At 41.9% G+C, this 144,179-nt stretch overlaps 2 protein-coding genes across 5 annotated transcripts; one reads left to right on the plus strand and one right to left on the minus strand.

Moving 5' to 3' along the window:
- Window positions 1-496: 496 nt before the first annotated feature.
- On the minus strand, window positions 497-77,318 carry eif4e3 (eukaryotic translation initiation factor 4E family member 3). Of its 4 annotated transcripts, none has more exons than XM_067998901.1 (7): window positions 77,073-77,318; window positions 45,950-46,022; window positions 12,844-12,938; window positions 12,663-12,723; window positions 8,678-8,744; window positions 6,946-7,098; window positions 497-3,252 (listed from the first exon to the last, which is right to left on the minus strand). In XM_067998901.1, exons 1-7 carry the CDS (start codon window positions 77,312-77,314, stop codon window positions 3,206-3,208), a joined length of 738 nt encoding a protein of 245 aa, XP_067855002.1. In that variant the 5' UTR covers window positions 77,315-77,318; the 3' UTR covers window positions 497-3,205. The 4 variants fall into 4 exon arrangements, with proteins under 4 accessions (XP_067855002.1, XP_067855004.1, XP_067855005.1 ...); XM_067998903.1 differs by having other exon boundaries at window positions 76,991-77,078; XM_067998904.1 differs by lacking the exon at window positions 45,950-46,022 and having other exon boundaries at window positions 77,073-77,144.
- A 26,525-nt stretch (window positions 77,319-103,843) lies between these two features.
- gpr27 (G protein-coupled receptor 27) lies at window positions 103,844-106,335 on the plus strand. Its single transcript, XM_067999134.1, has 2 exons — window positions 103,844-104,053; window positions 104,272-106,335. Exon 2 carries the CDS (start codon window positions 104,471-104,473, stop codon window positions 105,584-105,586), a length of 1,116 nt encoding a protein of 371 aa, XP_067855235.1. The 5' UTR covers window positions 103,844-104,053; window positions 104,272-104,470; the 3' UTR covers window positions 105,587-106,335.
- The last annotated feature ends 37,844 nt before the right edge of the window (window positions 106,336-144,179 follow it).

Consider the following 144,179-nt stretch of genomic DNA (forward strand, 5'->3'; position numbering starts at 1 on the left):
GGCGGAATCAAGAATGAGGACATAATCTTAAAATTGCAGCTAGGCCATTTAGGAGAGAAATCAGGAAGCACTTTTCACACAAAGGGTAGGAGAAATCTGGAATACTCTCCCCCTAAAGGCTATGGATGCTGGGACAATTGGAGCTTTCAAGACAGAGATAGAGAGATTTTTGTATCAAGGGATATGAGCTAAGGCGGGTAAATGAGTTGAGGTACGAACTAGCCATGATCGAATTGAATGGCAGAGCAGGCTCGAGGGGCGGAATGGTCTACTCCTGTTTCTATGTTCCTTAAATGATAGCTAACAAAAGATAACTAAAAAGTTAAAAACTTTGTCCCCTCATCCCCAGTGTTATTGCCACCCAGATCTTAGTGCAATGCCAAAAATAATGTTGCTCAACTAAAATGGAACACAGTATTCCCAGTTGATCGAGGATGAAACATTGTCAAATCATAATGCCTTTATAAGTCGCTGCCACACAAATGATACACTACAATATTGCACATTTCTTTTTATTCAATAGTTGTCAAAAGAACTACAGTACAAGCAAAATTCAAAAATGGCATATATCAAGTACAGTAGTACTACTGGGAATAAGAAATATAAATATCAAATTCTGCAGCAGGTTTGATAACCTTGAGCACACAAGGCATCAGCTCTTACAACATCTTTCAGACAATATGAAGTCATATCTTCTGATTCCCATGTTAATGCAATTAAAATATCAATCTATATTATGTTTGTTCTAAACAAATTGAGGTTATTACCAACCAATTCTAGAAAAGTATAAAAAAAAAGTTTTCTAAATACCCACACAGATTAGACGTGAACATCATCTACCATTCCGAGTAGTGGTTTCTGTATGTTGACCTACAAACAATCAGATGGGACTTTAAGATCAAAGTACTCTTCAGAGCTTTGACCTTGGATGTTTTCAAATTAATTTATGCTGTTGTTACAATACAATAACCAACCATGACTAATAAATTAAAAAAAATAGCTTTCTTCAAATCAAAAGAGAATACAATTTAAAACTGGCCATTCACTGACCAGAGTCCCAGCTGACCTGGATTTAAAAGTGTGGAGGTTTAAAAACCAAGACACCAAAAATAGCACATTAACATTCACGTGTCTGACTGTCACAAGTTTTTTTTGGTGTATGAAAGGGTAAGTACGTACAAAATACTTTTACAGATCCATTCATTCATGGCAAAAAAAAAATCAGAATTTTGTTGTGATGTGCTGAAGTGTATAGCTTTCACAGTTGTGAATTACCAGTTTGCCCTGATGGTTACAAAAAAAGTATGTGCTTTAATCCATTTTTCACATACAGACCTGGGTAGCTGAGATAAAATACCAGTTTGTGATTTTTTTAAAAAAGGAATCAGTGCTCAGAAACTAAAACCACAGCATGAAAACTGTAGTAGCTTCAAAGAACTTTGTTTTTCATAAAACACAAATACTGTACAAACCCAAAAATAATTCACCGTTTGTTTTTATGAAATATGTATTATGCAACACATAGGTAATCGTTTCAGATTTGGCAAATCTTTGTTATATATTTGTTGTAATGTAAAATCTGATGTAGAACTCACTTATATAACCTCTTATGTTCCCTAGTTTATAGGGATGCATTTTAGCATTTTTACTGAAACTACTGTAAATTAGAGGCTAAATTTGTGCAATGGATGTTACTTGACGCCTGCTGGTTTAAACAGGGATGTAACGATTGATAGTCGTACAAAGGTATGGCAAATTTCCATGTAAATTAATCTTTATAGATAGACAACAACTTCTGATTATCAGAACTGCATATGTGCCTCTCAGAACAATTTAAATCAAATTAATGAGTTCAGATAATTAGAAGTTTTGATTTTCCAGAACAAGTTAGTGGCAGTTTAGGTAATCAGAATGTTCTGCATAAAACCCTCATGATCTTGTGAACATTTTTCATACTGATCTATCACAATTATCATGATTGCGTTTAGTATCAAGGCAGAGAAAAACAGATTTTCAGTATTACTATATTTATACATTGTGAAGTTCCTAATAGTAAACACTCACAAATTTACAGCTTACATTTTTGTACAATTCCAAAGTAATATTTGGGTGTTAATCTTGTTTTGGCCTGGCATATGTACATTCACAGCTTTCTCTTTACTTTTCTTCAATTTTTCTCAAAACCCTTACAATAGAATTCTTTGGTTCTGCAGCAATGAAATGTACAAATCACACCAAGTAACATAACTGCACTTACTACAGCAAGTACTGTAACACTGTACTTCCTCACTGCATGCTCGCTATGGACAGAAAAACTTGTTTTAAGGTGCTGTAGAAATTAGGAATTTTCAAAAATTTCTGAATTCAAATAAGATAATAAGTTTTTAACAAGTGAAATTATATAACTAGCAAAGTATTATGGTTTTAGATTCTAAATTTAGTGAATGCGAGCACTTCAATAAATTGTAAATGGAATTAGTTATTCATTTGCCAAAAATATAGTTACAGTAGACACTGAAGAAAGCTGTGCAATACAAGGTAATGAATTAGAAAATAAATCAGACACAATCTTCAGACAATCTGCAGTGATTTCTGCCGATGGACAAGTTTGTTATTCAGTGCAAGGCATTCACAAGAATAAAAGTTAGTCAGTTACATGATTATGCAGTGCAATCAATTTTCTAAAGGAAAAAAATAGAAAACTATGATCCACTAGGAATGCGCCACAATTAATCAGGTTTGACTTCAACTTATGTGAATTAGTATTCTTACTTTGATAGCTTTTTTTCAGATTAAGCAGCACAATTGCAATCACTTGTTAAATACAGTACAAATACTTAAAACACAACTGGAAACCTCATGCTTAAAGGAGCAGGAATGCAGTCAAAAGCAAAAATAAGTTATCTAATATTAAAATAAAGAAAATTTAATCAATAGTTGAGAAACAGTTCTGCCGTTAGAGAAGATTTTACCAAATACAGATATTAATGCAAAATGCATCAAAAGCAGGTCACACAACAACCTTAACATACTAAGATGGCAATATTTCACTTGCTGTCGTTTGAGAATTAGTCACCTGATTTTCACAATTTCATCAACAAAGTTCTACTAGAATTCACCACAGTAGTGGTGGAGAGTCCAACTCTCTAATTTTACATACAAATAAAATCTCAGCTCTCAATGTGAAATGCTTGCTTGTGAATCACTATGGCTTTGCCCGACCACCTTCAAAAGCATGATGTTCCTCATGAGCTGAAAAAAGGATATGGATAGTATTAATTCCTTTCTCTAGTGTTGTCCTAATTAATATGACACATATAATAAAGTACAAGAATCTTAAATGTTAGATTACCAAATAGTTATGGTCTTCTACATTTCTTCAAAGAAGTTCAACTTCTACATATAAATAGCTTGTTAATGTCAACCCATAGAGAAAAGATCACCTGATAAATTTATGCCCTGAGCAGTCAGATAATATTCATTCATTATGCTGTACTGTACTCAAGGTAACATTGTGGGAAATACCATTTCATATTTGCCCAGAGATGGCAGCATTGGGACCCCAAGTTAGAAGCAAGAAAGGTCAATGAAACAAAAGAGAAATAGTAAAGGTAGTTCCAAGCCACACCAGGTCTGAAGAAGTGCAATAGGATGAGAGTGAACTTTGTATGAGGAGGCTGAACTTCCATTGCACAAGCAGAATAAGTTCCAGTTTACACCTGGAGACACAGTATTACCCCAGTTGCTAATCTGTTTGGTAAATGTGCTTCGCTAAAGTCATCTTCTCAAAGGAACAATTATCTAGACTAACAAGACTGTTTGTCCAATTAACATAGAAAAAGCTGGTGTCCTGTGCAAATCAAGAAAGAGATATTTCCTTTCATATTTTCCGTAAATGAATAGACAATTTTGGGAAGAAAGGAACTTAGAACTGCCCTACATCCATGTAAAGTTTTAGAATTTGCAGTCTCTTGGTTGATCTGTGAAACACCCATCTACTGAAAATCAACTGAATTAATTTGAATACACGGTCCACTCATGTGGCTGAACGCATTCCTAGCATTTGGCGCTTTGTTTTATGTGCTATGTACTGTGCTGACAATCACAGAATGCAATATGGACCAGAGCCATATATCAATGCAGAAGGTGAGAGCAAGTCACACCCTGTTTAATGTATTGGACCCTAGTCTGGGTATGGTTTCATATTTCCACAACAATATTTTATATTTGGCCTTTGAAGTGCTCAAGAATAACTACACTTCTTGAAGTCTGAGTCTTTTTGTGTTGGGTATCATATGTATGGAGATCATACCCTGGGTCTCCAACAGGAGGGTTTCATCAGATAATCTAAGCAAAGCTATGAGCCCCTTTACTCTGGGTCATACTACAACTGCCTTGATACTGATCAGTGATTGCATCAGTACTGAGGTTGAGGTTCTGCTTGCTCTAGTTCTGTGACCAACAGGAGGGACAGCATCTGGCTGGCTACAAGCTGGAACAGGCTTTTGATTGTTGAGGCTATAATGCTAAAGAACTCATTAAGGAATTCACTTAGAAGAGGTTCCTTAACTGGCAATGTGATCTCTCCCTTTCAGTGTGATGGACTGTGATTTGAGCAATTTTCTTGATGGTGCTTGGTCTATGCATCAACCTGGATCAACACTTACTTCAAACTCTATTATGACCATTCTGGATGGTGCTGGTGGGTTGATGAAGTTGCCTGAGCATCAGTTAGAAACATGAATGCTTTGATCACTTTAACAGAACAGATAAAGGCCAAATTTGGCTAAAGACTGACTCTAGAGGACGAGCTGATTAGGTGAGTGATGGGGGGGGGGGGCTCGTCTTTTGCACTCATGTGCTGGACTCCGCCATCATTGAGGATGGGGATGTTTACAGAGCCTCCTCCTCCCGTTAGTTGTTTAATTGTCCACCACCATTCATGACTGGATGTGGCAGGACTGCAGAGCTTTGATCTGATCCATTGGTTGTGGAATCGCTTAGCTCCATCTATAGCATGTTGCTTCCGCTGTTAAGCATGCATGTAGTCCTGAGTTGTAGCTTCACCAGGTTGGCACCTCATTTTTAGGTACACCTGGTGCTGCTCCTGGCATGCTCTTCTACACTCCTCATTGAACCAGGGTTGATCCCCTGGCTTGTTGGTAATGGTAGAGTGAGGAATATGCCGGGCCATGAGGTTACAGATTGTGCTGGAATACAATTCTGCTGCTGCTGCTGCTGATGGCCCACAGCGCCTCATGGATGCCCAGTTTTGAGCTGCTAGATCTGTTCTGAATCTATCCCATTTAGCACGGTGATAGTACCACACAACACGTTGGATGGTGTCCTCAGTGCGAATGCAGATGGATGTGCAGACCTGTGGGAGTTGTTTTGGAAACATTTCATGCTCACTCTAGATTTTCTACCCTTCCTTGGAGTGGAGGAGCTGAGCAGGACCTTGAACACTTCCTTGGCTGAAAAGAATCTAGCTTCAACATTCTAGTTGCCAGAATCACCTTCAGGAAATTATTTGTTCTGAGCCTTTGTACAAGTCTAGAACAAGTACTACACTTCCAAAAAATTGTGTAATGATGAAATACGGTAATGATAAGAGTGTGACTGGGAAAGATCTGTGGTACTCTATGGAATTTGTAAAGCTAGAGGTTGGCATTGGCCCGTTGTCATGGTGGGGGTCAACCAACCGACTACCAGGGTTAATTCAGCTGAAGCAGGCCTCAGTGGGTTGCTCTTCAAAATGGCACTGCTGAAAAAACAGCTTGAGAATCTGCAAAGAAACACCAAAACTTCAAAAGAAACTTCTTCTCTGCAAGTCCTGTGACTGTAAAATAACTTTTCTCAATGAGCAAATAATTAGTGATTTCATTATTTTCTAGTATATTTTTAGTATAGAGATTTTTTTGGGGATGACTAGAGAAAAAGAATTAAAAGCACTGCCTAGGATAAGGTGTTTTATACACATCGGAGAGGAGGAAGATTACCTGATCATTAAGGGCACAAATTTCCTAAAGAACAGTGTGGAATGATAGCAATATATTCTATTTATATGTCCATAAGTAAATTAAGTGATTTGATGAGGGTAGTCATTGAGATTTGTTCACCATTTAACAGAATATTTTCACTTCACCTGCTAAACACAAATAGCATAAATTCCCTTCTATCGATGTTATAGAATAGGAACTTAAAACTGAAATGAATTATGATCTATTTTCAAGAAACATGATCCTAATAGAACTTCATCTGTAAGGCATATTTGTGCCTGAATGATCTTGTATTTCAAAGAATTCTGGAGTATTTCTGAATCATAAATATCATTACAACTCTGTTTTCTTCATCAGATTATAGAACAATGGTACACAGATGCTTCATTTTATTTATTTTTATTATTTGTTCTTGGGATGTTGGTGACACTGGCACTGCAGCATTTATTGTCCATCCCTAGTTGTCCTGAAAGCATCAGTCAACCACAGTGTGGAACTGGAGTCATATGCAAGCCAGACCATGTAGAGATGGTAGTTTGCTTCCCTGAAGGAAATTAATGAAATAGCTGAGCTTTTACGACAATCCAGCATATTTTTTTGTCGTAATGCAAATTAACAACTTCTGGGTTGTTAATCCAGTACGATGACCACTAGGCCACTGTACCAGTTTCTCTCAGTATTTATTTTCATTCATACCCAGTATAGCACACCACAAAATGGTTGCTGGATAAAATGCTTCTCAGCAATTTAAAATCAAATAATTCATTGTTTGGAGATAAATTTTAGAAAAACCTGAATATTAAGCAAAAGCAGTTTAAAAAATGTACCTGTAAGATCTGGAGCTCAAATTATCATTTACTTTATAAACTAAGCTTCAATCTGCCAATTTTGAAGCATCAAGTTTATAAGCATAGCTTTATAAAAGGTATTTTGATATAATACTTACGTTTATAAAACACTGCCTTAAAGGTTACTTTTGGAAGAAGTTCATAAATCTTTTGAATAATAGTTACTTCGTTTGCTCCAGCAGCATTTACATTCCAAACTTGAACAATGTCTTCACGATCTCTAACACTGACACTCACACCAACTACTTCATCTGTTAAAAAAAAAGTACCATATGACTGCAATAAGCAAAAATTAAAGATTGTATTCCTAGACATTTGAAGTTGCTTAATTAAACAGAAATCATACATTAAGCAACAAATATGTTGCATGGAGGTAGGGAGTACACTTACTTCTTCAATATAAAATACTTTTCTCATCTGTGGAATGTGATTCCCCCCAAGTTTGTAAGCCAGCCCCATTTAAATTTAGGGAGCGAGGTACAGGAAAAGTTTACTGATTTTCTACAGCTCACAAAATTGTGACCAGCATCCTGACCATCTTGGTTGACAATATCTGACTTTATAACGGAGGCATCATCCTAAAATGAGTGTCTTCGTTACAGCATCCATAACTGATAGCACAGCAGTCAGCTCTATGTTACAAGATTTCCAGAGTGCTCAAGATCTCCAGAGTGTTCAAAGCCACTGCTGGAAATTTAAATTCTTCTGGCAGAAGAAGCATTTTAAAACTGAAAAAAAAATACTAATACATCCCTATACTGTTCCTCACTGGCCAAGGAGAAGAGGTACAAGAGTGAGCAGACAAGGCTAGATGGGGAGTAAGAGGAAACTGAGTGGGGCATCAATGGTAGTCAAGAACCAAGGCATATCATAGAGAAGGAAAGAAGGTAGAAGGTAGCAGTGGGATACCCAAGTATGGAACAGCAGATGGTGCTGCTGGCAATGGGGGCGACAGCATGTCAGGTGACATTATAAAAGCTAAGTTATGACTAACCTGTTTGCTTTTGTACTTTTGCTGGGCTTTATATGGGGAGCACTCATGGAGGTTAAAAGGGAGCTAGAATTTTTTTTGTACTATACAATTGGTCCTGTGTTTCTGTTCTGAAAATACTAAATAGAAAGGGAAGCTAATTTTTGTCCCTAATATCTGTTTCAGTGTTTCTTCTATGCAAAAACAACCATAGTAAAAAGGGAAGGGGGGAGAAAATTAGCTTTTCTTTTTCTTTTCACAGTCAATACACTAACTGAGTCAGAAAACAGGCATGATCCCAGACTGAACCAGAAAGCTCATAAATAAAAATCTAGTCAGACATACATTACAGACACAAAGAAATGTATTAGATATAGACTTTCACACCAATTTTCTTCACTCCCTCATCTCCTGAAGGTGTCCACATACATAATTAACTTTCCAGCAGGGTCACTGGAAGCGATCAGAAGCAGGAACTGTGGTCAATTTCCCCCCCCCCTTAACAATTTTTGGGGAGGGGGGGATGGAGGAAAAGGGTAGGACTTTACGCTATTCCTCCCTACAATATTCCTCCTTCTTTAAGGATGAATTAATGTGAAATGATCCAGGAAAACATAAATTTATAGGAACTGTTCAGTTTACTATTTTTCACATTTCTAAATTAAAGACATTCCTTTCTCAAAGCACACAAAACAGTCAGCTTAAGCAAAGGGAAGAGGAAGTCTGCTTTTCTAATCAATATTCAGCATTCCAAATGCCTGCTTCTAATCTTGAATAGTTTTGAAACTAAAAAGATAAACAAATACAGTCATAAAAGCACCAAAGGCAATAATAACTGTTACCTATAAGGTTCGTCTTACCTGCTGTACAGCAATCTACAAACTGTTCACCAATTGTGGCCAGTAATAATTCTTTCCAAACAGCAGACTATCACGAGAAACAGAAAAAGTACCCTTATTAGGAATGTCTTTTTAAATTGCCTAATAAGAAGGAACATACAAATGTGTATTCAAACATGACAGATTTAGACCTTGTCAAGCTGATTAATTCTAACCATCTAAGCAGGGAGTAAAAAAGGCATAAACAGTCACAGTGCCAGTTGAATGGCTTTGGATTGTTTCGCAATGCACATTAAATTATGATAACAGCCAAAATGATCGTCAGATTAATAAGGACAGTAATGATAAAATAAATATCTAAATAGTAATAAACTCTACAGCTGATCTGAACTGGGGTAGTTCACTATTTGGATTTGAGCTACAGCTGCTTGAGCTGTATATTTCCAATGGAGTCCATAAAAGATAGATTAGCCACCCACAGGTGTGCAAGATCCACAAATGTAGTTATCCTCCATTCACCACGGGTAAGATAATCTTTCCATCCAAGAAATCACACAGGCCCCTGTTCTTTTATGTGACTTACAACTGGAATGTGACCTCCCCTTTCTGCATAGTACAGGAGTACCCAATGCAGTAGTTTTCAGATTTGAGATCAAAATGGCAGAATACGGCCCAGTCATTCACCCCCCCCACCCCCCAATAAGGATTTTACTTTTAGAACTTTTAAACAGAAATAGATTTTACTGCAACAAAATTTGGCATTCTGCAAAAGCGCTCACAAAACTAAGGCTGCAAAATTCTGGTTTGAAGTTTTTCCCACCGATGCGAAGACTTAACAGAAACCCTGGGCATTGAGCAAACTATCTTCCCCCACTCTGCTTTCAAAAAATTGAAATGAGTCTATTAAGAACTCACTAAATGTAAACAAGCTAAAAAATTGGATCTACTTCCCCACCATTGCAAATGGGAGGAGCACAAATGTGACCGATGCCACAGCAAGAAAGAAAAAAAACCTACTCTAATGCTCAGATGTTTATGTACAGTATCTATGTTAAGTATCTTGCATCTATGCACAGTCAACTTTTCCCATTACAATTTCCTATAAAGACTTGCATTTATATAGCGCCTTTCACGACCTCAGGACGCCTCAAAGCGCTTTAAAGCCAATGAAGTACTTTTGGAGTGTAGTCACTGTTGTAAGGTACGAAACGCGGCAGCCAATTTGCGCACAGCAAGGTCCCACAAACAGCAATGTAATAATGACCAGATAGTCTATTTTTAGTGATGTTGGTTGAGGGATAAATATTGGCCAGGACACCGGGGAGAACTTCCCTGCTCTTCTTCGAATAGTGCCATGGGATATTTTACATCCACCTGAGAGGGAAGACGGGGCCTTGTTTAAATGTCTACATTTATAATGACAACTTCCTATGCAAACTTGTCATGCTGTAATTACACCTTCAAGCCAGTGGTGGCATTGTAGTGCCTTAGTTTATATCTCCCTTCTCAACCACCACAACAACTTGCATTTATATAGCACCTTTTAATGTAGTATAATGTCCCAAAGCGCTTCACAGGAGCGTTATCAAACAAAATTTGACACCGAGCCACATAAGGAGGTATAAGGACAGGTGAGCTTGGTCAAAGAGGTAGGTTTTAAGGAGTGTCTTAAAGGAGGAGAGAGAGGTGGAGAGGTTTCGGGAGGGAAGTCCTGAGCTTAGGGCCTAGGCAGCTGAAGGCACGGCCACCAATGGTGGAGCAATGAAAATTGGGAATGCGCAAGAGGCAAGAATTGGAGGAGTGCAAAGACCTTAGAGGGTTGTAGGAAATTATAGAGATAGGGAGGGACAAGGCCATGGTGGGATTTGAAAACAACGATGAGAACTTTAAAATTGAGGTGTTCCCGGACCAGGAGCCAATGTAGGTCAACTAGCACAGGGGTGATAGGAGAACAGGACTTGGAGCGAGTGAGGATACGGGCAGCAGAGTTTTGGATGAGCTCAAGTTTATGGAGGGTGGAAGATGGGAGGCTGGCCAGGAGAGCATTGGAATAGCCATGTATAGAGGTAACTAAGGCATGGATGAGGGTTTCTGCAGCAGATGAGTTGAGGCAGGGGCAGAGACGGGCGAATTGTCAAGATGGAAGTAGGCGGTCTTGGTGATGGAGTGGATGTGTGATCGGAAGCTCATCTCAGGGTCAAATAGGATACCAAGGTTGCAAACGGTCTGGTTCAGCCTCAGACCAGGGAGAGGGACAGAGTTGGTGGCTAGGGAATGGAGTTTGTGGCGAGGACCGAAGACAATGGCTTCCTTCTTCCCAATATTTAGCTGGAGGAAATTTCTGCTCATCCAGTACTGGATGTCTGGCAAACAGTGTGACAAATCAGAGACAGTGGAGGGGTCGAGGGAGATGGTGGTGAAGTAGAGCTGAGTGTCGTCAGCATACATGTGGAACCCGACGTGTTTTCGGATGGTGTCGCCGAGGGGCAGCAAATAGATGAGAAATAGAAGGGGGCCAAGGATAGATATTTGGGGGACTCCAGAGGTAACAGTGCGGGGAGCGGGAAGAGAAGCCATTGCAGGTGATTCTCTGGCTACAACTGAACAGATAAAAATGGAACCAGGTGAGCGCAGTCCCACCCAGCTGGACATTGGAGGAGAGGCGATGCAGGAGGATAGTGTTGGCAACCGTGTCAAAGGCTGCAGACAGGTTGAGAAGGATGAGGAGGGATAGTTTACCACGGTCACAGTCACAAAGGATGTCGTTTGTGACTTTGATAAGGGCCATTTCAGTACTGTGGCGGGGCGGAAACTTGATTGGAGGGATTCAAACATGGAGTTGTGGGAAAGATGGGCATGGATTTGGGAGGTGGTAACATGTTCAAGGACTTTAGAAATTTCTAAGCTGTAACCGACCCTACTTTTCTGCTTTCCAAATTGCTGTAAGCTTTGTCAAAGTATTTAAATATAAGGACAAAAAGTATCATATTAAAACGGAAACTAAATTACATCTGCACACCCTAGTCCAATTTATCCCCCATCCTCTAATCCCCTGATTAGATTTGGTCTTCGCTTCATGTGTGCAATGCCATGGCAGATCAACTAGTATAGTATTAAAAATCTTGGGTAGGATGCACACTTCCTGACTCCAAACTTTAATTCCTGTTATTACGATCTTTGGTCACATTGTTGACATTTACCGCGGTAAATTGCCATGTCAAAATTTCCAATTCAATCTTGCCATATTAACAGTTGAGGTAGTTGCACCCTCTAACCACTAGGTGATGAAGCAAAGTGAATTTTTGCAGTCTCTCTCACAATTCCATCACCATCTTGTATAAAACATAGAATTTTACAGTACAGAAACAGGCCATTTGGCCCAACAGGTCTATGCCGATGCTTATGCTCCACACAAGCCTTCTCCCACCTTATTTCTTCTCATCCTATCACCATATCCTATGTTCATGTCACGCTACACGTTACCCCACCAGCGAACAAATGTTATCTGTTTTTAATATAACGGGTCAGTTGCTGTCTTTTCTATGTTTCTACCTCTCTATCTCTGTTTTTTTTTTGTTTGTTGTTTTTTTTGGTGATTTGTATATTCTGAGACCTGGCAGGTAACACCTGTCTGTCTGCACACTGATTGCCTTGGCAACGGGCAGTTGAAAAAACTGTCTGTAATCACCAAGCATTGTTCTGTGAATTATAAATGCGATTTCATTTCGAGGATTTCATTTTCACATCGTTCACCTGACGAAGGAGGAAGCCTCCGAAAGCTTGTGAATTTAAAATAAAATTGCTGGACTATAACTTGGTGTTGTAAAATTGTTTACAATTGTCAACCCCAGTCCATCACCGGCATCTCCACATCATATCACCATATCCTTCTACTCCTTTCTCCCTCATGTACTTATCTAGCTTCCCCTTTTAAAAAAAAGCCCTTCTGTCATTAACTGAGTATGGACAATGCCACGGGCAATTTACTGTTTTTTAAAATACTTACAGTATGTTCTTTTGAGATTTTCATTTTCCACAATCCTCCTTTGGCATTACTCTCATCTTCCCTATGGAAAGCACCATTAAACAGTAAATACAAATTGAAAGTACTGAAATGTTGCTTGTTGCATTATTATTCAGAACTCTGCATTCCCTTAAATGTTCTAATACCATACCCAGTTACTTACCACAATGGCCGTCTCTCTCCTCTCATTAAGTGGTAACTACAACGTAGGGGCAAACTGGTTACTGCAGGAATATTATTGTAAACACTCCAGAAACTCTGGTGAGAGGGAAATACAATTAGTTCAAAATAAATATATATATAATGTTAAACAAGAAAAATACGACATTCAATCCTATAAATCCAAATTACTTGTTAGCATTTATTCAAATGAATCTCATTTCGAGTTACATTTTAAAACAAATTACTCATGCATGAAACAAACATTGAGAAATGCAGTTACAATAAACATTCTGATTCACCATTCTTTGGATGAAGATTAGACTCCACATACTCGAGGTAAAAAAGAACATGCACGTCTGGGAGGGGCAATATACATTTTTAACAGTTTACAAACAGAAACCATGCAGCACATAACTTTTTCATCCTCAGAGGACTGTCTCTTTGACAGCCAAACAGAAATGGTTTCCTCAAACTCACGTGTATATAATCCAAAGAGTGCAAGATCAATTTTAATTCTGTATATGCATTCAGTTATACGATTGGCATTGCAATTTTCTAGTGAGCTTATGAGCAAGTTGGTTACAGGGTGTTCTGGGCAGAGGCTAAGGGAAGGTCGCCTGCATGGCCATTTAGCTGAGGAACACTTTTAAGAGGCAGAAATGCCTGAAAGAGAGAAGATATGTAAAAATGGTCCATTTTTCAAAAAAAGGGCAGCCTACAAAAATAACCAAGTTGTTATGATACAATATTAAAAGCATCATGTTTGGGACAAGCTGTCAGCAATAGATCACTCTGCAAACACAATTGAAGGCTCAGCATGTTGACTGCTGGAGTGATGCAGCAGAAAATCTATCTACTACAACATGAACTTCAGCAACTGTTTCTTTTTGGAGATGGTGCAAAAAAAAATAAAAACTCTTATTTATTTTCTCTCTCCCACTTTGGTTTATCTGGTGTCACTGATGCCTAATAACAACTTCTGTAGGCATTGAAGACTCTGATGTAGTCCTAGGGCATTGCCACCCTCATTTTACTATGACTTGAACAATTTTAAATAAAATCATATTTTATACAAGAATAATCTGGTTCACTACATTATGATCTATTCCAACCTTTGCAATTACATGAACTGATCCTCTGTTGCCGATATTTATTCAGAGTGAGCCTTTGGCTTAGTGGTAGAATTCCTGCCTCAGAGACAGAAGGTGCAGGGTTCAAACGCTTCTCCACAGTCCTAGCAAGCGGAGACCGGAGCTCTGACTCAGAATGCTGGGTTGATATCCAGCGAGATACTTTAGTCAGGTTGACGTAGGTAGCCCTCCCTCATCGTACGGATTTTGGGAGCTCGTACACCCTCCATTGTATAGGACTAACTACCCTATCGATTGGTATAAAGATAGTCAGAGCCTGTCAGACTGTTAAACAGCCTGTGAAGCCTTCCACTACTTCACATGATTCTCCAAGGGAAGAGTGTGAAGATATGAAAACAATCACTAATATTTATTACTGCATCATTAGTTTAAGTGTCTATAGAAACCTCTGTTAAATTTCTGCCTTTGTTCAATACAGTACTGAACAAAGCAAATCAGATTGATCCATGGTTTGTGCTGAGTAAACTTAATTGGCAGTTACCAAGGTGGTACCAATGGCCTCAACGTCCTTGCATTAGGAAGGGAAAATGTAAATTCAGCCAGGGTTCCTGCTTTTAATGACTATCCAGTGACCTCACTGAAAACTGTGCATGTCTGTGCTGAGCCAGAACAGAATTAGGCTAGGCTGTGATGCCTCCCATATTGTGGACCATATGAAGCATGGTCATTTGGCCAAAATAGTGGAAAGTTGCCTCCATCCATGGAACTGTTGTCAGCACCTTTAAGAGAGGAGAGAAGAAAGATTGGGGAGAATATATCGGATTAAAAGACTTAAGGATGGCAATGCTTTGCCTTCTTTAGCTGCGTCATCTTCAGTTTTGTCATCCAAAAGTTGCAATATATTAGAATTAAGATAACTTCACTACATAAATTCTTGAAACAAAGAATGTATCTGTATAAATACTTGATACACAGTGTTTTGGTATTTAGGGTACAGTTAAGTTAAACAATAAAAATTAGGATCTGTAAGGATAAGACTTGAAAGCAATGAGGCATATCTCACCGATGCTCAGTTTGGGTTCCGCCAGGACCACTTGGCTCCAGACCTCATTACAGCCATGGTCCAAACATGGACAAAAGAGCTGAATTCCAGAGGTGAGGTGAGAGTGACTGCCCTTGACATCAAGGCAGCATTTGACAGAGTGTGGCACCAAGGAGCCCTAGTAAAATTGAAGTCAATGGGAATCGGGGGAAAACTTTCCAGTGGCTGGAGTCATACTTAGCACAAAGGAAGATGGTAGTGGTTGTTGGAGGCCAATCATCTCAGCCCCAGCACATTGCTGCAGGAGTTCCTCAGGGCAGTATCCTAGGGCCAACCATCTTCAGCTGCTTCATCAATGACCTTCCCTCCATCAGAGATGGGGATGTTCGCTGATGATTGCACAGTATTCAGTTCCATTCGCAACCTCTCAGATAATGAAGCAGTCCGAGCCCGCATGCAGCAAGACCTGGACAACATCCAGGCTTGGGCTGATAAGTGGCAAGTAACATTCGTGCCAGAAAAGTGCCAGGCAATGACCATCTCCAACAAGAGAGAGTCTAACCACCTCCCCTTGACATTCAATGGCATTACCATCGCCGAATCCCCCACCATCAACATCCTGGGGGTCACCATTGACCAGAAATTTAACTGGACCAGCCATATAAATACTGTGGCTACAACAGCAGGTCAGAGGCTGGGTATTCTGCAGCGAGTGACTCACCTCCTGACTCCCCAAAGCCTTTCCACCATCTACAAGGCACAAGTCAGGAGTGTGATGGAATACTCTCCACTTGCCTGGATGAGTGCAGCTCCAACAACACTCAAGAAGCTCGACACCATCCAGAACAAAGCAGCCCGCTTGACTGGCACCCCATCCACCACCCTAAACATTCATTCCCTTCACCACCGGCGCACTGTGGCTGCAGTGTGTACCATCCACAGGATGCACTGCAGCAACTCATCAAGGCTTCTTCGACAGCACCTCCCAAACCCGCGACCTCTACCACTTAGAAGGACAAGAGCAGCAGGCATATGGGAACACCACCACCTGCACGTTCCCCTCCAAGTCACACACCATCCCGACTTGGAAATATATCGCCGTTCCTTCATCGTCGCTGGGTCAAAATCCTGGAACTCCCTTCCTAATAGCACTGTGGGAGAACCTTCACCACATGGACTGCAGCGGTTCAAGGCGGCGGCTCACCACCACCTTCTCAAGGGCAATTAGGGATGGGCAATAAATGCTGGCCTTGCCAGCGACGCCCACATCCCATGAATGAATAAAAAAAACAATGTTGGAAACCATGGTATGACCAGGTGCGCCCTATGGATGTGAAGCATCGATACAGAAAAAGAGGGACACAGAAATATTACAAGTCTTTAAAATATGGGGACATAAAAAGATTCACAGGGTCCAATAAACCATAAACAGGAATAATGCTTAAAAGGCTAAGAGCCATGAGATTGATGCTCAGTCAAGGTAAAGACAAGGAAACTAATACTTTGGACATACGGCCAGAGAGGAAAGAAACCACATAGGCAAGATGATCATACTGGGAAAAATGAAAGAGGAAGAATAATGAAAAGATAGTTGAATGATATAAGCGACTGGACAACAATGCTAATCAAACTGGCAGTAGAAAAGTACATCATGGGCCACGCTGGGGCAGGATTGTGCGCATGGATGTCTAACTTCAGGATGATTCTCATGAGTTTTGAACCATCCTTGTTAACAGATACAACAAAACAACAGTTTCTAAAATTGTTAATTTACAAGACAAACTAAAATCGTACAGATTTAGAATCATAGAAAGTTACGGCACAGAAGGAGGCCATACGGCCCATCGTGTCCATGTTGGCCAAAAAAGAGCCATCCAGCTTAATCCCACTTTCCAGCACTTGGTCCGTAGCCCTGTAGGTTACGGCACTTCAAGAACACATCCAAGTACTTTTTAAACGAGTTGAGAGTTTCTGCCTCTAGAACCCTTCACCCTTCCAGGCAGCGAGTTCCACACCCCCAGCAGCCTCTGGGTGAAAAAAATTCTCCTCAGCTCCCCTCTAATCCTTCTGCCAATTGCTTTAAATCTATGCCTCTGGTCACTGACCCCTCTGCTAAGGGAAATAGGTCCTCCCTATCCACTTTATCTAGGACCCTCAATTTTATACACCTCAATTAAATCTCCTCTCAGCCTCCTTTGTTCCAAAGAAAACAACCCCAGCCTCTCCAATCTTTTCTCATAGCTAAAATTCTCCACCCCTGGCAACATCCTCGTAAATCTCCTCTGTACCCTCTCTAGTGCAATCACATTTTTCCTGTAATGTGCTGACCAGAACTGTATGCAGTATTCAAGCTGTGGCCTAACTAGTGTTTTATACAGTTCTAGCATAACCTCTTTGCTCTAATATTCTATGCCTCAGCTAATAAAGGAAAGTATCCGTATGCCTTCTTAACCATCTTATCTACCTGTCCTGCTACCTTCAGGGATCTGTGGACATGCACTCGAAGGTCCCTCTGTTCCTCGACACCTCTCAGTATCCTCCCATTTATTGTGTATTTCCTTGCCTTGTTTGCCCTCCCCAAATGCATTACCTCACACTTCTCTGGACTGAATTCCATTTGCCACTTTTCTGCCCACTTGACCAGTCCATTTATATCTTCCTGCAGGGTGTGTAAAATTGAGGGGCCTGGATTGAGTTCCTCCTCACTATTAACCACACAGCCAATTTCTGTATCATCTGCAAACTTCTTCATCATGCCCCCTACATTCAAGTCCAATTCATTAATATATACCACAAAAAGCAAGGGACCCAGTACCCCACCTTACTTTATGCTGTGGAACCCCACTGGAAACAGCCTTCCAGCCACAAAAACACCAGTCGACCATTACCCTTTGCTTCCAATTTTCCAATGAGCCAATTTTGAATCCAATTTGCTACTTTCCCTTGGATCCCATGGACTTTTACATTTTTGACCAGTCTGCTATGCGTGACCTTGTCAAAAACCTTACTAAAATCCATGTAGACTACATCAAACGCGTTACCCTCATCGACCCGCCTTGTTACCTCCTCAAAAAATTCAATCAAGTTAGTGACACGACCTTCCTTTAACAAATCCATGCCAACTGTCCTTGACTAACCTGTGCCTTTCTAAATGACGATTTATGCTGTCCCTCAGAATTGATTCCAATAATTTGCCCACAACGGAGGTTAGACTGACTGGCCGAAAATTACTCTGTCTATCCCTTTCTCCCTTTTTAAACAATGGTATAACGTCAGCAGTCCTCCAATCCTCCGGCACCATGCCTGCAGCTAGGCAGGATCGGAAAATGATGGTCAGAGCCTCCGCTATTTCCTCCCTTGCTTCTCTTAACAGCCTGAGATACATTTCATCCGGGCCTGGTGATTTAGCTACTTTCAAAGATGCTAAACTACCTTAATACTTTCTCTCTCACTTTGTTTATCCCATCCAATATTTCACACTCCTTCTCCTTATCTATAATCTCTGCATCGTCCCCCTCTTTGTGAAGACAAACGCAAAGTATTCATTAAGAACAGTACCCATATCTTTCGCCTCCACACATAGGTTACCTTGTCTGTTGCTTAAAATTAAAATCAAATTGAAAACCAGAGTGACGATATCCCGATTGTTGCAGCAATGTCCTGCATATATGCTGCTAATTAAGCACAGGTGTCTGCAAGACAGTGAGCTGCCGAATGGTACAACAGAACGCAGACAATGACCCAGAAATTGCTCGGAGCGGCGAACCAACAGTGCTCATCACATTTACTGTATGCACATCCTCTAATAGGAAGTGGAGAAGAGCCTAGTGTTAGCTCCAGTGAAGCTAGGACCCGTGGGAGAAGTGAGAGGAAGACACTCTCCCCTCAACCAGATTGCAGCATTTTTGATAAGTTGTGAAGAGTTTCTGCAAGCTTTGAACATTAAATCCAGGAAGTGAAAGATATAACACTCATCATTTCTAAAAGCAGTTATAGACAACAAAAAGAGGGTAAGAAATAATCAAATAAAAGTGACAAAAGGGAAAAGTAAAAATTTTTTTAAATCATCAAAAACTATTAAAATAAGGAGTAATGAGACTCCACATTTTAAAAATTAATTTTTAGTTCATTGGCAGTCATTAAGACTTACCACGCTATTAAAACTTGGTTTACACCTAGTACTTTTAAGCGTACATGTTTTGTGGTGATATTAGTTACTTTCTAGCTGGGCAGATGAGGAATTTGGCATTGGTCCCTTGCTTCCACTGATTCCAGCCAGCGATATTGTTTAATTCGAAGCTGGCACATAGCCGGCGAACCAGAAGGAGCAAGTTCCGGATTTCCGCGTTTCAGTGTGCATGTGTGAACGCCGAAACTTGCTCCTTGAGCAATTTCTGGGCCAATGGAACTAGGACTTCTCTGACAGCTCAGGACAGGAACAGCCCAGTAAGTTCATCTGGATGCTGTACAGGCTCAGTGTATTTTGCCGTTAAAAGGTGCAGGCATTTTGCCTCCAACAGGCACCATTGTGTGGAAGGTAAATGTATATTTTAGTTACAAGAAGTGATGCTTTTGTAGTTACTGCTACAAACAGATGGCTCATCAACTATTTGAGCAGCTGTATAGCGGTCTCCCAAACCATAATTTTAAGTCCTTTGAGAAGAGTTCAATAAAGTTGACACAATTCCAGTGAACGTTGGGAGGAGAAGTGGGAAGTGGAAGGAATTGCTTGTACACAGCATAAAGATTTCCTTTTTTATTTTACCTATCTCTACTGGATACACCATATTGACAAAGATCAATACAGACTTAGCCCACCAACCTCTCCCTCTTCCCCCACTTCACCCGGAATTCAGTAAGTTCTGTTCTTTAATCAACTGTCAGGAGGCATTTGGAAGTGGCATGTGAAGGATAGTCCTTAAATTTTCCTTCTTTATAGGAGATCACTATATTCCCATAGTCGAGCTCTGCAGCTCTACCCACAGCTACAAAAGATGGTCGGCAGCTTTCCTGCAGATTATGTCTATTGCTGCTATGATGCTGATGCCTTGGGGCACTGGCAAAAATTACTTCCCTAGGTGGTCCTAGTGGCTCATTTACCTTATGCAGTATAGCATCACAACATACACCTTAAATCTAGTATTTACGCATTTTAATTATATTTTGAATAAATATGTTTGGATTATAATTTAGCTACCAGATTAAAAGTTCATCATCTTTGTGAGAAACAATATAACATCTTCAATTTAGAGTTGCAATAATGCAGATCCTGCTCAGGAAACTTTTAATGTTTCTTTTACTCCACTTATGAGGAATGAGATGACTCACTTAGGATTGTAATTTGTGAGTCGTCAGATCTTTCTTACTCACACTAATGTTACCAATTATGACATGGTAATTAAACAGTATCTGCAATTTCCTATTAGTGCTAATTTCGATTAAATAGCAGATCATGCAGGTACAGCACAGGAAGAGGCCGTTTGGCCCATTGTGCCTGTGCCGGCTCTTTGAAAGAGCTATCCAATTAGTCCCATTCCCCTGCTCTTTCCCCATAGCCCTGTAAATTTTTTCCCATCATGTATTTATCCAATTCCCTTTTGAAAGTTACTATTCAATCTGCTTCCACCACCCTTTCAGGCAGTGCATTCCAGATCATTACAACTCGCTATTTAAAAAAATGTTTCCTCGTGTCGCTTCTGGCTCTTTTGCCTATCACTTTAAATCTAATATTAATGAATTATATTCAACATGCATGAAACAACTGCCTGTCAATTGCAGAATAGACGTATCATTTTAAAATCAGCATGATTAAACAGTATTGCTTAAGCAGAAACATACATAAGTTTTGCCACTGATGGGTTTTACTTTTTTTTGCTGAAAATAAATGTAGCATTATTACATTCCTAATAATCACAATCAAATCAGTTGAGATATAAAAATCTGAAATAATTTGCTTTTAGGCAAATAAAAAAAATCTTTTTAACGTTGCCCCATTTAATCAAATAATTGAGGGGAAAAAAATAATCTAGATTTAGAAAGTGCTTAATACTACTGCACGGTACCCTGCTTTAACTGCACAAATGGAAGCAATTTAAAAGGTACAAACAAGATCATAAAATGTGTGTGATTTAGGTTTCCACTTCAATGGTATCAGACACACCTAGTCAAAACTATAGTGTCCTTAGAAACAATACCTAAGTTACCTCTAGCAACAACCTGGTAGGTTTCCTGCATCTCAGAACTATTCACATATTTGACACTTTCATCCTAAAGATATTAAAAGAGCCAAACTAGATATTTGTCAACACACTGCATTCAGAGAAGATTGGTCAGTACTGTATCCAACTTTTCTTAAAATTTGTAAGACCAGTACTATCAGGAAACTCTGGAGACTGGTCATGAAGGTAGATGTTTGTGCACAAATACAGGCTTTGATAAAATGAAATTTAAGGTATTAAAAGGAAAACTTAGTTTTGGGCACAGCACAGTCTTACATACCTAGTACATAAAACATAAACCACCTAGAAGAAATCCCACTTTATTCAAGGACTCACTACAAAAAGGATCATTATGCTATTAAGAAATTTTGAGAGCTTACTGCATTTTCAGAAGAATTAGTTAGTGGGGAATGGAGTGAAAAAGTTTTCTAATAAAGACAGAAAACACTGGAACAGTAGGTCCAACAGCATCTGAAAAAAGCAAACAGGTAAATGATTGGGGTGGAGACACTTCATGAGAACTGATATAGGGAGACAGGAGAGTTCTGCTACAGAAATTCATTGTGTTAATGATTTGGGACAATATACATTGTATTAGATAAATGATAAATTATTTCCTTTCTTTCAATAGCAGCTTTATTTACATCACTTCCACCCAGTTTTTAATTTTTTTTTTTACATCTACCTTAAAACTCTGTACTAGAGTCTTGGCTTGTGATATCTGTTCCTTGAATAGATACTGTGGTCTCTGCTCTCCATAGCACCTTCTCACAGTGACCCAACTTTTACTAATTCGAAAAATCTTAAAATCTTCTAGGGGATTCAAGCTACTGTTTATTTTAACATCTAAATCTGAATCATTATTTGAAGAATCACAGATTACGATGCTTAATACTCCAGACATGCATACAGCGTGATGTGACCAGAGAGCTCTAACATGTCAGGTGGCTGTATACAACCTAGAATTTAATGTACATACGACTCAATTAATATAGAATCTTATAGTTAATTTTCCTGGATTGGGTTATATGCCAGTTTTAGACTTCATGTAACAAATTGCATGGGAATGCAAAAAGTACAGAGACAAGTGGAAACAGATTCAGTATTGTCATACACCATTTTTCTTTTTGAATACCCTGGATACCTAAACATTTTAAAAGCCATTTAAGCAAAGTACCAAGTGTATCATAGTTTCCATATCAATTGATAATTTAGTTTAAAACAAACAGCACTAGACCTGAAAAACCATATGATAAAGCTTTCTATGAAGTGCCCTCAAGTTACTGCCATACTACAAACAATGCGGTATTTTAAATGTATATTATGTAATGACCAGGATACAAGCTACAGCATATTGAAAAACTTCTATGACTACAAAAATTAATGTGCACAATGAAACCTATAACCAAATTAGTGTACTTACTAAGAAGCATCCAAAATCAATTAAGAGCTGTCTTTTCAGAGTGAGTGAGAAAGCACACATAAACCTACTTGCAAGCATAAAATTAAATGTCAATGAAAATAATTTACCTTAAAATAAGTAAGACCATTTACATTGCAAGACAACTTTTGCATTATGTTTTTGTTGTACAAAGTGTAAATAGAGCCATCACTGCATCACTTCTGTAACAGTAGCTCTAAGCAGTGTAGATCACAAAACATGCACAACAAATCAAACATAAGATATCTTTTGAAGCCTACCTGATGACTTAGCTATTCGCTGGATAAATTTGCCAAGTCATTTCAGCTCAGGGAGATCCCAAGTTCTGGGGGGAGAGAGAGGAAATCAGCTAGGATTCCTCTCCCGCTAGTCATCTAGTGACCCATCGTGGAAGTGAGGACAGAATCACTCTCAACTGTTAACAGATACTGAAGTTGTAGTGGGGTAGGGAGTCTCACGCTACCTTGCTGCCATCTCAGGCTTTGTCTTTGACTGCAAAGTCACAAACTTCTTAATTTCAGTGCAAAGCACAACTGCTCTGTACTGACACTGTATGTCATGGGTCCTGAGTTCTCAGACACAAGCAACTGTGACCATGTAGCAAGTGACTTATTTTCCGTAATCTATAGGGTGTCAATCATGGCTCAGAGGTAGCACTCTCGCCTCTGGGTCAGAATGTTATGGGTTCAAATTCTTTAAGCACAGAACCTAGGCTGACACTCCAGTGCAGTACACAGGGAGTGCTGCACTGTCAGAGGTGCTGTCTTTCAGATGAAACGTTAAACCGATCCCTCAGTTCACCCTGTAAAAGAGCCCATAGCACTTTTCGAAGAGCAGGGGAGTTCTCCCCGGTGTCCTGGCCAACAGTGTATCCCTCAACCAACATCACTAAAACTCTCACTGATGTTTGTGGGACCTTGCTGTGTGCAAATTGGCTGCCACGTTTCCTACATTACAACAGTGACTACACCTCAAAAGTATTTCATCAGCTGTGAAGCGCTTTGGGATGTCATGAAGTCGTGAAAGGCGCTATATAAATTGAAATCTTTCTTTTTACCTCAACATATTTTCTTGTATTACAGTGTTAATTTTTACAGGCCACAGTGTTTCAAGAAATGGACAGCTGTAGCCAGTTTCAACTCTGCCCATAGTTGATGGGCAAGTTCTTGTGTAATAAGAAACCATACGCATGAGCTGTTGGATTGATGTAAAAAAGCAACTGGTTTACTAATGTTCTTTAGGGAAGGAAACCTGCAATCCTTACCCAATCTGGCTTATATGTGACTCAAATCCCATACCAATGTGGTTGACTCTTAATTGTCCCCTGAAGTGGCCTAGGAAGCCACTCAGTTGTATTAAACTGCTACACAGGGCCCACAACCATCTTCTCCAGGAAACTAGAGATGAGCAATAAATGCCAGCCTTGCCAGCGACAGGCACAGAGAGTGAATTAAGAAAAAGTGCTTAGTATTTTTAAGGAATTGGATAGAAAGGCACAAGAGATCTTCCCCCTCAAAAGAATGGAGAAGTCTTCCATAGCATCAACCTCAATATTCCTCTAACTGACATGAAAGTGCTAACTTCATTATATCCTGGGGCCTTAGGGTACCCTGATCTCTCGATGAGATCTGCTTCTTCCAATGGAGACAATACCTGTGTGGAAACACTTCTGCTGACATCAGTGCATGTTTCCAGCTATTCAGCAAGCTACAAGAGATACTACCGGGCTCTTCTCCATTATACCGTATTATGGATATTGACCAGTCTTCCCCTCTCCAAAGTCAGTAAACGTGTACCTTGGTGCTATAGACCACAAAGCTCAGTTGATTACAATAGGAAAAAGAGAACTAATAGGTGACATAAGGGGTACTTATCTATCTATACAATAGTCTTCTGTCTATTTTGTCCATCACACGTCAAAGTGTCACACCACTATAGATGCAAATAGCAACAAATAAAAAAGAATAATCTTAAAACGAGAAAGCCAATCATTACTCCCTGGGTGGGGGAGCTAACTCCGGTTGGATCTATTCCTGGAGGTTCGATCACTAGACATTCACTGCAGTCTGCATTTATTATATTTACTTAATGGCTTAATATCTGTGCTTTGGGGAGGGTGCCATTGAGGACTATAATTTTAAATGACTGACCTGAGTATGATAGTGCTGAAATTCAAGCTCAAGGATGGCAGTGCATATTTTGCTATATTGGTAACCTGAGAATCTAATATTTATCTTGCAAGTTCACCGTCCATGGACTCTTCTTCAGAGTTGGAGACTGCGTCCTCCTAGTCACTTGGCTCCTTTACCGGTCATCCTGCTCCTGCCAGCTCATGACAATAAAGCAAGCAAAGTAGGCTACTGCAGGCATAGAGAACGTACGAGTGGCTGGTTCCGCTCTAATGCCATAACCTCACAGCAAGTGCGGCAAGCCACCTGTCCAACAAACTTAAGGGCGGCAGGGTGGGACCAGCGAAGGAGGATATTCCAGTGGGTTATGCTAGGTTAAACTCCATCTTAGTAATTAAACATCACAACTGTGCTCAAGACCCCCAGGATAACCATGAGCAACGCTGCAGAAGATCAATCATTAACATATAAAATATCATGCAATGAGTGTGTCACACTTTAAATATATCCACTGCACAAACAAATGCCACCCTTTTCTGACTGAAATTTCCCAGGAACCAGACAATCAAAACTCACTAATACTTCAATTTCTCCAAGGACATCTCAAAATTCTTTCCAAATTGAAGGTTTGCTCACCACAATATCCTGGAACCCTCAAGAAACACCACTGGATATTCATCGGTGTATATATAATGGATTAAAATGATGGGTCACTGCAATGTTAAATGGACAGAACCTTGAATTAAAACCCCTCTTGCGGTTTAATGGAATACCTATAGTATGCAGAGGAAAACAAATGAAGGATATAATCTAAATGCATTGTGCTCTTGAGCTTTGGTAAACTTAATTTAAATATGACTGCCTTGTAAGTCCATCTGTCTTGTGTAACACCTGTGTACCCTTTACAGAAATAGAACAGGAAATGTCAGCATATTGTGGGAAAAAAAAGGGCTGATTTTACAGCACTTTAATATTCATCCAGCCATGAAAATCTGAAATTCCATTGGAATAATAAAAAGTGCATTTCAGCATGACTTCTGTTGTACAGATTCTCAGCAGCAAGGTGAGATACTAAGAGGTGGGAAGCTGAACAGATGGTCAACTCGAGATATGGTAAAAGCAGGGCCTCAACGCAAATATATTCTACTGTCTTAACCATCTAACCTGGAATTACTCAGATGGGGATTTTACATTCACATTTCAGTATCGACAAGATAACACAGTGAAACAAAAACTCTGCAGAATTAAACATTCCACTCTTTGGTAATCCATTTGTAAAGCAATGATAAAATACCGTACTGTGCAGTCTGAACAGTTACAACACTAGGATACTAGACTTGCAATTGGGAGACCGAAATGTGAATCCAACTCTTACAAACACTTGTACGTGGGATTTCCCAAGGAAACAAATCTACTGGTCTTAGGCAGGTCATTAGGGAAAGCTGGTTCTTCGCATTACACTGCACACCTCCAGATAGAGTTGATTATGGAGATGCATGGATAGAGCATAAAAAGGTATTGGTGAGCTGGGCCATCCTCACCATCCTGAGGATAGCAGTGTGAATGTGAGACGATAAGGCAGACAGAGGCTTCTAAAGAATTTTGGCCTGGTCTAGATCACTCAGCTCCTTTAATAAAGTTCCATCGAAATAAAAACACATTTCAACGCAACCCCCCTCCCCCACCCCTTCCTAAAATAGTTCTGAATATTTTCCTCCTTTTATTCCTCCCTGCTCCATTCCTGAAAGCAACAACTCCTACCAAACAACTCAAGGGGCATTTTTCTTGTGTGAGCCTAAAAAGTGATTATTCACAGTCTATTGATTATTGGGAGCATCGTAACCTAACCTGAGGTTCTTCTCACACATGCACACATTCCAGCAGGGATCAATAGATAGCAATCTGGAGGAGGGAGTGGGAACCTCAGCCAATATTTTCTCTCCTCTGGCCTGGGGACCCTGAAGCAAATTGTACTTCTTCACTGCTGTCCCAGACAAAAGTCACCACATAGTTTTGTGAATCCATTATGACACATATTACATGCTTGTGTCTAGGTTGAATTGTTTTGTAGAAACCTAGAAATGCAGCAGATGGCTCGAAGCTGCATGCTGTACCATATTCTACCAAAGTGGATGTCGCCAATTACAACTGATCAATTAACAGTGCAGATTCACAAAGACTCCCAAATATTTTGTTATAAATTGCAGTTTCTTCCATTAGCCAGACAATAAGCAGATGTCCACTTTTTGATGCTTGTCAGTTATCAACACTCATCAATGTTTATCAGAAATCAAATAACAAAACACCAGTTTACTGATACAACATTACTCAGATGCCAGATCTGTCATCACCGACATTTTTAAGCAGCCAATTGGTTGTTAGGAAGCAAAACATTTAGAAATTTCAGCTTCATATACACAACTTTATTAAACTATTTAAAATGAATAAACTGCAAGGTACACCTTTGTGAAAAATTATAGGTCTTTAGGTGTAGAAGGAAGTAATTATAAATTAATTGCTAATAATCTATTAAAATTGGCAGCGTTTCTTGCATCGGTGCTACACTCATACATTCAATATTCGTAAGCACCCCTATAAACCTCAAGATATACAGAAATTACACTCACTGCAAACAAAACAGATCGTACTCGTTAGAAGAAAATCAGTGCTACATGGTTAATGTGCTACAAGTTCTATATTGCATTTACCTTTTCAATTTATCAGCTTGGGCATATGCAGCAAATCTGTATCTAATTTCATAAAGCAGAAGTTGGCTGGTTGTGCACAAGAGGAAAAAAAGCACAGTTGTCAAGAAGTTGGTCCATGCAGCCCCCGTTTTTCCAGCATTACTCAGACTACTAAGGCCCCAATATGGCGGACAGGAAGCATGCTCACATTTCCGGCCATTTTCAGTAAGGACAAAAAAAAACGTGTTCTTTACTTACACCTAAAACAGACATGGGGCTCTTTGCATCTGTAAATAAAGGGGCCTAATGCCTGTTTGAGGCCCCCTCTCCAAGAGTGGTTTGCTGAGGCGGCCTGCGCCAGCTGCACTAAGGGAAACCAAGCCGAGGGATCGCCTGATAGGCCCAACCAAGCAGGAAAGCAATTTACCTGAACGTGGATCCGTGGGGAACAGAGCAAAGGTCCACATTAAACAAACCAATCATTGCTGCTCCCGGCCCCAACCACCCCGATCCCCGATCTCCCCTGTATTCCCGGACACCCAATCCCCAGCCCCCCTGAACCCTGGCCCCATGATTTCTGACCTGATCCGACCCCTGGGAAGTTACCTAAGGGCTGCTATAATGCTAGCAGCAGCCAGATTTTCTACTACTCTCTGCCGGCAGGCTGTGATGCCACACCAGTTCCATTATAACAAGGTCCGAGGCCCATTATCTCGGGAGTCTTGGGCCTCACCAGTCAGGCGCAGGGAATAAACCCTGCACACCCGAATTTCTGGGCCAGTATGTCATGGGTCCTGAGTTCTCAGACACAAGCAACTGTGACCATGTAGCAAGTGACTTATTTTCCGTAATCTATAGGGTGTCAACCATGGCTCAGAGGTAGCACTCTCGCCTCTGGGTCAGAACGTTATGGGTTCAAATTCTTTAAGCACAGAACCTAGGCTGACACTCCAGTGCAGTACACAGGGAGTGCTGCACTATCAGAGGTGCTGTCTTTCAGATGAAACGTTAAACCGATCCCTCAGTTCACCCTGTAAAAGAGCCCATAGCACTTTTCGAAGAGCAGGGGAGTTCTCCCCGGTGTCCTGGCCAACAGTGTATCCCTCAACCAACATCACTAAAACTCTCACTGATGTTTGTGGGACCTTGCTGTGCGCAAATTGGCTGCCACGTTTCCTACATTACAACAGTGACTACACCTCAAAAGTATTTCATCAGCTGTGAAGCGCTTTGGGATGTCATGAAGTCGTGAAAGGCGCTATATAAATTGAAATCTTTCTTTTTACCTCAACATATTTTCTTGTATTACAGTGTTAATTTTTACAGGCCACAGTGTTTCAAGAAATGGACAGCTGTAGCCAGTTTCAACTTTGCCCATAGTTGATGGGCAAGTTCTTGTGTAATAAGAAACCATACGCATGAGATACAAGTCAAACTGTCAATACGAAACTGACATTTTACATTCAATTTAATTCATTATAGAAATGGCCACAAATGAATTGCATCAATCTTATAACAAAGGAGAATTTCAAACAGTGAGGCTTAATTGCCAAACCTTGAAAATTTGAATATGATTGCAAACATAACATGGCTAGGAAAGCAGAAATCACGATACCAAACTACCGTTTCCAAAAAGGGACATAAAATTGTGGAGCGGAGGCTAAGGTCTAAAAATATCTAGCATATTAGATGCAGAACATTTTGAAGGGGGGGGGGGGGGCGGGGGGGAGGGGAACAGCCAGAAGTCACGGTCCACGTGGGAACCAATAACACGGGAAGAGAAAGGGTTGAGGTCCTGCAGTCGGAGTTTCAGGAGCTGAGGCAATTAAAAAGCAGCACCTCAAAGTTAGTAATCTCTGGATTACTCCCAGTGCCACGTGTTAATGAGTATAGGACTAGTAGGATAAGACAGGTTAATGCGTGGCTGGAGAAATGGTGCAGGAGGGAGGGATTCAGATTCCGGTTCTGGGGCAGGAGGGACCTGTTCAAGCCGGACAGGTTCCACCTCAACAGAGCTGGGGCCAATGTCCTTGCGAGGAGGTTAACTAGTGCTGTGGGGGAGGGTTTAAACTAATTTGGCGGGGGGATGGACACCAGAATGAAACATTAGAAAGGAGAAACAAGGTACACAGAGGGAGAGACAAATAGCACCAGAGTAAAGAATAGTTCAGAAATAGGAGGGATCAGACACGGGCCAAATGCGAGGCGGTGTAAGATGAGATTGGAGTGCATGTGCGCATATGCACGTGGCGTGGTAAATAATGTTGGTGAGCTGCAGCCACAAGTCGTCACATGGGAATATGATATAGTGGCAATAACAGATCTGGCTCAAAGAAGGTGAGGATTGGGCACTTAATATTCCTGGCTACAAGATATTCAGGAATGATAAGGAAAGAAAGAAAGGAGGGGGGGGTGTAGCAGTACTGATCAAAGGAACTATTATAGCACTGGAATGGGATGCCGTAATTGAGAGGTCAAAGACAGAATCTATTTGGTTAGAATTAAAGAACAATAGAGGAGCTATTACACTACTGGGTGTATACTATAGGCCACCAAATAGTTGGAAGGAGGTAGAGGAGCAAATTTGCAGGCAAATTACAGAAAGATGTAAGAACTACAGAGTAGTGATAATGGGGGACTTCAATTATCCCAATATAGACTGGGTAAGTGACAGTGTAAAGGGCAAAGAGGAGGAGGAATGTATACTGAAATGTATACAAGAGAACCTTCTTGATTTGTGTGTTTCCAGCCCAATGAGGAAGGAAGCAGTGCTGGATCTAATTCTGGGGAATGAAGTGGGGCAAGTGGAGCATGTTTCACTGGGTGAGCATTTGGGGAACAGTGATCATAATATTAGGTTTAAAATGGTTATGGAAAAGGACAAAGAACAATCAGGTGTAAAAATACTTAACTGAAGAAGGGCTAATTTCAGTGAGTTAGGGATCTTGCCCTGGTGGATTGGAATCAAAAATTGGTAGGCAAAACAGTAACTGAACAATGGGAGGCCTTCAAAGAGGAGATGGTTTGGGTATAGAGTAGACATACTTCCATGAGGGGGAAAGGAAGGACATCCAAAGCTAGAGCTCCCTGGATGACTAAAGATATAGAGATTAAAATGAAACAGAAAAAGGCTTATAACAAATGTATGATTCACAACACAGTAGAGAACAAAGTTAAATTCAGAAAGTACAGAGGAGATCTAAAAAAGGGAATAAGAGGGACAAAGAGAGATGAGAATAGATTAGCGGCTAACATAAAAGGGAACCCAAGTCTTTTATAAACATATAAATAGTAATAGGGTAGTCAAACAAATGGTGGGGCCGATTAGGGACAAAAAGGATCTTCTTGTGAAGGCAGAGGGTATGGCTGAGATACTAAATTAATACCGCATTGGTATTCACTAAAGAGGATGCTGCCAATGTAGCAGTAAACAAGGAGTTGGTGCGATAATGGTTGGATAAAAATAGATAAAGAGGGGATACTTATAAAGTTGGCAGTACTCAGAGTTGAAAAGTCACCTTGTGGGATGCATCATAGGTTTCTGGGGGAAGTAAGGGTAGAAATTGCAGAGGCTCTGGCCACAATCTTCCAATCTTCCTTAGATCTGGGGGCGGTACCAGAGGTCTGGAGGATTGCAAATGTTACACCCCTGTTCAAAAAAAGGGAGAGAGATAAACCCGGCAATTACAGGCCAGTCAGCCTAACATCGGTGGTGGGGAAACTTTTAGAGACAATAATCGGGGACAAAATTAATTGGCACTTGGAAAGTATGGGCTAATAAATGAAAGTCAGCATGGATTTGTTAAAGGAAAATGGTGTTTGACTAACTTGATTGAGTTCTTTGATGAAGTATCGGAGGGTAGATGAAGATAGTGCAGTTGATGCTGTATATATAGACTTTCATAAGGCATTTGATAAAGTACCACATAATAGACTTGTAAGCAAAGTTGAAGCTTATGGGAGTAGATGGACAGTGACGGCATGGATACAAAATTGGCTAAATGACAGAAAGCAGAGAGTAGTGGTGAACAATTGTTTTTCAGGCTGGAGGGAAGTACACAGTGGTATTCCCCAGGGGTCAGTATTAGGATCATTGCTCCTTTTGATACATATTAATGATCTGGACTTGGGTATAGAGGGTATAATTTCAAAGTTTGCAGATGACACAAAACTCGGGAATGCAGCAAACAGAGTGGAGGATAATGAGACACTTCAGGAGGACATAGACAAATTGGTGAAATGGGCAGACATATGGCAGATGAAATTTAACAGAGAAGTGTGAAGTGACACATTTTGGTAGGAAGAATGAGGGGCAATATAGACTAAATGGTGCAATTTTAAAAATGGTACAGGAAGAGAGAGACCTGGGGGTGTAGGTACACAAATCTTTGAAGGTGGTAGGATAAGTTGAGAAGGCTGTTAAAAAAGGATATGGGATCCTGGGCTTTATTAATAGAGGCATAGAGTACGAAAGCAAGGAAGTCTTGCCAAACCTTTTAAAAAAAAAAACACTGGTTAGGCCTCAGCTAGAGTATTGTGTTCAATTCTGGACACAACACTTTAGGGAGGATGCCAATGCCATAGAGAGGGTACAGAAGAGATTTACTAGAATGGTACCTGGGATGAGGGACTTTAGTTATGTGGAGAGACTGCAGAAGCTGGGGTTGTTCCCCTTAGAGCAGAGAAGGTTAAGAGGAGATTTGATAGAGGTGTTCAAAATCATGAATGGTTTTGATCGAGTAAATAAGGAGAAACTGTTTCCAATGGCAGAAGGGTCGGTAACCAGAGGACACAGATTTAAGGTGATTGGCAAAAGAACCAGAGGCGGCATGAGGAAACATTCTTTTACGCAGAGTTGTTATAATCTGGAATGCACTGCCTGAAAGGGTGGAGGAAGCAGATTCAACAATAACTTTCAAAAGGGAATTGGATAAATACTTGAAGGGAAAACATTTACAGGGCTATGGGGACAGAGCAGGGGAGTGGGACTAATTGGATAGCTCTTTCAAAGAGCCGGCACAGATATGATGGGCCAAATGGCCTCCTTCTGCGTTGTAACATACTATGATATATTGAAACGGTCATTATGCTAAAGTTGCTGAAAGGTTTAACTTTTCAGTAAGATTATAAAATACAGTACAATAGATCTCGCATGGCAATGCTCAATAAGTTTGAGGAGGTGCTGTTCTATAATAAAAGTTACCCAAGTCTCATCAGCAACCAACCCTCCCACTACTAGCAGAATAAGCAATGCTCCACCCACAACAGGGATTTTGTTTTCCTCCAGCAAAGGATGTTTGTGCGCGCGCATGTGAGCGTTTCATTCATTACCCTCCACCATAAGCTCAAAAGCAGCTCTCTCCCTCTGCCCCACCACAAGCACACTGCCTGTGTGTTTGTGCCTCTCTATCTGTCTGCCCATTGCTTGGATTGCTGTGCTGCTGAAATGAAGTTGAGAACTCGATCAAAGATGGGACCCCTGCACATGCACATATCGGGATCATCTAAGGGTAGATCGTTTATTAATGTTATTAGTCTGCATCTTCCCGCACCCCCTCACAAAATATTCTTGTTCTCGTCAACCTTAGTATATTGGAATCAGTAAGACAGCAAAAAAAAAGCTCGGACTCCCCTCATGTTTTCCTATTTCTCTCCTTTCTTCACCTTCGGTTTTACCTTGCTCTCCTGTTCATTTCTCAGACAATTTTTGTCCTATTTCCTGCCATGTGGGAAAATTGCAGCCAGAGCAAGAAATTAGGAGGCTGCAGGCCCTAATGTTTAAAAAAAACCAGAAGGTAGTGGGTCATGGAAAACATAAGCAGCAAGCAAACCACGAAAAAGCACTTTCCTTTTCACATGGACTGGAGCGGTGGCTTTAGTGAACTGTCTCACGAGGGCACTGTGCATTGGAACACAGCATCCAATCACCTGGTCATGTGGGGAACCCTAATTGTGGGGGATGATAAGAGTCTAGGATGTGCAGAGGCCTGGTGCAGCGAGTCCTACAGGTTGTGGGGAGTTAGATGTGGCTAGTTGGAGCTATGCTTTGGGTAGATTTTAGATTTTGTGACTTTTTGTGTTATATGAAATGTTATTTTTAAGGGGTATATAGTGGGGTGAAGATTGGTATCGATATCTTGGAAATTTTCTTTTGCTGGAATTTTTAAAAATTTGTTCATAGGATGTGGGCGTCGCTGGCATTTATTGCCCATCCCTAATTGCCCTTGAGAAGGTGGTGGTGAGACGCCTTCTTGAACCATTGCAGTCCGTGTGGTGAAGGTTCTCCCACAGTGCTATTAGGAAGGGAGTTCCAGGATTTTGACCCAGCGACGATGAAGGAACAGCGATATATTTCCAAGTCGGGATGGTGTGTGACTTGGAGGGGAACGTGCAGGTGGTGTTGTTCCCACGTGCCTGCTGCTCGTCCTTCTAGGTGGTAGAGGTCGCGGGTTTGGGAGGTGCTGTCGAAGAAGCCTTGGCGAGTTGCTGCAGTGCATCCTGTGGATGGTACACACTGCAGCCACTGTGCGTCGGTGGTGAAGGGAATGAATGTTTAGGGTGGTGGATGGGGTGCCAATCAAGTGGGCTGCTTTGTCCTGGATGGTGTCGAGCTTCTTGAGTGTTGTTAGAGCTGCACTCATCCAGGCAAGTGGAGAGTATTCCATCACACTCCTGACTTGTGCCTTGTAGATAGTGGAAAGGCTTTGGGGAGTCAGGAGGCGAGTCATTCGCCGCAGAATACCCAGCCTCTGACCTGCTCTTGTAGCCACAGTATTTATATGGCTGGTCCAGTTAAGTTTCTGGTCAATGGTGACCCCCAGGATGTTGATGGTGGGGGATTCGGCAATGGTAATGCCGTTGAATGTCAAGGGGAGGTGGTTAGACTCTCTCTTGTTGGAGATGACAAATGTAAGGAATCTTACAACACCAGGTTATAGTCCAACTGTTTTATTTGAAAATCACAAGCTTTCAGAAGCTTTCTCCTTCATCAGGTGAGTGTGGAATTCGGATTCCATGGAAGGTTGCCGCATTTATAGTCAGAGAACAATACCTGGTGATTACCGATAATCTTTCCAACTGCCCGTTGTCAAGGTAATCAAAGTGTTCAGACAGAGAGATGTTACCTACAGGACCACCGAATACACAAACGGCCAGAACAAAAGACAGACAGAGAGAGAGAGAGAGAGAGAAAAACAAACATCCGAAAGGAAGAGAAAGACAATGACCCGTTGTATTAAAAACAGAACTTGTTTTCGCTGGTGGGGTTATGTGTAGCGTGACATGAACCCAAGATCCCGGTTGAGGCCGTCCTCATGGGTGCGGAACTTGTCTATCAATTTCTGCTCGACGATTTTGCGTTGTCGTGTTTCTCGAAGGCCGCCTTGGAGAACGCTTACCCGAAGATCGGTGGCTGAATGTCCTTGACTGCTGAAGTGTTCCCCGACTGGGAGGGAACAGACAGGAGGGTTCCCTCCCAGTCGGGGAACACTTCAGCAGTCAAGGACATTCAGCCACCGATCTTCGGGTAAGCGTTCTCCAAGGCGGCCTTCGAGACACACGACAACGCAAAATCGTCGAGCAGAAATTGATAGCCAAGTTCCGCACCCATGAGGACGGCCTCAACCGGGATCTTGGGTTCATGTCACGCTACACGTAACCCCACCAGCGAAAAAAAGTTATCTGTTTTTAATACAATGGGTCGTTCTCTGTCTTTCTCTTCCTTTCGGATGTTTCTCTCTCTCTCTCTCTCTGTCTGTCTGTCTTTTGTTCTGGCCGTTTGTGTATTCGGTGGTCCTGTATGTAACATCTCTCTGTCTGAACACTTTGATTGCCTTGACAACGGGCAGTTGGAAAGATTATCTGTAATCACCAGGTATTGTTCTCTGACTATAAATGCGGCAACCTTCCATGGAATCCGAATCCCACACTCACCTGACGAAGGAGAAAGCCTCCGAAAGCTTGTGATTTTCAAATAAAACAGTTGGACTATAACCTGGTGTTGTAAGATTCCTTACATTTGTCAACCCTAGTCCATCACCGGCATCTCCACATTGTTGGAGATGGTCATTGTCTGGCACTTGTCTGGCGCGAATGCTACTTGCCACTTATCAGCCCAAGCCTGGATGTTGTCCAGGTCTTGCTGCATGCTGGCTCGGACTGCTTCATTATCTGAGGGGTTGCGAATGCAACTGAACACTGTGCAATCATCAGCGAACAGCCCCATTTCTGACCTTATAATGGAGGGAAGGTCATTGATGAAGCAGCTGAAGATGGTTGGGCCTAGGACACTGCCCTGAGGAACTCCTGCAGCAATGTCCTGGGGCTGAGATGATTGGCCTCCAACGACTACCATCTTCCTTTGTGCTAGGTATGACTCCAGCCACTGGAGAGTTTTCCCCCTGATTCCCATTGACTTCAATTTTACTAGGGCTCCTTGGTGCCACACTCAGTCAAATGCTGCCTTGATGTCAAGGGCAGTCACCCTCACCTCACCTCTGGAATTCAGCTCTTTTGTCCATGTTTGGACCAAGGCTGTAATGAGGTCTGTAATGCAATGAGTAGCAATTTTATTTTGGTAGAATGTAACTAGAAAGAAAATTGAAGTGGAAGGAAGATTTTGTATGATATCAGTGAATGATGAAAGTAGAATTAAAGGTAGAAAATAACCAATTAAAAGAGAGTGAGCCCAGAGTAAGAGTGTTGGTAGGCTATTAAATTGAGGGAGACATCGTAGGAGAGCCCGATCCTGCCCTTACCAGATGTTTACATAAGCAGTTTCCAGCATGGATCATTGGAAAGTGATCAGGAGACAGAACTTTGGCTGAGAATTCTGAGGCCAACTTAAATATCCCAACTACCACCAGGCTAAGCTCATCTAACTCAGTACAGACCAGTAATGAAACCTGGTATCGTACAGTCTCTATTGCTCAAGCTGCATATTTTATCAACTGAGCCACCAAAGGAGTTAATATTGATTTTATTTTAACAGCAGCAATTACTGGGATTTTTGAGGATTATTTTTGGGCAACCTGTATTAATGTCACTGGAAAAAATATTAAGTGGGAACACCAATTTACTCAGTGAAGTCCAGGTAAGGGACATGTACCTTTATTATTATGCATTATTTTTTTTCAAAAATTACTTCTATACATTGCATGCTTACATTGTACGAGGTTTTAATTAGTAATTAAACACTCTGAAGGTGTAACTAATTAAACTACAGAAGGTTGACCAGTTCTGCAAATTGATATCATTTATGTTATATTTCATTCAGTAAAAACAAGTTGCTGGCTAATATTGAAGCATCTGGTGGACAATGTTATGAATTACAGGTCTAACTGCTGGTTTAGTGCAGATTTAAGCCAACATTTACATTTGAGTGATTGACAAGCACAATTTGTTGCCCTACATTTGTGGTAAATTACTAAATTAGAACATGCTGGTCAGTATACAGAAAGTATTGAATATTATTTAACAGACAGTTAATGATATGGAAAAAATCTCCATATTTGACAAAATTATAAAATGAGAGAAGTCAAGGATGGCCCACTGAACTTTTTCCTCTAATACTTCATCTCGCTCAGCCTCGCATTGAACTGCATCTTCAACTCATCTAATGTCTTTGATTCCACCACCTTGTCTCATAAATCATTTCAAACATTTATCATCACCTTTTTACACCCCCAAATCCTTTTTTTTTCAAATTCCTTTCTAAGTTCTTTCCCTCCCTTTTCTCTGCAAGCTCTCTTTAGTAAGTTTTCCTTCATCTTGATTTCTGTGTTCAGCCACTTTGGGGATTGCTAATTTAGCTTACATTTATCCATCTTTGGGATATATTTGTCTTGCCTATTTGATATTATGGTTCTAACATTTTTCACATTTTTACTCAATTGATCCCACTCAGCAGCATCCCACTTATTTTTTTCTTTAGCTCATCCTTCATTCCACTGATTCATTGCATTCTCAGCACCATTTGCCACAGTTTCAAATAGAGTTGCCACCAATCCAGTTTTGCACCAATCTGGCTTTTAAGTAGGAGTGCAGAAATTTCTAAAATGTAAACCAGACACCAGTTACTTCTGTGTATTTATGAAAGTTTTCAATTTCAACATGTTGCACTGAGCAATAGGTCTACACAAGCACTGACGCAGATCATGAACTGCCAAATTTCAAATGCAGTTGCTAAGTGGAAGGTAGGCACTTTTCTACTGGGGCCTGGGGGAAATGTGAGGGAGATAAAGTATAGGACCAATAGTTCCATTAAAACAGGGATGTTCAAACAACAACTTGTAAGCTCCAAATACCCAGTCAAGTCCTCAGTGACTCATTTCCTATTTGTGCACTTAAAACAGTATTTCAGCCGGTGGTGGTTTTACTTTTCTGGAGTTTGGTGCTCCTTCATTGGTGGAAAAAGGTTCTAAGTGAGTGGGGGAGCAGCCTTTTCCGATCTTCCAGATCCACAAAGTTCAAAGAAACAAAAACAACAGCGAGGTAAGTATATCAACACTGAGGAGAGTAGAATCATAAACCAGCTGACTAAAAGGTGTGGTTGCATCCATCCATGCGAGTGGTGAATATTCCATCACACTCCTGACATGGTGGAGAGGTGGTAGATGATGGAGAGGCTATGAAAAGTCAGGAGGTGAGAAACTGATCACAGAGTATCTAGCCTTCACGGTTAGGAGTTGTGAATAAAGTTGAACGCTCTGGAATAGTCAACGAACAGTCCCACTCCTGACCTTATGGAGGGAAAGTAATTGATGAAGCAGCCAAAAACGGCTAGGCTAAGGTCACTTCCCTGAGGAATTTGGGAATTGGAAGTACAATTTCAAAATTTGCAGATGACACCAAATTGGGGGGTGTAGTTAATACAAAGGACGAATGCGTCAAAATGCAAGGGGACATTAATAAACTTGCAGAATGGGCATGTAATTGGCAAATGAATTTCAATATAGGTAAGTGTGAGGTGGTGCATTTCGGTAGGAAGAATAGGAATAATGCTGCTTGGATAATAAAATGGGGATAGAGGAGCAAAGGGATCCACAAATCAAAGTGTTGACACAGGTTAATAAGGCCATAAAAAAAGGCAAATCGAGCACTGAGGTTCATTTCTAGAGGGATAGAATTCAAAAGCAGCGAAGTTACGTTAAACTTGTATAGATCCTTGGTTAGACCACACTTGGAGTATTGTGCACAGTTTTGGTCTCCATATTATAGAAAGGATATAGAGGCATTGGAGAGGGTGCAAAAAAGATTGACAAGGATGATACTAGAACTGAAAGGATATACTTATCAGGAAAGGTTGAACAGGCTGGGGCTCTTTTCTGTAGAAAAGAGAAGGCTGAGGGGTGACCTGATAGAGGTCTTTAAGATAATGAAAGGGTTTGATAGGATAGACAGAGAAAATGTTTCCACTTGTGGGGGAGTCCAAAACTAGAGGTTATAAATATAAAATAGTTGCCAATAAATCCAATAGGGAATTCAGGAGAAACTTCTTTACCCAAAAAGTGGTAAGAATGTGGAATGCGCTACCATAAGGAGTAGTTGAGGCAAATAGCATAGATGCAGTAAGGGGAAGCTAGATAAATATGTGAGGGAGAAAGGAATAGAAGGGTATGCTGATAGAGTTAGATGAAGTAGGAAGGGAGGAGGCTCGTATGGAGCATAAACGCCGGCATAGACCAGTTGGGCCGAATGGCCAGTTACTGTGCTGTAGTTTCGATGTAATTTGATGAACTCGGACTGCGATGACTGGCCTCCAGCAACCACGACCATTTTCCTTTGTGTCACGTATGACTCCAACTGCGGATAAGTTTTTGACCTCCCACTAGCCACAACATTTCTAGGGATCTTTGGTGCCGTACTTGGTTGAATGCTATTCTAATGTCAAGGGCAGCTACTCTCACCTCACCTCTGGCATTCAGTTCTTGCATTGATTTTTTTATTTCATCCTCGGAATGTGGGACATCGCTGACAAGGCCAGCATGTATCGCCCTTCTCTAGTTGCCTGAGAAGGATTGCTTTGTAGTGGTTTGAAACAACCGAGTAACTTGTTAGACCACTTCAGAGTCAACCATGTTGGTGTAGGACTGGAGTCATATATAAACCAGACTGGGCAACATGGGCAGGCTTCCTTCCTTGAAGTACATTGGATGCCTGATCAAGGCTGTAATAAGATCTGGGGTTGAAAGCTTCTGGCAGAACCCAAACTGAGTTTTTGTGAGTTGGTGTTGATTGATGGCTCTATTGATGACTCCTTCCATCACTTTACTGATGATTGGAAGGAGGCTGATAGGACAGTAATTGGCTGGGTTAGATTTATTCTGTTTTTTTTTGTAAATAGAACGCACCCAGACAATCTTCCATATTACTGGATCAATGTCAATGTCATAGCTACAATCAACAGTTTTGCTAGGGGACCGGTGAGCTCTGGTGCATAGGCCTTCATCACTGCAGCTGAGATGAAGTTGGGCCTATAACATTTGGTGTGTCCAGTGCATTCATTAGCCACTACTTAATGTCACGTGGAGTGAAACAAATTGGCTGGACATCTAAGATAGTGGGGGCCTCAGGAGAAGGCCAAGAAGGATTATTCATTCGGCACTTTTGGCTGAAAGCACTTCAGCCTTGTCTCATGCGTGCATGTGGTGGACACCACCATGGTTGAGTGTGGGATGCTCATGGAGTCTCTTCCTCCTGCTTTGCTTGGTTGTCCACCACCATTTTTGACTGGATGTAGTAGGGCTACAGAGCTTTGCTCTAATTGGTTGATCGTTGGACTGTGTAGCTCTGTCTGTAGCCTACTGTTCTTGGTATTTGGCAGACAGGTAACTCTGCCTGGTAGCTTCACTAGCTTGATACTTTATTCTAAGGTATGCCTGTTACTACTCCTGGCACACTCTTCCACAAATTGTATTCAATCAGGGTTGGTCTTCTGTCTTGATGATCAAGGAGCAGGGGAAAAGCCAGTTACAAGCTGCGGTAGTGTACAATTCTGCTGTTGCCGACAGCCCACATATCTCCTGGATGCACACCTTAATGTACAAATGTGACTAACCTGTAACTCAGCCTTTTTTTCATTTTCTCATTCTGATCTCGTTTCTTTTTTTGCACGAGGATAACACTTATTTTAGACTTTACGATGTAGGGATCATGGGCACGAGCCCAAGTCTCACCATATTAAAGTGCTGCTCACTTGTTCTTCAGTTTTAATGTCTAAACTAACAAAATACATCAGAACACCTTTTAATTGTATATTGCCACTTCCCACTTCCTAATCTAATGTATTGGATTTTACAAAATTAATCAAGATCAAACTTTAAAAAAAAACCGATGTAATACTGGAGGAAGCTTGTTTTCAAACACACTATCTGCCAGGTATCTAACAAACAAACCCGGTTTGGGGGTGGGGGGGCAGGGGTGGGGAGAGGAAAGGAGAGTGGGGAGAAGAGAGAGAAAAGCACTGGGGAACATGCGCACATTGCTGATCTTAATCCTATCACATTTCCTCATATCCAAAATTTCCCAATTGCTAAATTACTCTACATCAACTTACTGCTCATCCAAAGGCACCAGCTATTGGTCAAGACCTTGTTTTCCTTTAGTGGGGTCTAGATCAAAACAACATCCCTTTTAAGTTTGCTGAATTGCACTAAAAATGAGGTTCCAACCTGGTGAAGCTACAACACAGGACAACATGCACGCTAAACAGCGGAAGCAGTATGCTTTGGACAGAGCTAAGCTAACCCACAACCAATGGATCAGATCAAAGCTCTGCAGTCCTGCCACATCCAATCGTGAATGGTGGTGGACAGTTAAACAACAGGAGGAGGCTGCTCCGTGAACATCCCCATCCTCAATGATGGCGAAGCCCAGCATGAGAGTGCAAAAGACAAGGCTGAAGTGTTTGCAACCATCTTCAGCCAGAAGTGCCGAATGGATGATCTATCTCGACCTCCTCCAGAGATCTCCACCATCACAGAAGCCAGTCTTCAGCCAATTTGATTCACTCCACTTGATATCAAGAAACGGCTGAGTGCACCGGATACAGCAACGGCTATGGGCCTTGACAAAATCCCAGCTGTAGTGCTGAAGAATTGTGCTCCAGAACTAGCAGCGCCTCTAGCCACACTGTTCCAGTACAGCTACAACACTGGCATCTACCTGGCAATGTGGAAAATTGCCCAGGCATGTCCTGTCCAAAAAAAGCTGGACAAATCCAATCCGGCAAATTACCGCCCCATCAGTCTACTCTCAATCAACAACAAAGTGATGGAAGACGACGGCGACAGTGCTATCAAGCGGCATTTACTGACCAATAACCTGTTCACCGATGCTCAGTTTGGGTTCCGCCAGGACCACTTGGCTCCAGACCTCATTACAGCCTTGGTCCAAACATGGACATAAGAGCTGAATTCCAGAGGTGAGGTGAGAGTGACTGCCCTTGACATCAAGGCAGCATTTGACGAAGTGTGGCATCAAGGAGCCCTAGTAAAATTGAAGTCAATGGGAATCAGGGGGAAAACTCTCCAGTGGCTGGAGTCATACCTAGCACAAAGAAAGACTGTAGTGGTTGTTGGAGGCCAATCATCTCAGCCCCAGGACACTGCTGCAGGAGTTCCTCAGGGCAGTGTCCTAGGCCCAACCATCTTCAGCTGCTTCATCAAAGACCATCCCTCCATCATAAGGTCAGAAGTGGGGATGTTTGCTGAGCATTACAGTGTTCAGCGCCATTCGCAAACCCTCAGATAATGAAGCAGTCCGTGCTTGCATGCAGCAAGACCTGGACAACATCCAGGCCTGGGCAGATAAGTGGCAAGTAACATTCGCGCCAGACAAGTGCCGAGCAATGACCATCTCCAACAAGAGAGAGTCTAACCACCTCCCCTTGACATTCAATGGCATTATCATCGCCGAATCCCCCATCAACATCCTGGGGGTCACCATTGACCAGAAACTAAACTGGACCAGCCACATAAATACTGTGGTTACAAGAGCAAGTCAGAGGCTGGGTATTCTGAGGCGAGTGACTCACCTCCCCAAAGCCTTTCCACCATCTACAAGGCACAAGTCAGGAGTGTGATGGAATACTGTCCACTTGCCTGGACGAGTGCAGCTCCAACAATACTCAAGAAGCTCGACACCATGCAAGACAAAGCAGCCTGCTTGATTGACACCCCATCCACCACCTTAAACATTCACTCCCTTCACTACCGGCGCACCGTGGCTGCAGTGTGTACCATCTACAAGATGCACTGCAGCAACTCGCCAAGGCTTCTTCAACAGCACCTCCCAAACCCACGACTTCTACCACCTAGAAGGACAAGGGCAGCAGACGCATGGGAACACCACCACCCGCACGTTCCCCTCCAAGTCACACACCATCCTGACTTAAAAATATATCACCGTTCCTTCATCGTCGCTGGGTCAAAATCCTAGAACTCCCTACCTAACAGCACTGTGGGAATACCTTCATCACATGGATTGCAGCGGTTCAAGGTGGTGGTTCACCACCACCTTCTCAAGGGCAATTAGGCATGGGCAATAAATGCTGGCCTTGCCAGCGACACCCACATCCAATGAATGAATTTAAAAAAATATCTCCTGCTGCCTACATGATATAATCCCAACACACTGTTTCTGCACAGTACTACCCAGAGGCAAGAAGCAGGTATAACTTTTCAACACAGAAACTTGTCTTCTCACAGTTGTGGGAATCAAATACTAAAACTGCCAAAGAAGTTCAGCAGTCATGCTTCAAATGGAGGCTTTGCTGCTGGTCCAAAGCTATTAATCCTTTCCTCAAAGGACATCCATCTTGCATTTGGAAACATTCTTGTTGCTCTTCTCTTTGCCTTCTTCAATGCTTGTATACAATTCTGGTTGCCATTTACAATACTCCGATGTGATCTGACCAGCATATTATGCAGCATAACCTCAGTAAAATTTATACTCCACTGTTCTGGCTACATATCCCAGCATTTTGTTAGCTTTATTAACTGCCTCACTACACAGACAGCGGCATTTTCACTATTAATCCCAGGTCCCTTTCTGGACCACTACATCCAAATTCTATGCCATTCATCTTATAGTGCACATTGTATCCAATTTCTTAGTGTTAAATTTTTTCTGATCATTTAGATAAACTGAATCATTTCCCAGTTGTCAGGTTCAAGGAAACGCCTTAGACTGACTGGTTTTGATTGTTTTTAGCTTACATGTGGTGATACTGAATATAACCCTAAATTACTATACTAAATGCATAAAATGAAATGTAAAAATGAAAACTTGTCACAAAGATAAGTAACAGATGAGAAAGTCTACTCAGCCCATCCTTCCACAGAAGTCTATGGTCTCACCATCATAGCATTCAATTGCCCCTTAAATGATTCCAGAGATTTTGGGGTAGAAATTGGATCTCTTTGCGTCAGTTTTACGGGCATAAAACGGGAGCAACAAGACCCAATTCTGAGGACTAATGTCCTGTGACCGGAGGACGCTTGAAAAACGTCTGACCCGAAATTAGGTCGGGCCATTTTCGGGCGTTCCTGGCGGCCAGCAAAAACAGGCGTCGGGTCCTTCACATATGTAAATAAGGGGCCAAACGCCTATTTTAGGTCCCCTCAGAAATTGGGCAGCAATGAGTGGGGCAGGTGTTGGGTCTTCCCCACTCAAGATTAATCAACAGCCACTAAATAAAAGTAAGTTTCGTTTAATACTCATTTTTCCAAAAACCTTCCTATGGAGCCAGCAGGAACAGGATTGTTCCCCCAACTCCACAGTTGCTCCTCATCCTTCTCATAACTTAGTTCTGCCCCGGCATTAGGGATCAGCCTCATGGCTCTGCTCTATACTGCTTTTAGGGTGTGAACATTTCCATTGTACCTTGGTGACCAGAAATGAATGCAGTACTTAAGGTGGAGGCTGATCAGAGCCATAAACAATTTTGGTATGAGGGGCAATAAATCTGACCATTTTATTTGCTCTGATTGCTGCTATGTAATGACTGGTGTTGAGTGTAGTTGTGCTCACCCAGTTGACTTCTTTTCCCCCCGTTCTCTCTGTCCCAGTTTTTATTTTAACTTTTTAATTTTCTTTCTGTAACCTGATTGATTTGTCCATCAAAAGTATATCAGAGCTCTTCTGACATATATGCTAGGTGGGATGGGGGTAAAAGGGGGTTTAAAGGGACACAATAAAAAGACTAAAATATTGCCCAATATTCAGAAGATAGTTTTGAAAATCTTTTAAGCAATTTGGTTGGTTTCATGCAGATATCACAACAAGCCACCTAACCCTATTCTTCAATCTTTCATTATACCCAAAGCAAATACGATTCAATTGTAATACTCCAGGAAAAAAATATTTGGAGTATTTTTCACTCACCTAAAATTTATTCCAGGGATTTACTTTTCTTCTTAAGCTAACAATCATTACCATAGAAGTTAAAAACTGGGAATCAGAACTATCTTATAGCCCTGCAAAACTAGGCTGCCATCATTCCAACCAAGACTGCCTCAATATCGGGGAAGGTGTCAGTGAGCCAGATTTGGCCTGGTTCAGCGAGTCAATAGACCAGGATGAAGTCATGGATGAGGAGAGCCTTGATCTCAAGGGAGTGGCCATTTTAACAGCTGATGCAGAGTAGTTGGGCAATGGGAGACCTGTGACAAGGGGAATGGAGAGAAAAACATGGAGGAGGCTTAAGGGGTGCTTTGGAGGTGTGCTGGCAAAGGGAAATGAGGCAATTGGTGTTGATGCTCTGGGAAAGCCAACACATGCCCAGATAGACCAGAGCTTGCCAGCCTTCAGCTGCCTAGGCCCTAAGCTCTGGAATTCCCTCCCTAAATCTCTCTGGCTTTCTACCTCTCTCTCCTTCTTTAAGACATTCCTTAAAACCTACCTCTTTGACCAAGCTTTTTGTCACCTATCCTGATATCTCCTTATGTGGCTTGGTGTCAAATTTTGTTTGATAATGCTCCTGTGAAGTGCCTTGAGACGTTTTACTACGTTAAAGGCCCTATATAAATGCAAGTTGTTGTTGTTGATTATGATGATGGGGGTGGCAGAGTCCGGTTTTCATTAGCCTGCCTAGGAGAGATTCAGGTCTGCAATTGCAGCAAGGGAAGAGATCAACGGAGGATTTGTGGCAGGTGCATTGGGAGACCAGAGCAGAAAATTCCCATATGGGTTACAACATAAAAATACCAATGATATTTATAAAGTTAAATGTAATTTAAGATGCATTTTTTAGTAACTACATAGTTCTAGAACGTGGATCATGGTCCATTAATTCTTAACCAGCCTCGGTGAGATACATACCCTTCTTCCCCAATATGCTCTGCAATACTAGGATACACTGATCTTCAACTTTTGGAAACAGTATACAGAAGAGTGATATTTGAGGTTTTTATTTTGTAGATTTACACTGGCTAACTTTGAATTTGTTGCAAAATTGTATTTAATACACTTCTTCCACATACCACTGTTTTCTCCTCACCTGTACAGTTTGCACAGTGTAAATTTTTTTCAGGTTGGATTCACATTCTGCTGCAGTAGTTCCAGGCACTGACCTACAAACAAAATAAAAGTAAAACTAATTTCAGAGTAAAATCATATTGCAGGCTCTCTACTCAGAAGTGTTTGTGTGCTTTAGTCAACAGGAGATTACCATTTCTGATTCATTTTATAAATTCTAATTCAACAAATTATCGATGTGAATATAAGCCTACTCTGCAGGCTAAAGTTCTGGACCACCAACATTCCACCATGCTGGGATTTGATTCATTCCAGTTCAAATCCAATTCCCCGAAACCTCAAATCTTGCATTAAAATTAGTTCTCACTTCAGTTTCCAAGACTTCACTGTCTTGTACTAATAAGATTAAAAGCAGAAAACACCAGTTTTGACATATCCCTTCTGAAGTTTTATCAATGAAGAATGATTTTGAGTTTAAAAATTGAGTTAAAATGTTTCACAGATATAAGTTCTAAGCCTTCAGAAAATACTAGTACACTGTAAATGCCAATAAATCTGTGGAAAAATTACAGTCCTGCAATACAACGTTCCTGACACTGGAGGATGCTATACCACTTACATAGTTCATGTGGAACCTCACAATAACAGCTGTATTGTCAGGGTTTTGCACATTCAGAACTTACTATTTATGTATAACTGGGGTGAAAAATAATGCCAAAAGTAAATGATATTTGACACTTCTCATTTTTAACTGCAATGGCACCAGTGCAATGTACAGCCTGCAAAAGGGTTCAAGTTTCAAATAATATCATAACAACATTAGATGATAGCTATTTTCAATTGTAGATTTTGTACTATGCAAAACAGCTACCAAATCTGACACCTCAGGATTAACTTGGTATTGTAAGGGTGGCCTCGAAACCAATAAATAGGCAATAGGCCAAGAGAAGAGATTCATACCAGACAAGGTTTTGTCTCCATCGACAAGCTACTGATCATAGTGTGGCGCACTTAAACCTTCAAACAATTTCATCAATGTGTAATTTGCTCATTTTTAATTAAGTGGATTTGTGAAGAATCTGGCACAGCTAAAGTTAATCAGACAGCCAAAATCTATGGATCTATTATGCAATTTTAATTGGAATCTTAACCTTGATGAAAAGTGATTGGTCAGATTGTCTAAGTATGCCGTACATACAATAAGGTATTTAAGATTGCACAGTCTGATTCGTCAGCACAGAAGTATACAGGAGTATCGAAGAGTGCTAGATTTTAATAGAAGTATAGAGCAAAGCCATAGCTAGAACCTAGAGAAAGAATTCTGCCAGCAAACCAAGAAAAATTATTAAGGCAACCTCAATCAAGAACATAGAACGAGAATGGGTTAAGTCTGCCACCTGATCGAAGAGATCATGGGCAGAATTTTCACTTTGAGCCGAGAAGGGAGCCTGGGGTGGGGTGGGGTGGGGGGGGGTGGGATTTTCGGGTGCGAAACCCGGAAGGTAAGTTGGCGGGTCGCGATCTGTGATGGCGAATAAATGAGGCCAATAAATTTTACTTCTAGGTTTCACGCCTGGCAGTCAGCCTGATTGACAGGCTGGGGCAGGAAATCCTGTGGCAGGCCGTAGTCAGGGATCACCGGCCGGGAGGCAGAGCGGCAGGGATCGCTGGCCAGGGTGGAGATGGGATGGGCCAGGACTTGGAGATCAGAGGTCGCTGGAGGTCGGGTGAAGAGTTGGAGGTAGGTGGGGAACTACCATTGTGGGAGGGCAGCGACTGATCATGGGGCTCCTGTCGGCTAGGTGAGCTTGTTGGGCCTGGATGAAGCACTCCTGCTCTTCCAATCCCACAAGCTGTGCAATAAAGGCACTCTCATGGATCCAGCCCTTCCCGAATGCTTTCACCTGATGTAAATCAGAAGCAATGGGAAACCCAAACAGATAAGATTAAATTCAAGCCATCCAGGCCCTAACTCTGGAATTCCCTCCCTAAACCTCTCCCTCCTCCTTTAAGGCACTCCTTAAAACCTACCTCATTGACCAAGCTTTTGGTCACCTGTCCTAATGTCTCCTTATGTGGCTCGGTGTCAAGTTTTGTTTGACGATCGCTCCTGTGAAGCGCCTTAGGACGTTTTACTACGTTTAAAAGGTGCTATATAAATGCAACCAATTGTTGTAGTAATGCAAATTTCCCTATGTTTAATGGATAGGGACAGAAAGATGAAAAAAGGCCAAGGTTTCATAACGTAAGCAGCAATAGAGACTTTGCTTTAACAAGCAGCAATTTAAAAAACTCATTAAAACTCTTGGAAAATCAATCTCCATTCTGTATTCAGTTAGCTGATTGCAGCCAGGCAAGACTAGGGACATTACAATTGACTCCAACAACAAAAGAAAAAATGACCAGAGTTCTTGCTCCTGATTACTATCCAACAACCCCGACTATAAATGCACACTCAATATTAGGCGAGAACCACAACTAGCATTTGCATAGCAACTTTAATGTAGTAAAAACATCCCAAGGCACTTCACAGGAGATTTATCAGACAAGATTGGACTTGGCAAGAGTGACTCCCATGGTTTTGACAGCCTGACAATAATAAAACCTCGATTTTCCAATCGGCATTACTTTAATGCCAGCAGTAACCCTTTTAAAATAAATGGGTTAACACTGATATTAAGAGAACCTCTACCAAAGTGCCTACTCGTAATTCGCAGTGCTTAACCTGTTAACTTGGATATTGTGAATAAGTCATATTAGTTAATGTATCTCTGTATTTTACTTCTAGGAAGAAGTAGTTAACACATTTCACTCAGGCTTTTACTGTAATTCCAAGCTGATTGACTCAATGCGTAACTAAGATATTTTGCATTAGCTAAATAGAGCATCTTATAAACTTTGGATGTATATGGTAGAAATCCAGACCAGTTCCTATTTATAATTGTTGAGTGTAAGTGCCCTTATCTCAATTAGCTTGCTAGGATAGGGGGCTGTTTCCTCAGACTGGAAGGATGCTAATATAGTTCCAATTTTTAAAAAGGGTGATAAGGCAGAGCCGGATAACTATAGGCCCATTAGTTAGACTTCAGTTATGGGCAAGATGCTCGAAGGTACGATGGAAGATGCCCGACATGACCACTTAGATAGAGAAGACGTCATCAGGGACACTCAACACGGCTTCTGGAAAAGAAAGTGTGTCTCTTTAATTTGATCAAATTTTTTGAAGAAGGTACTAAGTTAGTGGAGGAGTGCAACATGGTAGATATTGTCTACTTAGACTTGATAAAGTACTTCACAAGAGTCTACTCTACAAGATAGAATCCTATGGAATTAGTGGTAATCTGCTGTGGTGGATTAAAAATGAGCTAAATGCCTGAAGGCAGAAAATTGTTGTCAATGGATTTGGATCTGCTTACCAGTCGTGTCTCACAGGGATTGGTGTTGGGATCTTTGCTGTTACTATCTTCATTAATGACCTAGATATAGGTGTTGAGGGAATGATTTGCAAGTTTGCGGATGATACAAAGCTATGTGTGAGTGTTAGCATTGTAGAGAATGCTAAACCACTGCCAACAGATCTCAACATGTTGGGGAATGGGCACGTGTTTGGCAAATGATATATAACTTAGAAAAGTATATAGTATTATGCAATCCGGGCAAGTCTAATGCCAAATATACACACACCTTATAGGGAATGGAATTAAAGCAAGTGGTGAAAGGAAAAGATCTGGACTTTATAATGCATCACTCTCTAAAGGTTCACGACCAATGCCATGAAGCTATATCTAAAGCAAACAGGGTGCATGGTTGTATTCACAGGACAATTCACTACAAAATAAAACATACAATTTTGTCCTTGTACTAGACCTTGATTAGGCATCAATTAGAATACTATATCAAGTTTTGGTTCCCGTGCATGGTGGGGGATCTTAAAGCTCTGGAAAGGGTACAGTGGAGGGCCACAATATTGATTCCCAGTTTAAAATACCTTAGCTACCCAGATAGGCTTATAGAACTGGGTCTGTATACTTTAGAGAAGCATAGACTCAGAAGCGATTCGATCAAGGTTTATAAAATAAGGAAGCGACTAGACTGTGTTTATGAGGACAAATTATTTCAATTAGATAGGTTAGGGAGGACTAGCGGTCACATTTGCAAGTTACATAAGGGCAAAACTATGTTGGATGTTAGCCGATTTGTTGTATACCTTGCAGATAGCTGGACCTGTTTCTCACTGGGGAGGAGACCACAGCGTACAAGAGACAGGTACCCTGTAATATAAGTCAGGGTCAATGTGGTCTCCTGGACAAGATTTGATCACCTAAAAGGGTCACAGAGAAATTTTCCAGATTTTTTCCCTAATTGGCCTGGGTTTTTAATTTTGTTTTTCACCTTTCCCAGATTACAATGAAATGGGTTCAAACGGGCACTTCCAAAAAATAGACACTTATTGACAGTCCCAAATAACTTGTATTGTAACTGATACAAGCTGTACCTTGAAACCATGGACACTCGCAAATTACGAACTACGGACAGCCTTCAATGCACCAAGTCCATTTACAACTTAAAACGTGGGACACGCAGGTCAGCGCGAGGCGGCAGCGGGATGCTGGGTAAAGAACCCTGACAAAAGCCAGAAACTGCACCAGGCACAACACATCTCACTCTACCAGCAAGTCAGGTACTGATGAGCTACTTACAGCCCCCTACCTATCTTCCAGCACATCAAACGTTAGCAGCTGCAGCACATGGAGAGGGGGAGAACCGGACAGGGGTCGACAGGACATTAATCCCCCCAATTTGGATCTCCCAGGCACTCTGGCCCCACAGCAGCTACCTCGCCCCGTGTAAGCTGTCAATGTAGCAGATCCCAGGATCATGACATCCCTCCCTCAATGGAAAAGCATCCCAGTATGGCAAAGAACAGGGAAACCCAAAAAACAGAAAATGAACTGAAATCACATTCCGCTGGCAGGGTTCCAGAATTAGGCATGATCCCAGGTGAGGGTGAAAAAAAACAACGCTGCAGGAGATATAGCCAATCCTGGGATACTTAACTCATCCGGTTTACTATACATACAATGACCATTTTGAAAATAAGGATATCTGCAAATAAAGGACACCTGTGCAAGTCCCTTAGATGGCCCTAATTTACAGGTTTCACTGTACATGGTTCCGGGTAGGTAAAGTCTGTATCGTGACGTATAAGGCATCACAATTTTATGGAACAGGCTAGATGGACCAGTTGGTCTTTTCCTGTCCGACATTTTCATATGTTCATATGGTCTGACACCCTTTAACATGTATAGACTGAATGTTGGAAATTTGGCCAAAATATTCTTCAAGCACCAGAGGTGATGTAGCATCTACCATAATCTTACAGAATAATTCAGTACAATTTTCTCACTCAGATGCAAAAATTTAGATTGTACAATAGGGTGTGTGTCAATAGCCCCCCACCCCCACCATAACTTACTTTTTTGCTTCTAAAGGAAACTTGTACCTTTTTCTTAACTTTATGTTTAACGTATAGAATATACACCCTATAATCCTTTCTCTGCACCTATAATTTCCATTTAAGTTAGCTAAATTTTTTTGTAGCAATCATTTAATGAATGCCCCAAAGTCCATCCAAGTGCAGAGACCTCTGGTCAATTTTAATTCCATAAAATTAAAAACTGAGCTTTAATAATTAATACTTTATAAAAACAGGAAGTACTGAAAATATGCAGGAGGTCTGTCACCATCTGTAAAGAGAAAACAGTCAACAGTTTGGGTGCAGATACCTGCAGACCCTCCACCTTCCTAACCCGGTTGCCATCAGCCCTAACCTGCCAATCACTCCCAGGCCTCCCATTTCCATCCTCAACCTTTCCCACAGCTCACTTTGAGATTGCAACTTCTGTTGGCGTTGGCCCTTGCCTGCCACTTGATCTCTGCCATGCCTTAATCCTGAGCCTTGTGCACCCACAACTCTCTCATCTTGTACTCACAACTACTGAATACATCATATACACATACCCATCCTGTTATAAATGTTCATATTGAAAGTACAGAAAGGTTTGCATTGCAGATCCTCTTCTGTCAGATTGAGTTTCAAAACAGACTGCTTGAAAACCAGGCTCAAGCATTTTCCACTCAGAACGGGATGCCCCAGTAGTAGTTAACTGGTTGACAAAGATAAATGGACAGACATTTCACCCTCATAAAAGTTCCAAGTACAAAGGTCCAAATATTTAAAAATCTATTACAGCACACACATTACAATCTGGCAATAGTTTTTCAATTATAAGCTCAGCCCTTTTTAGAGCAAAAAGTGTAAAAAAAATGTGAACATTTCACTGAAATGCAGATGAAAAGCTACAAATTTAATGTACAGAATCAAATTGACACTAGATGGCACTAGACGGCTACTACTGAGCAAGTTTTACATATGGCAATATGCCAGTTTCACAAAACACTTTGATGTATGATTCAAAGCTATCACATTGCAATATTCAATACCAAGCCGTGAAGGGGGAAAGATAAGTGCATTTCAGTAATATATTTAAGGAAGACTTTTGAATGGTTATTACAGAACGATTAGAAATCCAATTTACTGCCAGGTACTCTAAAGCCTTTGACAAGCATTTTCCCCTTCCCTAAGCAATTATTATGTAAGTCTTAAATATGAAAGGAGAAATATAATAATTGGTCAAGGCTCCCCTGATTATTCAGCTGGGTATGGCAGCGAGTAGAGAGGATCGAACCTGGGAAGGTCCCAAGTTTGATCCTCTGCTTATGCAGAGTTAGCTGATCATTGGCAGGGCATTACAATTGTCCTCGATTTGCTACGGTCCTCACTCCTGACTGTTATTCAATGACCTCTGCTGGAAATGCGGATGGAATGCTGCATTGTGGGAGGTGCCATTAAACTTGTTCTGGTGGCGGAAAATATCCCATGGCATTCTTCGAAGAACAGCATTGGTTATATAACACGTCGAGACATCTTTAAGACTTGATTAAGATGTTCTTTACATGAAAAATTATTTCTTGTTTTGGTATCCAAATTAGACCACACCCAATAGAATGTATTAATGCATTGTAATTAGTATGCACAAAATTAATTAGTTCAACCCATCCATTAACTTTGTTGCTTTACTTCCACATGCTTGTAGACCCAAACCAGTTTAAGTTTGGAATCAAAGTGCAATATTTCTTGCTCATGTTTACAGTACAAACAAATTGGCAGGCAAGAACAAAAAAGTATTTTAAAAGTGCTTTAACATTTCATTTACCCAGGCACAGGAAACAAATAATCTTAATATAAAAAATACACAAGCTCAACAATACTAAAAACATAAAATGCAAGAAAAAACAGAAATGCTCAAAATGTAATACATCACAAGGCCAGCACAGAAAACTAGAGATAGCGTAATTTAAATTGTGTGTGTTTAGGATTGCATGTCTATCTCAGGCAAAAATGAAGAAAATGTCCTGAATGTTCTTTTTCAAGCACGAGCACATCAAAGCTGGTACCACATATGACTGCCACAACAGGTACGGTAGCACAGTGGTTATGTTACTGGACTAGTAATCCAGAGGCCTGGACTAATAATCCAGAGTCATGAGTTCAAATCCCGCCACGGCAGCTGGGGAATTCAAAATTCAATTAATTAAATAAAATCTGGAATTCAAATATTAGTATCAGTAATGGTGGCCATGAAACTACCGGATTGTCGTAAAAACCCATCTGGTTCACTAATGTCCTTCAGTGGAAGGAAACCTGCCGTCCTTACCCGGTCTGGCCGAAATGTGACTCCAGACCCACAGCAATGTGGTTGATTCTTAATTGCCCTCTGAAATGGCCCAGCAAGCCACTCAGTTGTAAAATCTCGCTACGAAAAGTCACAATAAGAATAAAACCAGACGGACCACGAGGCACCAGACACGACAAAGGCAAACCAAGCCCAGTCGACCCTGCAAAGTCCTCCTCACTAACATCTGGGGACTTGTGCCAAAATTGGGATAGCCGTCCCACAGACTAGTCAAGCAACAACCTGACATAGCTATACTCACAGAATCATACCTTTCAGCCAACGTCCCAGACTTTTCCATCACCATCCCTGGGTATGTCCTGTCCCACTGGCAGGACAGACCCACCAGAAGTGCCTGCACAGTGATATAGAGTCAGGAGGGAGTGGCCCTGGGAGTCCTCATACATTGACTCTGGACCCCATGAAATCTCATGGCATCAGGTCAAACATGGGCAAGGAAACCTCCTGCTGATTACCACCTACCGCCCTCCCTCAGCTGATGAATCAGTCCTCCTCCATGTTGAACACCACTTAGAGGAAGTGGTACTTGAGGGCAGCAAGGGCACAGAATGTACTCTGGGTGGGGGAACCAACACGAGGGAAAAACTTACTTGACCTCGTCCTCCCCAATCTACCTGTCGCAAATGCATCTGTCCATGACAGTATTGGTAGGAGTGACCACCGCACAGTCCTCGTGCAGACGAAGTCCCATCTTCGCACTGAGGACATCATCCAACGTGTTGTGTGGCACTACCACCGTGCTAAATGGGATAGATTCAGAACAGATCTAGCAGCTCAAAACTGGGCATCTATGAGGTGCTGTGGGCCATCAGCAGCAGCAGAATTGTATTCCAGCACAATCTGTAACCTCATGGCACGCGTATTCCTCACTCGACCATTACCAACAAGCCAGGAGATCAACACTGGTTCAATGAGGAGTGTAGAAGAGCATTCCAGGAGTAGCACCAGGTGTACCTAAAAATGAGGTGCCAACCTGGTGAAGCTATAACTCAGGACTACATGCATGCTAAACAGCAGAAGCAACATGCTAAAGACAGAGCTAAGCGATTCCACAACCAACAGATCAGATCAAAGCTCTGCAGTCGTGAATGGTGCGAGACAATTAAACAACTAACGGGAGGAGGAGGCTCTGCAAAGATCCCCATCCTCAATGATGGCGGAGTCCAGCACGTGAGTGCAAAAGACAAGGCTGAAGCGTTTGCAACCATCTTCAGCCAGAAGTGCCGAGTGGATGATGCATCACGGCCTCCTCCCGATATCCCCACCATCACAGCAGCCAGTCTTCAGCCAATTCGATTCACTCCACGCGATATCAAGAAACGGCTGAGTGCACTGGATACAGCAAAGGCGATGGGCCCCGACAACATCCCAGCTGTAGTGCTGAAGACTTGTGCTCCAGAACTAGCTGCGCCTCTAGCCAAGCTGTTCCAGTACAGCTACAACACTGGCATCTACCCGACAATGTGGAAAATTGCCCAGGTATGTCCTGTCCACAAAAAGCAGAACAAATCCAATCCGGCCAATTACCGCCCCATCAGTCTACCCTCAATCATCAGCAAAGTGATGGAAGGTGTCGTCGACAGTGCTATCAAGCGGCACTTACTCACCAATAACCTGCTCACCGATGCTCAGTTTGGGTTCCGCCAGGACCACTCGGCGCCAGACCTCATTACAGCCTTGGTCCAAACATAGACAAAAGAGCTGAATTCCAGAGGTGAGGTGAGAGCGACTGCCCTTGACATCAAGGCAGCATTTGACAGAGTGTGGCACCAAGGAGCCCTAGTAAAATTGAAGTCAATGGGAATCAGGGGGAAAACTCTCCAGTGGCTGGAGTCATACCTAGCACAAAGGAAGATGGTAGTGGTTGTTGAAGGCCAATCATCTCAGCCCCAGCACATTGCTGCAGGAGTTCCTCAGGGCAGTGTCCTAGGTGCAACCAGCTTCAGCTGCTTCATCAATGACCTTCCCTCCATCATAAGGTCAGAAATGGGGCTGTTCGCTGATGATTGCACAGTGTTCAGTTCCATTCGCAACCCCTCAGATAATGAAGCAGTCCGAGCCCGCATGCAGCAAGACCTGGATAACATCCAGGCTTGGGCTGATAAGTGGCAAGTAAATTTCGCGCCAGACAAGTGCCAGGCAATGACCATAGAATCATAGAATCATAGAAGTTACAACATGGAAACAGGCCCTTCGGCCCAACATGTCCATGTCGCCCAGTTTATACCACTAAGCTAGTCCCAATTGCCTGCACTTGGCCCATATCCCTCTATACCCATCTTACCCATGTAACTGTCCAAATGCTTTTTGAAAGACAAAATTGTACCCGCCTCTACTACTGCCTCTGGCAGCTCGTTCCAGACACTCACCATCCTTTGAGTGAAAAAATTGCCCCTCTGGACCCTTTTGTATCTCTCCCCTCTCACCTTAAATCTATGCCCCCTCGTTATAGACTCCCCTACCTTTGGAAAAAGATTTTGACTATCGACCTTATCTATGCCCCTCATTATTTTATAGACTTCTATAAGATCACCCCTTAACCTCCTACTCTCCAGGGAAAAAAGTCCCAGTCTGTCTAACCTCTCCCTGTAAGTCAAACCATCAAGTCCCGGTAGCATCCTAGTAAATCTTTTCTGCACTCTTTCTAGTTTAATAATATCCTTTCTATAATAGGGTGACCAGAACTGTACACAGTACTCCAAGTGTGGCCTCACCAATGCCCTGTACAACTTCAACAAGACATCCCAACTCCTGCATTCAATGTTCTGACCAATGAAACCAAGCATGCCGAATGCCTTCTTCACCACCCTATCCACCTGTGACTCCACTTTCAAGGAGCTATGAATCTGTACTCCTAGATCTCTTTGTTCTATAACTCTCCCCAACGCCCTACCATTAACGGAGTAGGTCCTGGCCCGATTCGATCTACCAAAATGCATCACCTCACATTTATCTAAATTAAACTCCATCTGCCATTCATCGGCCCACTGGCCCAATTGATCAAGATCCCGTTGCAATCTTAGATAACCTTCTTCACTGTCCACAATGCCACCAATCTTGGTGTCATCTGCAAACTTACTAACCATGCCTCCTAAATTCTCATCCAAATCATTAATATAAATAACAAATAACAGCGGACCCAGCACCGATCCCTGAGGCACACCGCTGGACACAGGCATCCAGTTTGAAAAACAACCCTCTACAACCACCCTCTGTCTTCTGTCGTCAAGCCAATTTTGTATCCAATTGGCTACCTCACCTTGGATCCCATGAGATTTAACCTTATGTAACAACCTACCATGCGGTACCTTGTCAAATGCTTTGCTGAAGTCCATGTGGACCACGTCTACTGCACAGCCCTCATCTATCTTCTTGGTTACCCCTTCAAAAAACTCAATCAAATTCGTGAGACACGATTTTCCTCTCACAAAACCATGCTGACTGTTCCTAATTAGTCCCTGCCTCTCCAAATGCCTGTAGATCCTGTCCCTCAGAATACCCTCTCACAACTTACCCACTACAGATGTCAGGCTCACTGGTCTGTCGTTCCCAGGCTTTTCCCTGCCGCCCTTCTTAAACAAAGGCACAACATTTGCTACCCTCCAATCTTCAGGCACCTCACCTGTAGCGGTGGATGATTCAAATATCTCTGCGAGGGGACCCGCAATTTCCTCCCTAACCTCCCATAACGTCCTGGGATACATTTCATCAGGTCCCGGAGATTTATCTACCTTGATGCGCGTTAAGACTTCCAGCACCTCCCTCTCTGTAATATGTACACTCAAGACATCACTATTTATTTCCCCAAGTTCCCTGACATCCATGCCTTTCTCAACCGTAAATACCGATGTGAAATATTCATTCAGGATCTCACCCATTTCTTGTGGTTCCGCACATAGATGACCTTGTTGATCCTTAAGAGGCCCTACTCTCTCCCTAGTTACCCTTTTGCCCTTTATGTATTTGTAGAAGCTCTTTGGATTCACCTTTGCCTGATCTGCCAAAGCAATCTCATATCACCTTTTTGCCCTCCTGATTTCTCTCTTAACTCTACTCCGGCAATCTCTATACTCTTCAAGGGATCCACTTGATCCCAGCTGCCTATGCATGTCATATGCCTCCTTCTTCTTTTTGACTAGTGCCTCAATCTCCCGAGTCATCCAAGGTTCCCTACTTCTACCAGCCTTGCCCTTCACTTTATAAGGAATGTGCTTACCCTGAACCCTGGTTAACACACTTTTGAAAGCCTCCCACTTACCAGACGTCCCTTTGCCTGCCAACAGACTCTCCCAATCAACTTCTGAAAGTTCCTGTCTAATACCATCAAAATTGGCCTTTCCCCAATTTAGAATTTTAACTTTTGGGCCAGACCTATCATTCTCCATAGCTATCTTAAAACTAATGGAATTATGATCACTTGTCCCAAAGTGATCCCTCACTAACACTTCTGTCACCTGCCCTTCCTTATTTCCCAAGAGGAGGTCAAGTTTTGCCCCCTCTCTCGTCGGGCCATCCACATACTGAATGAGAAATTCCTCCTGAATACACTCAACAAATTTCTCTCCATCCAAGCCCCTAATGCTATGGCTGTCCCAGTCAATGTTGGGAAAGTTAAAGTCCCCTACTATTACCACCCTATTTTTCTTGCAGCTGTCTGTAATCTCCTTACATATTTGCTCCTCAATTTCCCGTTGACTATTTGGGGGTCTGTAGTACAATCCTATCAAAGTGATCTCTCCCTTCTTATTTTTCAGTTCTACCCATATGGACTCAGTGGGCGAACCCTCGGATATATCCCCTCTCACTACTGCCGTGATGTTCTCCCTAATCAAGAACGCAACTCCCCCTCCTCTCTTACCTCCTGCTCTATCTTTCCTATAGCATCTGTACCCTGGAACATTGAGCTGCCAGTCCTGCCCCTCCCTTATCCATGTTTCAGTAATAGCTATAACATCCCAGTCCCATGTGCCCATCCATGCCCTGAGTTCATCTGCCTTGCCCATCAGACTTCTTGCATTGAAATAAATGCAGTTTATTCTAGACTTCCCTTGGTCTTTGCCCTGCTTTCTCAGACCATCTGTCCGGTCATGTTCTGTACACTCTCCCTTACTGCCTTTTGTTTCTGTCACCATTTTATTTCCCACTGACTTCCTGCATCGGTTCCCATCCCCCTGCCACATTAGTTTAAACCCTCCCCAACAGCACTGGCAAACACTCCCCCTAGGACATTGGTTCCAGTCCTGCCCAGATGCAGACCGTCCAATTTGTACTGGTCCCACCTCCCCCAGAACCGGTTCCAATGGCCCAGGAATCTGAATCCCTCCCTCTTGCACCATCTCTCAAGCCACGTATTCATCTTAGCTATCCTGTCATTCCTACTCTGACTTGCCCGTGGCACTGGTAGCAATCCTGAGATTACTACCTTTGAGGTCCTACTCTTTAGTTTAACTCCTAACTCCCTAAATTCAGCTTGTAGGACCTCATCCTGTTTTTTACCTATATCGTTGGTGCCTATATGCACCACGACAACTGGCTGTTCACCCTCCCCCTCCAGAATGTCCTGCAGCCGCTCCGAGACATCCTTGACCCTTGCACCAGGGAGGCAACATACCATCCTGGAGTCTCGGTTGCGTCCGCAGAAACGCCTGTCTATTCCCCTTACAATCGAGTCCCCTATCACTATAGCTCTGCCACTCTTTTTCCTGCCCTCCTGTGCAGCAGAGCCAGCCACGGTGCCATGAACCTGGCCACTGCCACCTTCCCCTGGTGAGCCATCTCCCCCAACAGTATCCAAAACGGTATACCTGTTTTGGAGGGAGATGACCGCAGGGGACCCCTGCACTGCCTTCCTACTCTTCCTCTGTCTGTTGGTCACCCATTCACTATCTCCCTCAGTAATTTTTATCTGTGGTGTGACCAACTCACTGAACGTGCTATCCACGACTTTCTCAGCATCGCGGATGCTCCAAAGTGAGTCCATCCGCAGCTCCAGAGCCGTCAAGCGGTCAAACAATAGCTGCAGCTGGACACACTTCCCGCAGGTGAAGGAATCAGGGATACAGGAAGGATCCCTGAATTCCCACATCTCACAAGAGGAACATGACACGGCTCTGGGATCTCCTGCCATGACTTAACCCTTAAGTTAGCTTAACAACAACTGCAATGTCAAGAGAAAAAAAAGGAAAGAAAAACTACTTACCACTCCCTTTAAGGAGTTTACTCCTTTAAATTGTTCTCAATTTAGAGAATGTTAACTACACTAGGGACCTTGATTCACTAAAAAATAAACGCTACTTCCTATAAGACCTGCAGACCTTCCCTTTCCTTTTACTTCAGTTACTGTCGATAAGTAGAAATACTCACCTGAACCTACTCCCCAATCAGGTGCCTCCCCTGTGTCGCGTCCCGATCTGATTCCTGACGTCACTTCGAACTCGGTCGCAGCTCCGCTCGGCTCCTCTCAGCTGCACTCAGCGCTCTGAAATCCCGCCTTTTATCGGACGCTCCCTCCGCTCGGCTCCTCTCAGCTGCACTCAGCGCTCTGAAATCCCGCCTTTTATCGGACGCTCCCTCCGCTCGGCTCGGCTCCTCTCAGCTGTTCTCAGCGCTCTGAAATCCCGCCTTTTATCGGACGCTCCCTCCGCTCGGCTCCGCTCCGCTCCTCTCAGCTGCACTCAGCGCTCTGAAATCCCGCCTTTTATCGGACGCTCCCTCCGCTCGGCTCGGCTCCTCTCAGCTGTTCTCAGCGCTCTGAAATCCCGCCTTTTATCGGACGCTCCCTCCGCTCGGCTCGGCTCCTCTCAGCTCCAACAAGAGAGAGTCTAACCACCTCCCCTTGACATTCAACGGCATTACCATCGCCGAATCCCCCACCATCAACATCCTGGAGGTCACCATTGACCAGAAATTTAACTGGACCAGCCATATAAATACTGTGGCTACAAGAGCAGGTCAGAGGCTGGGTATTCTGCGGCGAGTGACTCACCTCCTGACTCCCCAAAGCCTTTCCACCATCTACAAGGCACAAGTCAGGAGTGTGATGGAATACTCCCCACTTGCCTGGATGAGTGCAGCTCCACCAACACTCAAGAAGCTCGACACCATCCAGGACAAAGCAGCCCGCTTGATTGGCACCCCATCCACCACCCTAAACATTCACTCCCTTCACCACCGGCGCACAGTGGCTGCAGTGTGTACCATCCACAGGATGCACTGCAGCACCTCCCAAACCCGCGACCTCTACCACATAGAAGGACAAGAGCAGCAGGCACATGGGAACACCACCACCTGCACGTTCCCCTCCAAGTCACACACCATCCCGACTTGGAAATATATCGCCGTTCCTTCATCGTCGCTGGGTCAAAATCCTGGAACTCCCTTCCTAACAGCACTGTGGGAGAACCTTCACCACATAGACTGCAGTGGTTCAAGAAGGCGGCTCACCACCACCTTCTCAAGGGCAATTAGGGATGGGCAATAAATGCCGGCCTCGCCAGCGACGCCCACATCCCATGAACGAATAAAAAAAATGGTACATTGCTGTCTCAGAACATTGTGTCGCGACTTCCCATCATTAAACTACGTGTAGCTTTCTGCTCTGACACAGAAGAATGGAACGGTGCTAAAGGTGCACAATTTGGGAGATAGTACTTTGTGGCCACTCGGTTAAGTTTCCTTGATGTTAACAATGATGCATCAGACTTAAGGTGGGTGAAGGTGATCATGCTACCTGCAGCAAAACAGTCTCAGTTCCATCAATGTCCAGGAAAGTAACAAGCTTGCAAAGTTCTTGTTCAGGGTGTGCTCCATCTGGATATAGATGTAACTTCATCAAAGAGGGTTTTCACATATCCATACACAATAAAAAAACAAAGCCTGTGTGTTTTGAAGCATCTTTTAATCCAATGCTCATGTTGGGACTTGAGGTTTTAGATGTTATTTGACTTCTGTAATTCAATTTTAATCCCCTCCAGCTATAAGCACACAGACACCAAAACCTTTGAATCTCTGGCACCAGATATAATCAGAAGAGTCAAAGCCTTCAAAATAGGTTTGTTATTGGCCTAAAGTTGAAATCTGTTTTGTATTGGTATACACAAAGCAGAATTTGAAATAGTTTTCCTAAAGCTTTTAATCACCACCAATAAATTTAGTTCACTTTAAACAGAATGGGCCAGAATTTACTCTTAAGTGGGAAACAAACGGCGTCCACAATTTGTTGGACTTGCCCTTGCCCATATACTTTCCATGAGCTTTTGCATTGAAAATTGCCAAAAGTTAGAGGTCCAAACGGCACGGCATCTGAGATCTTTATGAACAGGGAAAGCAACTGTGTATCTCCTTAACCAATCAGACTGAAGAATCATTAATGAACAGCGCAGAATTTGAACCAGGAAGTGTAAGCTAGAATAGTGAATTCAAGGTCAAATCAGGTACAGAAAGTGGAGTAAAGAGAAGGAAAGAAAGATTGAGTTAAGAAAAAAAAAAGAAAAAGTAAAAAAAAGTACTTACATTTTTAAAAAAATCTCCAACAATTAAAAGCTGAAGGAATGAGACTCCACACTTGTAACAGTTAATTTTCAGTGCCAGAGAGGTGGTTTGGCAGTAATTAAGACTTATCACGCCGTTAAAAATGGTACCTAGAGTGAAAAGGACGAGCCCTAACTTTCTGTGGCGAGTTTAGTTCGTATTTACCATGCAAATACAGGAACTGCAGGCCGTTCAATATACTTGAATGGTGAGTCACACAGCGAGATTCCGTTTCCACTAAGCTGACGGTGGAACGGCACATCTGCCCTCACCTGAAGTTGCTGTCCGATTTGCGCATAAATAATGGTGAACGCTGTTAGCCACAACATTACTATGACAGTAAATTCTGGCCTATCATAATAATTAAAGTATTATACAAAACAGAAACTGAAAGAAACTTATTTAGCACCTTTCAGGGCGTCCCAAAGTACTTCACGGCTAACAAAGTACATCGAAAGTGTAGTCACTGTTGTAATGTAGGGAAATAGAGCAGCCAATTTGCGCACAGCGAGGTTCGACATACAGCAATGAACTAAAAGACAAGATAATCTGTTTCTAGTTATGTCATTGTTCCAAATATTGGCAAGGAGACCAGGAGAACTCCCTTGCTATTCTTTGAATTGTGCCATTACTTCCACCTGAGAGAGCAAACGAGGTCTTAATTTATCATCTGAAAGTCGGCATCTCTGACAGTGCAGCATTCCATCAGTATCAAGGTGTCAGCCTGGATTATGCATCAAAGTTCTGGAGTCGGGCTTGAACCCACAACCTTCAGACCCAGATACAAGAGTGCTACCACTGAGCCAAGGTTGACACCTTATTTAATACTTTACTAGGTATTTTAGATCACTTGCTAGATTCAACAATTTGAAATAATGACTGGAGTGACAACATTTATCATTTGATCAATAATCTAGTCGAAAAAATTCATCGATTCACTGGCCTCATTGACAAATTTTAGAACTGGTAAGTATAGTTTCTGGCTGTTTAAACAAACAGAATAATCCCAAATGCAAAGGGGATGCAAGATGTGGAAAGATTAGAGAAGTTTAAGCCTTACATTCAAGAAAAGATTCGGTTACAAATTTAACAGTGGAGCTCTCATCAACAATTTCAAACATTTCAGCAGTAATTTTCAAGAGCTAAAATGTTCACTGCAAAAAGGACAGTAAGTTAAAACCCATTTAGTTCATCATCTAATATCATGGCACATGGAAGCTTCAGTTTGACCAGCAAAATCCACAGCAATCAGAAAGTTAAATGCCAGTAATGTGATTATAAATCTTCCTGTATTAATATCTGATGTACTGTTAGAAACAGGAGGACTGTTGAAAAGGTGAGTACACTGGCAGTTTGATGTTCTTGCACATATTGCTTATTAATTTACAAGTTGCCAGAATAACCATATCCTAACATTTTCAGAAACACGCTGAAGACTGAGTGATAATTTACAATGTCCAGTGATATTGCAATTTCAAATGGACAGCTATGATGCTATTTCAACAAGGAAGGACATGAAGGCCAATAGGATAAATCATTTAGCGGGCCTTGTAATAATGCTTTAGAAAAAGTAATATCAAAGTTAACTATACATACAAAAATTAAATGTGTTTCTCTACAATTTGGCTTTAACCAACAGTGATCTGATAGCAACAGATTTTTCAGATTGTATGTTTTGGCACAATTAGGAAACCAGGGAAACAGTTTTCTCCTTTCAGGATTAGATTATAGTAGTCTACAATATAATTAAAAGCTTGCACTTATTGCTTATCTGCAGTGTCATACCTTTCAAAGGCCTCAAACTCAGTGTGGTCTTAGAGCTGTTGCAGCTCAAAGCATCACGTCTGTGGGATAAAAAGTTATCACCAGTATCTTAATGGGCTAATGTTTAAGCCAAATACTCAATAAATTGAATTGAGCAAATGAAAAGTAGTGTAAATGATCAAAGAGCAATTAGTAATGAGCAAAAACCGAGCAATGAAATCCTTCAATTTTTTTTTCTAAATCTGCCATTCATAAATCAACAAGTAGCACCAAAGGCCACGAAAAATTGCTGTTTCTTCACACTGTTTTCAGCTGATATCTGTAGCTCTGCTGAGCAAAGAAGAAATAACATTTGCAACATAAAAACAGAAAACAGAAATCACAATTGTGAAAAAGGGAGTAAGCTTGCTTACAAAATGGGTCATTTAACACTTGAAAGGTCTGCAAGAACTTTTCCTCACAAAGAACCCCACTTCTTTCTCAGACCTGGGACAAGAGTTGAAGATTTCAACTGGGTGCTAGGGAATTTCAGCTGCTGTGGACAAATTCTTTGTGCCAGAGATAGATATATCATTCTGTGGAACTACAATGACCAGAATATACCATGACAACACGGTAGATCAGGGAATTATAACTCCTGTGAACAATGTATGCACAATCAATGATGAAAGCTATAGTTTTCACCCTGCTCCCCTGAAACTTGAATGGCCGGTGCATATAACCAGGCAAAAAATTTACAAACAATGAAGTATGAATGATGGGGAAAAAAGATCAAAAATAAGATTTTTTTTTTTTAAGTGGTTTCTTCCATTTAAGCTATTACGTTTAAAGACAAGAGATGGGGGGGCATTAGCATCTCCCTCCTCTACAACTGAAAGTTGTGTTTCTTTCTTCTCTACCCCACACCCCCTCCCGATTTAAGTTAGTCATCTATCCATTTTCAGTCTTTGAACTTCTGCAGTGGTCCTAGATCTTTGTATTAGTCCACAAAGTCTTACACTACAAAAACACAACTTACAGTTTCACTTTCAATTAAACAAATTTTTGGAATTAGTGTGCTGTCCGTCCTCACTGGATCCAGTACTGGGGGTAAAATAGATGGCGGTGGCATTAGTTATGGAGTTTCTGGTGGGACTCAGCTTTATATCAAGCTACTTAAAGCCATCCCAAAGCATAAAATCTAAACAGTAATCAAACAGACACTTTCAGAACTGACCAGTTGCTTACCCCATGTATGTATCATTATCATGTGTGAAATTATTTAAATCTTCTGGTTTGGTTTTATTTCTTCTCCCCCAGAGATCAGCCCTGGGACCTTCTTTCCCTACCCCCTGACCTCGTCCCCTAAAGGCGACCTGTTCCCGGAGTATGGCTACATCAATGGCAGGGACTCCACAGCCATTATTTACACGTTAGCCTTCACAGCAAGCTTTTGTGGCTATTTGACTGTTTGGGGCAATCACAGTAAAATCCAATCCTTTCCTTACTTGATGTCTACATACACTGACTTCTGGTAAAATTCACTGGACAACAATTGCAGATAAAATACCCTCAGTTCACTATTCATGGTGACATCTTAAACCTTTGTATAAAGAATGAATTTACTATTTTGTTACAGATAGTGAATCTTACTTACCACCAGGATTGGGAACCCAGCTTGATTTTTCCCTCTATAACTCAGGGCACTGAGACCAATTGCAGCATCCCTACCAATGGTCTGGCTGATATTAGCTAACTCAGCACAGACCAGGAATCAAACTCGGGATTTCCTGGTCTGTGTGGGTCAGTTATTCATTTAGTAATCTTGATGCACTGGGTGGGGGTGGGGGGGGGATTGGAAGGAAAGAGAAGAACAGCCTTGATTTAGGTTTAAATTACTTTTACAAAACAAGATTACACCACAGCATTTTAATAATGCTGCTGTGATACAGTATCTAACTGTCAATACTGGCTTCTTGGACTTTGTATTATTTCAGCAATTGTACTTTCCAACTGCAGTCACTGTCATTTTTGCAAATCAAACAATCTTTAACTGAATGTATTTAGCAAATTTTGTAGAACAGTACAAATTCAATGTAATTTGCAACACACTGCTCATTGCAATATACTATTTTAGTTTCCTCCCAAAAAGTTTACACAAAATGCTAAAGTCACTATTTTTGGGGGTTATTTAGTATATATAATTTTATCACTGGTTACGTCTCCCCTAACATACACGAGACATTAACTATCCAATGCATGTGCTAACGATAGATAAGGAGCAAGATGTCAAATCAGACTGGGCAGTCTAATTTAAATCCAATTAGTTGATGCAGTTACAACTGGCATCAAGGAATGATTTTTTTTAAACACAGGCCTGAAGCAAATTTATACTTTTACTTCATTCCCATTTCTCATCTATTCTCAAGGCATTGATTCGTGCTGGGATACAGTTGTGAAGGTGCCTGTGTGCTCTCTGCTACTTAGCTAACAGGCCATTCTTAGTATGTGTTAGACAATGAATGCCAGCTGAGCCTGATCCTGCCCTCACCAGACATCCAAAACTGTGCACTTTCCAAAACTGGTCATTGCATAGCTATTGTGAATGGGAACCTTGACCCTGAGCTGAGCATCTGACTCCACGGGCCCGATTTTACCAGGGGTGCGGGTTCCCGGGGGGGTAGGCCAGCGGGCGCGTTTTGTGAAATTAGTGGGTTTCCCGCGCGATCGTAGCAGGCAACCCACTAATTGGAGCCACTTACCTGCTCCTCCGGGTTCTGCGCTGCTGATCAGCACGTCGGGCGGGCTGCGCATGCGCAGTAAGATCTGTCAGCTGGAGGCGCTCTATTTAAAGGGGCAGTCCTCCACTGACAGATGCTGCCACAAACTGAAAAAATTACAGCATGGAGCAGCCCAGGGGGAAGGCTGCTCCCAGTTTAATGATGCCTCACCCCAGGTATCATTAGATGGGGTGAGGAGGAGGGGGGAGGACAGAGATCGTCCCTCCGGCGGCCGGGAGGAAGCGGCCTGCCTCTGCCACCAAGAAGGCCTGGCTCGAGGTGGCAGAGGGGGTCAGCTGCGCCACCAACATATCGCCCACCTGCATACAGTGCAGGAGGCGCACCAATGACCTCAGTAGGTCAGCCACAGTGAGAACACGTAGTCTTTCCCCTACACTCTGCCTGCCACAACACTGCCCCCACCCCACATCTCCTTCGGCACTGCCAACACTACTCTGTCACATGACCCCTCATACCCACTCAAACCTCATCCTCATCTCACCTGCACCTACTCACCTCGCGAGTACTCACCCCGCCACTACCACGCAACCCAATCCTCATACAATCTCATGCCTTTATCCCATACTCACCCTCTCATGCATCTCTCTCACGGCCAGCCTCACTCAACCTGCCACCACCTGTGCTGCAGCCACAGGGCATGCATCACATATGTGCAGTAGGCAGCGTAAGGCAAACGTGTCGTGAGCATGAAGGGGATGCACAAGGGTGTTTGAGGGTTTGTCATGGTTCATACTTATATTGGATTAAAGAACAACTCACATCACACATTATATTGGCTCCACTACTGCCATGCCTTCGCGAATCCTGTCCGGTTTGTGCAATAATGCCTGCTCCTGGGTATCCCTATGAGGACCCACCACTGATGCCACCCAGTGTGTCACTGCAGAGTGGGTGTAGGTGTATTTGCAGGGCTCATCTGCGCAGACGACAGAGACACCGGGGATGTCCCCGGTTGCAGCCTGGAAGGCTGTGGAGGTGCCCTCACGGGCACCGAAACCCAGGGGGCGTCGGTCCAAAGCATCTACCAGGTCATGGCACGAACTGGAGCAACCTGCCACCACCTCTGCTGGAGCCACAGGGGTAGCACCACGTAGGGGTACCAGGAAACGAAAACCCAAAGTTCCGTGAGCACACAGGGATTGCACCAGGGTGTTTGTCTATTTGTTATATTTTTATTTCTAGTCTTTGAATGGCAACACGAAATAAACTCACTTTTTCTCAACAATGCTGCCACCTCTTGTCCATAATTCTGCGGCTTGTGCAATCTGTCCCTTCCGTGCGCCTCATCATGACGACGACCACCCTGTCCCACCCATTGGGCATAATACAGTGGGTGCAGGTGTACAGGCACCACTCTTCTGTGGAGGGAGCCTGGATGGACCCTCGTCTGTGCACGTTATGACATGTGAACGCCTCACACAGTGTGATGTTAGGAGAACCGTTGGCATGAGTGCCTCCCTGGCCTGACAAGCACGCAGGTGAGCCGGTGTTCGGGCCATAGGTCGTTCCTCCTCCTCTCGCTCGTATTCCTCCTCCTCCTCCTCATTGTCGTCCTCAATGTGGGTGGCGGGTGTGCATGGGGCCTCCTCCAGCGGCACCCCTCTCTGTAGTGCCATGTTGTGCAGGGCACAGCAGACAACTATAATTCGTCCCACTCGGAGTGGCGTGTATTGGAGCGCTCCCCCGGAACGATCAAGGCACCTGAAGCGCATCTTGAGCAGCCCTATAGCCTGCTCAATTGTAGACCTGGTAGCAATGTGGCTGTCGTTATATCGACGCTGCGGCTCGGTAATGGGGTTCCTCAGAGGTGTCATAAGCCACGTGTGCAGGGGATATCCCTTGTCGCCGAGGAGCCAGCCGTTGCCGGTGTTGGGTGCGTGGAAGAGGGGCGGGACGGTGGACTCAGAGGACGAAGGCATCGTGGCAGCTGCCAGGGTATCTGGCGCACACGTGTGGGAATCTCTGGCGGTGGTCACAAATGAGTTGGGCGTTCATGGAGTGATACCACTTCCTGTTGATGAACAGCCCTGGCTCATGCGGAGGTGCCCGTATGGCGATGTGGGTGCAGTCGATTACACCCTGCACCCGTGGGAAGCCAGCCATAGCATGGAATCCAACCGCCCTCTCCATCTGGCTGCGCTCGTCCATGGCGAAGTTGATGTAGTGCGAGGCCCTGTGGAACAACCCATCGATGACCTGCCTTATGCACTTGTGTGCGGAGGACTGACAGACCCCGGTGATGTCCCCGGTGGCACCCTGGAACGATCTGGAGGCGAAGAAGTTGAGGGCAGTGATGACTTTGACGGCGACGGGTAGGAAGATGCTGCTTGGTCCATCCGGGAGCAGCTCGTCATTAAGGAGGCTGCAGATGTCGGCGACTACCTGGCGGGTGACTCTGAGCCTCCGTACGCACTGCTCCTCGGAGAGGTCCATGAAACTGAGCCCCTTAGTTCTAGACTCTCCAGCCAGAAGAAACAATCTCTCAGCATCAACCCTGTCAAGTCGCCTTGGAATCTTATATGTTTCCGTGAGATCACCTCTCGTTCTTCTAAACTCCAGACAGTATCGGCCCATTCTACTCAATCTCTCCTCTTGGGACAACCCTCTCATCCCAGGAATCAATCTAGTGAATCTTTGCTGCACTGCCTTTAAGGCAAGTATATCCTTCCTTAGATAAGGAGACCAAAACTGTACACAATACTCCAGATGAGGTATCACTAATGCCCTGTACACTTGTAGTAAAGACTTCCTTTCTCATGTACTCCAACCCCCTTGCAAGATAGGCCAACATGCCAAAGGCCTTCCTAACTGCTTGCTGTAACTGCACGCTAACTTTTTGTGTTTCTTGTACGAGGACACCCAAATCTCTCTGAACACCAACATTTAATAGTTTCTCGCCATTTAAAAAATATTCTGTTTTTCTATTCTTCCTACCAAAGTAAATAACCTCACATTTCCCAACATTATACTCCATCTGCCACCTTCTTGCCCACTCACTTAACCTGTCTATATCCCTTTGCAGACTCGTTGTGTCCTCCTCACAGCTTGCTTTCCCACCTAGCTTTGTATCACCAGCAAACTTGGATACGTTACACTCGGTCCCTTCATCTAAGTCATTAATATAGATTGTAAATAGCTGAGGCCCAAGCACCGATCCTTGCGGCACTCCACTAGGTACATCCTGCCAACTTGAGAATGACCCGTTTACCCCTACTCTGTTTTCTGTCCGTTAACCAATCCTCTATCCATGCTAAGATATTACGTCCAACCCCATGAGCTCTTATCTTGTGTAACAACCTTTTGTGTGTTACCTTATCAAATGTCTTTTGAAAATCCAAATATAGTACATCCACTGGTTCCCCTTCATCTACCCTGCTAGTTACATCCTCAAAAAACTCTTAATAAATGTCAAACACAATTTCCTTTTCATAAAACCATGTTGACTCTGCCTAATCATATTATGATTTAAGTGCCCTGTAACCACTTCCTTATAGATTCTAGCATATTCCCGATGACTAATGTCAGGCTAACTGGCCTGTAGCTCCCTGTTTTCTTTCTCCCTCCTTTCTTGAATCGCGGGGTTACATTTGCTACCTTCTAATCTGCTGGTACCGTTCCAGAATCTAGGGAATTTTGGAAGATCATAACCAATGCATCCACTATCACTGCAGCCACCTCTTTTACAATCCTAAGATGTAGGCCATCAGGTCCAGGGGATTTATCGGCTTTTAGTCCCATTAGTTTCTCCAGTATTTTTTCTCTACTGATAATAATTACTTTATGTTCCTCACTCTCATTAGCCCCTTGGTTCCCCACTATTTCTGGTATGCTTTTTGAGTCTTCTAATGTGAAGACAGATACAAAATATTTGCTTGATAATTTCTCCTGTCTCAGCCTCTAAAGGGCCAACATTTACTTTTGCTACTCTCTTCCTTTTTACATACTTGTAGAAGCTCTTACAATCTGTTTTTATATTTCTTGCTAGTTTACTTTCACATTCTATTTTCTCCCTTTTTAATCAATTTTTGGTCATCCTTTGCTGGTTTCTAAAACTCTCCCAATCCTCAGGCTTACTACTCTTCTTCGCAACATTATAGGCCTCTTCTTTTAATCTAATACTATCCTTAACTTCTTTAGTTAGCCACAGATGAATCACTTTTCCTGTGGAATTTTTATTTCTCAATGGAATGTATATTCGTTGAGAATATTGAAATATTTCTTTAAATGTTTGCCATTGCTTATCTACCGTCATACCTTTCAATCCTAATTTCCCAATCTATCTTAGCCAACTCACCCCTCATACCAATGTAATTGGCTTTATTTAAGTTTAAGACTCTAGTTTCAGACTTAAGTACGTCACTCTCAAATGCAATGTGAAATTCTATCATATTATGATCACTCTTCCCCAGAGGATCCTAAACTGTGAGATTACTAATTAATCCTGTCTCATTACACAATACAAGTTCTAAAATAGCCTGTTCCCTGGTTGGTTCCATGCTGTATTTTTCTAGGAAACTGTCTTGAATGCATTCCATGAACTCGTCCTCCAGACTGCCTTTGCCAATTTGATTTGTCCAGTCTATATGAAGGTTAAAGTACAGCTTCAGTCTCCTGCATCATGAACAGACACATTTACTACTTACTCAAATCACTGTATTTGTTGCTTTCAAAGTATTGTGCATTTATTACTTCCAAGGTTTTGTTGACTAAACTTGAAGATTTAGGATTACAGTTTTATTTATTTTTTTTACCCACAAAGCACATATTAGCTAGCAGCCGATTTCAGCTGAGCTCATCAAAAGATAAAATTTGAAAATCAAAAGCATAAGCCATATTATTGTTTATACCATGGCAACAATGGAACAGCAAGATTTACACATGCATGTTGGAAGTTCTGTTTGTACATTTTTCTTTGAATTGTAGACCTTTCCTGATGTTAGCCCACTTGCAACCAAAGCAAAATGACCCACCCGACAAGTGCTGCCAGTGACACCTTGTGAAACTACTTCCCAAGAAGACGTCAGTTTCCCTCATGTAGGATAATTTACGTTACAGAGTTGCCTATGAGGTTATGCCGCCATCACAGTTGGCCTGAATGGTAATGGGCATGACTGTGGATTGTATGCGATAGCTTACATGGTCCTCAAATGGGCGCACTCTGTCAGACAGACAAGGAAACAATTCTTGCATGCCCAAAAACAGGTGTGCCTTTTCTAATTCTTTCTCCTCTTGCTTTGGTAAACAAGAACCAGATGTTGGCAATATTTTTGAAAATATGTTTTTGGGAGGTGAACAGCGCTGGCAAGGCCGCATTTTATTGCCCACCCCTAGAAACATTGCAGTCCTTGTGGTGACACTCCCATGATGGGGTTAGGTAAGGAACTTCAGGGCTTATGACCGAGCAATGACAAAGGAACGGCTATACACGTTCAAGTCAGGATGGTGTGCAAGTTGGAGGGGAACTTGAAGGTGATGGCATTTAAAAGACATCTCAGTGATAGATGTCACGGTGCTGGGAGGCGCTGTCAAAGTAAACTTTGAGAGTTGCTACAGTGCACCCCATAGATAGTACATACTGCTGCCACATATGGTCCACTTTTGTTTATTTCTTTTATCATTTTTCCTACCGTCAAGGTGATTTAATGGATTTTATTGGTGAAGAAAAATCCAGCCACTAGATTGGGAAACATTTGCAAGGAATTTCTAATAGAATCCTGCATTTACATTTCACAGCTTAACAGTACAAATTCCAGTCCATGTTACTAATGCTCAGCGTGCAATCATAACACTAGAACAAAGGCTCATTAAAGTACTCCATGATCTTTACATCTGTTGGCACTATTCCAGCAGATCTGCACAATAATACATTACAGCCATAATCTGTGTCATATGTTTTTAAGGCGATAACTCCATTGAAAATCATACAAATAGATGAACTATAATAAAAGCAGGACAATAAATCCGAACATCAACATACTTAAGCAGGAAGTTTTATCTTATTGAGATTTTCAGGTAGATCTTTACCCAAGTATTGACTTTCTACTGATCTTGCTGTTAGCTTTATTTTACTGTACTTACACCAAGTAGTAGAACTCCTTAATATTCCAAGTACAAGTTCTGAGTAATTTACAGTCCCCACCGCTTATAGTGGACGTGATGGTGTTAACATGGTTAGCCCACTATAAGCGTTGGACGGCGTATCGTCTTTTAGAGGCATTGAGAGAGAATGGGAACAGAGAAGGAAACAACTGGATTCCAATTCCGCACCCGTGGTTATTGTTAAAAAAAATTAACGTGGAAAGGGATCAAGATAGTTTGTCTGTGATTTAAACCAAGCGTTTCCCAATGTTCCCAAATTACCAACTTGAAGAATCAGGAGCTGGTAAAATGCAGGATTTCTTAAATCTCTGCAGCAGTTACTGGTGACTGAGCCATGGGTGAGATTCTAGTTCAGAATGGGGGATTATCAATGAGAGAGATCATGGGCTCAAAAAAGGCAAAGAATGATCCATGGAGAGATTTAAATACAAATATGATAACGGGGTGCAAAGAACTTACTGAAATACCCAAAATAGCAGGCACACGTAACAGGTTATAAATGGCGCTTTTCTAATTGACTCCTCCGGTCCTGGCAAGTGGTTGGCGCTATTTGTCCGATAAATGCAGCTGCCTGCGATAAGCGTGAATGATATAAGTGGTGGGGACTGTAATTAAATCAATACACCAAATGATCTGCTACATTTAGTGAAACTGTTTTCTCTCTGACAAGCGAAAGGACTGAGTACGACTGTCTAATAAAGCTCCTTCCTGTTCTGCAAAGTTATATATTAAAATGTGAAGCTACATAAAAGAACTCAACAACAACAAAAATACGGGTGGAATTTCCTGTGTATTTGCACTCAAAGACATGTGTAATCGTGGTGGAAAGCAAATACCTGGTGCAAAAGTTTGAGGAAACTCAGACACAAGTGTTATGCACGTAATTAGGCTACGAAAGAATTTCCTCGCTCTTTTACACCTGCCTATTGATCCCTTCACCTGAATGCATCTCGGCACATTATAACGGCTCCACCCTCTGGCTAAAGGGCCATACACGCGAATTTCCTGCAATTGCGCCGGTTCAAATCATCGAGGTGTAAAATTAAGCCCAGAATTCTGGGTGCAGCAAGAAACAAAGTCATTTCTCTGGTGTTTTATTGCGATTTGATCAATTTAAAAAAAAATTTAATCTGCACTATAATTTTCTGTTTTTTTAAATGCATTTTTATGGCATCTGTGTGAGTCAGATTGTTCTTAAACATGCTTTGCCTAATCTGCATGAATGATAGTTAGATTGGCTTGAAACATTCATTTTCATACTTAAAGGAATGTATGGTGCAAGTTCGGCATTTTACTCGGGCCCCAATTGTTTATCCTGATTTCCACTTGTTTAAGCTTATTTTTACACTCCAGCGTAAGTTAAATGAAATTGTCAGGAAATTTGGATGTAATAGACATCGGCAAAATGGGCGTAATTTCGGCTGTAGCTTCCTGATTATGCCCGCATATGAAATTCCACCTAACCAAGTCAAAGAGAAAAACTTGGGGAGAGGGGCATAAGTAAATTTAGAACAAGGTATACATAGTACAAAAAGAGCCTAGAAGTCTACTACTACTAATTATAACTATCAAAATGTAGGTGTCTGTATCAATAGAAGTTACTTCAGAGATCTGTAGTCATAGGTTACTTCAAGGAAACAATATTTATCTAACCACTGATCAGACTGGACAAAATAAAATGAGTGCTGAAGCTGCAGGTCCATTACATCAGAGCTGTTTGTTGAACAAATATTGTATCTAACAATGTCAACAGTTGTTCTATGTATACAATACCCATCAAGCAAACTGCCCTTTTCATTTTTCTAAGTGGAGGGGAATTTTGTGGTCAGGAATGTATGTGGCAGAACTTTGACTATGTTCCTCTGGAACTATCTATCTCTGGCTGTGCCAAAATCAACATCATTTGGAGTCAGGACACTGAGGAGGAAACAGTCAATGCAAAGGTTGACTTGGCTCAATACAAATACCAGTCTGTTACACTGAGACTACCAAATTTTGAAGCAGACTACCTAAGCTCTAAACTTTGAGAGATACAATTTCCTTGTTACCGACCAAAATCAGCACTTGTTTTTTTTTGAAAAGTGATAACTTTTCATTAAGTGCTGAGGGCTAATTTATTAAATTCCAGTGTGCTGAGGCCTAATTTATTACATTCCAGTGAAACAAAAAACCTGAATGAAACTGATATTTAAGGAACAGGGAAAGGAGTTTTTTTTACATTTTATCAAGATGATTAATTGTTAGTGCACTACATACAACAATCTCCATGGCAAGTTCAGGAAAAAAAGCTCCATTTTAAAAGTTGAGAACTTTTCAAATTATTTCATCTCACAGGAAGGTCACTGTAATGAGATGAATAACAAATGATGCACTGTGCATCTTATGAAGCAATTTTTGCAACAGGAACATGAATGAGGACCTCCTTGGTTTTAATGTAAGTTTCATTCGTTTAAATATAAAAGACAGTCGCAAGCATTTCAGACACAATTTGTAGGCTATTACGCCCACCCTACTACCAGCCTCTTGCTTCTGATACCAACCAGTCCTGCTGTCCAACAGGCTTAATTTCAATCTCCCTAAATGGGGCACTTAGTTAATTGAGAATTATGGTAACAGGCCAGGAGGAGCAAAATTGCTGTCTGGTACGGTGGTCCTTTGATAGCACTGTGCAAGGCAGATTTGACATTTAAATAGGGTAATAGTTCAATAAGGTTTTTGAACAGTACATCACTGTTAGGTAAAAGCCCTGTATGGCACACTGTTTTACAATGCATCACAGGGTACATTATTGACGGTTTCAATTATTTTTCATCTATGATTTTAAAAAAAGTATCTAACCAGATAACGGCACTAAAGTATCAGTATGGAAATAACTCAAATCACAGCACAATGGCTTGGTCACGCGACAGTGCTGACTTATACTCTTAGCTTTGCACCACTCTGACCAAGCAAATGCTTTGTGTGTGCGTATACACATCCATACCACTTCACTCACTGGCACCCACACCAGTGTTAAATTATTAGCAGAGAACATTGTTTAAAAATAGCTGGGAAGATTTTAACGTTCGCTGTGTATTAGTTACAATTAGCATCAGGCTAAGCCAAAGCGTATGAGAATACACTAAATAAAATAACTTGCATTTATATAGCATCTTTCACGTCCTCAGGACACCCAAAAGCACTTCACAGCTAATGAAGTATTTTTGAAGTGTAGTCACTATTGCAATGTAGGGAAACGCAGCAGCCAAATTGCACATAGCAAAGTCCCACGAACAACAATGAGATAAATGACCTGATAATCTGGATAATTAGATAATATATCAGATAAATACTGGCCAGGATAGTAGGAGAACACCCCTGCTCTTCTAACAGTGCCATGGGATCTTTTACATCCACCTCAAAGGCCAGACGGGGCCTCGGTTTAACGTCTCATCTCAAAGACAGAATCTTCAACGGTGCAGCACTCCCTCAGTACCGCACTGAAGTGTCAGCCTGGATTATGTGCTCAAGTCTGGAGTGGGACTTGAACATGACCTTCTGACTCAGATGCAAGAGATCTGCCACTGTCACTTTGGGCACTTCACACTCCAGTTAGGGAGCAGTTCTTGCATCAATGCAATGCAAAAACTGCATGTTGTGTAACACTGCCAGCCATTTTATTTGTATTGTGCAAGTAAAAATGCTCAAAGTGCTTCAAAGTTCCTGAAAACGGGCTGCGTTTATAGAAATTTTCACAGAATTACAGCATTCTGCCTTTAATGTTTCTTCTATTAGTTCCATCACAATACCGAAAACTTTCAAATTTGTCAAGAATCCAAAGTGTTTTGCTCTCCAACTAAAACTGTGATGGAATGTCTCTTCAGGTGCAGACTACTTTAAGTACGAAAACAAATGATGGAAAATGCAACACTATTTATTTAGCAGATTATTGAGACTCCTGCTTCACCTGCACCAAGGATCATCCATCCCACTCCAGAATTCCCCCACTCCCTTCTGATTCCCTCTCACCCCAGCTCCTCCCGCGCGGGATCATGTCTCTTTTGCTCAGATTAAGCGGAGAGGTGATGCACGTACCGGGCTCCCTCCGGGCTGGTTAGAATCCAGGCCCTTCTTCGTCACCGTACCCATGGGGCCTGCTGCACCGCGGCGGACTCACCTATCCAGCCAAAAAGTCCAGGGCGAGTTGAGGGGGACGCCGGACTTGTCATGATGGTTGATCTCCTCGATGTGACCCTGGTTGAGTTGAATAGTATCTTGCTCTGGGGCTGGCGGGGCAGCCGCGTTCTCCCCCTGGTTCTCCAGTTGCTGCCGTAAATCCGGGGTCGCGGGGATCGCCATTTTCAATAACAAAAAAGTGACGCTTTCGACACCGGGAGCCGAGAATGGGAGCGCGCGCATGCGCTCCGCCGCGTGACATAACCAATGACGTCACCGCCAATGACGTCACACACCAGCTGAGCGATCATTGGTGGTTGGGGCAAGAGAGTGTTGCTGGCCAGGCTGGGCTTTGGAGCTGTGAATGAACAGCACAACTGGCCACTGGATGGGACTCGACAAGTTTGTTCACGTTACTTGCGACTGTGCGTTTCTAAAAATTGCTTGCATTAATACCAATTGCTGACAATATTAAATGATGCCAAAGTGCAAACTACAGGTCCGCGTAAAATCTTTGCTTTCAAAACTGAGCTTGGTAGATTTCTGTTAGGCAAGGATATGTAGGCGTGTAGAAGGAGTTAAGATACAGATCAGCCATGATCTTAATTGAATGGTGGAATAATCTGCTACTGTTCCTATGTTCTGCTGGTTGTATGGGTCCTCTGTGAAATGAATTTGAACATTTTCAATTCAGTTTTGTAAATGGCCATCAGTCTAGTACAAAAACTGCCCAAGTTTGGTACTAATTGGCAATGTCACTCACACAGGCCTAAATATAGTTGGTGCAGTGGGGCTGTTCCTTTGAGACACAGTGTTGGGGGCAAAGGGAACTTAACATTTAGCTGTGTTATACTTGGGAATGCTTGATGCTGCCACTGGGGATCTAAAACACAGATTTTTTAAAGTTAGGCTACTGCTGCCCATTTTCTTCTACTTGCCTCAAGGCCCTTTTGTGAGGTGAATGTGTTTCCCAGGAGCAAATTGATGAATTGAGCAGCCTGTGCAGACAAGACATCTGTGACCTGCATGATACAACTATGCACTGCAGCTTGGGAGATTTTTTAGACATTTCCTGCTTTTGCTTAGAAGGACTCCATAGAATCAAATTTAAAGGTAGCTAGTACCTTAACGGTAATTGGCAGAGTTGTCCCCATTGTGGGAGTATCTGTGCCTGCAGGAATATACAAGTTCTGTGATTACTTCCTTGGAGAGAGAAGTCTTCACATGCAGGTGTCTTCCTGCCAGCTAAGTATTAATGTTTGGCCCTTTACAGATCAGTGATGACATAAGAGCGGATCCGAAATGAATGCGGAAGGTGTTAACACAGCTATCTGACATGCTTCCTCTGAGCATCCACCAAAATCTGCAAAATGGAGGAATGATCAAAGGCAGCTCAACTGGATTAATGAACCTCCTGGCATTCATACCAGTTAAATGACTTGTCAACTGCTTGAGAAATGTTAAATGATCATTACAACATATGCTTTGCAACTTGAGAAGCAAAATCGCTCTTATGCTCTACATTTAAATAACAGATTGCAAACAAAAAAGGATTATTAACCTTTTTTCCAAACAAAACAGAAAATAAAGTTCATTCTTCTTAGAGGAGGAGGACAGTCACCTACATTGTTTTCACGGGGGCAGGATTTTCCTCTACTTTTCCACTTATTTATCAACAGTATTGTGGTGAGGAGAGGTGGAAAATTGGGTGTGCACCATTCATCGCAGAACCCTGCTCATTTTCACTCCATCCGGGTTTTCCAGCATTACTTTTGTTGGATTCCTGGACACCCAAGCACAGGTGGGCACATTTAAGTGAGGCAATAATAACTGAATGATATGATACATCAAGGTTCCTGTCATTATTGCCTCAGTATACTTAGAGGTACTAAATGAGTACTTTACATCTGTCTTTACCACGGAAGAAGATGCTCCCACAGTCTCAGCAAAGGAAGATTTTGTTGAGATACTGGATGGGCTAAAAATTTATAAAGAGTTACTTGAAAGGCTAGCTGTACTGAAAGTAGATAAAACACCTGGTCCGGATGGGATGCATCCTAGGTTGCTGAGGGAATTAAGGGTGGAAATTGTGGAGGTGCTGGCCATAATCTTCCAAACATCCGTAGATACGGGGGTGGTGCCAGAGGACTGGAGAATTGCAAATGTTACACTCTTGTTCAAAAAAGGGTGTACGGATAAACCTAGCAACTATAGGCCAGTTAGTTTAATCTCAGTGGTGGGGAAACTTTTAGAAATGATAATCCGGGACAGAATTAACAATCATTGGACAAAGGTGGATTGATTAGGGAAAGCCAGCATGGATTTGTTAAAGGCAAATCGTGTTCAACTAACCTGATAGAGTTTTTTTGATGAGGTAATAGAAAGGGTAGATGAGGGCAATGCAGTTGATGTGATGTATAAGGACTTTCAAAAGGCGTTTGATGATAAGCCTACCGTGCGGCACTTTATCAAGATTGCAGTCCATGGAGTAAAGGGGGCAATAGCAACATGGATACAATATGAAAGGGTGGTGGAAGCAGCTTCAATAATAACTTTCAAAAGGAAATTGGATAAGTACTTGAAGTGGAAAAATTTGCAAGGCTATGGGGAAAGAGCAGGGGAGTGGGAACTCTTTCAAAGAGCTGGCACAAGCACGATGGGCCGAATGGCCTCCTTCTGTGCTGTATCATTTCCTGATTCTATGATATCATTATTTCACACCTGGAGCACAGAAAGACAGTGGCTGCACCAGGAGCATGCACAATGGCAGTGACCTCAGCAAGGCACAAAGTCCCCCAACTTTCTCTTAGGCCTCAGCCCCTTTTGTCCTTTGCCTCCCAGGTACCATCCCCAAGACCCACTATCTTCTATTTCTTCCCACCCCACACTTCCAGTCTGAGTTCCCAATCCTCCTAGGTGTTTAATCACCTTTTGGAAGGCCTTTCTCTAGATGATCCTGATACATGTTGCCTACTTTCTTGCTGAGTATTCTGGGCTTTAAAAAGGTAAGAGATGGAAATTGTGTCCACAGTGTGAACAGTGCAAGAGCCAGTGCAATAGTGCAAGTGCAATAGTGCAAGTGCAAGAAAAACTGGGGAACATAAACAAAAGGGGAGACACAGCAAAGGAGGAACTTACACAAACTGTGAGAGAAAGAGTGAGAAAAAGACTCAGTGACAAATAGATAGAAATCAGAAGAAAAATGAGTGGAAAACAAGCAAACAGAGAGAGAGTCACATGAAGAGTAGGAAAGAACAAAAGTGAGAGTTGCAGGAAGAGAGACAAATGAGTTTATATTTTTCTTTGTGTGCAATGTTACAGATCAATTATATTGTACAATAGATTGTGTATTACATGGTACATCAGGCATGTCATTATAAAACAGTGATTCTTCCGACTCACTGTGAACAATATCCGAAGAGGTCTGCTAGTAGTTATTAAAAGTAGCTGCATCTTTCTGCTGAATATGCTACAATTACTCTAATTTAAAGCATATCATTGTTCTCTTTCTAGGATAAGTTAGCCTTCAATAATGGTGAGGGCAGTTAAGAGTTAACCAAGTTGGATAAATGCCAGAATGGGTAATGGACTGGGAAAGCAGGTTTCCTTCCCCAAAGTACAGTAGTAAACCAAAAATATGTTGGGTTTTTACAACAATCCGGCAGCTTCTTGGCTACTTTTATTGATACCAGCTTTTTATTTCCAGATTTTGTAAATTGAATTCGTATTCTCAAATTGCCATGGTGGGATTCGAACTCATATTCTCTGGATTTTTAGTCCTGCTTTTGGATTACTAGTTCAGTAATGTAACCACTATGCTACCACACCCACAAAACTACTTCTTTCCATGGACAGTAAGCTACAAAGAGTTTAGGGTGATGTGTAGGAGTCTATCATTCAGTTTCTTTCGGTTATAATGGAGCAGAGCTCTGCAGTGCATTTTGCCGTTGATTCTATGGCAGTTTTAGTGTTTTCGCTCTGGGCTTGACATGCATGTCACGTTCAGTGGAAGAATGTCTTAGGACCACTACTCCTGAAGTAACAAGTGGCAAAATGATGCAGAGCACCTTGATTCATAGAAGACTACCATTTTATTCAGTGAGATTAAGAAGCTTTGTGAGGACTTGGCCTCCAACGAAGGCACAGCATCTGCATGTTTCATCTCACATAGCCAGCGCATTGATGCCATCTTCAGCCTTTGTGGCAGTAAGTGCTCAGCATTCGAGCACCATGCAGACCACCATTGGTAATAGCCAACATTGCAGCCACACAGTGAGATCTCAGAATCTGGAGGTGTTGCTGCTTCCAATTCAGGAAAACTCAACAGCAGAGCTTCCAGCCAGCAGCAGCACCTGTCTCTTCCAGAACGAGGGAAGAGGCTGGTATAGTTGTTGGCTGGAAGCCCTGCTGTTGAATTAGGAGTAAGATACGAGGTAAATCATGCGACACTTCTACACAGGGTGCTAAAGTGAAGCATCAGGATAAATGTCTTAAATGCACTGCACATTATACAAATAAATAGGGTAAGAATTGCTGAAATGTTCTTAAACTTTATTATTTGCATGTGGTCCTACCTTGGTATTACACTACACCAAACATGGCATTTTCGACAGTGTTGGTGCTTCAGTGCATCTTACAAGAAGTAAATGTATTTTGGCTGCAAATTGCCATGAAAGATATAGTTACAGGACCATTACATGAAATTGTGATTAGAAGCATGATACGGAACCCAGTGCAGCTATTAGGATGTTTTGGAAGGTAACTATGAAAAAGTCAAGTAGCTATGTTGATGCAATCATCATCGCCCTGCACCTTCAGGAAGGCAGCGATGTTGTAAAGAGAAGTTTTTGTTGCAGTTCCAAAATGAAGTTGAGGGAGGTGTTGAAGAATTAGGGAGTCAGTAAATTACTTAATATTGGGGCAGCCAACAAATTCTCTAACATTACAGATATTGCTAATGGGGGACGCCAAAGTACCATTGTCTTAATTTTAAGGCAATGATGACCTTAACGATCATCTACAGCACCATACAGTCTTTGGAGTATGGCTACAGCTCTTCCTAATGCAGGTTGGAGATATGTGTCACTGTAGCTCCAGTTATGTACAGCCTCCTCAAGCACTGCTACCCAATATATTGAAGTGGCTTTGACATTCATACATCCGCTGGATGGGGTAACGCTGAATACATTTACCTCCAATGGAACCTGATTTCATCAGCCCAAAGCTGCTGCAACTACGACTGCTGCCGCCTCAGCTCCGGTTCTCTCAGCTCCAGATGGCTGCTGGATCCATGCCCCATGACTGATCAGCCAGAACATTTGAAAAAAGGGAGGGAGATTAAAATCAGTTGGGAGAAAAAGTAAAGCACAAAATAAAGTGATCAAAAACACTTAAGAATAGTGGTCAAAGAAACAACAAAAAGAGTGATAGCTATATAAAGTGAACAGAGCAAAATATCTATTGGGACAAGTCAAAAGCCTTCATAAAACCACTCAGCTGCTGTGAACACCATTACTGCCAACTTTTATTACAAGAGATCCTCAAACAGGTGACGTGTTAAGCAGCAGGATTTCCAATTATGTTTCTTGAATGCTCATTAACAAGCATATAGCAACCTCAATTGCTGATTCACAGACAATCTGTGTATTAGGCTCAGCTAAATTCGGTTTAAGATGGGATTTCAGAATTAGTGGCTGAAACAAAAGAAATAGGCATAACTTCGGATGCTAGTTAATTTTACACTGGGGTCCCACAACTGCCTTTGGACCCCAATTTGTATAGTAAAGCAGCCTTATGCCTGTTTCAAGATGGTGGGTTGCTCGCCCATTTACAGGCTTGCCTGAATATGGCATCAGGCGGAACTTTAGTGTCACTGGGGTAGCTAAGATGCCTCCCCACCAACCCCATTGATTTTTAGGGTGTGGCGCTGCCGGTGATGGACTGGGGTTGACAATTGTAAACAATTTTACAACACCAAGTTATAGTCCAGCAATTTTATTTTAAATTCACAAGCTTTCGGAGGCTACCTCCTTCCTCAGGTGAACGATGTGGAAATGATCCACATCGTTCACCTGAGGAAGGAGGTAGCCTCCGAAAGCTTGTGAATTTAAAATAAAATTGCTGGACTATAACTTGGTGTTGTAAAATTGTTTACAATTGATTTTTAGTTCCTGGCTGCCCGTTTTTCAGGTGCAAAGTGGATGGCCGTGAGTTGAATTTCTCCCCATTTGTGTAATATTACTAAGTAATAGCTGGTTAGCAATGTGTTGAAGAGTGGAGCTGCGTTTATTTTCCAGTGTGATAATGAAGCAGTCTGTGCCACATGCAGCAAGACCTGGACAACATCCAGGCTTGGGCTCATAAGTAGCCAGTAACATTCGCGCCAGACAATGACCATTGCCGACAAGAGAGAGTCCAACCACCTCCCTTTGACATTCAACAGCATTACCATCGCCGAATCCCCCACCATCAACATCCTGGGGGTCACCATTGACCAGAAACTTAACTGGATCAGTCACATAAATACTGTAGCTACAAGAGCAGGTCAGAGGCTGGGTATTCTGCGGTGAGTGACTCACCTCTTGACTCCCCAAAGCCTTTCCACCATCTACAAGGCATAAGTCAGGAGTGTGATGGAACACTCTCCACTTGCCTGGATGAGTGCAGCTCCAACAACATTCAAGAAGCTCGACACCATCCAGGACAAAGCAACCCGCTTGATTGGCAGCCCATCCACCACCCTAAACATTCACTCCCTTCACCACCGGTGCACCGTGGCTGCAGTGTGTACCATCCACAGGATGCACTGCAGCAACTCGCCAAGGCTTCTTCGACAGCACCTCCCAAATCCACGACCTCTACCACCTAGAAGGACAAGGGCAGCAGGCACATGGGAACAACACCACCTGCACGTTCCCCTCCAAGTCCCACACCATCCGACTTGGAAATATATGGCCGTTCCTTCATCGTCGCTGGGTCAAAATCCTGGAACTCCCTTCCTAATAGCACTGTGGGAGAACCTTCACCACATGGACTGCAGCGGTTTATGAAGGCAGCTCACCACCACCTCCTCAAGAGCGATTAGGGATGGGCAGTAAATGCTGGCCTTGCCAGCGACGCCCACATCCCATGAACGAATAAAAAAAAACATCATAAGAGGTTGCATTTTTAAACAAGAAAGAATAATTATTTTAAATAAAGGTCTGAAGGCATTGGAGGGATTAATAGCTTATCCCTGCAGAGTTATTTAACACCTGCCACCACATCTATCCTTGGCTTAAATGTGTTCTTTCCCATTTGCAACAACTGTATTATACAGCACTGACACTTAGTAGTTGAAATCAAGTACTGCAAGAGAACAACACAGCAGAGCCAATGACCAACAGAAAGAGCAGACAGCAGCATAAATCCTGGGGACAGACAGCCATTGATTTAACAGGAAGTATTCTAACTACCTGAGAGTTTAGTCACTAGGAATTTGTCTGTTTGTCTCTCATTCTCTAGTTCTTTCTTTGCCTCTGTCTCAGTTCATCTGCCACCTCTTTCTATTTCCTCCTTTCTTTCTGTATAGCTCAGACACTTGCTCTCATTGCGCACGCACGCACACACGTATGTATGAATGTATGATCACACACACAGTATTATGAAGGGTTTTGATAGAATAGATAGAGAGAAACTGTTTCCACTGGCAGGAGTGTCAGTGACCAGAGGAAAAATTGACAAAAGAACCGGAGGCGGGGAAGGAGGAGATGAAGAGAATTTTTTTAACGCAGTGTTTTATGATCTGGAATGCATTGCCTGAAAGGGCGATAGAAGCAGATTCAATAATAACTTTCAAAAGTGAACTTGATATAAACTTGAAAGGAAAAAATTGCAGGGCTGTGGTGATAGGGCAAGGGAGTGGAACGAATTGAATAGCTCTTTAAAGAGCTGGCACAGGCAGGATGGGCCAATGGCTTCCTTCTGTGTTCAATGATTTGATGATCTATCCACCTTTGACAGTTTTTAATTACTTTTCTCTCTCTCTTTGCCCAAGTTTCTTATTGAATCCATCTCAACTCTCTTCTGTATGTCTCCTTCTGTTTCTGGATATCTCTCATGCACTGTCCCCAATTTCCTTTCCCCTTTTTTTAAAAACCTGGTCTCTGGAGAGGTACATCATGCCTAAAGTGCACTGTGCTTGACCTAACTATGCCTGAGCTTGGTGGGTTAGGTCATTTCGATGACCTGGTCACACCCTTGATTCAGGCCTGCTGTCTGTCAGGGCCTTGGCATGCTATACTGTGCCATCTAATGTCGCAATTGCTAAATTATTTGTTTGAGAGCTGACAATAAACATTCTTGTACAACAAAGCAATTTGATTAACATCACACTTGTGGATTTTATCCTTCAATACTGGAGTCTTTGATAAAGAAATTTTATTCAAATTCGACATACTGGAAAAAATTATTTCCAGTTGCTGGTGGGGTTACAGGAAATTGCAGACTGTGTACTGCCACCTCAGTAATTTGAAGATAGCTTCCCACATTGCCTGATCCATTGCTCCACTGTCTTCTTCAAAACTTAAATCGCTAAAGGAGAATTTAGTGCTAATTAAAAATGTAGATGATCTGAAAAGACATTGCTGTGATTATGTAAACAGCCATTTGGCTAATAGTTTGATGCAACAGAATGTCAAAGTCTTGAGCAGGACTTGTTACATAATGTCCATGCAATTATGTGTGTCTACGAACTGCGCATTTGTTTGGCTTGTGTATGATTCAAATATCTAAATGAAATATTATTCCTTAGATTGAAAGATTTTTCTTAGATGATAGACCAGCATTGTGTATATATTAATAATATGCAAAATACTTTTAGTTTGATTAATACATTATAATTATTTGAAATAATCACACAACCTAGAACCATATGTTGAGGATAAGGTTATTTAGCGATTCCTGCACTTGGGTCTATGAGAATAAGTAAACCAATCATGAACAGATGCACAGAGTTTGAATAGAGGGTGCAGATCAGATTCTCCACTCAATAGTCAGACAGCTGTCTGCAATGGAAGGCTCCTGAGTTACTTTCTGCTTTTTGGGGATTTGTTCACAGGTAGTCACAAAATGTTGTTAAAAGGTGTACTCCATTATTAGGAAATTCAATCTTGTTTTGAGAGTGAATTATAAGGAGCTGATTAACCACTAGTCAGGATATTTCTTGCAGTGAATCCATGATGGGAACCAATGTTGTTAACACCATTTCATTTCAACTAATGAACTGCAATTTCCTCCAATTAAACATTGGGACAATCAAAGCCATAATCTTTGGCCCCCACCACAAACTCCTTGCCACTGATTCCATCCTTCTCCATGGCCACCGTCTCAGGCTTAACCAAGCTGTTCACAACCTCGATGTTCTATTCGACCCCAAGCTGAGCTTCTGAACTCATTTCCTCTCCATCACAAAGACCATCTACTTCCAACTCCAGACTCAACTATTCCAATGTTCTTCTGATTGTTATAAATTGGATAGCCAAGTGGTGAAGGATAGAATACTAGAGCCTGGTCTTCAGTTGCTTCCAACCCTTTATTCAGAGTGATCCACACTCTGCACACCCTAGATAAGCTCTCATATAAATGGATACAAGAGAGAGTCCCCAACTGATATGCACCACCTGAATACAATTAACACTAATTGATATAAATCATATGGATACAATTAACAGATTCCCTTCTCTCTTTAAAGGAAAATTAAACTTTATATATACACAATACAAACAAAAATTTAACACATCTATACCCTGTACAACTTAAACTATTCAAAGCATTATATTGTGAAGCAATCCTTCTCCAGGATCGCTAATAATTTCTTCATACATGTACCTCTCTTAGTAAAACAATCCAACAGTTGATGGCTTGAATTCCCCCATTTAATTTTAGAGATTTCCTTTCTCTCCAGCATTTGTTTCAAGACAGCAAGATCAATCCATAACCTTTTCTCACTCACAGTTTTCGTAGAGTGTACATTGTCTACATAACATTCAATGGGTATATTGTAATCAGTACTCCCATTATACAGGATATCACTCAAAATATTTACCAAATAGAATCTCATATCCACTGCATCTACAAGAGCCAGCGTTTCAGCAGCCAGAGTACTTTTAACAATCCTTTTTATTTCCTTAGATTCCCAAGCTAAAGGACAACATTTTCCATTCTCACCCATAAAGAAACACTATGAAACCAGATGCACTAGAATACCCATCCGGAAGATAAGCACGTGAAGTGTTGCCAAAGATAACTAGCTTCATTTTCTTTGGGTCACCTAAGGATGGGAATTTAAGTACGCATCTAGCTATATTTAATTTTCATAATGTTTTATTTGCCCTTAAAACATTCTCTACTATGGGGTGTTTCATTGCTGTACTTACACATCAAAACTAGCACCTGGTCTAGTCTGAGTGCGCAAACAGTTCAACTGACCAATCAAGCTTCGTAGTTGCTCTGTCTCTTCTTTTAGATATAACATCGCCTTTCTGTGATGACCTAGTACGATTCACCAGGATGAGTGTAACTCTGAGTAGGACTTTTGATTTAAAGTTATACCAGGCCCACTCTGCTTAATATCTAAACCAATATGTTTAAAAGCCCCACAGGCCTGACTCCTAATTTTACATTCTATTTTAATCTTATTAATGACAAATTTCTCAAATTCCGCTGTACTGCCCCACAAGAAATCATCAACATGCATCATGAAGATATCTGAAAGTTTTCCGTTACGGTACCAGTAAAAAATTGCAGGATCTGCTTTTAGTCGGACACACTCTATTTTCAGCAAAACAGATCTCACCAAAAAATAGCATTCCCTGGAACCTCATTCAGGCCATACAGATTTGTTTAGTTTCCATAGTTTTCCTTTCGCATCTGCTGCCTCTTTAGGCGGTTTCAGAAACACTTCTCTCTGAAAGGTATCGCCCTGCAGAAATATGGCTTTTATGTCAATTGACTCACACTCCCATGAAAATGTTGCCAAAGGAGCCAAAAAGATTTTTTAAGATTACCTTTCCAGCAGTGGGAGAATCCACTCGAACATCTGTATCATCCAGTTTCTCTTCAAAACCCGAGCTACCAACCTCGCTTTAGCCTTATAAGTCCCATTTGCAAAGACTTTCACTACAAACCCACCTATGCGACAAAGCTGGTTGACCCTTATCTGTTACCTCAGAATAAACTCCACGGGGGAAAAAAAATTGGATCAGGGCTGTTTTTGGGCGTAGGTAACATGATGTGCTATTACCCCACGCCCAATGGCCCCAGCGCAGGCAGGACGCAAGTTTCAGCCCACAGGAGGACTTACCTGCAATCAGTGTTCCATTCCGGGCCTAACATGTGGAATCAATGCAATTCGCACTTTCCACCACCAGAGAGCTCAATATCTTAAAGGGAGGATGTTTCTTAGAAATCTCTTAAAGGTAGCTGGTACCTGTCATTTGCTGAAAACAACAGTCTGCTGTCTGCACGGAGTCTGAACCCAGATCAGATATCGCACAAGTAAAACGCAGATGCAGGTCGCATCCCTATGTTTACACACTGATGAGTTATGTTAAAACATTGAATAAAGGTTGCGCACTACTAAATCCCACATCCTCCAATCTGCACGCCAGACCTCACCAATCTGAGTTGGCACCAGGCCTGCGAGAGTGCGTGCACCAAGGTTCTCTGCTGATGCACGAGGTGGACAGAAGGAGGGACATCCTATATCCGCAGGGATGGGGGGGGTGGGGGGAGCAAGAGGCCCTCCAGACATATATCCAAAAGGCAGTGGGAGGCAGCGGGGGACGAAGTCAATGCCAGGTGCACAGCATCATGAACATGGATGCAGTGCAGAGAGAAGTTCAATGCTTTGACAAGAGTGGTCAAGGTGAGTGAGGTCAACTGTCAAGTGGCGTCTCCTACAAACTGCACCACGCACTACACACCCGATACCAACAAACTCTTTCCATCAGTACTCAACTCTTCCAACCAGATGCTTCCTCTCACCGTTACATATTACCACTGTTTCAAGCCGCCTACCCACAACTCACAGGCCACACACACTGGCAGCTATTCAACCATGACAGGCACATCACCCAGACACACGTTGTGCTTTCTTGCAGGAGAAAGTGGCGCATATCAAGAGGCAGCAAGTGGCAGTGGCATTTAGCCCTTCAAGTCTGTTCCGCCATTCAACGAGATCATGGTGGACCTGTGACCTAACTCCATATAGCCGCCTTAGCCCCATATCCCTTAATACCTTTGGGTTCACAGAAATCTATCAATCTCAGATTTAACTTTCACAATTGAGCTAGCATCAACTGCCGTCTGCAGAAAAGCTTTCCAAAAACTTCCCCACCCTTTGCGTGTAGAAGCATTTTCTAACTTCAATCCTGCACGTCCTGGCTCTAAATGTTAGACTATGTCCCCGCGTCCTAGTTGTCAAGTGTCGGAGGTCTCCAAAAGCACTTACTAATGTCTTGGCAGCCAGAAGCAATAATCCAGCCACTAACCTGTAAATCCTGCATGGTTCCTTTAAATAGCGCCGATGGGGGTCCTCCAGGCACTCTAAGTCACGGTCAGGGTGAAGACTGTGCATTGAATTGAGCGTTAGACACCATTTTTGGACTTATCACTTTAAATCAGCGTTGCACACTGATTGAAGCCATTTTCTCCCTACTTTACATGATTCCAGCGTGTGTTATCTGCGCCAACTCCTATACCAAGATGGCGTCAGGCGCACATCAAACTGGAAACGTGTGTGCGCATCCAAAATGTCATTTTGGATGTCTGAGAGGCCGTGTAGCACCGAAACAACGGGCGCTACACAGCCCAATTTAGCGCCCCAAATTCTTTCCAACTATCTAACTCCCTTTGTTTTGACTCTTACTTGTTTATCCTCAAGTTTATTGGCAGCCACCAAAACTTCATGATCATGAGGACTTCTGCTTCTAGCTCTGTACGTGACTGTTCTGTAGTCTTTGTTTCATTGTCTGACCTAGTCAAGCTACGTCTTCTATTTCCACTTCTAGGGACTACAACTGCGAGATCTCCCTCTTTCAACACTAGTTCACGATCATTTTCTGCTGTGAGATTCACTACTGGACTCCCTATTACTACTTGTACTCTACTTTCGTACCGTCCACTCTTTTACCCCATTCTGCCAGTCCATGGACCTCATTTCATGGCCATCATCCTGAACATTCAACCAATATTTAAACTTACCAGAAGCTTTGTCTGCACGTCCCAAAATTGTTGCATCCCTCCATTCGTTAGTCCCTTCTGGAACATATATTACCTGTCTATCCACTTTGGGTAATTGTTCTGTGGATATGATAGCTCTGTCATGTGTTTCTTCATCACTGTCCAGTCCTTGATCTACCTCAGTCTGTACCTCAGGAACCTCATCAAAAAAAACCATGAACATCTGAGGCAAAAGGTGCTTCGTTTACTTCGATCAGCTGCTCAGAATCCGAGATTTTATAATTAATATTGAGGAATGAACCTTAACAGTTTGATTGACATGTTGAACAAGTACTGACTTACCATCACGACCTATTACATTACCAGGGCTTTTCCATTCCCTATGACCTTCTCTTTTATAGTATACCAAATCTCCTAAATTGAACTCGGTCTCAGATGGTCTAATACGATGCCTCAGTGCTCTATGAATTTTCTTTGATACCTCAGCCTTGATAAAAGACTGTCTCCCTGCATGCATGGCATTTAAATGCTCAGATAAAATGGCACTAATTGTAGTACCTTCTGGAGCAGGAGGATTATCACAAAGAACAGAAGATAATTTGGGATTGCACCCATAGACTAGTTGGTAAGGATTATATCCTCCAACCATCTGAAGAGAATTCTTTGCATGAACTGCCTATGCCAGGGCAGTTGACAATTTACACCCTGTTCAGTCAGTCAAAATTTTATGCACCATGCTCTCAATTACAGCAGGATTCCTTTCACAAAGACCGTTGCTAAAAGGGCTTTCAGCTGCTTTATTCATGACAATTATATTCATATTCTCACACATACCTCTGAACTCCACATTAGCGAATTTACCTCCATTATCGGTCAAAAACTTTGCTGGTATCCCAAGTCCAGTCCCTATCCATTTTCCCATAATTTTATCTATAATAACCTTCTTCTCCTTACTATATATTAGTGTAGAAATACTAAATCTCATAGCCAGGTCAATAAAATGCAAGATGAAAACATTTCTGTCTTTGTCCCACACCTTTAGATCCATGGCAACTACCTCACATGCTAATGGAACACTTAGGATAGGATGTGGGGGTGACTGTCTATACTTCTTACAGATTTCACAGTTCTCACTAATATCTAAGAGCCTTGTATATTCCTCATCAACTACACCTGCATCTTTTAGCAGGATCTTTAAACGTTGGCAAGTAGGTTGTGCAAATTGTCTATGTAACTTTAAGACAATTTTTTTTCCCTCTCTTATCGCCTGATGCCATTAATATTTGCCTAACAGGCAAATGAGAAACATCAGGTTTTATTAAGGGAATACAATAATGCCCTGACTGGGTAAACTGTAAATTAACTAATTTCTCAAAAATGATTGCATCATTGTGTTCCATATCAAGTTTCATATTTGCCTTTTTCACAGAAGGTTTATCCAAAAGCACAGGTATCTCACTAGAAACTACATCCGTACTCAAAGTGGCTTACTCCAGCTATCTTACATGGAATTACCACTCTCGAGTGACCTCAAGGTGTTGTCATCTCCAAACCTAAAACAGAAAGAACTTTTATATTCCTTAACCTTGTGTTGATCCTCACTACTTGGTGAATCAAGATAACATTTTAACCAATCTACCCTGCATTCAGTTGAAGTACATGCTCGAACACCGCACAATTAAAGGAATCTGCGACTAATACATTCATCACAGGATTAAAACCCCTTGTGACCAGTATAATCCGTTCATTTTTGTTATTATCTTTATCTTTATCCTCTTCCACAAAACTACTTTCTTCATACATCATTTCAAAGACCTTGCATCTTCGCTCTGGCCAATTTGCCTCATAATGATACTAAAGCATTTACTGATGTTTCGTTGGGCATTCCTGGGATTCATTCACCCATTATTACTGTCCCAATTTTGTCTTCTCTTGATATAACAGGATTTGCTGTACCTGCTTTCATCATCAATCTGGCTGTCTTTAATCCTTCCTTCATATTGACACCTGCGTCCGGTCTCTTGAAAATTTTGAAACCTGGTCTGGCGCCAACATTTAGTATCTGGAATATTTCAAAACCTGGTAACCATCAAATCTTCTATTCTTTGTGTCACAGCGGAAGACCCCATTTGTTCCATGAAGGCTGAAGGGAATGGCTGTTTCCCCAGGAATTTTTTTAAGGCAGCAGACATTTGATCCTACAGAATCTTCTTTTCCGAGAACTGGATGCCAGTTAGGACCAGTCCATATGAGCACCTTAGCACAATCCAGTAATTTAAACGCTAGTACCAATCCAGGGATTTCCAATTTGAACTTTGTCAACCTTTTGTACAATTTGTTAAAGTCCATGATATACTCTTCCATTGAATGACCATCCATTTTCCAAAATCTATCAAATGCTGACCAGGCCTCATAGGCACTTAACAGGTCATCTTTCTTGTAGATTTGATCCAGAAATTCTATTAGAAAAGTAAAACCTTCATCATTATCCAAAAGATCTGCATTCATCTCAGAAAATACCTTACTTCTGATTTGACTTCGTTCAGAAAGTGACAACACCACGGCTATGCCTTGTTTTCTCTTTGGTAGAGTAGTAACCCATGTCCATATATCAACCTCATTCTTCCACTGGTCATATGGTTCATACTCCAAGAACATCTGAGGGAAATCATACGTCGACAATTTAAACTTGCTTTCTGCCATATTCCACAATGGCCACCAGGCTTTCAAGTTTAGTTTTTTTTGTTACATCCAAAAAACAATCGTAGTTTCTGACCTCCACATTTAGGCAACCATCCTCTACTACCATGATTTAAATTGAATAGCCAGGTGGTGAAGGAGAGAAGACTTTGAGTTACTTCCAAGCCTTTATTTACAGAGATCCACATTCTCCACACCCTAGATAAGCTCTCATATAAATGGATGCAAGAGGGTCCTCAATTAATATGCACCACCTGAATACAATTAACACTAATTGATATAGATCACAGGGATACAATTATCACTGACTGGCCTCCCATCCTCCATTCTCCATAAACTTTAGCTCATCCAAAATTCTGCCCCTATCCTATCTCACGCCAAGTCCCGTTCACTTATCACCTCTGTCCTTGCTGACCTACATTAGCTCCTGGTCCTCCATCACCTCCAATTTAAAATACTCATTCTCATGTTTAAATCCCTTCATGGCCTCACCCCTTCCTATCTCTGTCACCTCCTCCAGCCCTAAAACCTACTTAAACTCTCCATTCTTCTGACTCTGGCCTTTTGTCCCTTTCTTCCCCCCTTGCAGCACTATTGGTGGCTGTGCCTTCAGCCCTGGAATTCCCTTCCTAAACACCTCTACCTCTCCACCTCCCTGTCCCCCTTTAAAACCCACTTCTCACTCCTCCGAAATATCTCCCTCTTTGGCTCGACGCTCATTTATTTTTGACGATGACTCTGTGAAGCACCTTGGGACGTTTTTCAATGTTAAAGGTGCTATAGAAATACAAGTTGTGTGGTAATGATCGTAACACTGGGATACAACAGCTAATGAGCTGGACATGGTACTCGATGTGAGAAGGTAGATTCCCATTTACAAGTATTACTTTTCCCCTTTACCCAAGTGGGATGAGTATAGAACGGAACCTGAGTTATACGGCAGTTGCTCCTGCTACTGATTTATTTTGAAAGACTTCCAGAAATGCTCTTTTCTACCCTTTTTTACTTAAGATATGAGTATTTTTTCTCACAGATTATTTTACCCTTCAACGTCAAAAGGTACTAATATAGTTTGGGCCATTTTACACACAAAGTACAAGCAATAGCGTGATCATTCTTCTATTCAGGTTAGCCACAATTAGTATTATAGTATCATAGTATGATACAGCACAGAAGCAGGCTATTCGGACCATCGTGCCTGTGCAGGCTCTTTGAAAGAACTATCCAATTAGTCCCACTCCCCTGCTCTTTCCCCATAGCCCTGTAATTTTTTTTCCTTCAAGTATTTATCCAATTCCCTTTTGAAAGTTATTATTGAATCTGCTTCCACTACCCTTTCAGGCAGTGCATTCCAGATCATAACAACTCTGCGTAAAAAATGTTTCCTCATATCTCCTCTGGTTCTTTTGGCAATCAACTTAAATCTGTGTTCTCTGGTTAGCGACTGTTCTGCCACTGAAAACAGTTTCTCCTTATTTACTCTGGAAAAAAACGTTTATGATTTTGAACACCTATATCAAATTTCCTCTAAACCTTCTCTGCTCTAAGGAGAACAACCCCAGCTTCTCCAGTCTCTCCACATAACTGAAGTCCCTCATCCCTGGTACCATTCCAGTAAATCTCCTCTGCATCCTCTCTAAGGCCTTGACATCCTTCCTAAAGTGTTGTGCCCAGAATTGAATACAATATTCCAACTGAGGCCTAACCAGTGTTTTATAAAGATTTAGCATAACTGATGCTAAAATAGATGTCCATGATTGCTACAGATAGAAAGAATTTCAACAAAAAATTCTCTAAGGATGCATTCACTCTGCAGTTACTGGTCTGAGTTCAGTTCCAGCCAGGCAGAATCCTATTTACATTGCTTGACTCCTGCCTGTCAATTTTAGCTGCCCTATGTAGGAGGGAGCTGTGTGTATGCCTAGATACATGCATGTGCACAGCTGTCTCCCAGAAGTTAGAAATTTCAATGTTTAGAGAGTGGAGAAAGGCACATGTTTGCTCTCTACACATTTAAATTAAGGTCACTGGGCCCCTGCGTATCTGGCAGACCAGATGTGACACCAAATTGGATTGACACTCCATGCAGTGTCATCCTGGAGATTACTGCCACCAGGGAGCCTCACTTCACTTCTTTCCAGATTCAGGTTGGGCCCCGAATCCAGATTTACATTGCCAGCTTAGTGTCATTACAAACCTTAAATCACATTGTATCAATACTAAACCTGCAATGTAAATGCACCCTAAGTAAAATATTTCAGCACACTTGAACAGAAAAATAGTGTTACATATACTTTTTGACTTTTAATCATACAAATGCAAAATCATGAAATAAAGGTACTGCATGTTGAAAATTGATACGTCACAAAAATCTACATAAAATATGTGCAAGGATGTGATCGCATAAGATATACATCAACTTGGTCTGCTGCAAAAACTGTATTAATCATCATATAATCATAGATTTAAAAAATTGTGTTGTTCTCCCACATCTCCCAAAAGTTCAATCCTCAACAAAATATTTTTAAGTAGAGCTGCTGTATATTATTGCTGTTTAGATTAGAACCATATCTGTACAGTACAATGTGTCAATCTCTACTACATGGCCTCTGTGTGCTTTCAACACAAGTAAGAATTCACATTTGTAATAAATGTGCACTGTGGGACCTTAATAGCTAATGAAAAGGATGAGCAAATTATACTCTAGAGAATATTTAACATCAGCACATAATGAAATATTAAATCTGGATATAGTTGACTCCTCCCCACCTTTGCAATATTGTACATGATGACAAATCATGCAATCTCCGTGACTAGGGGACAAGGTGAAATGGCAAATGGATATTTATTTCTATGCTTCTCTATGTTGACAAAAGGTTGAGAGTGCAGAATTACTGAGACGCAACTATCAAGAACTGTCAACACATACTTATGCCTAATTTAGTTATCCTAATAGTTAAGATTGCTATGATGCAGGTTGACTAAATATACTTTACATTTAAAAGTGAAAATGAAATTATATTCAGAAGTGATTAGTTGTCAGTTTCAAAAGTTCATCCTGTTACATTAGATCCCTTGGTGAATCGATGAATATTAAGATATTCAAGAGTGAGTGCCAGGCATTATATCTGCTTTACCAAAAAATCCCAAGTTCATTACAAACAAGCCCTTTGTTAATATCTATTTGATTTCAAAAAAACCTTAAGAGCGGATGTCGATGACAGGTTAATTCAGTTACACCATACTGAATCTGAATATATGGTGGAGCTGAATTAACCCGTAAAGCTGAAGCATGGGATAAGCTTTCTTCAGGAGCAAATGCTTCCATGTCATTTTTATTTAATCCTTTAAGTGTTGGTTGCATTTTGCACCTAAAATACTTCAGTGCAAAGAGCTTAGCATCAGTACTTTGCATCTGAGGTCAGCCCTTTTGGAATGGAGAACATAGCAACAAAAAAAAAGCATGAAGGATTTCAACCTGTAAAATTGCTATAAGGGATGAAAAGAAAGACCTAGACAAAAAGCACTTCCTGCAAAATGGAAAGAGAACTTAAAAGAAGTGGAAATCAAAGGACAGGAAGGTTCTTTGGAGGACCAAAGAAAAATACTTGCTCTTAGAATCCCACTCTTAGAATTCCTACATTAACGGTAATTTGCTCCTTTGTAAAAAAAATGTAATTAAGGCTGCAGTTATGCTGCCATTTTTGCATTGATGTAAAGTGTTTTTTGAGTGTGCATTGATGTAAAAGGCAATATAACTCAGACATCAGGCCCTGATCTGATTTTCAAATGCATTGAGGTCAAGTAGTGTGAGGTCCCCTCCAGGTGGCTATCTCACGTTGAGAATGCAAGATCACCTTGAATTCCCTGCGTATTTGCACCCAGAGGCACACGCAATCTGGATGTAAAGCAAATACACGGCCTAAAAGATTGCGGAATTTTAGGCATAAGTGAGTTACACGACTAAGTACAATGGCGTGGAGTTTCTGCTAGGTGCGCAATATGCAAAATGCATCCAGAATGCACTGGACACTGTGTCGGTGAAGTTACACTCAAGTTTCCGCGTAAACTCATTAGCATAAGCCCGAACGTAAAATCTCCCACGAATCAGCGCAATCAAGCAGCGTAATCGATCGTAATCCAATCATGACACAGAGGGCGCAAAATTTCTGATCGGTGTCTAGGAGAACTTTTATAGCCAGTACGTGACAAGCCCAACAAGAGGGGATGCAATTCTAGATTTAGTCCTGGGAAATGAAGATGGGCAAGTGGGTGAAGTGACAGTGGGTGACCATATTGGGGATAGTGACCACAATTCAGTTAGTTTTAGCATTGTTATGGAAAAGGACAGAGTTAAATCAGGAGTAAACGTTTTAAATTGGGGGAAGACAAATTTTACAGAACTAAGAGGTGATTTGGCAGAAGTGGACTGGACACAACTACTTGAGGAGAAATCAGTGGCAAGCCAGTGGAAGGCACTAAAAAATGAAATTCTGCAGGTACGATGCAGATACGTCCCCTCAAAGAAAAAGGGTGGCACTGCCAAATTTAGAGCCCCCTGGTTGTCCAGAAGTATACGGGGCAAGATAAAGCAGAAAAAGCTTATGACTGTCACAGAAAACTAAATACTGCAGAAAGCCTAGAGGAGTATAGAAAGTGCAGGTATAACGTAAAAAAGGAAATAAGGAAAGCAAAGAGAAGGCATGAAAAAATATTAACTAGTAAGATTAAAGAAAACCCAAAGATGTTTTATCAGTACATTAAGAACAAGAGGATAGCTAAGGAATAGGTGGGACCTATCAGGGATGATAAGGGTAACTTGTGTGTAGAAGCAGAGGATGTGGGTAGGGTTTTAAATGAATATTTTGTCTCCGTATTCACAAAGGAAAGGGATGATCCGGACATAGTAGTTAAAGAGGAGAGGTGAAATATTGGATAAGGTATACATTACGAGAGAGGAAGTACTAGAGGGACTGGAATCCTTGAAAGTTGATAAGCCACCTCAACTGGATGGATTGTTTCCTAGGTTATTGAAGGAAGCCAGGGAGGAAATAGCGGATGCTCTGAGGATCATTTTCCAATCCTCACTAGATACAGGGGAGGTACCGGACGACTGGAAGACTGCAAATGTAGTACCATTGGTTAAAAAGGGTTTTAGGGAAAGGCCGAACAATTATAGGCCGGTCAGTCTTACCTCGGTGGTGGGCAAATTATTAGATTCAATACTGAGAGATAGAATAAACTGTCACTTGAAAAGGCATGGTTTAATCAGGGATAGTCAACATGGATTTGTTCAGGGAAGGTCATGCCTTACAAATCTGGTAAATTCTTTGAGGAAGTGACAAGGAGGATTGATGAGGGTAGTGCAGCGTATGTTGTCTACATGGATTTTAGTAAGGCATTTGACAAGGTCCCACATGGCAGACTGGTCAGAAAGGTAAAAGCCCATGGGATACAGGAAAATGTGGCAAATTGGATGCAAAATTGGCTCAGTAACAGGAAACAAAGGGTAAAAGTCGATGGATGTCTTTGTGAATGGAAATCCGTTTGCAATGGTGTGCCACAGGGGTCAGTGTTGGGTCCCTTGCTGTTTGTGGTATATATTAATGATTTGGACTTGAATATAGGGGCCATGATTGCAGATTTGCAGACGACACAAAAATTGGCCGTGTAGTTGATAGTGAAGAGGATTGCTGTAGACTCCAAGAAGATGTCAATGGGTTGGTGGAGTGGGCGGAAAAGTGGCAAATGAAGTTCAACCCGGAGAAGTGTGAGGTAATGCACTTAGGGCGGGCAAACAGTAAAAGGGAATACGCAATAAACGGGAATATATTGGAGTGCATGTGCACAGGTCCCTGAAGGTGGCAGTACAGGTAGATAAGGTTGTGAAGAAGGCATACGGAATGCTCTCCATTATTTGCCGAGGTATAGAATACAAAAGCAGGGATGTAATGATGGAATTGTATAAAATGCTGGTAAGGCCAGAGCTGGAGTATTGTGCGCAGTTCTGGTCACCACATTATAGGAAGGACGTAATTGCTTGGAGAGAGTGCAGAGAAGATTGAAAGATTGAAGGGCTTGAAAATTGCAGCTATGAGGAGAGATTGGATAGGCTGGGGTTGTTTTCCTTGGAGCAGAGGAGGCTTAGGGGTGACTTGATTGAGGTGTACAAAATTATGAGGGGCCTAGAAGAGAGTTCAAGAACTAGAGGACAAAGATTTAAGCTGATTGGCGGAAGGATTAGAGGGGACATGAGGAAAAACTTTTTTTACCCAGAGGGTGGTGGGTGTATGGAATTCACTGCCCGAATTGGTGGTAGAGGCAGGGACCCTCAACTCTTTTAAAAAGTACCTGGACCTGCACCTAAAGTTCTGTAAGCTGCAGGGCTATGGACCGGGTGCTGGAAGGTGGGATTGGAGTGGGCTCCTGGTTGTTCTTCGAGCCGGCACGGACACGATGGGCCGAATGGCCCCCTTCTGTTCTGTATCTTTTCTTTGGTTCTATGACCAGAACATGACATTCTCCAGTACCATAAAGAGGAGTGGGATTGCCAGGAAATGAGCCATTCTTCAACTGACTGATTTAATACTCTTGGGCTTACATTTAATTGGCTTCAATTGATGTCCTGTCCAGCTGGACTGTTCCCCCCCACCTCCCACACCTGTCCCAGGTGGAAAAGTTCCTGAGGAGGAACCCCTTCGACCACAAGGCCATCGGACACAGTGGTCAACACAAAACGTTCTAAGGGTCCTGCAAGGAACGGAGAGGGTGGACTCGATTGGTTTCTTCCCCCACCATACGGTTGATGCCATTTAGCAGAAAGTTTTGTCACTGAAACTGACCAACAGGCACCAAGATGTAGCCTGGATGGTGGTGAGAAAGACCCTTCCAGTGCGGTCCTTCCAAAACGCACGGAGCCTCAGCACCACCGCGAGCATCCCTCGAGTCTGTGGCGGGAAGGAGACCGTCTTCCACCTCCTGGTAGGCTGCCCATAATACCATAAGACCATGAGAGATAGGAGCAGGAGTAGGCCATTCGGCCCCTCGAGTCTGCTCCACCGTTCAATGAGATCATGGCTGATCTGATTTTTACCTCAACTCCACTTTCCTGCCTTTTCCCCATATCCTTTGACTCCCTTGCTGATCAAAAAATTGTCGAACTCAGCCTTGAATGTATTCAATGACTCAGCCTCCACAGCTTTTTGGGGTAAAGCATTCCAAAGATTCACGACCCTCTGGGAGAAGAAATTCCTTCTCATCTTAGAATAAGGGCGACCCCTTATTCTGAGACTGTGCCCCTTAATTTTAGATTTCCCCATGAGGGGTAACATCCTCTCAGCATCTACCCTATCGAGTCCCCTCAGAATATTGCATGTTTCAAAAAGATCTCCTCTCATTCTTCTAAACTCCAATGAGTATAGACTAAACCTATTCAATCTTTCCTCATAAGACAACCCTTCCATACCCGGAATCAACCTCGTGAACCTTCTTTGAACTGGCTCCAATGCAAGTATGTCCTTCCTTAAATAAGGGCACCAGAACTGTACGCAGTACTCCAGGTGTGGTCTCACCAGCACTCTGTACAGTTGTAGCATGAATTCCCTGCTTTTATACTCCATCCCTCTAAAATTAAGGCCAATATTCCGTTTGCCTTCCGGATTATCTGCTGCACCTGTATGTTGAATTTTTGTGTTTCATGTACGAGGACACCCAGATCCCTCTGTACCGCAGCATTTTGTAGTATTTCTCCATTCAAATAATATTTTGCTTTTATATTTTTCCTCCCAAAGTGGATGACTTCACATTTTCCCACATTATATTCCATCTGCCAAATTTTTGCCCATTCTTAACCTGTCAATATCCCTTTGCAGACATTTTATGTTCTCATTGCAACTTGCTTTTCCACCTATCTTTGTATCATCAGCAAATTTGGCCACAAGACACTCTGTTCCTTCATCCAAGTCATTGATATATATTGTAAATAGTTGACGCCCCAGCACTGAGCCCTGCGGCACGCCACTAGTTACAGATTGCCATTTTGAAAATGACCCTTTTATCCCGACTCTTTGTTTTCTGTCAGTTAGCCAATCCTCTATCCATGCCAATATATTACCCCCAACACCATGAACTCTTATCTTGTGCAGTAATCTTTTATGTGGCATCTTATCGAATGCCTTTTGGAAATCCAAATATACTGCATCCATTGGTTCCCCTTTATCCACCCTGCCCGTTACTTCCTCAAAGAACTCCGATAAATTTGTCAGACATGATTTCCCCTTCATAAAACCATGTTGACTCTCCTTGATTGTATTATGAGACTCCAAATGTCCTGCTACTACTTCCTTAATAATGGATTCTAGCATCTTCCCAATGACAGATGTTAGGCTAACTGGTCTATAGTTACCTGCTTTCTGTCTCACTCCCTTCTTGAATAGGGGTGTTACGTTTGCGGTTTTCCAATCGGCTGGGACCTTTCCAGAATCTGGTGAATTCTGGAAGATTACAACCAATGCATCCACTATCTCCGTAGCCACTTCCTTTAAGACCCTCGGATGCAAGCCATCAGGTCCAGGGGACTTGTCAGCCTTTAGACCCATTAGTTTACCTAGTACTTCTTCTCTAGTGATAGTGATTGTTTTTAGTTCCTCCCTCCCCTTTGCCCCTTGATTTTCTACTATTATTGGTATATTATTAGTGTCTTCTACTGTGAAGACAGATACAAAATATCTGTTCAATTCCTCTGCCATTTCCTTGCTTTCCATTATTATTTCCCCAGTCTCATCCTCTAATGAACCAATGTTTACTTTTGTTATCATCTTCCTTTTTATATACTTGTAGAAGCTTTTACTGTCAGTTTTTATATTTCTTGCTAGTTTACTCTCATAATTTATTTTCTCCCTCTTTGTTATTCTTTTAGTCGTCCTTTGCTGGTTTTTAAAGTTTTCCCAATCTTCGGGCTTAGCAGTAATCTTTGCCATGTTGTGTGCTTTTCCTTTTAACCTGATACCATCCTTTACTTCCTTAGTTCGCCATGGTTGGTTCACCCTTTTTGTGGAGTCTTTCCTCCTCACAGGGATATATTTTTGTTGCGAGTCATAAAATATCTTTTTAAATGTTTGCCACTGCTTATCCACCATTGTACCATTTAATCTGTTTACCCAGTCTATTTTAGCCAATTCCGCCCTCATTCCTTTACAATTGCCCTTATTTAAGTTTAATACAGTAGTTTCAGACCCAAGATAAAGGTGGTTAACGCTGGAGCCTGCGTGCATGAGAATCTGGGCGCAATGTGATGAACACCCCGAACGGGCGCAGTCGGTGGAAACTCGCCAATCCGACCTGGGGGCGTGGCCAGTTTTGTGGGCGGGGTCTCCTTCAGGCAAATCGACTTTTGAACCAGCATAAAAGATCGTGGCGACTCCAATGTAAAGTGGTCATGGGCGCAACTCACTTACGTTTAAAATTCCGCGATCTTTTTAGCGCTATTTCATTCGATTCACTCCAGATTACGCGGAAATCATGTGGAAACTCCAAGCCAATATGCTCAAATCTCATCATCTTTTATGGCTGTCTATCCATCCGTCTGCCCGAATGCATCTCCGCCCATAAAACTCCCCCAAGTTACAAATGCGAGTAATTATAACAATGTTTGTATGATGAATTACATTACACGAACTCCACAGTTTCTTGGTTTAGTATTTTACATGTTCACTTTGCAATCATCATATTTGGGTAATGTAACTGATAATGTTATATACTGATAGGTAATTTTTCAAAAAACGTGAAACACGCGATTAGCTTCCCAACCTGTCGGTCGGAAATCCTTAGGAGCTTCTCTGTTTGGACTTCTGTCAAGCCCGCCTCCCGGCAGGATCAGAGCTACAGCGAACGTGTCCATCGGGGGGTGCATGTCTATTAACTACATGACGGGAAAGCTCAAGCAGAGGAGAGTCACAGCTACTTCCCAGCTGGCATCGAATAGGCTGATTTGGTCCAATTGTTTGTGTCAGAGCTACCAGATTACTTGCATTTATCTTCCACTCTGCTTTCATTTGTTTCTAATATTGCTTTTTTAGTGCCTGCTGTAAAACCTAAGAAAAAAAGCACAATTGTTTTGTCGCACCAATATAAAATGGAAGCATTGTTGCCTAATTATTTTGTACTCCAGAAGAGTTCAGTGTAAAACGTGCAGAGGATTTAACACAAGAAGGTGGGCAGCGTAATCTACGGTTTATTTCGGAAGTATTTATTCCACTCCAGCCCTTTCCCCCAAATAGAAAACGAGCAGAATAGCAGGGACATTCTGACTGCAATGATGGTGTTATCTTTGTCACCCGTATAATGCATGTTTGTTGGTCTGTATTGTAGGTGTTTGTATTTATGTTTGGGTTACTATGGAAAATATGCAGCAGACATAAAAATGTATAGGCACGATCTTTCATCTCTATAATCCACACATGACCGATACTGGTTTACTGCATGGTATATCCAAAAAAACCAATTCCTATAGGCTATAAATGACATCTACAAAAAAGATTTTTCCATTCCCAATTATAATGGACTCCGCTATAGTCTGTCTGGTTATGATTCACATTTACAGTGGCTGAAAAATAAATTCAGGAGACATTAGACCGTCCTCTCTTTGTGTTTAAAGACACTGGTTAGAGCCAGTCACTCCGGGGTACGGTACAGAAGCAGCAGCACGAAAGACGAATGACTGCTTTTACCGATCTTGCTTTGACAGGGGGAGTGGGGGAGGGATGGAGGGAGGGGATGGGAGGGGAAGGTGGGGGATGATGTTCTTGTACAGTGCAGCAGGGAACTTGCGCAGTTGGGCTGGAAGGACTGGATTTTTCTTCATGCAAGAGAAAGCTCGGAGCCCGGGCTGGGCAGATGGCGGGGTCAGGGATTTTATCAGCTCAAAACAAAAGGATTGAGATTTTTTTTCCAGACTGGGAAAAGCTGCCACCTTCTCTTCTGCGCAGCCTCACACTAACCCTAAAGTCATTCTATTACCACTCACCGGAAGTTCAGCTCCCTGCCATGGCTGGGAAAGAAGAGGTATTATTATTTATTATTATTTTCACCTAACGTTACCTTCTGGGGGATTTATTTTTTTGTGTTATGTGGTTTAACCGTCGCTCGTTTGGTAAACACCGTACGAGGCAGCTGGTGTTTGCTGCTGTGGTGGTGGTGGTGGTGGGGGGGTTTAAGAGACCAGAGGTTTCTTTGCACATCGATTCAGACAGTTAAACAAATGTCTCATGTTCCTATTTCAGAAATGATTGGTCTTCAGGGCGGATGAAAAAAAAACAAAACAAATTATCATTCGGTTAAGGACATCCCCCGGGCAATGGTGCTTACAATGAAGATTAAAAGGAACTTTGTTGTTTGCGTGGTCTGCCCTTTCCGATGGAAATGGAGACATTGAGCTGGTGACGGGGGAGGATCGAGGCTGTCAGTTTCATGGTAGCATAGATGGCGAACGCCAGTGAGCTCGAAGAGACCAACAGTTCTCTTCAAAATTACGCCATCACCGCCTCCGCCGTCAAGCTGGCTTCTCTGGGATTGATCATCTGTATCAGCCTCACCGGGAACCTGCTGCTCTCCTTCCTGGTCTTCAAAGACCCGAGCTTGCACCGGGCTCCCTACTACTTCCTCCTGGACCTGTGCCTGGCCGACATTGTCCGCTCGCTCGTCTGTTTCCCCTTCGTCATGATCTCCATCAGCAGCGGCTCGGCCTGGACCTACAGCCTGCTCAGCTGCAAGATCATCGCCTTCGCCGCCGTCCTCTTCTGCTTCCACGCCGCCTTTATGATGTTCTGCATCAGCATCACCAGGTACATGGCCATCGCCCACCACCGCTTCTACTCCAAGAGGATGACGGTGTGGACTTGCGTGGCGGTCATCTGCATGGTGTGGACCCTGTCGGTGGCCATGGCCTTCCCACCCGTATTCGACGTGGGCACCTACAAATTCATCCGTGAGGAAGAGCAGTGCATCTTCGAGCACCGCTACGTGAAGGCGAACGACACCTTGGGCTTCATGCTGATGCTGGCGGTTATAATCGCTGCCACACATATGGTCTACGTCAAGCTCATCTTCTTCGTGTACGACCATCGGAAGATGAAACCCGCCCAGTTGATCCCGGCCATCAGCCAAAACTGGACGTTTCACGGACCGGGGGCCACGGGTCAAGCGGCCGCCAACTGGATCGCGGGCTTCGGCAGAGGACCAACGCCCCCGACCCTGGTGGGGATCAGGCAGACAACACACAACCAGAACAAGAGACTCCTCGTCTTAGATGAATTCAAAATGGAAAAGAGAATAGGCAGGATGTTCTACATCATCACCGTCCTTTTTCTGCTGCTCTGGTCCCCTTACATTGTCGCATGCTATCTGCGGGTCTTTGTTAAAGCGAGTACCATCCCACAGGTCTACCTGACCGCTGCAGTGTGGATGACATTTGCCCAGGCGGGGGTCAACCCTATCTTGTGCTTCATCTTCAACAAAGAGCTGAGGATTTGCTTCAGAACCCACTTCCCTTGTTTTCAAAGCACACAGACGCCCCGGGAAGCTTACTGTGTTATTTAAAAGATATTTGAAGAGCAGGAACACCTCACCCTTTCGTTACAGTTTTAAAACACACACACACACACACCCCACCACACACACACGAGAAAATCCGTAAGGGAAGTCTTAATGATGTACACGCAGGCGTTTGGCGGATTAACCTTGGTCGCAGGACAGACAAGTCCAATGGTTTCTGTTTACATTGAAGAAGTGGGAGACGCTGAGTCAAGTGTTTTGAGGACAAGTTAATTTCTCTGGAATACGAATTGCTCATGGCCACTTTATATTAGGATCTCTAACGTCATCTTCACGTTGGCCCCAATTTGATAGAAGTTTTACTGAGTGCTTGAAAACGTATTGATCAGGGAATTCAAACATGAATAAGCACTTTTCCCAATCTCTGAGTGTCGTTTTACAATAAATGAATTTCACACTTGTTCGCTAGCTGGGCTGCTCTTTACACTGGGCAGTGAATTATTTACTAATGTCCAAAAGACAGAAGTGAACTGGAATGTAAAAATTGTACAAATCATAATTTCAGTGACACGTTTCCCCGCCCCCCTCTCCAATTTAAGAACTTTGTATGATGGTACCTTCCCTTTTGATATTTTCTTAGCTTGTTTCTCTGCGTTGTAATATATTGGAAAAATGTTTTGACCTTTAAACGTTACTTTTTGCAATTTCATATCTTAATGTGCATTTTACAAACTGTCTTTGAAAAATAAATGTCAATTTTACATTTCTTTCTCTAGCTAAATGTAAATAACAGTCTAATGGTTTAGTGTTAGCTATAGTTATTGTCATACAAAATGGACAAATTAGTAAGTTATACTGTACTCATGATTTGATTGATTCAAGATGGTAGCTTTTTTTCTCTTGTACATTTCCACTGTTTTTACTTGAAAATAAATTTATTAAGCAGAAGAACAGTTTTTCTCTCCACAGTGTGAAATTAGATTAATGGATTTCAAATTAAAATGTACTATTTGGGGTGTTTTGGTAAAATAGTTACAACTGATCATGATATATTATAATTTAAGTGGAAGGGATGAAGATGAGAGCCCAAGTTGCTGTCTTGTTATGTAAGGAGTGACAACCATGAATAAACATGCTAATTGTTGAAAGAAGGGAGCCATATTCAAGGAACTATGTCAATCATCAGATAAGGGCTGACAAATTTATTTCAAGTTAAAATTGTACCTTTCCTTAGGTCAGCCTTGATCTAATTGAATGGCAGAACAGGCTCGAGGGGCTGATTGGCCTACTCCAGTTCCTATGTTCCTTTCAAATAGTATAGAAACTGGCAGAGTTGGTGAAATGCAACTTAAACGCCATCAAATGGATCACCAGCTGTCAAACTATTATGCAACAAATAACACCCATAAAATGTCTGCATATGATGTCAGGTAAATGTTACCAGAATATAGTAGCTTTTTTAGCCTGTTGCTGAGATTGTAATGCAAATGCTTTTCTTTACTGGACAAATGATTTGGATCTACATTCTACTAATACTCCAACACATGGTACAACAGACATTGAAATAAGTGTATTGTATTTAATTAGGGTGTACAACCTACTAAACTGCAGTGTAAAGTATTCTGGAATGAACAACCCACCTTCCCATAAGTTAGAGCAATTCATCATTTTTTGTTAGTGTGAACATGAAAGAGAACATTTTTAAAATGACAGATATAATTCTTTATTTGGCATGTTGGAACCCTGTCACAAAGTTGAAAAATAAAGGTTATGAAAATAAATTGTAAATATACTGGAGGCCTTTTATTACCCATCCAATTTGTTAGCTAAGTTTTGAAAGTAAAGTGGGTTGTAACATTGTGATGGTTCAGAAAAGTCAAATAAATAAAGAATGGTAGAACAAAAATAAATATAAAGGAGGCCAAGAAAGAAAATATAAGGAGGTAAATAAATGAGAAAAATCAGGATTGTAGAAATATTGCAAAACATGTAATTTGATTAAAGGGTTAAGGTGAAAAGCTTTAGTTGTGTTTGAATGTCAAATTAAGATTAATTGTGACAATCTGAGGTGCTTTAATCTAATAGCTATGATGAAAAATAGGTATTATTGTGATATAAAATTTGATACAATGAAACCTAGCCATAGGAATAATTAATAGTTTAGTGATTTTGGAATTCTATAATTTGATTATGGTCAAATATGCATGGTAATTAGCAAAATCTGTTGCAGTACAATATGAATTAACCAGCATAGTTTCTATTTCAGACACTGAATACTCTATAGATTCAATCTGAAACTAAGGAAATTAGAGAATTCTAATTAATAATTGTGGAATTTTTGTCCTGAATGAGGAAGCCTACAGAACCCATGAGTAAGTTATAAATGTCTTCCTCCCATGGGATTAAAATGGTATTCCACATTTATCCATTGAACAAGCTATTTATGTCATTTTAAATAGAAATTAAATAAATACTTTTAGTGAGGACAATTACAATCATGTAGGGCATTTTAATATTCCTATGGTCATATCCAACAGCTTTCACCTTCCTCAAAGCTGTCTGATCACTATACTGAGAATGCACTGAAGAGATTTAAAGAGTGGTGGGCTGAGTAACATGAAAATTCAACAGCCTCAGGTGATTGCAATTTTCAGATTATCAGTAGCTTAAACATTAAGGCAAAAATAAAAATGACAGACATCATTGGTGATTATGGAACAGAACCTCCAGTGTGCATGATGGGTTCTGCTCAATAATGAATTTTACATTGTCCTATGTGCACTTGCAAGAGATTTTCTATGTCTTTCCTTGCAGAGGGTCTCAGTAATCCTAATGCCAAATGTACAAAGCATTTCATCCCAATACCGACTGGTTTATAAATTTATAAATTCTGACTCAAAGCGAGTTCTACTTTTTCCAGAGACTGGGCTGTTCAGTGGGATGAAACATTATTCTTTCTCCAAAAGGACCAAGGTCTGAATCCAACCCAGATGGAAATCTCCTCTCTTTGCTGACCGCAATGGTTCTATGTGAAATGATTGGGTACCTGGGTGGGATGGGGGTGTGGGGTGGGCTGCGTTCATAAGTATAAAACTGCCCATTATTCTGCATTAGTAGGCTATCTCACTCAGAAAGGCCACAAGACCGGTTGGTGTGGAAAATAGAAATAATATATTGCAATAAGAATGTGATGGTCGGAAAACCCAGGTATAGTAGCTGAAAAAAACCCAGATGAATTCTTAACCCCTTCACCATAACTTCTCATCAAAGAACCATCTGGAGATTCACTATCTGCATCTAAGGGATTAATAGATATCTAAATTTGGCTTGCTTAAACCATTTTACATTAACCAGTTGAAATTATATTACCTATTACACAACCAATCATCCTTCGTCCGTGCACCACCAAATGAATTGAGTTAACCTCTTCTTGCCAAATTATTAAAGATGTCAGATAACAAAATCATGAACTCCCATTTCTTCTTTAACACTTATGATAACACAATAGGCAACATTTTAATACTGAATACAGAGCATGCAAGGTACTTACACAGATGTAATGAACTGAAGTTTGTAAAGACAGATCAGGTGTATCAAAGTAACTCAGCATCAACTGGGCTTGACATAAGGCCAACAAGGTTGGTATATGATTAGACTCTATAGCTGACAAGTTAAACTTTGAATAACAAGCCTACTGGATATATTAGAAATCTAGTTAGTTCAGCTTATTGTTGATAAGCTTGCAGCTTTAGCAATGTTTCTTGGATGTTATGCAACCTCATCCTTCCGGGTCAGCTTCGTACAGTTGATTGTCTCACCTCCTTCTGAGATGCTCATGTTGGCCGCCTGGGACATCAAAGTGGTGTACCTCCATCTGTCGATGTGGTATCTGTCCCCTTTGGGTCTTTAGTCTCTCTGGGTAGATTCACCTTACATGGCAGTAGCTATATTCAGTCTAGAGCTAATTCAAATCTCACTTCCTTTATTCTCAGGAAAACATTTCTTACTTTTAGACATTTGCCTATATCTGAGTGGACTTCTAAACTTTTCTTCAGATCTCTCCAAGCTTCTGTGATCTGTAACCTCTCAGATAAATGAAAAGTCTATGAGCAAGAAAGCATTTGAAACAATCTTTTTAGATTTCCCTTTCTTTCTTTTGGGCTTACAAACACCATCTTTAATACCATTAATTTTTTACTAAAGTAAACTTCTCTTACCTTCCATACCATCTTAGCCAAACTGAGTGACACACCTCATTGTAAGGATTCCCCTTTTAGGTGTCAATCACCTTAAATAGCTACCTGCCTAGAACCAATTTTAACTACAAAACAAAAGCAGGCATGCTAGCTGGCTGTTGACCCCATAAATTCTCAGCCTTCCACAACAAGAAAACTGAACGCCAGATAAAAGTGAATTTTTTCTGAGTCAATCCCAGCGTAAGCTATCTCTAAGTCTGTGGCCTAAACAACCTAGGTCTGCAACCTCTGGTTGTGAAATGTATTTGTCTCACAGTGCTGTCTTGAAGTACCACTACTCTTTCTGTTTTCCTGGTGTTTAGCAGGATTGTTGAAAACTCCATTTTAGGGTTACCTTCTTACAATATTGGTTCAGTACAAGGCACTTATCTAAATTTTGGTTTTAAGGTACAATGTTAGGTTGGAGTTGAGTGATTCTACCTCTAACCTAGAGATTCTACATTGTAATATGAAATGCAGAACTCGTTTGAAATAAAATTCAATTTTATAACTAAACATTTTCAATAATTCTAGTGCCAATGATAAAACCATCTTTGAGCCTGTGTCTTTGCTTAAATCCAACAGAATGACCAAAGTGACAGTGGGAGTGGGGGAGACTCAATGGCTAAATGGAGAAGAGAATTGTGATACTGAAAAATTGTACAGTTTAATTCCTATATTGGTCCAATAAAATGCATCACGCAAACTATTTGCCTTTCCCAATTTCTATGAGCAAATCTAGCTTCACCAGATCTTTTCATAAAATCGTAGAAGACATTTAAAATGTTTCAGTGTTAAATTTTGATAGATATTCCTTTTAACAGTTTGGATTTTCAATTTGAGCATTCCAATTAAATAAATCAAGAAAGGAAGCACTAAGATTCTCATTTTTAATTAGGCATATTGCAGAACATAAGTAGTCTGTTTTCATAATGCATAGTTGAAGAATTTTAAATAAGTATCATAGTAGTATTATTGTATGGTACAGCACAAGAGGAATCCATTTGGCCCATCGTGCCTATGCTGGCTCTTTGAAAAAGCTATCCAATTAGTCCCACTCCCCTGCTCTTTCCCCATAGACCTGTAAATTTTTTTCCCTTCAAGTATTTATCCAATTCCCTTTTGAAAGTTATTATTGATTCTGCTTCTACCACCTTTTCAGGCAGTGCATTCCAGATAAGAACAACTCGCTGCGTAAAAAAATGTTTCCTCAAGTCGCTTCTAGTTCTTTTGCCAATCACCTTAAAATCTGTGATCTTTGGTTACTGACCCTTCTGTCACTGGAAACAGTTTCTCCTTATTTACTGTATCAAAGTCGTTCATTATTTTGAACACTTCTATCAAATCTCCTCTTAACCTTCTCAGCTGTAAGGGGAACAATCCCAGTTTCTCCAGTCTTTCCACATAACTGAAGTCCCTCATCCCTAGTACCATTTTAGTAAATCTCTTTTGCACCCTTTGTAAGGCCTTGACATCCTTCCTGAAGTGCGGTACCCAGAATTGAACACAATACTCCAGCTGAGGCCTAACCAGTGATTTATAAAGGTTTAGCATAACTTCCTTGCTTTTGTACTCTATGACTCCATTAATAAATTCATTTACCTGAGGAAGGAGGAAGTCTCCGAAAGCTTGTGAATTTAAAATAAAATTGCTGGACTATAACTTGGTGTTGTAAAATTGTTTACAATCCATTAATAAAGCCAAGGATCCCAAATGCTTTCTTTAAACAGTCTTCTCAAATTGTCCCGCCACCTTCAAAGATTTGTGTACATACACCCCTAGGTCTCTCTGTTCCTGCATACCCTTGAAAATTGTATCATTTGGTTTATATTGCCTCTCTTCATTCTTCCTACCAAAATGCAGCACTTCATACTTTTCGGCGTTAAATTTCATCCGCTATGTGTTTGTCCATTTCACTAGTCTGTCTATGTCCTCCTGAAGTCTGTTACTATCCTCCACATTGTTTACTACATTTCCGAGTTTCGTGTCATCTGCAAATTTGGAAATTATACCCTCTATACCCAAGTTCAAGTCATTAATATATATCAAAAAGAGCAGTGGTTCTAATACCGACTCCAGGGGGACACCACTGTATAATTCCCTCCAGTTTGAAATACAACCGTTCACCACTATTCTCTGTTTTCTGTCCCTCAGCCAATTTTGTATCCACACTGCCACTGTCCCTTTAATCCCATGGGCTTCAATTTTGCTAACAAGTCTATAATGTGGTACTTTATCAAATGCCTTTTCAAAGTCCATATACACAACATCAACCTCACTACCCTCATCAACCCTCTACATTACTTCATCAAAGAACTCAATCAAGTTAGTCAAACACGATTTTCCTTTAACAAATCTGTGCTGACTTTAATTTATTAGCCCATACTTTCCAAATGCCAATTAATTTTGTCCCGATTCATAGTCTCTAAAAGTTTCCTCATCACCACCATTAGGCTGACTGGCCTGTAATTGTCGGGTTTATCCCTCTCCCCTTTTTTGAACAGGGGTGTAACATTTGCAATCCTCCAGTCCTTTGGCACCGTCCCCATATCTAAGGAAGATTGGAAGATTATGCCTAGAACGTCTGCAATTTCCACCCTTACTTCCCTCTGCAACCTAGGATGTATCCCGTCAGGACTGGGTGACTTTTCTATTTCGAGTACTGCCAATCTTTTAAGTCCCTCCTCTTTGTCTATTTTTATCCAACCAGTATTGCTACTACCTCCTCCTTTACTGCTACATTGGTAGCATCCACTTCTCAAGTGAAGACTGATGCAAAGTATTCATTTAATATCTCAGCCATACCCTCTGCCTCCACAAGAAGATCTCTTTTTTGTCCCTAATTAGCCCCACCCTTCCTTTGACTACCCTTTTACTATTTATATGTTTATAAAAGACTTTTGGGTTCCCTTTTATGTTAGCCGCTAATTTATTCTCATACTCTCTCTTTGCCCCTCTTTTTCCCTTTTTTAGATCTCCTCTGTACTTTCTGTATTCAGGTATGAACCTTACATTTGCCATAAGCCTCCTTTTTCTGTTTCATTTTAATCTCTTTTTTGTCATCTAGGGAGCTGTACCTTTGGATGTCTTTTCTTTCCCCCTCATGGGAATATGTCTACTCTGTACCCGAACCATCTCCTTCATGAAGGCCTCCCATTATTCAATTATTGTTTTGCCTACCAATTTTTGATTCCAATCCATCTGGGCAAGATCCCTTTTTAACTCATTGAAGTTAGCCCTCCTCCAGTTAAGTAATTTTACGCTTGATTGTTCCTTGTCCTTTTCCATTACTACTTTAAATCTAATGATATTATGATCACTGTTCACCAAATGCTCCCCTGCTGAAACATACTCCACTTGGCCCACTTTATTCCCCAGAAGTAGATCCAGCATTGCTTCCTTCCTCATTGGGCTGGTAACACATTTCAGGAATTCCTCCCCCTCTTTGCCCTTTACACTTTTACTAACCCAGTCTATATTGGGATAATTGAAGTCCCCCACTCTATTGTTCTTGCATCTTTCTGTAATTTGCCAACAAATTTGCTCCTCTATCTCCTTCCCACTATTTGGTCTTCTATGGTATACACCCAGGAGTGTAATAGCTCCTCTATCATTCCTTGAACAGGTCCCTCCTGCCCCAGAACTGGTCCCAATGCCCCAGGAATCTGAGGCCCTCCCTCCTGCACCATTTCTCTAGCCACGCATTAACCTGTCTTAGATCAACCAAATAGATTCTGCCTTTGACCCCTCAACTACATCATCCCTTACCAGTGCTATAATAGTTTCTTTGATCAATACTGCCACCCCCCTCATTTCTTTCCTTCCCTATCATTCCTGAATACATTGTAGCCAGGAATATTAAGTCCCCAATCCTTCCCTTCTTTGAGCCAGATCTCTGTTATTGCCACTATATCATAGTCCCATGTGGCGACTTGTGCCTGCAGCTCACCAACCTTATTTACCATGCTACGTGCATTTATGCACATGCACTCCAAGCTCATCTCAGACTGCCTCTCATTTGCCTGCTTTCTGATTCCTTCTATTTCTGAACTATCCTTTACTCTCCCAGACTTCTGTGCACCTAATTCTCCTCTCTAATGTTTCATCCTGGTGCTCATTGCCATGCCAAATTAGTTTAAACCCTCCACCACAGCACCAGCTAACCTCCCCTCAAGGACATTGGTGCCAGCTCTGTTGCGTTTCAACCCTTGAACAGGTCCCTCTTGCCCCAGAACTGGTCCCAATGCCCCAGGAATCTGAAGCCCTCCCTCCTGCACCATTTCTCTAGCCACGCATTAACCTGTCTTAGATCAACCAAATAGATTCTGCCTTTGACCCCTCAACTACATCATCCCTTACCAGTGCTATAATAGTTTCTTTGATCAATACTGCCACCCCCATCATTTCTTTCCTTCCCTATCATTCCTGAATACATTGTAGCCAGGAATATTAAGTCCCCAATCCTTCCCTTCTTTGAGCCAGATCTCTGTTATTGCCACTATATCATAGTCCCATGTGGCGACTTGTGCCTGCAGCTCACCAACCTTATTTACCATGCTACGTGCATTTATGCACATGCACTCCAAGCTCATCTCAGACTGCCTCTCATTTGCCTGCTTTCTGATTCCTTCTATTTCTGAACTATCCTTTACTCTCCCAGACTTCTGTGCACCTAATTCTCCTCTCTAATGTTTCATCCTGGTGCTCATTGCCATGCCAAATTAGTTTAAACCCTCCACCACAGCACCAGCTAACCTCCCCTCAAGGACATTGGTGCCAGCTCTGTTGCGTTTCAACCCTTGAACAGGTCCCTCCTGCCCCAGAACTGGTCCCAATGCCCCAGGAATCTGAAGCCCTCCCTCCTGCACCATTTCTCTAGCCACGCATTAACCTGTCTTATCCTACTGGCTGCACTGCTGTGTTAAATGCAAGCAGTTCCTTACATAAAACCCAGCTTTCTGGCTACATTTGTTGTATTGCCATTTGTAAAATAGCCAAGAAGCCTTTGTGCTCTGCACAGGAAGTTGGTTAGTCCTTACTCCGTTTTTCGGATGAGAAGTTAAACCGAAGCCCCTCAGGTGGATGTAAAAAATCCCAAGGCACTATTTCGAAGAAGAGCAGGGAAGTTTCCCCCAGTATCCTGGCCAATATTTATCCCCCAACCAACATCACTAAAACAGATTATCTGGGCATAATCATATTGCTGTTTGTGGGACCTTGCTGTGCGCAAATTGGCTGCTGTGTTTCCTACATTACAACAGTGACTACACTTGAAAAGTACTTCATTGGCTGTGAAGCACTTTGGGACTTCCTGAAGTTGCGCAAGGCAGTATATAAATGCAAGTCTTTGTTTTTTTTTACAGTGGCTGATCCAATGATCATACAAATATGGTCTTCTCATGCCAGAATCATTAGTGAACATGGTGCATTAGACCAATGTAATATACCAATGTAATTTCATTACTGTCTCTCATCAATCTCTGACTGAAGGTTTTCCTGCCTTTTTGTATTTTGAGTTTTATCTTCATTATACTGTACATACTTAGATTAAAAGTGGAGCTTCATATCTGGTACAACTCTTCTAAGACATATGCAGCTGTAATCTTATTTTATACAGCCTATTTAAGAGTCACGTGATTGAAGTCATTTTACTGATTCTGTGTCAGTACAGTGTATGTGAGTCTGAATATATACCTAGAATATTCTGGCATAAATCCCACTTCTTGTAAACATATTTAAGAATTTAAGATATTTAATTATTTTTGCATAGTGGTTGGTGGGATGGGAAACAAAACTGATAACTGTCACATTTGATGTTTCTCTTTTTGCTTTCGTTGTGCACCATTTCCAGATCAGGTAAAGTGCAAGTAGGTCAGCTACAGGCATTAATTCCTGAACCACATCTTCAAACAAGCACTGTACATTGGAAGAATACCAGCCTATATCTTCAGTGCTGACGAGCTAAATGAGGAATATGTTTGTACCGTGGACTCGGATCTGCTGGGAGTAGACTGAATCTGCCACAACTCATTTATCTTGTGTCATGTAACAGCCTTCGCTGATTTGTGACCATCATCCCTGAGCTTGAATCAAATTAGGTCTTCAGAGATCCAGTCTTGTCACTTTTACAGTAATTTATTATAGGCAACGTGAATTGCCTAATATAATCGTAATTGGGCTATGTTATTTAGGGCAATCTTTTTAAAAGCAACACCAATGTAGCTGCTGTATATTTACTGGATTCTCTGCAATGAACTCAAGAGAATTAACCAATTTTTTCAATTCTGATTTTTCTAAATCTCAAATGATTGAAGTTGATTCATAAATTAAACTACTGAACAGTAATATTTGAAATAATTGTATTCTTGAACCATGAAACAGATCAAAATTTGAGTAATTTTTTCCTGATATAATCTTTAATATTATTTTGTTGCAAGACTATTAAATATTATCATAAATAATAAGGATCTTTAAAAGCACCAATATAAACCATGTGATCAGATACCAAAGGTACAGAGCAAATTCTTTAGCTTTTTGTCTTTGTGGGCACCATGGAACTTCCATGAGCTATATATAACGGCTGATTTTACGAATGCAGACTCTTTCTATCCCTGTATTCTCACTGTGCAGAAGCCCAGGCTCACTCCACTTTATCCTACTCCAACTCATTCTTTTTCCAGATTTCAAACGTGTGGGTCTCCTTAATTTCCTCATTCCTTCCTCCTAGAACCTTCAAACTATAAATACTTGGGGCCAGCTAATTACAACTTCTTGAATTAACTCATGTGTTCTATTTTGTAACAACTGCTAATTGTTTTTTTTACCTAGAACTGGTGAATCCCATTTCAAATGGCCATGTCTAATGTCTAATGTCTTACGGAATACCATTTTTGTACAAGAGAACATATTTTCTACTTAAAACTTCTCATTTTGTGTCAGTACCTCAGTTCAAAAAAAGGTTGTTTGTAATTTTTGCACAATTAATAAACAGTTATGTTTAACAGGCAACATTTCAAAGTGATCAGCATGCATTGATCTACCTTCAACAAAATAAAACACAATAGTCTGCTGAAACACACTGCCTAAGCTCACACATGAAGACCCATTGGGTAATGTTCTAAAGGGTAGCTGGTATTGTGGACCCAAACCCAACATGATTCACAGTCTTCAGGAGAGAAGGAAAAGATAGAGGAGGAAAAGAAAAAGAAGACAATGGCTATGATCCAATCTGAAGTTTTTTTTTTGCTAAACTGGTTCAAAAAACACAACCTCGCTTTTTAGAAAATAGTAGATTCTGAGATTCATTGCAACATTGCTTGGAAACAGAGAAACAATATATAATCAAATCTTTTATTGAAACCTTATGTTATTGAGGGGGTAACATCACCATGCTGAGGTGCATTTAAGGAGGCTTCATTTCTAGAGTGTCCTCTTCTGAAAATTCTACTGGATGACTGCCACACTGGCTGCCAGGAGAAGTTTGTCCTGCAGCAGATGCTAAACATTTGCAATATGACTTTTCAATTTGCATCTCATTTAATCATATATTTGGATGAATTTTTATGCTTACCAAGACGAGGATGTTAGTGCTAGGGAACAAAATACTTTCCCACTTCAAGCACAGGTATTGAACAGACTAGATTCAGCGCATTGCTCCCTCCACCCTGCCTAATTGATATGACTTAATCCAACTCTCAGAAAAGCAACCTTTACTATCACAGTATGCATTTTAGTACTTCCTGCAGTAGCCTAACAAAAAAAGAAAGAGCTTGCATTTATATAGCGCTTTTCATGACCTCAGGATGTCCCAAAGCACTTTACAGCCAATGAAATACTTCTGAAGCATAATCACTGTTGCAATGTAGGAAACACAGCAGCCAAATTGCGCACAGCAAGGTCTCACAAAGGGCAATGTGATAATGGCCAGATAATCTGGGTTTTTTTTGTGATGTTGGTTGAGGGATAAATATTGGCCAGGACACCGAGCAGAACTCCCCTGCTCTTCTTCAAAATAGTGCCAACTAAGACTGTCAATTTGAGGTGAAAGGATCCAGTGCTAGCCCACTGCACCACATACTTTCTTTACAATTTGTTAAAGCTATGAATTATACATCAGTTGTGATCAGCAATTTCCTGAGAACATTACATCACTGATGCCACCCTTCTTTATATACAAACATGCTAACATATTTTCTTCCCCCTTTTTTCCCCACCAGTTTAACTTTCTTATTTCATATTCTGAAGCCATTGACTTATTGCTGGATACAGTTCCATTGGCTCCAGGCACCCTCAAAGTACTCTACCCAAGGGCCATTCTTGAATATCAGCAGGCTATTCACCCTATGGGGATATTACAATTGACCCAATATCCACATCCACAATTCCAGCAGGGAGAGGTGGACAGCAGCCAGGACCAGGAACCCTCTGTTTTTCTTCTTCTTCCTCTTCCTCCCCATGCAGGGCAATGGAGGCCAATCATTATGTCCCTCTCACCAGCTCACCTGAGATCAGTTGAGTACACACCATTCAATTTATAATAAGGTTATTCTGAAGGCTGCAATCATTGTCTTTAGTTTGTGTGCATTGTACTCCATAGTCAAAGCTGTGTGGGTTGAAAGAGATTTTAAAATCTGTCACATTGTTATAATGCACATCAAACATAATTGAATAGCTTTGGTTAAATACGTTCAGTTATCCTGGATCAGTGCGTTTGCTTTACACCACTCAGGTGAGTCGTATGCTCAATGGGCTAGGACCCTATATCTGGGTTTCCATGGTATTTAAGGGACGTTAAAAACATTAAAATGAGAGCTTTTCAATCTAAATTAGACATCCCTCCATTTCTTTTCACTGGTGCTGCTGCTGCTTTCTGCAGTGTTGAGAACTAGCGGAATACTTAAACCACTTCCCTGATGGTTCAGTGGACTGAGAAGGTCCCAGGGCGGAGTGGGCCAGAAGAGTGTTAGGGCCTTACAATTGGCCTCAAAGACCCCCAAGGGGGGAAATGCCAAAAGCCACTGGAACATTTCCCAGTAAGCCCTACTGAAAAGTGCTAGTGTGTGGGGACAGGATGGGCTCAACATGTAATACACTCCATGGTTGAATAGTTCAGAAACACTCCATGTTCAGGCTGACATGTGAAGAATGGCCATGAGGATGAAGGCGGCTTATGCCTGTGCAACTGAAGCACAGCACGAGGACAGGCCTGTAGAGGTGAAAACTAGAAACTAGAAAAATGATCTGAACCACTGGCAGAAGATACCTGCTGTGGTGAAGATAATCTGAGTGGGAGTTTGAAATATAAGTCCTACGATCTACTATGAATTTTCTTTTATCTGCTGTACTTACATCGCAACTTTTTGTGTTCTTACAAAGTTCTATTCAAGTTTCCATATCAAACCAAACAATTTATCTTCATTGCAATAAATTATATTGAGTTTTATATGCTTGGATTTGCATTGTTGTCAGACTTTGACTGATGCCTAGCATGAATCCACAATGTGCCACTTTATGAAACTCTGAGAGCCTCACATTAGACAGTATAAACTAGTCCATATTTTCACACTTTAATTAACACACTGTAATGAGCAGAAATAGTTTAAAATGCACTGGGAGGGCAAATTTATAGCATTACAAGTGCTAGACAACAGCGTAAGCTGCTGTGAGTGTGTGGGTGTCGGTGGATTAAGATAGGTTTTGAGGTACTGACATCTATTATTACATTCACATGCATATTTTTGATAAATATGTACTTGTTGCTTGATTTGACAATTGAAAAATATTAGCATGTAAAAATAAACTACAAAACACTGCAAATGTAAATAGGTAAACCTTGAAAGCAATGAAGGAATATTACATTTTTTTAAGAAGCATTAGGACTAATTATTTACACCAATTACACTAATATCCTGTTAAACACAACAGCATTTACAAAACAACTTACACTTATGCTGCGCCCGGTCGTTGAGATGCAGGCAGCACGTAACATTCATGCTGCCTGCTGTTTTGCACGATTGCTGTGTGCAGCTAGCACTACCTGCGCTGTTGAGTGGCTGCTCACCAGCAGAGGGCCCAGATATCGTGAGTGGCTAGCACCACTTAAAGGCAGCCGACAGCTCTTAATGGGGAGGTGCACTGTGACTGCAGGAAGTGGTCGAAGTCAATGGTGAGGTGAATCTGTGCTGCAACATCTTGAAGCAAGGTGATGATGGGAACTCTGGAATTTTTAATGAGCAACAACTTGGCTGCTCAAAGTTTATGGGACTCTTATATTTTCAAATTATAAAATACGAGTCTGAACGGAGATCAGAAATCGCACATGTAAAACACAGATGCAGGTCCAGTCCCCATGTTTACAAACTGTTGAGTTCTTTCAAAACATTGAATAAAGATTGCTCACAACTACATCCCACATCCTCCAATCTGCATGCTCGACCCCACAAACCTGCCGATCTGAGTTTGTACTGGACCTGCGAGAGAGCGTGTACCAAGGTTCTCTGATGATACACTAGAGGCTTTGGTGCAAGAGGTGGACAGAAGGAGGGGCATCCTATATCCGCAGGGGGGCAAGAGCCCCGCCATACAAATGTTCCCGAGGCAGTGGAAGGCAATAGAGGACGAGGTTAATGCCAGGAGCATAGCACCACGAACATGGATGCAGTGCAGGATGAAGTGCAATGATTTGACACGAGTAGTCAAGATGCGTGAGTTCAACTGCCATGTGGCGTATCCTACCAACTGCACCACTAGCTGCATCCACTGCTCCACGCACTACACCCCCCATCACCCATCCACCAACAAACTCTTTCAATCACTTCTCAATCCTTCAAATCAGATGCTTCATATCACCCTCACACATTACCACTGTTGCAAGCCGCACACCCACAACTCACAGGTCACACACACTGGCAGCTATTCAACCGTGACAGCCACATCACCCAAACATCTTGCAGTACACTCACCGACACACATCTCGCTTTCTTGCAAGAGAAAGTGGCGCATCACAGGAGGCAGCAAGTGGCAGTGGCTCTATGGAACATGAACCTGCTGTCCTTTCTCAGGACAACAGCATTCCTGTACCACCCCTGCCACTCCGCCAGTGCCCTTGCTGTTGCCTGTCAGCTAGCCAACCTACTCCCTGTAGAGTATTGAAACTTTATTATAGGAACATAGGAACAGGAGTAGGCTATTTAGCCCCTCGAGCCTGTTCCATTATTCAATGAGATCATGGCTGACCTGTGAGCTAACTCCATATACCCGCCTTAGCCCCATATCCCTTAATAACTTTGGTTAACAAAAATCTATCAATCTCAGATTTAAAATTAACAATTGAGCTAGCAGCAACTACCATGGTGGAAGAGAGTTCCAAACTTCTGCCACCCTTTACATGTAGAAGTGTTTCCTAACTTCACTCCTGAAAGTCCTGGCTCTAATTTTTAGGCTGTGTCCCCTCGTCCTAGTATTCAAGCATAGGAGAACTCCAAAAACAGGTACAAATGCATCAACAGCCATAAGCAATAATCCAGCAATGAACCTGTAACTCCTGCATGATCCCTTTAAATAGTGCTGGTGGGGAGGGGGGTGTCCTTCATGCCGTTTAAGATCTGTTCAGCTGTGTGAGGTTAAGACAGTGTGTTGGCTGGAGCGTGGAGTTCCAAAATCACATCTGTCCCTTTAAATCAGCATTGCCCAGTGATCTACAGTATAATCTCCCTACTTTACATGCTGCCGGCATTTGTTAAGTGGGCGTGCGCAAACCCCTTTATCAAGGTGGCGTCCAGCGTACATCACTCCGGAAGTGTGCGCACACATCTCGGATGCCATTTTCAGTGCTTAGAAATTCGCACAGCGCCTACATGACAGACGCTATGTGGCCCAATTTAGCCCCCAATATATTAGAACATCCCAAGATGCTTCACAAATGGGAGGGGAGAAAAAAGGCATTGAGCAAAGAGTGGGAGAAGAGTTAGAAGAGGTGACCAAAGATAAGGTTGTAAACCCTTTTGAAGGTTGGACAGATGAAGCCAGGCAGAGAACAGAGCCAGGATGGCTGAAGACTCTCCCACCAATGGCAGAGTGAGGGATTGGGAGAACACACCATAACCCAGAGTGGGTGGAAGCTGGGACATAGGGCTAGAGAAGGCTGCAGAGGTAGGGAGGATCGAGGCCAAGGAGGCACTTGGTAGATAATGAAAAGATTTTGAATTCAATGTGTTGTAGGATGGGGAGCCAATGGAGAATAACAAGAATAAGGATAATGCATGAGCAGGTTAGTATGGGAAGCAGACAGCTGAGCTTAGGATAAGTTGAAATATATTTAGGGGAGAGATGGAAATAGGCAATCTTGATAGACTGAATGTGGGATTTAAAGTTCAACTCAGGCTCAACAGATTGCATACTGATGGGTTTAGCTGGGGAAAAAGGATAGAATCAGAGGTTAGGGTGGAGAGTTTCTGGCGAGAACTGAACAGGATGTCTTTGGTTTTGGCAGTGTTTAGTTGGAGGAAATTCTGGCTCATTCATGACTTGATGTCAGACAGGCAGTTGGATAGCACAGCAAATTCATACAATTGAGCATGGTGGCACAGAAGTAAAGCTGGGTGTCAGCCACTTACACATGGAAGCTGACCCCCATGTTTACTGATTACATCTCCAAAAATCAGCATGAGCTGAGTATTGAAACTTGGGAGATGCCAGAGGTACTGTGTCGGCATGAGAGAAGAAGCCATTGCAGGAGATGTGTTGGCTGCACTGGCACAGGTAACAGTGGGCACCTCCTCATGCAACACTACCTCCACGTCAGCAGCCATCAAACAGGGGGTCAAATGTTGGGCTGTGCCACCTACCTGCAGATTCAGGCTTCACCTAGTGTTTCTTTTCATTTCAATTTTTGCAAGACAATTTTTTGCCTTCTTCCCCGTTAACCTTGGTAAAGGCTGCCAAAGGTTGAATAGCCTCCTGAGCCTTCCTAAGGCTGTAGGGACTTTTGTCCCTCCGTTCAGACAATTTCCTTTAATTGTCTCCATCCCTTTAAATTTCACTTACAATTTCCTGCTCCCATCAATAATGTGCCCTCTGCATACACCCAAATCTGAACCTGAAGCTATGCATTATTATGATAATGAGCTGACTATAGGGAATCGTAGAATCTTATAGCACAGAAGGAGGCCATTTGGCCAGTCATGCCTATTCTGGCTTTTTGAAAGAGCGATCCAAGAATTAGATGCAAAACAGCATACACCGCTTTGGGTAAACGTTATAATCTATTAAACTACACCCATATTGGAAAATCTGTCCTAAAGGTGACTGTAACTTTGAGATTTGATTTGACCCCCAGTTTGATGGCTGCTAACGTGGAGGTGGTGTTGCATGAGGAGGTGCCCACTGTTACCTGTGCCAGTGCAGCCAACACATCTCCTGCAATGGTTTCTTCTCTCATGCCTACACAGTATCTCTGGCATCTCCCAAGGTTCAATCAGAACCCAATAGAGATGTGAACATTTATCCTGTACCAACACCATCTAAACAGATTAACTAGTCATTTATCTTGTTTGCTGTTTATGGGATTTTGCTGTGCACAAAATTGCAACCACATTTGCCTACATAACTTCAGTGACTATGCTTAAAAAGTAATTAATTGGTTGTAAAGTGCTTTGGGATGTCCCGAGGACCAAATAAATACAAAGTCCTTTATTTTTTTCATTTCTAAAATAGCAAATCTACATCAACAGTGGGTAGCAATAAAGCTGCCATCTTAAAATGCAGCTCTTTTCTGCAATGCTCAGAGTTCCAATAAGTCACAGAGCTGGAAATTTAAGTCATTCCCATGACAAATTATTTTGGCAATAGTGAGCAAGAAGGTATAAATGTAGAAGTCTTTACCAAGACAATAATTGTTTCAAAACTTGGTTTCATTATGAACCAAACAAAATCCACGTTTAGCTGGACTGTCTTCTCATTCGTTATTGCTGTTAGATCCTAACCCTCATTCATTGTTCTGTAAGTAAAATTCGCGGACTGTTTGAAAGGTAAATTTACTCTTCATCAGCTGAAACAAAGTGTGGAAATGAAATATTATTAAAAAAGAAAATATTATTAAATAGTCTGTGGTCCTACAAGAAAGGAAATAAAAGGTGTTGCTACTAAGGTTTCAGTTAAGTGTAACAGCGGGTTTTATGGAACTTTCATATTCTGCTTGAAAGTGAGCATCACTCAGCAGTACAAATATAGATTCTGTTTTTCCAATCTCAGAGAGTATGTGCACAAAGCCTGATGAGCTATAAAAAAACTAGGGTGATAGGTCTGTCACTGGTGATAGTAGTGGGAGCAATTTGAGGTGATAAATTAAGGCTGGGAGACATGAAATGCATTGCATAAAATGAAAGCACATTGGCTTAAGTGAAATCTCTCCTATAATATAATATGTTAAATAAGCCTTGTGACACTGCTGTGATATATAATGCACACCTGAGGTTTAATCTGTTTGAGCTATGTGAACAAGATTACAACTATATTCAAGCCATCCATAAGAATGACCATAGAATATCAAACTGTGGTGCATTGCCTATGTTCTATCCATCATGGGACAGACTCATAGGTCTTCTCAAAGAACAATGGCAACCATGTGATCAATGAAAATCATCAGATAGGAGCAGAGCAGAAGTCTGTGTTATCTTCTCTTGTTTGATGTAGACTGTAACATTTTCTACACTCGACTGAGAAAATGGGTAATATGACAGATGTGATGCAGTTCAGTAGCGGTGTCATGCACATCCTTCATATCAGCCTGACATACGAGGCAGTGCCAAACCTAGCTTCATTCTGTCTTGCAGTTATGTTAGCCTAGAACTAAATGAACAAAAAATGCTTCATTAAAGTGTTGTTCTGAGATAAACACTACAGACGCTCAGGAAGCTTGGTGAAATTCCTCTTAACATTTTTGCCGCTTTAAAATCATATTCTTGGAAATCACATCTTTTCAAAGTCCCATTCGTCAGTTTATAATTATAGAGAAAAATAGGTATCTTCTTGTTATTATTGAAAGAGGAATTACACCCTCTTAATTCTCACAAATTTTATTTTGTATAACCCTATTCATTTCACATGGAATGATTCTCAAGTCATTTAATAGCTAGGTATAGCACAGGCATCAGGTATAACTGATGAATACCTCTGTTGATGGCATCCACAAAGAACAGCTTGGCATTAGTAGTAAACATATTACTCTTCGTGGGTATTCCTTTGAGAACAGCTGTCAGAACAAGCAGTGGTGAAAGATACCTGGAATAATGACAGACATAACAGCTTATATACGTCAAGGTGAAAACAATCTAAAATCCCAAACTATAGGAGGCAACAAGCAACAGGTAATGGAATAGGGCAGGTGAAATCCATTTTTTTAAACAAAGAGAATGCCAGTTCATCTCTGTAATTAAAGGCCTGCTAACAAAATCACATCCTCGGATATCCCATAATATATGTTTGTGCTTGTATTTGGGGTATGTCTGAGATGTTGGAGGTTGAGTATTTACACATGTATTACTCCAGTATGGGATCACTGGAATTTAGTCTATATTATGTTCACACTGGAATAAAATATCCACTATAAGTGGGCCTGGGTAGAATATAACATCATAAATGAGGAGGTATATCAACTGACAATGCATCTTATGATAAATGCCTTAGTAAATTAAGCATGTACGTAGCCATGGAAACCAGAAGCTAACTTTAGTTTAGACATAGTTATTCAATGTATCCAGTTTATATCTTTGTACATTCAATGAAAATCATCAGATAGGAGCAGAGCAGAAGTCCGTCTTATTACATGTGGATACTTGTAAAGGAGATAACACTTTGCCACCTTGCAAGTAAAATATCAAAAAATTGACCAAAAAAATTGCTGTTGCAGAAATACTAGACCTTGGTGGTGCAGTGTGTTGTGTAGTGTTGCGCTGTACCATAGAGAAACAAGAAGTGGATTTATCCTAGTGATTCATCACATTACAAGGTCTTATTTCTGTTCTCAGTTTTGGGGGATTGGAAAGTGCTGTGGACAGACCAGCTTTTATTCTTAAAGGAAGGAGGGGTGTTTAGTGAGTTGCGTACTCAGTTTTGAGGGTTATTTAACAATTCGATTTAGCTCAACATTGTAGGACTCTGGCAGCAGGAACTGGCTGGTAGGGGCTAAAGCTTTTTCGAGTAGGATCAAAAGTTTTCTATAAAGACTTCTTTATTCAAAGATGGTACATGGTGGGAATATCTACAAAACCAGGAAATAAAATGATATCTCGAATACAATTAGATGCTATAATGGGACTGTTAAAGTACTAGAGGGATCAGCTTTGATAGGTTGAATGGTCTTTCCTCATCCTTGCCTTAGAGTTGTTGTATGTAACCACAACATTCAAATGTATTTCTTTTTAAAAGCAATATTGATCGACAAGGTTCGGAACTACTGGACTTTCATGTACCAGATTTAGGCCTCTGCATGATTCTCCTGAGTTGCATTCATGTATATCACTATCGTCTCCAAACAATGGCTCATACCAAGCAGGGAGGTGGTGATGCAGCACCACTGCTACAATTATATTGACAAGTAGAGCTGATTTTAGTTCAAAGGATGTGCTGCAGGCTTGGAAGCTTCTAGACACTCTGCATTTTTAGATGTGCTTGCTTTTCTGCAAGTGTATTTAAACACCAGAGTCAGTTTAGATGTTATGAGGTATGTCCAATGTGTATAAGTGCAATTCAGCCAACAAACAGGCACTTATAAATCTGAATCCAAACCTTTTGAATATGTTTAACATGCAACGATCACATATGGTATCTTGTTGTTTTCTGATAATATTGATGCATTAGAGATCACAAATGATCTGGGTATCAAATGTTACTGACTGATAGAACACACAGGACTAAGATTTTATCCCTGGAGCACCATTACTAAATAGCATTAGCATTATGATCTACAGAACTAATGTTATTTCATATCATATGTACCAAGCACTACAGTTTAATCTCTCCATTAATAGCATATCAGGATTTTTCTCCCATATTTCTACAGAGAGGGTGGGAAATTAAAATATCCATCAATGTAGCACCAGCAAAATGCACACCTTGGACAAAAGTACCTTATTTGGCCAGGTCAAAATTAGAACAGCAGTAGTGCTATGCTCCTACTCTTATAACATTATTTATATATATAAAAAATAGACTTATGGGGAAGTGGTTGATTAATCTTTTAGCTTTTAAAATATTTTGTTTTAAACCTCATGATCAAGCTATGGAGTAAAGAACGCTAGCTTTAATATTTACTGCCATTTGTACCTATTCTTCCCCACAGGTCTGAATAAAATACCACAACAAAAAATCACAGTGATTTGTCAATGTTTCCAATATTTGTACAGTGGCACAAATTTCTAATCTATGTACATTTTAGCAGCATGGTACTAAATATTGACATTAGCAATAACACTGATGCACTTCGTGGGAATTAAATTGTTACTAATCTATCTTCAGCAGGAGCATGGGTAACAACCAATGCAATACTGGACCAGAAAATAGTCATAATTTGTAAAATCTGTACTTATCAAATGTCTATGGTCTTGTAGATGGAAAATGAGATTACTATGGGTCTTTTTCTAAAAGCTACAATTGTCTTGAAGGAAGACAGAACAAGCAGAATATGGAGACTCTGATAATCTAATAATATCACTCACAATAGGTTTCTGATAAAGCACACAATGTGCATTAGATAAATTTGTCCTTCTGTAATATTGAATTTTACTATCTCTGGGGCATCTGAAGCTGTTTTTTTTTCCTGGAAGGTGTATCTCTGTGATGATTTATTGGTCTTTCAATTTTCCCTTCACCCCTATGGTAAAGTGAGTGAACTCCATCCAGCACATACCTTCACATAGAAAAACACTAACATTAGCAGTGCCAGCCATGGGCAATTGTGGGCATGAACCAATGCTCCACCACTCTGTAATGCCATACACCAACTCTGGAGACGATGGCTAGGCATCTAACAATGGTGCTCTGAACCAAGACACCATCCCATTCAGCAAACTTTTAAAAAAAATCAATAATTTATACTGTAACACATTTTAAAAGATGAGAAAAATTCTCATTTATCTTTTAGTACATTTGTCCCAATGTATATTATACATGGACAAAATGGTTTAAAAACACATTTTAGCATGTGAAATCTTTGCATCTCAAAGTAAATCATTGGGCTCGAATTTAGCAGGCCTGCGGGTTCCCAGCGGGTGGTCCTCCGGGAGCGTGGAAAACGCGGACGGCTAATCGTGTGCGTCCCCCACGCGATCGCGGGATAATTGAACTGATTAAGCCCTGCTTCCGGGTTCTGCGCTCCCCAGCTGCGTGCCGGCCGGCTGCGCATGCACAGTACCGTCGACGCGATGTAGGAGCTCCGGTTAAAGGGGCAGTCTCCCAAAGCCCCTCCTGCTGCAAGCAAGCGGTTTGAGACGATGGCTCAGCAAAGGGGAAAGGCTGCGCCCCGTTTTTCAGACCTGGCACTGCAGCTGATGCTGGAGGGCGTGAGGAGGAGGAGGGAAACACTCTTCCCAGAAGATGGACGCAAGTTCCCTGCCGCCGCAACCAGGAAGGCATGGGCAGAGGTGGCGGCGGAGGTGAGCAGCAGGGGCAACGCCCCAAGGACTTGGGAGCAGTGCCGCAAGCGCTTCAATGACCTGACTAGGTCTGGCAAGGTGAGTACACCAACGCACCCTCCCACATCCCGTCCCCACCATCACGCCAAACAGATCACAACCCCCTCCTGCACAGCCACCACTGCGCTCCATCAGCAATCCTCACAGCCACTCATTCACCATCCTCGCCGTGCACGCAAGTACCCACCGTCCCTGACCCCACCCGAACACCACCACACACCCCAATCCCCATGCAATGGGATGGGCACGTGGCCCACGCTTCCTCCCATCCATCTGCGCCACGCTCAACCCAACCACACCGATGCTCGATGCGTCTCACGATGCAATACGCACCCACTCACACATCTGTGTTTTGCCTTCACAGGAGAAGAGAAGCAAGAACAATAGGGAAAGGGCACGCACCGGAGGTGGGCCGCTGCAAGTGGTGGAGCTCACCGACGCAGAGGTGGAGGCGCTCGACCTCGCCCGCACGCGACATTGCCTGTTGGTGGCCGATGGCGAGTGTGTCGCTGCCGAAACGGCCGGTAAGGGAAAGCTGACACTCAACACCCATGATCGCGAGTTACCGTCTCATCACCTGCCATCAGGCGCACTGTCAAGTTGGTCCACATGCCTCAAAGTGCCCTCTGTTCTCTTGCAGGTCCGTCTTTGGGTGAAGCGATCGTGGAGGGCGATTCCTCAGAGGACATGGCGGTCTCTGAGGGTGCATCGTCACATCAGAGCCAACCATCCACCAGCGCAGAGACACGCACCTCGGTGGGTCCCCCTCGCCAACTAGTTGGGGTAGCACTTGGTGAGTCACCGCGCACGAGTGAGCATGAGCAGACCCTGGTGGCAGGGGCAGCCGCGGAGGGTCCGCGACGGAGGGAGCACTCATCTCCAGGCTCTGCTCAGCCGGACCCAGATGCTGAACCCAGGGGGCCACCAGTGAAAAGGAGAGTCGTCGAGGGCCACCAGCTAATTGCTGAGGTACTGGCAGAGGTGCCGCGCGCATTGTCCACAATAGCGCAGGCGATGGAGGAGTCCAACTCCTGCATGTGGGCATTGGTGGCGCAGGCACAGGAGGGTACCGGCGACACAGTGTCGCAGGTAGGTGCGGGACTGTCTGCGGTGGAGGACAGGCTGGCCTCCCTCGAGCGTCACGCACAGCTCCAGATCGAGTCCATGCAGGCCCTGACAACGTCTGTACGGATTCAGGGTGAGCAACATTCCGACGCCATCAACAGGCTGAGGGATACACTAGGGGTGGCCTTGCAAGGCCTCACACATGCCATCCAAACTGCCGTCCAGCAGGGTGGAAGGGATGATGTGGGCGGAGGCCAAGAGAGGGATGATGGTGACCGGGGACATGGAAGCGGGGACGCCTCTCAAGGCGTCCCCACGTCCCACCCGTCGCCCACCTCTCAACCAGTACCCGCAATGGTGCCTCCTCTCCAGGTGGCCGAGTCTGCCCCTGCCCCGGTGCAGGAGGAGCAGTCTGTGGAGGTGCCGTCACGGGCACCGAAACCCAGGGGCCGTCCGCCAAAAGCATCTACCCGGTCAAGGCAAGAAGACGAGCAACCTGCCACTACCTCTGCTGGAGCCACAGGGGTAGCACCACGTAGGGGTTCCCGGAAAAGAATTGCAAAGGCCTTATAATCACAAAGGGAATACACCAGGGTGTTTATTAATTTGTACTTTATTTCTTATATAATGTCACATTCGAGATATTAAATACTCTATTCTCACCACTCCTGCCACCTCTCGTCCATTCTTCCGCGGCTTGTGCAATAGGTGCGTTCCGTGGAGGCCATCATGATGGCGAACACCTGCTGCCACCCATTGGGCACACTGCTGTGGGTGCAGGATTACTGGCAGCACTCTTCAGTGGAGGGGGCTGGTATGGCCGCTCGCATGTGCAGGTGAGGAGATGCGAGCGCCTCGCAGTGTCTGACTCTAGGAGAACCGTTGACGTATGAGTGCCTCCCTGGCCCGGCGACCATCCCGGTGAGTCGCGGCTCGGCGCATGGGTCGTCCAACATCCTCTGGCGCGTCCTCCTCCTCCGCCTCCTCCTCCTCCGCCTCCTCCTCCTCCTCCTCCTCGCCCTCGCCTTCCTCAATGTGGGTGGCGGGTGTGGATGGGGCCTCCTCCAGCGGCACCCCCCTCTGTTGGGCCATGTTGTGCAGGGCGCAGCAGACAACTATGATTCGTCCCACTCTGAATGGTGTGTATTGGAGCGCTCCCCCAGAACGATCAAGGCACCTGAAGCGCATCTTGAGAAGCCCTATGGTCTGCTCAATTGTAGACCTGGTAGCAGTGTGGCTGTCATTGTACCGACGCTCCGGCTCGGTGATGGGGTTCCTCAGAGGTGTCATGAGCCACGTGTGTAGGGGATACCCCTTGTCGCCGAGGAGCCAGCCGTTGCCGGCGTTGGGTGCCTGCAGGATGGGCGGGACGGCGGATTCCCTGAGGACGAAGGCATCGTGGCAGCTGCCGGGGTATCTGGCGCACACGTGTAGGAATCTCTGGCGGTGGTCACAGATGAGCTGGGCGTTCATGGAGTGATACCCCTTCCTGTTGATGAACAGCCCTGGCTCATGCGGAGGTGCCCGTATTGCGATGTGGGTGCAGTCGATTACACCCTGCACCCGTGGGAAGCCGGCCATGGCATGGAATCCAACCGCCCTCTCCATCTGGCTGCGCTCGTCCATGGCGAAGTTGATGTAGTGCGAGGCCCTGCGGAACAACCCATCGGTGACCTGCCTTATGCACTTGTGTGCAGAGGACTGACAGACCCCGGTGATGTCCCCGGTGGCACCCTGGAAGGAACCGGATGCGAAGAAGTTGAGGGCAGTGGTGACTTTGACGGCGACAGGTAGGAAGATGCTGCTTGGTCCATCAGGGAGCAGCTCGTCGTTAAGGAGGCTGCAGATGTCGGCGACTACCTGGCGATTGACTCTGAGCCTCCGTATGCACTGCTCCTCGGAGAGGTCCATGAAGCTGAGCCTCGCTCTGTACACCCTGTGCGGAGGGTAGTGCCTCCTGCGACGCATCTCTCTCTGCGGTTGCCCTCCCTCCTGCTGTGCAGGTGGGTGTGCCGCAGCACCGTGTTGGGGGGCCCCACATCTCCGAGGCGGACGGCGTGGACTGCGAGGCTGCTGGGGCTGGTCATCCTGTTCGTCCTCCGACGATGTCAACGCACCACCCATCTGGCAGGTGTTGGTCTGAGGGGTTGTGCAGGGTAGGTGGGTGGGTCCTCGGACTGGGGCTGCGGTTTCGTGTCGGTCTGTCCTCTGGCTTGGCGGGGGGTGGTGGAGGGCAGGGGTTGCCCTATGTGACGCGGTGGCCTCCTGCGTGGGTGAGGGCTCTCCCCCGTGGAGCGCACCTTGGCACCTGCCACAGGCTGCTGGCTGCAACACGCCTGGTTGGAAAGGTACTGTTTCCCCCAGTGTGTGAAACTCACTGCCTTGAACCTAAAATCCCACACTTCCTCTTTTGACAGCTGCTTCAGCTCATTAACTGACCACAACGAGCAAGTTAAGTACTCTCAAGTGGAACCCCGCTGGCTTTAATTGCCTGCGGGATTCCCACCAGCGGGGCTTGCGCGCGCAGCCCCGCACGTCAGCGCGGTACCCGGAAGTGGCCGGGATTTCGTCGTGATCCGGTCACGTGACCGGATATCGGGATTTTCGGGGCCACCCCGCTGGGAACCCACCGGAAACGCGATCGCAAAATCGAGCCCATTGTATCTGAAGCATTTTGGAGAGATGCAATAAGGTGCCATATAATCAAGTTTTCTTTCGTTGCTGGACATACAGTGCTTCAGTTTCAGAGAAAACAGCATACTTCCTTAAAGTACAGACACAGTATGCGCAAAGCCTAGCTAAAAATAAGAATTTTAAAAGTAAAATGCCAGAAAAAAACTTCAGCATCATTATGTATGAAAAACCTTCCCATTTTAGAGAAATTCATGCTACATATGACTAACATTCAAGAGAATCCATTTTGATGGAAATAGAAAATAAAGGATATGTGATGTATGACCCTGTCTCAGCTAAGTTGGCACAATTTCACCAGTGTCACTATTGTGTAAAATACAAACTCATCAATATTACAGGCAAAATCAGTTTTTCTATTCCTAAAATGTCATCTCTGTAACCCAAATACGTAGTCTCTTTTATAAATATAGTAAATCACAAAAGCAGGAAGGCCTGCTATTTGTCTTTGTTGGTTGCACAGTGCCGTGGAGCCACATATAAAGTTTAAGTCAATTCTCCTCTTAATTTACATATGTCTTGAATTGCTATCGCTAACAGATTTTGGTGTCCTCATATAGGATTTATCCACCAATAAGCCAACATCACTACAATCAGCTCTTTCCAAACCTCTAGGCTCAGAAAATTCAAACAAGTCAAACAAGCAAGTAAGAAATATAAGTGCAAATAGGACTAAGTTGACTGGGCTTCAATGGATGGATTGCCAGGGCCATAGGATGGAATGTGACACGCTTGCACTAACCCTTTAATTCTATCAGAGGCATGGGGCTCAGAATAGTGAGCCAGGTAGATGCAGTGTGCACACAGGAATGTTGGATGGCAGATAGGAGCTTTAACGCTGCCAGTTTTTCCCCAGCACAGGGAAGGGAGTAGGATCTATAAACGTCAAGTCCTGGGATGGTAATCCTTATTGTCAATTTTAAAAAGAACTCTTAGTGCCACATGAACCCTTCCCGAGACTCTAAACTGTGGTGATGTTCATTGGATTCAGATTGAAAACAACCTGAAGATGCATTCTGTGTGTTGTAGCATACAAAGTGATGCTGGTACTTTCTGGGAAATGTTGCCTGCACTCTGATTAAGCCTCTTCTTTCAAGGAAGCCGGTGAACTCAAATTCCAGGTGCCTGAAGGGAGAGCAGGATTCTGGAAGGAAATGTCGTTGGATATATTTCAAACACAGAAAAGGCAACTGTATGGGTAAGTTCAATGATTTTGTTATGAATTATGTAATTTTTAAAATGTACATTATGATATAAGTCTTATTTTTATATAGTATGTCCTCAGATTACTGACAACACAAGATGGTAGCCAAAAAGATTTGCAAAAAATATTCAAGTAATTTTATTGGTAGCTGTTTGCTACCAATTCTTGATTGGTAGTTTTCATTCCTGTTTGCTATCAGTGCACTGCTAGGTTTGTTACATGTTAACCTGTGATTTGTTGTATTTGATGAATATGACATTTGAGCTAATCAGATACAAGTGTGATATACATTTTGCATGTGAGATAAAGAGTGCCACTTTCTAGATATATTAAACTTCATAATGAAGAAAAATAAATTGTAAGCCTTTATAACATTCTTAATTTCTGATGCTACCCTAATAGCTCTGTGTCTATGTGTATTTCCTGGAGTGGAACTTAGCTTTTCAGACCAGAAAACTCCTTCATCTGTGGTTTCTGCTGAGTTAGCTAATTTCAGATGGAACAACAGTAGGGTCCTGTTTGAGCTAAGCTTCAAATCCCACATCCTAGCCATCATTAAGACCACCTATTTGCACTTCCACTACATAACCTACCTTTACCCTATCTCACCCTGACTGCCACTGAAACCCTTATCCACACCGTCGTTAACTTCAGATCCGATTGCTCCAACATTCTTTTTGCCAGGCTTCCAAGTTCCACCTTTCACAAACTGCAACTTGCCCAAAATTTCACTGCTCACATTCTATCCCACACTACGTTCTGGTCCCCATCACCACTGTCCTTGCCACCCTTCATTGGCTTCCCATCCCCCATAGCATTGATTTAAAAATCCTGGTTGCCATTTACAGATGCCTCTGTTGCTTTTGCTCTACCTAGCTCTAACTTCCAGCAGTCCTACATTCCAGCACATACCATTCACTCTTCCAATTTTGGCTCCTTTCTATCCCCTCTCCCAATACTTTTTACCTTTGGTGGCCAGTTCAGGCCCCTTTTGTATCTCCTCTCTTCTCCCATTTCTCTTTCAGCTACCTTCAGCCCTTTTAGCTCCACACTCTGGAATTCTCTCTCTAACCCTTCTACTTCTCTCCCCTGCATGAAATCAATCTCTTTGACCATGCCTTCAGTCACCACCCCTAATCTTTTCCCACCACTGCTTGATGTCTGGTTACTTCTGTGAAGCACTTTCGGATGTTTTATTCCGTTAAAGGTGCTGTATAACTGGAAGTTGTTGTAGGAAGACTGTACGATTGAACTACGGAAGAGAAAATATCAACTCCTGATTGCTATCCAGTGATCCCTATTGTAATGTGCATGTGTGAACATTGGGAAAGGGCAGAATTAGATTCAGCTGAAATGCCCCTGAACAATTGAATAGCCTGTCAACACTTACTGCCTAGACTCACTTGTGAAGAATAGCCTCTTGAGCACGGTGCTGGAAAGTGATAAGCATTAATAAAACTTTATTAGGAATAGTTGCTGCCTTCAGGACTGGAGAAAAATGGAGGGTGGGGGAATAATATTCTGAGTTTCTCTACCTGGAGTCTGGTAAAGATGTGTAAGTTTCATAGTACTCACAGAATCAAACAAAGTTTTAAATCCACAATTAATGCAGTGTAAACACCAAAAAGGTATATGAATTAGTAAGGCTGTTGCGAATGATCCAGCAGATTTTATATTGCCATTGGGGACAGACAACTAATTAATACTTCAGATGAGAGTTAAGTGTTTCAATTACCGAAAGGTGCTCAATTTTATCTGTGAACCTGAGAACATTCAACCATTAGAGTCTGGTTCAGATTTGTCTATTCTTATATTTATTTTCAGGTAAACATTTTTAAAAAGCTTTTTCTGTTAACAGGTGGAACATTTGGCCCCATTTTTTCTTTCTGGTTTAAGGGGCAGAAACACATTTGAGAGTGTGTCCCATAGTTTTGTGGCAAAGGAAATGAGAAAATTGAATGTGCACACAAGCACCATGCTCAGAATATAATTAAAAAGGGACATGGGCAAAGAATGATGACAACGGGGCACTTTCTCAAACCTTAACAATGACAGTTTATATTTATAATGAACAGCTTAGTTTCAGCAACTAGAAACAGATGCCAGCAGCAGAGACAACACACAGTTTCTGCTAGGTTGACTGTGTCCTACCTGCTTCAAAGCCTCCTATCCCCAGCCCTACTGTAATAGGGATGTGTGTGCTTTGTTTAAGTGAATTACTTATACCACAGCTCCTCTAAACATCAATGTGAAGAAAAATTAAAACATTATGTATACATGCCAACTAGTATGCAAGTAAGTTTTTGTTTAAAAAAAACAACTTTGATTTTTTTTAATGAGGGCTGTCTTTCACTGATATGTTGTTGTTCAACAGCAAAGGTAAGTTCCCTAAAAACTGCTTTGATTGCAATGGAGGCAGGAATGTGAGGTAGTAGGGCTGCTGCTGCCAATCTTTTATTCTAGGCAGCATGGATGATGTTTTCATTACTGGCATAATTTACCATCCACTTTCTGGAACAGCAATGTATTATATACAGTTAGGAATGTGCATGGATCCTAAAATTCTCACAGAGAAATTACACATGTCTTTGACAACTAACCAAGTTTCTGTCATGTCATTCATTCCATCTTTTATAGAGGACTTCAGACAAACAAGACTGACTAATAGTGGTTACGGTCTGAAGCTATGACTGATGATGACTGCTTTGCTTAAACCTAGCTGTTCTGTTGCTGAAAACATTAAAATCAAATTCATTGATCAACTTGATGTGCAAAAGAAATGACTTGGAATGCTTAAAATGTATTTTGCATATCTGGACCACTCGAGATGAATATTACAATACAGCCCTCAAAAGATTTGACATTGCTTTGTGGCATTTGGTGTCCTGCATAACATTACCACTCAATGCAAATTATGGTAGATATTCCCGAAGACAGAATAAATGCTTATCTCCAGTAAGCAGCTGAGGTACATGTCCTTATGTGGGCTAGTAATGTAAAAAATGAGCTAAGCCAGCAGTATTATCTTGACTGTGTGGCCAGTCCCAATTTGACAATATCCATACACATCAAAAAGGAGAATAAATACTCCTCATTTTCAGAAACCAGACTTTAATCAGACTCATTTCCAAAGTTTTTCCTCTGTGAAAAATGCAGTGTTTTTCTTTCTTCCATATTGGCTCTTCCCACTATATTCAATTCAAATGTTTTTATCAGGAATTCATTACTGATGATCAGCCAATCATAGTCTTAAGTTTTACTCAATCATGCACTAATGAAGATTAGTAGGTAATTATTTAGTTATTAGAATTATATTTGCTGAAAGGGCATGTGTTAAAGAGCAGTAAAAGCCCACATATCAAGAAACAGCTCAAAGCAATAGTTCAATAATCACTCCATTATCTATCATTATGAATATTCCAGTGTGTTTTATTCCAGTTTAGGGATCTCAGCCAAGAGTGGCACTTAGCTGTGCCTCATGCTTATTGTACCCTAAGACATGCTGGAACATTCATTATAACCATAATAATTCACATCTCTTTGATCTCCTTCAAATCAAGGGAGACAAAAATGACAATTTTTCCATAAACTGAATCTTGCTGCACAATTATGAAACATTAGTCAAATAAACAGTTTATCAAAAAATTACTTTTGGTTTTACTTATAAGCAAATAAAAATGATAAAATTACAAACATTTTGTCCAATTGTTAAGTGCTGATATTAATTTTGTAAAAATCATTTTTTCACAAAAATAATGATCTTGTCTTTGAAAATCTTATGTTATTTGTAAATTTACCTAGTTATATCATTGGATAATTTTTAAATTATGTTTTTTTAAAAATAAGTTGCAATTTTCTCATCATGGCACCTTCATGACTGCCCATTTGCTCGCAGTCAATTTAATTTCCAGCGCAAGGTTAATAATTGTCCCTCATCTCCATATGCTTAGAGTAGGCAGCTACCACTTGGGATGAGAAAAGGGCCTGTACAGTCAACAAGAAGGTTGGCATTGCTATTAACCTTCTGTCCAATTTTCCACTCTTTTTGATCGCACTTACACAAGGCAAAGAACTGTGGGTTTCTTAGAGTACAGATAATTACTCTTGGCCCAACAATTAAATAGGAACTAGAACAAGATCCACAGCATAACAATTTAAAAATGAGATTCAAGATATAAAAATCTTTCAATTGCAAAATAAAAACTTACAAAATACTTACTTTGAGTTGCACCTTAATCTGGATTTTCATAAGCTGTGAAATTTGGGATGTTAATTATGCACTAGTGCAGTCAATCTTTACTATTTTGCTGCCTGGTCCAATAGTTGTGGGTGAAACTGTTATACAGCAGCACTGACAGTAAATTATTGTGCTGTTCTTGTTACATTGTTGCTAGGTTTCCCGCTGATCCAGTATAATAATTTATTATGATTTTAAACAACTTCACATTCAGGCAATCTTCAACTTTCAACCTGCATACTTCAAACTAACTGGTCCTATCCAGTTCCAGCTGGTTCTGCCTCACTGGAAAGGGAATGTCTATAAATGTTCATATGAAAACTGATGTTAAGGGAATGTGTATTAATGCTCATACAGTATCATTACCATTATGTAGTTAGTAGTTATGATTTTAAAGGACTTGAAAAGCACCAGCCAACTGAGTGGTGGATTTATCATTAAGCTTGATTTTACTTAGTGTGACATTGGTGTGTATCCTCTAAATGTATTAAAAAGGTCCCTCAAAGCTGAAGATGACAAGAACAATTGGTTTAGCTCTGATATTTTGATGGTCCGCCAAGATGATATCACAAAATAATTTTTTCAGGATAATCCAAACAAGAACATAAGTCATTGACACTATGAAGAACTTGTACAAAATTATTACATTTGCAGTTGGGTGTAAATGATGTAAGAAGGACAGATGTGCCTTTCACATAATTTATATTCATGAAGGAAGTGCATACTACTGCTATTTTTAAGAAAGGCACTTTGGCAGTTAAAACAGAAAAGCTGTACTTCTGCACACAGACCACTCACTGGCCTATTGAGTATTATCTTTAAAAATGGACTCAAAAGTACAAGCAGTGTTTGATTGCTCTTCCCAATATTGAGTGTGATTTTCTCCTGTGTCCTTGGTGTTCTCTTTTCATAACCAAGCAGGCTGAGCAGCTCGCGGGGTCCCTTCCAATGATGTTCTGAAACCAACTGCTGAGAGCTATAGAATGCTGCCCCCTCCCTCTCTCAGGGGAAGTCATTAATGACAATGTTTAATTGTCACTAAATCCCAAAGAATTTGTTCCCTTTACTCCCTGTTCAAACATTCCTTTTTAATACTTCAATTAAGTCAGCAACTACAGAACTTGATGGTAGTCATATGGAAAATCAGGAGATCTTCCAAGTGTCCCTGTGGTTGGTTCCATAGCACTGTATTATCAGTGACCTCTTATCCCCATGAGAATCACGAAGAATGTTTTGCTTTGAGTTGCACTTTACTCTTTATTTGACAAACAAAGAGAAAACTCCTTCTATTCTGATACAGAACTTTATAATGGCAATGTCCATTTACAGACACTCCCAAGTGTATAAAATACTCACGCAGAACATATCTTTATTTAAATACAAACAATCAGCTTGATTATCATCTCACAAATGAAGGTGCCAAAGATGTACAATTTGTTTTTTTTATATTGGTTATTGGCAAGAAGGATAGTTAATGCAAATTTGGCTAACCAGGATTATTTTTGCTAAAACAACACATCTTCAATTATGAATGGTGGTAAACACATGTACTGGCCATCTGCAAACCTCACACAAATAAGATTTGGCAAACAAGGGCAGGTATGGTGCATTCGTTGCCCAAAGAATGGTACCTAGAAAACACAATAAAGAATAAAGAATTACATATAATTGAAACACTATCATGTGCAATAAGTAATTATTCAATGTAATTTATAACTTGCCTTTAAAAGATAACTTTTATGGAATCATATATAGCATTTCTCACTATCTTTCAGCCAAGCCAACTCTTGCTTTAACTAAGGAATGAGTTGATTAGAGAAATATTATTTATTTTGTAAAGGGATTTTTATTTACTTTTTCTATTTGGTGAATTTAGTGTTCATCAAGGTGAGTTATGTCAGTGATGGGAAGAAGAACATTTTGCACATACACAATCGCAGTCTAGTCTGTTTGACAACATAGTGAATGAAATTATGTTGAATGAGGGCTTCGAGCCTTGGGTTTGGGCTAATACTTAGTTTTTTTTGTTTTCTGGCATCCAGTGTCAGCATCAAACACTATCGGGTCAGATGTAGCATGGTGGATATAAAGTAAAACTTCCTTATAGTCTGTCTCACCCCGACCTCAAAAAAACACCTCTTGCTGCACCGTGACATTTTTCCATTTCCTACACCAACATGTCGCTACCTCTCTGAGGGAGATTGCTGGTTTATGCTGAATATGGGAAAGTTCATGTTATATGCCTGTATCCACTAGAAATTGGGCTAAAGCTGCCGAAACCCATTTCAAAAAGAACACATGTTCAGTACAGTGGTTAAAGTGGAATTTGTTAAGAAGGGGGACTCAGTTTTCCCTGCCTTGAGTAATCTCTGACTTTGTCCCTGAAACCTTTAAGATTCCAGAAGTACTTGGTCATACTCGCGTAATAGGGGGAAGAATAATTAATCAATTTTTTAAAATCAATAACCAGTTTGTGTGTGTTTTAAGGTACATTCTTCAAAACTATTCTTGTTTAAATCTAAAAATGCTTTGTTTGATATACACACATCTCTGTTTCTCACAATCAATTTTTTCCTTTCTTTCAGCACTATAGTTAGATTCCTATGATCTCTGCTCACTTTTATCTTTCTTCCACTAGATTTGTGGACACATTGATGGATTAATGAATTCTCTTGTCAGGGACATGAGTTGAAACTCCAGGGTTGGTACTCAGAACATGAAAGATAATGTTTTTGTGTTTAATCTTGCAATTTTACATTAATTTCTCTTAATTATTGTGACTGACAATAGCCAGTTGTTATGGATTATTACAGTCTTGTAACTGGACCAAGATTTGTGGATAAATATATTGACAGAGAGCAGCGAACTTAATTGATCCTGAAAAGAACAATTCTTTTTATGAGGAATGTTTTTCTGAATTTTTTTTTGAACAGGAGTCCTATACACAAAACACAGAGAACTGATCTCCCTAGCAAGACATGAGCGAGGCCAATGGCAAGGAGGTGCAGTGAGGCTGGTGGTCAGAAAGAGCAAGGAAACAAAAATAAAAGATTGTGTTTCAAAAAGGTAAACTTATCCAAGAAAGATAAACTTACCGTAGAAAAGTCTGGGAGCACAAGCCAGTCACCCATAAATGAAAGAATCAAGATTGAATCTGGTGTGCAAAAGACTGGAGCATGCTCAGAAAGCATATTTCAATCTTTTGCTAATTACATGAGATTGTGACTAGCCAATGGAAAACAAAGAACAACTTTCAAATACGATAAGACTATTGAGAGGTGATACAGTAAGGTACCAGTGAGTCAGGGACACTTTAACCTCTGGCCTTGCACAAATAACCCAGATTTATCGCATTCGTTTTCACATCTTACCATCACAACCTTTGGGTGCAAGTGCATAACGACGAGGCTATCATATGTCCACTCTTATATTTAAAAGAGATTTCAAAAGACTATTCATGCACTGATTAGAAATACTAAAACAACTTTCTTTTCAAAGTAATTATCTACATCAAATCAGTAAATTATCCACAAATCTGCTTATTTGATGCAGTCACATTTGACCAAGTAAAAATAACACCTTTGCTATAAAGCCACCTATACCCCTTAAAGGTGTTTACTAGTAACCTTTGTCTTCCTGTGAACGTGAAGTGATTTTTCTGTCTTCCTGAATGTATTATTCAAAATGCTTCCTGAAATATCATGTGAGATGAAAGGACTACTGATGTTATTTCGGGAATGATTAAATTAGCTTTTTTTTGCAAGGTACAGTAGACCTCTTCCACAAGGCTAATCCTTGGGAGTCATAAAAAAGTGAAGTTGATTTATATAGGTTTTCTCATAAAGAAGGAAGCACAATCCATGCACCATATCAAATAGTTTGTGACATAAAGGCTAAAAGAGCTGGGACTCTATTTTTAGAGAAGTGTAGACTTAGGGTGGTCTGATTGAGGTTTATAAGATGATGAAGGGAATAGAGTGTATTCCAGTTGACAGTTTGTTCCAATTAAATAGATTAGGGAGGACTAGGGGTCACACTTTTAAGTTGTATAAGGCCAAATCTAGGTTAGATGTCAGGAGGTGGTTCTTTACCCAGAGAATAATAGAGCTCTGGGACAGGCTGCCAGCTCATGCGGTGGATTCGCTGAATTCCTTCAGGCGAGAGCTGGGCCTGTTTCTGGCTGGGGCAGAGATCACCTCTTACAAAAGGTAGGTACTGCAGGGTCAGAGTGATCTCCTGGACTAATTTTAATCGCCTAGGGGGTCGGAGAGGAATTTCCTAGACTTTTCCCCCCAAATTGGCCTGGGTTTTTTTATCTGGTTTTTCGCAACTCCCAGGAAATCACGCTGTTTTGGATGGGGTGGAGAGGATATATATTACGTTACACAAAGTATCACAATTATGTGGAACAGGCTGGATGACCAGAGGGCCTTTTCCTGTCCATCATTGTTTATATGTTTGTATATCAGACAATTTTATGAGGGGATATTAATTTACTTCAATGAAATCAGTATTTCTTTGCCTGCTGCTGTTGAATAAATAAATAAATGATATAGAGCTTGAACCCATAGTTATAGGAAGCAGGTATTTCAGTAGTGCAAACGTAGCAGTTGAAAAACTTCAATGGATAGTTATTTTTGCTACAAAATAAATGTATTTAACTATTGACCAAGAGCTTTCATCCTGATTTCTAAGAAAAATCTTTCAAGTTGCAGAGAAGAGGATGCTGAGGGAACCAGCTGAAGTTGAAACTAATTGATAGCAGCTTGTTTTAGTTGAGATGCTTAATATTCTGCTGCTGAGCACTTCCTCTGTATAATTTGTATGATTCACACTAATTCATCATTAAAGACATTCCTGTAGATATGCAATCTAAGTCACTCCATTTGAAAAAGCAAAGAATTTGGTGAAGCCAAGTTCATTATTGCAATGGTGGTTACTGGACTCAGGATTGATTAATATGATTAATAAACACAGGATGATTTGGTTTGGGGCTTCAAAGAAACAAAGCCTGAGATGAGCTATTGAGGGCAAATTTCCTGATCCTGTGTTCCCAGTGGAGAGCTCTGCTCAAAGGGAGCACGGTCAAAGAATCAGCACAACAGAGTTGTCCTCCTATTTTTGATCCACACTCCCTTTGAGAGCGGCTCCCTGCTATGAGTGTAGGATGGGAAAATTTACCACATTAGCTAGCATTAACCACAAGTCAAAATACATAACATATTCTACTCCTATTCCTACATATTTATAATGAGATATTACTTTTTTTTAGTACAGAATATTATGAGAGATCAACATTTTGCCTTCTATTTGGACTAATGTCCCCCATTGATGACTGACAAAACTTATCTAACCCAAACAAGTAAGTCTGTGTGCAGGCATGTCTGGGATATTAAACTTTCAGCCTTTTAATGGTGAAGCCCTGAACAGTTTGAAGCAGATCCAGCAGTGAATTCCAGAGGCGAGGTGATAGTGACTGCCCTTGACATCAAGGCAGCATTTGACTGAGTGTGGCACCAAGGAGCCCCAGTAAAATTGAAGTCAATGGGAATCAGGGGGAAAACTCTTCATTGGCTGGAGTCATACCTAGCACAAAGGAAGATGGTAGTGAATGTTGGAGGCCAATCATCTCAGCCCCAGGACATTGCTGCAGGAGTTCCTCAGGCCAATGTCCTAGGCCCAACCATCTTCAGCTGCTTCATCAATGACCTTCCCTCCATCATAAGATCAGGAGAGGGGATGTTTGCTGATGATTGCACGGTCTTCAGTTCCATTCACAACCCCTCAGATAGCGAAGCAGTCCGAGCCCGCATGCAGTAAGACCTGGACAACATCCAGGCTTGGGCTGATAAGTAGCAAGTAACATTCGCGCCACACAAGTGCCACTCAATGATCATCTCCAACAAGAGAGAATCTAACCACCTCCCCTTGACATTCAACAGCATTACCATCGCTGAAACCCCACCATCAACATCCTGGGGGTCACCATTGACCAGAAACTTAACTGGACCAGCCACATAAATACTGTGGCTACAAGAGCAGGTCAGAGGCTGGGTATTCTGTGACAAGTGACTCACCCCCTGACTTTCCAAAGCCGTTCCACCATCTACAAGGCACAAGTCAGGAGAGTGATGGAACACTCTCTACTTGCCTGGATGTGTGCAGCTCCAACAATACATAATAAGCTCGACACCATCCAGGACAAAGCAGCCTGCTTGATTGGCACCCCATCCACCACCTTAAACATTCACTTCCTCCACCACTGGTGCACCGTGACTGCAGTGTGTACCATCTACAAGATGCACTGCAGCAACTTGCCAAGGCTTCTTCGACAACACCTCCCAAACCTACAATCTCTACCACCTAGAAGAACACGGGCAGCAGGCACATGGGAACAACACCACCTGCACGTTCCCCTCCAAGTCACACAACATCCCAACTTGGAAATATATCGGCGTTCCTTCATCGTCGTTGGGTCAAAATCCTGGAACTCCCTACCTAACAGCACTGTGGGAGA

Source organism: Heptranchias perlo, chromosome 17, assembly GCF_035084215.1.
Source record: "Heptranchias perlo isolate sHepPer1 chromosome 17, sHepPer1.hap1, whole genome shotgun sequence".
NCBI classification, from domain to species: domain Eukaryota; kingdom Metazoa; phylum Chordata; class Chondrichthyes; order Hexanchiformes; family Hexanchidae; genus Heptranchias; species Heptranchias perlo.

Bases quoted from the DNA above. Each gene is read 5' to 3' on its own strand.
- gpr27 (XM_067999134.1), top strand. From the start codon at position 104,471: ATGGCGAACGCCAGTGAGCTCGAAGAGACCAACAGTTCTCTTCAAAAT.
- eif4e3 (XM_067998901.1), bottom strand. From the start codon at position 77,314: ATGCGCGCGCTCCCATTCTCGGCTCCCGGTGTCGAAAGCGTCACTTTT. The intron at 12,939-45,949 runs GTGAGGAGAAAA...CCCTCTCACCAG, and splicing joins ACACTGTGCAAACTGTACAG to AGTTTCTGGAGTGTTTACAA. The intron at 7,099-8,677 runs GTAAGACGAACC...TTTTTTTAACAG, and splicing joins TGTAGATTGCTGTACAGCAG to ATGAAGTAGTTGGTGTGAGT.